The 144,179-nt window shown below is 33.2% G+C and overlaps 4 protein-coding genes across 8 annotated transcripts; all 4 read right to left on the bottom strand.

The window, feature by feature from the left end:
- Positions 1-12,856: 12,856 nt before the first annotated feature.
- On the bottom strand, positions 12,857-14,925 carry LOC105323395 (clumping factor A). The gene is made up of 3 exons (XM_034454278.2): positions 14,764-14,925; positions 13,424-14,385; positions 12,857-13,327 (listed from the first exon to the last, which is right to left on the bottom strand). Exons 1-2 carry the CDS (start codon positions 14,816-14,818, stop codon positions 13,439-13,441), a joined length of 1,002 nt encoding a protein of 333 aa, XP_034310169.2. The 5' UTR covers positions 14,819-14,925; the 3' UTR covers positions 12,857-13,327; positions 13,424-13,438.
- Positions 14,926-45,657: 30,732 nt separating this feature from the next.
- Positions 45,658-81,419, bottom strand: LOC105333217 (uncharacterized). 4 transcript variants are annotated; one of them, XM_034454254.2, is made up of 10 exons: positions 81,283-81,419; positions 72,467-72,691; positions 61,281-61,405; positions 60,347-60,471; positions 52,737-53,104; positions 49,233-49,286; positions 48,213-48,351; positions 46,743-46,858; positions 46,189-46,270; positions 45,658-45,997 (listed from the first exon to the last, which is right to left on the bottom strand). In XM_034454254.2, exons 1-10 carry the CDS (start codon positions 81,319-81,321, stop codon positions 45,738-45,740), a joined length of 1,533 nt encoding a protein of 510 aa, XP_034310145.2. In that variant the 5' UTR covers positions 81,322-81,419; the 3' UTR covers positions 45,658-45,737. The 4 variants fall into 4 exon arrangements, with proteins under 4 accessions (XP_034310145.2, XP_034310161.2, XP_034310152.2 ...); XM_034454270.2 differs by lacking the exon at positions 81,283-81,419 and adding an exon at positions 73,892-74,530; XM_034454261.2 differs by lacking the exon at positions 81,283-81,419 and adding an exon at positions 73,888-74,528.
- Positions 81,420-101,373: 19,954 nt separating this feature from the next.
- LOC136275449 (uncharacterized) lies at positions 101,374-104,445 on the bottom strand. Its single transcript, XM_066084720.1, has 4 exons — positions 104,077-104,445; positions 103,594-103,733; positions 103,310-103,419; positions 101,374-102,096 (listed from the first exon to the last, which is right to left on the bottom strand). The coding sequence occupies exons 1-4, from the start codon at positions 104,272-104,274 to the stop codon at positions 101,606-101,608; spliced, it is 939 nt and encodes a 312-aa protein (XP_065940792.1). The 5' UTR covers positions 104,275-104,445; the 3' UTR covers positions 101,374-101,605.
- Positions 104,446-118,812: 14,367 nt separating this feature from the next.
- Positions 118,813-123,551, bottom strand: LOC105333215 (ETS homologous factor). Of its 2 annotated transcripts, XM_034454237.2 has the most exons (9): positions 123,371-123,551; positions 122,373-122,451; positions 122,075-122,240; positions 121,552-121,962; positions 121,261-121,419; positions 120,891-121,094; positions 120,573-120,768; positions 120,143-120,262; positions 119,150-119,682 (listed from the first exon to the last, which is right to left on the bottom strand). In XM_034454237.2, exons 2-8 carry the CDS (start codon positions 122,391-122,393, stop codon positions 120,154-120,156), a joined length of 1,266 nt encoding a protein of 421 aa, XP_034310128.1. In that variant the 5' UTR covers positions 122,394-122,451; positions 123,371-123,551; the 3' UTR covers positions 119,150-119,682; positions 120,143-120,153. The 2 variants fall into 2 exon arrangements, with proteins under 2 accessions (XP_034310136.1, XP_034310128.1); XM_034454245.2 differs by lacking the exon at positions 120,143-120,262 and having other exon boundaries at positions 118,813-119,682.
- Positions 123,552-144,179: the final 20,628 nt, after the last annotated feature.

Below are 144,179 nucleotides of genomic sequence, written 5' to 3'. Positions count from 1 at the left end.
GTAGTGATAAAAGACCTTGATATTTTGTATTATTCATGAAAATTTCATAAAATCCGTTGTAGCACATTTGAGATATTTGAGTTTTAAGAAAAATGTTAAGAAAAAAAAATGATATTAATAAAAGTGAAAAATAGAAAAAAAGAAACCTAACAAAAAAGATTGGAGGAATCAATTTAGCACCTGGGGAGGGATCTCTGGTGTCAACAACCAAACTGGATTAGAGTTTAATCAATGAGCAATGTAATGAAGTCGGCTGAAGCCGTTGGAAACGGAAGACCTTAAATATTATTTATGGATATGTTATTGGGCTTTTATATCAAACACAAATCACGAGAAATTTCTCCAAGGTCTAAAATCAGCATGTGATATTCATTGCTTGAATCTATGATTTAACGAGACTCTGTTATATGGAAAGAAACTAATTTGGATTAATAAGTTTTAGTGAAAAACGCCACGACCCTGTTTCAGAGAAAATATTGAACAATATTCCGGAAAGAGGTATCTTGCAAAGCAGGAGGGTGGACGAACAGTGAATTCTATTTAGTATCAGAATAGTTCATGTAAGTTTTTGAATTATTTCAATTGTTCAAATTTGGTGTGTTTTTACGAACTGAAAGGAAAGGTATCAAAAGTATAGCTAGAGATACAATGTAGGTACATGTACTATGTGATGAAAGTATATCTATCTATCTATCTATCTATCTATCTATCTATCTATCTATCTATCTATCTATCTATCTATCTATCTATCTATCTATCTTAGAAGAAGCAAGTGACGTACGATGTAATGAAAGAATAGATACCAGGAGTAGCTAGAGCAACCTACTACATGTTTGTAATAAAGGAATAGATACCAGGAGTAGCTAGAGTAATCTACTTTGTAATGAAAGGATATATATCAGGAGTAGCTAGAGGAACCTACTACATATATATGTATGTAATGAAGAAATAGATATCAGGAGTAGCTAGAGTTACCTACTACTAGTATGTAATCAGAGATTAGATATCAGGAGTAGCTAGAGTAATCTACTATGTAATGAAGGATAGATATCAAAGATATCAAATATCCTCAAAGTTGACCTGGCCCCGCCGCCACCAAAAATCTACCGTACTCAGCCTCAATTCTCAACTCAAGTGTTGAGGACGTCCTCAACTGAGAAAATTCTCAAATCACCGCCACCAACGTCGTTGAGTATGTACTCAGTTGAGTACGTACTTTACGTTCTCAACTCTACTGAGTACGTACTCAGCTGATTTGTTTTCATTGATTTAAGCGGTTTTGTGAAATGCAAATGTAAACAAAATATACAGCTTATTGTGATTGTACGTATTAAATGAATATTATCGTCTGCCTTGATTATTACTAAAATAATGGAGCTTGTGGAAATTCAAACGTCAAAAGAAACGAGTTTTAATAAGAAAAGGGGCACCAATTGGACCCCAGAGGAGGAGATACTTCTAATTGAAGAAGTTTTAAAGTGCGAAGAAACACTTTTCCGCAAAATGAAGGGTTCGGGGAGTAAAGGGAAGCATGGCCAGGTGAAAGAGTCGACCTGGAGATCCATCGCCGAAACTCTGAATTTGTAAGAGCTTCTACTGTATGATATACCAGTAACAGTATTTAGTTTTCTCAATTATAAAGGAAAACAATATCTAACGTCAACCTTACCCTTCCGTGTACTTGTTGTTTCGGTTTCTAAGTAATCTCCCCTGATTTAAGCAAAGGTGACGTGCCATTTCGACTCATGACCTTCTGAAATCGGACTTTAAGTCTTTTCGAAACTATATAATTACTTAGTCTATTTTGTTTACATTTAATTAGTAAGGAAAATATGCATGCTTTGGAAAACGTTTTAATGATATACTGCCTTGTCAATCTGTGCCCGTAACTCGGGCACTGGAAGTTAATGTAAATATATTGTATGTGCATGTATATAAAAAAATATGTACATGCACATACAATATATTTACAACAACGTCCAGTGCCCGTGGCCCATATACGGAACTCAGTGAATGGTATAACTAATCTCGGCGTTAAAAATGTTTAAGCAAAATTGGCTTTTTAAATTAGAAAGACAAGAACGACATGGACAATGAAACTGTTAAAAAAAAGAAGTTCAACAACATCAAACAGCGAGGTATATAATTTATTGATTAAAAGTTGTTCTTGTGTTGTTTTTGCATGTTTCAGTTTATTCTGCTTCTTGTAATTTTGTCGCCGTTGACACGAATTCTATTTTACTATATTTGAATTTTATTTTTTATTTGTAATAAAACAAACCCACAACCGATTAAAAAATTCACCGTTTGCTGTTTCTATTATTATTAAAATTATCTTCGGTAAGAACTATTTAATTCTTTTTTATTATGCATTCATAAAAATATATTTAGAGTGAAAAATTGAGAGCTTTGGGATAATAAAAAATGTGAAATAAAATATAAGCGGTAAAGTGATCTTGTATAAGTAAAACTGACGGAATTACAACACTAAAAAACAAAACAAAAAAAAACAACAAACAAACAAAACAAACAAAACAACAATGTTTAATTTCTTCATACAATCAAATAAAAAGTTAAATGCTAAAGTTTATTTAAAGAAGAAGTAATTGTGTAGAGTTCAAAACAAAAATAAATAACGAAATAAATATTATTTAATATTAATATTGTTAAAAATGCATTGATACAGGCAAAGAGAAAATTGACATGATACGAATTTAAGGCCTAAGACAGGTGGATGTCCTGCTCCCCCTTCATTAACAGCGTCGGAAGATGCTTTGATGCAGGCACTAGACGGGCGGCCACAAGTTTGCGGCTTGTCGGAAGGCATCGACACGGACGCAGTCGACGGTAGTTAATTCTTAAACAAAAAATACACTCAGAAATTGTCTCATCAGTTGATGTTTACTTGCATTGTAAAATTTTCCAAATCCAATTAAAATCATTCAAAATTTATAATTTACACAAATAATAATACTTTTACAAGAATCGTACGAGTACAGGAAAACTAATAAAAATAAATTTATCAATAATAGAAACTGAAAATGAGCCAAGCGCATCAGAAATGTCTTTGCCGGTATCCACGTCATTGGATCTCCCCTCTGGATCCACGAATGATCGCCATTCGAGAAGGAAGCCATTTTTATTGCTTGAGTATTTACTTGAGATAGGTATCTAGCTATCTCAAATATTTTGAGTACGTACTCAAAATTTTTATTTGAGTACGTACTCAAAATTTTTATTTGAGTACGTACTCAAAATTTTTATTTGAGTACGTACTCAAATATTTGGTGGCGGTGATTTGAGGCTGAGAATAGGGAGTTTTGTACTCAACAATGTTTGGTGGCGGCGGGGCCTGGCCTCACTTTTGGCCTCATAACTGGCTTGGCCCCAAATTTTGGCCTGGCCTCAAAAATTGGCCTTGCCTCAAATTTGCTCTTTGCAAAAAAATTTTGCCTCAAATTAATTTTTATATTTGATTTGATGATTTTATTGATTTTTTATTAATTTATTTACATTGCACATTTAACATCCCACTTGTAAGCTTTAGTGTCTTATAGTGATAGTTTATTGAAAATAATAGTTACAATTGAAAATATAGTACTAACAATATAATTTATGACTACAGGTATGTCAAGTAACCCATCTTAATAAATTTTTTTATTCAGTTTGTTTTAAATTCTTAAGAACTTAAGAATGTGATTTTGCCCTGTCATTGTATAACCATGGTGTGTTTTTTCAATGTACTTAGATCAAACTGCATGTTCTCAGGATGGACAATATCAATGTAACTCTTCTTTTATCAATGAATTGTTTGAGAGAAAATAAGCGTAGAAGCCAATATTAGTTTATTCTAACCAACATCCAAAGTCACAAAATGTTTTGCTTTGTTCAAATTCTGGTAATGACAATTCCCCATAGGAGAATCCCCCCCCTAAATATACAATCAACACATATATGAAACTCTACTCTAATCAGGAGGTGATGATTAATGACCATCACTGAGTCAAGTTATCGGAGGATGCAATGTTGCAGTCATTCACAAATGACATTAATTAAATTAGACAGTGTGAAATATTAAATGACAGAGTAGGCAACGATTCTGACCCCAATGTAGCAACGGCATACTCTAAAACCTGGCCTGGCCTGGCCTCAAAGTTGGCCTGGCCTCACTTTTGGCCTCAAAATTGGCCTGGCCTCAAATTTGGCCTCTACCAAAATTTTTGGCCTCAAATTTATTTTTATATTTTCTTTATATATTTGATGATTTTATTGATTTTTTATTGATTTATTTTCAATGCACATTAAACATCCCACTTAGTGACTTAAGTGTCTTATAGTGATAGTTTATTAAAAATAATAGTTACAATTGAAAATATAGTACTAACAATGCATATTTATGACTACATGTATGTCGAGTAATCCACTCTAATAGATTCTTATTCAGTCTTTTTTAAATTCTTAATTAAGAACTAAAGAATGTGATTTTGCCCTGTCATAGTATAACCTTGGCATTATTATGCAATGTACTTAGATCAAACTGCTCTCAGGATCGGACAATATCTATATAACTCTTCTTTTACCAACGATTTGTTTGACAAAAAAATAATAATGGAAGAGGCCAATATTTGTTCTAACTAACATCAAAGGTCACAAATGTTTTGCTTTGTTCAGATTCTGATAATGACAATTCCCCATAGGATAATTTTTTTTCCCCCTAAATATATAAGCAACACATGCATTAAACTCTACTCTAATCAGGAGGTGATGATAAATGACCATCACTGAGTCAAGCTATCGGAGGATGCAATGTTGCACGTTGGTAACGGGTATAGACTGGCCAGAAACGATTTACTTTGTATCTTTTATTTATATCTAATGAATGATTATCAACGTGTTGCTATCTTATTAATATTCATATGAATGTCTATCAATTATAGCATTGTATTCATTCGGCTTTAGTTGAGTACGAAACGGAAAAATCAAATGTATACGAATTGTGAAACATTAACATGATTAAACGAGCAAATTAGCTATAACTTTTTACTTATTTTTTCCTATATGGTATTGCTGGCATATCAGCGTAACGCACGCAGTTAGTGAAAGCGTTTTATGCGTGTTTTGAGTATTTTAATATTTCAAATATGATGTACATGTATAATTATACTTACATCAAAATTGAATTTTCGGTGTTCTAGACGATCTTTTAGTATCATTGAGATGGAAGAAAAAACCCCCGTAGGACTGACGACATTAAAAATTAAAATACAGTAAACATTAAAATACCCGGTAATTTGTGGAACTAGTAATTTGTGAAACTAGTATTTTTAGCAATGCAATTTTGTTTACGTTTGCATTACTAAGCAGTTGTTTATTCCAGCAGCTATATACATATGATCCGAATAAAGAGCTCTAGACGTTGCCTGGTTTGATTTTCCGATTATATATTGGGACTATAGTCTGTCGATCCCAAAATATTCATGCAGCACATTTGGACGATTTATAATGGAAAATGTTGACATCTTTTCTCCATTTGGAAGTCACTCAGAAGACCTTGCACAATTTTTCAACACTATCATCCGGGTCTGTTGAAATGCAAAACCCCGTAGACTTCTTTATTTTTAGCCGTGTATTTATACCAGCTGATAAGCTAGAGAGGACGTTTTAAAGAAAGAATAATGAGAATGTTTAATGCTTCTAAAAGAGAATCGCTTGAACCCTGAGGTATATATAAATATACAGCAAAAAGTGAATCGAGGATATTTTCGGACAGAATATAGTGTACTGTTAATTTTAAGGAAATAAACATTCTTAAATAAATAATCAAATATTGCTAATCTTTCAAAAAAAATTAAAAAGGTACATAAAGTATATCGTTTTAGCATGATTAACAAATCTATGAGGTAAATAACATTAGATAAGATTTTCCGTTTTCCCTTCCGTTCCGCTTTCCGTTCCGTTTTCCGTTCCGCGTTTTAGCAAAACCCTATTTTTCTTAATTAACTTGGTGTTCTCTTTATGGTTCAGAAATTAAGTATTCTCCTCTTCCTAACACTGCCAGCCTGGCCTCATCATACTGGCGTTGTACAATATTTTGGAGGTGTGTTACACAATCTTGTACACTAAATTTTTCTATTTTGATGTCCCGCTTAATAACGCTATTTGCACATTCGTTTGCATTTTGGTTGTACATCGAAGGAGGGTACCCAAAGCCACACATTGTCCTCAAATCCGCCGTCATGTAGTTTTTTTTCCAGATCCGCTTTGTACATGACAAAATAGTCAGTATAGAAATTATTCACCATGGATATGTCGTTCAACCCTTAAAACCTTTTTAAATTCAATTTTTTGTCGAATTACTCTGCATTGGGACAGTCCACAAGAACCGGTACCTTTTCAGAACGAATCTGTTATGTATTCTTTACCTATGTGTCCTTTTATGTTCAGGTCACTGAGTTTCCTTTTTATGTTGCCCTTCATATGTATATTGCAAAGAAGGCGTTTTGAAGTTGTAAAACAAGAGTCAATTGAATCTGAAATTTTTTTTCTCTCCATCACTGCCATAAACTAGCACTCCCTGAATTTTCGGATTATATTTAACAATATTTGACAGCAATGTGAAGTATGAATCGAAGAGTCTCCTTTGGTGAATCAAAGCTGGTCCAATGAAAACAGGATTGGTCTTCTTACTTGTTTCAAGCATCAAATGTCTGTATGTTGTTAACGTGGAAAAGTATTTTCCAACATTAAATGTTGCATCGACTCCAAGGACTGACAAATGTTCAGCATTTGTGCAGAAATATTCTATATCAATTAATTGTTGTTTAGCGGCCATGAATACAGAAAATTCAAGTGACGCAGACACGTCTCTCACAAACGCCGAGTCTTTGTCCAGCGACTGTTCCTTAGTGGCTTCCATATTTAAGAGTGGATCATTATTTTTTCTTCCTTCATTGCATACTTGAAATTACTTACTTGTTGTCTATTTTCACGTGTTGTCCCGGAGCAGTTAATTCACGAATCCCCCCCCCCCCTGTTGTGATAACATAGCGTGCACTATTTCCTTTGGTTTTGGTTGATGGGGTACCTTCGTCTGAACTTGAAATTACAATTATTACTGACGCAGGGAATTTCGTAAGGTCTACATGTTCAGGTTTTTTCATCTCATTTTTCCCTGCATATAAATCATGAACAATACTTATTTCCCTCAATGATAAGCTTTCCTTTTAAAAACAATGTAATGTTGTTAGTATTTTTATTTAGCTTACTTACAAACCTGGTTTCTTTACAGGAGAATCATTCCAAACATTAGACAGAATCCTGAAAATCATTAAATTAAAATTCATTTAAATCAATCGTAAATTAAAATGCAAATACAAGTATATTCATTGCATAATTCTAATAATTTTAAATATTTACTAATTTTACTGAAACAGCACAGATAGAAATTAACATACCTCCCAACGTATAAGATTTGAAGTTAGATGCTTTTGTAACATAAAGGGTAAATGAAAATGGATGGTGAGTACCGAAAGACATTCTGCAGTCGCAAACGCCCGAATCTCTGATTGTTGAACTCTTTCCGAAAGCAAGGTAACAGTCGCTCCTGTATCTTACAGCATTTTTATCTCAGTCCCGCCTATGTAGACAACGGCATACACTCCGGCTTCACTTGGTCTATTAAACGCCACTGAGGTTGCTTAGCCTCTTCCTCAGGTCTAGTTTTTGCTTTCTGTCTACGCTCTCTAAATTGAACGCTATATTGCTAGGTGCAAAGTGGTCTTCTAAAGCCCTTACGAGTTAATTGTAGTTTCTGCCTAATTCGCCCTGGGCGTTTCCTCTTAAGGACACTGCTATGTAGATACTTTTTTCCCTGCCTGTACACCCATTCAAGGATGCCATGCTTCAAAATGCGATTCGTAATCTAGCCACGAAGCGCTACCATCAAATGTCGATGGCTATATAAAGTTGGTGGCTTATTAAAAGAAGTATCGGGATTTTTATATCCTCCCTCATCTTTTTCTGTAGGCGCTTCAAGCGGTCGTTGTCGCCTGACTGTAATTCGCGGTTCATTTTCTCTCACATCTATTCGATTCTTATCACGAAACCTTGGCGATGCCGTTTAACCGAGATCCTCTGGATATTCAGGGTCATACGTTTTCTTATATTCTCTTCTTTTGAATCTGATTTCCGTTGGACCTTCAGACATTATTCCAGAGTCGCTTTTCCGAACAGTTTGATAAGCTGGAGTCGAGGTCTGCTGTTTTATATCCTCTCTAAGTTTCATCGAGTGTTCAAACGTCGTCCTGTTAAGCTCTGCTTCAATACTCTCTATTTCCTTGGTAATGTTTTCCAATGCCATTTTATACATAAAAACAAAAGATTATTATTTAATGAAAAAAAAATTTAATAGACAAAAATCATACAATCAAACGTAGTCCCAACGAGGGCGCCAAATTTTGTAACGTGTCTGCCTGAACACGGTATTATATAATAACGGATCCCCTTTGATACCTTGCTGAGGTGTTTGATTATTATGATAATTGTTTAAGACATATATTAATTTTCCTTGTCGCTTTCCTATCGTTTATTGATTAAAAACTCAATTAAATATTAATATATTAAATGTATGGGCCCTAGCCGAACTCTATGCGTCGCTCCGAAGCACTCCATCGCTTCAAGCGACCCTTAGCTTCTATCGGTCGCTTTTAACAACCCGTAGCTTCTATCGGTCACATCAAAGTGACTCCATGAAGCACCCTTATAACTGAAAACAAATGTCTTGCCGCTAAATTTAACAAGCAACGCTCACTAAGACAAGTTGCTTCTATTTAGCAGTATTATTGTTTTGCAAATCGCTGAGCAATATTGACTTACGAACCTTTCCTAGAAATATTCTCTTCAGCGTCAACAGAGCAACTGACTGCAGACTCCGGATATCTCCGTATGTATACCCTTTGATCACGTGATATGAGATACTCGGAACAATCAGAGATTCGGGCGTTTGCGACTTCAGAATGTCTCTCGGTACTCACCACCCATTTTCATTTACCATTTATGTTACACTTTTCTATGCGAACAGCTGCACGTCTGAAAAATTCAAAATTAATATAAATTGTGAATCTGTTACTCTCCCTTTTTAGTGCAATTACAGTTTAGTTTGAATAGAAAAAAATGGCGATTTCACTCATGATTCTCTTATTATGAAATTAATTATTTCATTTTATTGAAAGTGTATCATACACAATTCCTAATATTTTTTTTTCAGAACACAAGATACTTCATCTATGTTACCTTTTTCCATACTTCGCAGGACTTCAATCTATTTTTTTCTTCTTCTTTAATATTTTGGCAGGGTATAATTTGTATGATAATTAAAACCATATTTGTTATTTATTATTGGTTTGCCTGGATACCGTCCCCCAGTCGCAAACATCCTCATCCTTCAAGTTGTAATTTTTTTTCCCATTTTCCCAGTTGCAACCTTTTACAACTTTGGCGTAACTTCTTATTTTCCATTTTACAGGTTATGTTTGAGTGGAAAAGTTTGTGAAGTGTTTTAGAATGGCAGTGTTTTAATGAATGGTTATTTGTAAACTTTTACAGACATTTACCATTATCATAGAATTGGGGTAGACAAAAGAACAGATATGATATATGTTGGTCCCCCTTGATTATTAAAAAACAACGTAAAAAGTATTTTATGAATTCAAAATTCAAAGTTTAGCATGCAAATAAAGCATTAAATTTTAATTATTATCTGGTTTTTAACGAATATTTATTTCTTAAATGCACTTTTTGAAAAAAGAAAGAAAAAAAAGGACCATTCCATTGTCTCTGCAACATTGAATGCTAGATCACGGAAGATGTTTTCATCACTCTGACAACAATAATAGAATGTTTGTGTAAGGCTGAAGAAATTTATGGGAAACTCATTAATAACAGGAGTTGTAGTCTGTATTAAACTGAATCACAGCTGAGGTCAGACTTAACAGCTCATTAAAATACGGGCATTTGTAAACATCCATACCTACATATAAACAACTTCATATTTTAAAATCTCTGAATCGTCAAAATATCATTTAACAAAACCAGTTTTCTTTTATATTAGTCACCAGCTTCAGCCCAAAAGTGAGATTTATTGCCTGCATCCTTTTGCATGCCAAGCTTCAATACATTTGTGAATGACGTTGCATATCCACTGAATTAGTATTTGATGACTTCTTATTTAGAATAGGATTGATGCAAATTATACATGTACATGTACACTCACTATTAAGTAATTAAGATTGTTGAAAGTTTATGAAAGCTCTAACTAAAGAGGTATACTGAAACCAATTCAAAATCAATGCGATAACCAGGTGTTTTATAATTGAAACAAAATAATTTCAAGTTAGATTTTAAAAATCTGAGAATATTGTAAAGAAAAAAAGGGAGCCAAACATTTTTGTACAAGCCAAAAGTGAGGCCAGACCAACTTTGAGGTTAGGCCAGGACAATGGGGAACTCTCTTGGTAAGTACATGCATAAACTTTCTCTTTATTAAGATATGAAATAAAATGAATCATTTACCGCAGATATTTTGACGAAATTAAAATCTTTTTTTTTCAACAAGGGAGATAACTCTAAAAAAAATTAGGGTGCAAAATGACCGGCTTCTTATATATGTTGTCAGTCATGTGAATTTGTTTCATTTCACTTTCATTGTTATCTAGCAATACGTATTTGATTCAAAATTGTTCAATATCCCTTCATTACACATTGGATACCTTAAAATATATCTCAGGATTCAAACGATGTTTACTCAATAGTTTGAAAAAAAATTACCAATTTCTCTGTTTTGAAAGTCAAAGGGGGCCTCTAGGTTCTCAGGTTTAAATAAAAGATAAAAAGCAAAGAAGAATTTGCATTGCAAGATAAAAGTAACCGGATGATAACGTTGAAAAATTGTACGAGGTATTCCGAGTGACTTCCCATTTTACTATTAAAGAAATCTAAGAAATCTCAGAAATCTGTTTTTGTTCATGTGGATTTTTCCGAATGAAAAAGATAATGTGTCAATGAAGTGTCATGGGTGTTCTCTTTTATCGATTTCAATTGTACTTCTTTCACATGTATATATATACTAGTATGTATTTTCACTGAAAGTCGTTTAAATTTACTGCAAAATAATCATTGGACAGGCTATTAAGTATAGTATTACAAATGATATTTACAAATGTGCAACACAAGTACAGTGATCTACCTGAACTGAGTTGGTCCTACAGACAGCTGAGGAAGGAGCAAACCGTACGTTCCTATAAATATCTGTTCACGAGTTGAAAATTGTTCTGTTTTATGAAATCACTTTAGTTAGTTATTCAGCCAAAAGCTGTCTTCAGGAAAGTTTCCCAGATGCTTGTTTTAGAGAAGAACCACTTTTAAAAAAAATCAATTAACATTATTGTTTGTAGAGGGTTTACATAGACAGAGCCTGTTGCCCAATCCTTTTGAGCTATCAATAAAATGTTTAAATTAAATTAAATTTACATAATGATAATTGTTCCATATAAATTACAATTTGATTATCATCAAGACAGTAAAGGTCATTCTTAGTTTCCATTCCAGATCATTTTATTTAGCAATTAAACAAAAAAAAAAATCCGAATAATTCTTATGCATATGGACTTTAAAATCCTCTTGTTTCAAAATAATACTATACTATGTCTTTTTAACTTAATAGCTTGTTTTGTAGCTAAAACTGTTTTTAAAATTTCTGTTTTTAGATTCATTTGACTTATTCTGATAAACAAAAGATTTAAGACGCCTTTGTGTCAAGAGCATCGCTTCTTGTTACGCAAATAGCCAAAGTTAAATTATGATGGCTGTTTGTCATCTTAATTAAACAGGGTCAAATCTTGTGTTAATGTCATTTTAAATTCACGACACTGCAATCATTAAATGTCGTTTTAATTGGATGCTTGTCGTCGTATCGTTTCTTTCAAGTATATACGGATTCGAGGAAACCACAAACCTATTAATAATTATGACTTGATTATGATGATTTTCATTTAAATTAGTGAATGTGTCAAAATGTAATGGCGGATCGTGATCAAGTGTCAGCGTAAGTAAGTGCTTTTTGAAAGCTTTTATGAAGATCACTAAGGGCTTTATATCTTTATCGACGATGTATTGCCAGAAGATTTAATGAATTTAAATGTTTACTTACTTTAAAGATAAATTTTATTGGGTTTTGTTGAATCTGAAATTATTTTCAAACCATTCTTATCTAGCTCGAATATAATCTGTTTTTATCTACATGATAGCAACGTAAACTCTTCGGTTTTCTTTTAATCTAATTAAATATATAAAAGTGAAAGAAAAACTCCGATTGATTTATATCATGTATACTGGTAGATGAAGAATCTCACTTTTGTCACGATTTTATTTTGGTCTTTCCCATGAAGTATCAATAATGTTAGATTCTATGCAAGCATGATAATGTGCCTAAAACTGTTTTGGCTTCGTCAGAGGTATCGGAACTTGTAAGCTCTTTTACAGAATCACTGCTCTATGAAGAACAACTACGTATGCATTTGGATAACACAACGTTATTATCAACGACCAAATCTTCCATTGTATCTTGTATAGATGGTGCGCTGTTTATTTACGTCTTTTAATATTCCAACCTAATTTGTTTCGTATTTATGTTCAGTGGACTGATATTAATGATCAAATAGGCAGCTTTCAATCCTTACTGATGGACCAAAGCAGCAAATAGAATACCCCAAAGGAGCCAATAAATGATTGTCAGATTGTCAATTTTTGTTTATTTTTCTGATCAAAGCATCATTGAAATGATAACAGGAAGAAGATGATAATAATTGTAACAACTGAGCATTTTATTTACAATCTAAGTAATAAGAAATAAATAATTATCTCGTACATTGTATCTTTAGACACACTCCTCTTACGCAAACAAAACCCTTTCCTAGAAGCTTCCTCCTCGTGTAACTCACCAAAAAGTACAGAATGGATCAAGATGTGATTGACATCGCCTAATACTGGTCAGAATGCTTGGACACAAAACGCGAACGAAAGAATTTTTCCAAATGATTTATCTTGGTTGTTTTTGTTTTCCTAGTATACATTTTCACCTCTGAAATAACGGAAGCATTCCGCTATTTATTTTTTATATATATATGTATAATGAATAGCAGCGTCAAAAGAAATATTTGAACATCAGGAATAAAGTCCGAAGTTGATTTTAGCGCATTTGTAAACTGAGATTAAATTGTCTTTTTCTTGGTTTCCCTTTCCTAATTAAGTTGGAATTCAAGGCGAGATGGATCTGTAAAAAAAAAAGTTGTAAATTATGAAACAAATTTTTTAAGAACAAAATAGTATTTTTATTGAAAAGAGAAAAAAAATCGTTTGGCATACTTACAACTTATAAAATGATTTAGTTTTCATCGCTGCTATCGCTGCTGTCATCATCATCGCTGTCGTCATTATCGCTGCTGTCGCTGCTGTCACTGCTATCGCTGTCACTGCTGTCGCTGTACTCATCACTGTAGCTGTCATCAGAGCTATCATCATCATCAGAGCTGTCATCATCTTCCTCACTGTAGCTGTCGCTGTCACTGTCGCTATCGCTGTCACTGTCGCTATCGCTGTCACTGCTGTCGTCATCATCGCTGTCATCATCGCTGTCGCTTCCACTGCTGCTGTCGCTGTCGCTGTCGCTGTCACTGCTGCTGCTGCTACTGCTGCTGCTGCTGCTGCTGGAACTATCGCTGTCACTGCTATCGCTATCATCATCATCTCCACTTTCACTGCTGCTAGATTCGCTTTCAGACTCGCTCTCGCTTTCGGACTCGCTATCAGAGCTGCTATCGCTGTCGGAGTAACTGTCGCTGTCTGAGGATGATTCACTGTCGTCATCGTCAGAGCTATCGCTGTAGCTATCGCTGTAGCTTTCGGAATCGGAATCGCTGTCAGATTCACTGTCATCATCTCCGCTATCAGACTCGCTGCTATCGCTTTCAGAGTCATCTTCGTAGGAGTCAGAATCGCTGGAATCGCTGGAATCGCTGGAGTCGCTAGAATCGCTAGAGTCGCTAGAGTCGCTGGAGTCGCTGCTATCGCTACTATCGCTTCCATCACTGCCATCGCTGTCATCAGAATCACCGCTTTCATCATCTCCACTTTCACCATCTGATCTGTCATCGCTGTCGTCATCAGCGCTTGAGTCGCTACTGTCACTGCTATCTGACGATTCGGAGCCATCACTACCGTCATCATCTCCCTCCTCGTCATATGCATCTGGTCCATCAGTTACATCGTAGTCACCTGCATCCGGAGCGTCAGTTACATCAGGCTCGTCAGTAGTTTCATCCGGCACCGGGTCTAAACAAACATTAAATAATGAAACGTTAAGATCTACCAATTCCGGGGGAAGAGAATGACAGGGACATGTAGATTAAATTTTTGGCGACCAAGTATAACTATCGAATTGATAAATATCAAACATAGAATGCAAAAAAGTAATTTTACAAGACAGGAACATATATTTTGGTGTCACATTAGCTACTTTAATATTTTTAATGTCTATTTTCAAATATAAAAGAAATAATGAAAACACAATTTTCATAGAAAAGATAAGGAAAGCGCAACAATAATTATCAGTCTGCCAAAACATAAGCCATGTTGATAAGTTTTAAAGTTTCTTATATTTTCAGTTAAATTCTTCCTGCTCAAAATCTCTTATTTTCTTTACAAACTTACATGAAATGCCAACTGCGATGAGGGCACAGAAAACGAGAATGGCTAATCCCTTCATGATAGGAGAATTCCAATTCTGTCAATTTTACAGATCCGAAAACGAAAATGTTGGATGACTGAAAATGCGAATGTAGATCCCTTTATATAACGGGAGAAATTAATTTTATGCTAATGAACCGTCTTCTATTCATGCCGCACAAAGCTATCTACGTATGGTAAATTTATGGATCTTATGATAATTTGAAACAATCACGCATCGTGTCTTGATTAATATATGGTTTAAGGGAAATATAAATTGTGACATAGTTCACCATTGGAATTCTGATTATTTTTAACCACATGCATTTTTTTAGCTGTTCAAGGAAGCAGCCAAAACACGATTTGTATGATAATAGCTTTTAATTAAATGCCGATATTATCAGGAGATTGAATAAGTTAATGATGTTAAAAAGAACTCATTTTACTGAAAGTTTTTTGTATGTGGTTGGAGTTATTTTGATCATCTGAATTTGGACGGATAAGAACATGACAAAAGTAGAATGGGACCTAACGTTTATTGTAAAATAAGACTGTAAAATACGAAGTGCTTGCATTTTGGAAAAAATGCATTGTGGTAGTAGAAAAAAACCCACGATTAATTGTAAGTAAAAAAATACAATGAAAGCAAGAAGCTTCTTTTCACCGATCTCGAGATAGAATAGTTATTATATCATGCATAAAAATTGATTTATACAACTCATAAAACGTTTATGGCAATTTATATGTAGTATAATGGCAATTTATATGTAGTATAAATTAATGTATTAAAATTCAAATATGAAGAAATCTCTGTATTCCCATGTAATTAAAGTAGCTTATTAAACAGGAATATAATCTCGTGGAGCCTGTGGTCAATTTGCCAACCAACAAATTATATGATGCGCTCAGCCACACACAAATGAAAAATACATGTAGGTATGATGAGAAAAACTGTGCGGACTACGTATTTTCTCTGTTTTGATGGATACTGTACCTTGGAGGTGTTATGTTACATGGTGGAAATGGGGATTGAGGTGATTTGGGATTGAAAAATCGAGAATAACGTTGCATGTGTATAAAGTTACTGAGGGAAATATTCTTTGAATTTATTTTAATGTGATAAAAACTAATCCAGCATGTTGATTGTTTAAGAATTTTTTTTTTCGATAAATCTGAAAAAATGAAATGGAAATTAAAACAGCTCCTCAAAAACATAATTATTAAACCCTTGTGTTCATAGAAAATGTTGATTTATTTTAAAAACATATTTGCAAGCTAAACGTACGCGGGCATCCATTTGTACATGTAAGATGAAAATGAAAATAACTCAGCCCAATTAAAACTAAGATTAAACAAAGAAGAAAAGCTTTTGTTATATGTTAATCCATAAGATCCAACTTGTCATGAATCAACATAAGTTTGTGATTTATCAGTTTCCGCTATATTGTCTCAAGTCTTGTCTTTAAGAAGCAAGGAGGATATTTGTTTTAACTGGTTGGAATAAATCATCTCCTATCATTCTGACAACAAAAGAAAACTAATGGAAACATTTACGTACATACATGTACGTTGCATGTGTCGGAAATAATATGAAATAATCCATTCATATAACGAAGTCGGGATGGTCTATATAATATGCAATATTGAAACAATAGGGGTACAGGATTGTTCTTCGCACGCGACAGGGTTTTTTACCCGAAAAGTCCAAGACAAATACATGTATCAATTTATTCCCATTTGCAAATATTTCTAAGTCTTCTGCGAACAAAATTCCAGATACTGGTTTATATCTGGTCATCCTCTTAGCTTAGGCCTTGCTCCCAAAGTAGCTTGGGGAAACTTTAAGATACCTGGATAAAATTGACAACAAAAAACCCAAACTTTTACTAGTACTGGCTGCTTGGGATTTTTCTCAAAGTAATAAGACAAGTGACTATTGTTTTTATCTGTAATTAATTGGTATGTCTACATTTCTTCTATGCACAGTGGACTTTATTTCCGATCTACATATACAATAGCTTCGAAGAGAGAGAGAGAGAGAGAGAGAGAGAGAGAGAGAGAGAGAGAGAGAGAGAGAGAAAGAGAGAGAGAGAGAGAAATTAATTCATTCTTCTTAATTTCATGAGCGTGTATTTTTAGCATCGACAGCCAAACGAAAGGCATCATAAAGTGCTTTCCTATTTCAGGAAGAATGTCCATCTATATATATATTCATAAGTAAAAGTTACCCTTTATCATCTGTAATCAACCTTAACATGCTGATTACAATTTTAAAGTTAATAAGAAAAGTTGAATTAAAAGATGGATTTTTTTTATCTCCTTCAAAGAACAAAACCAATTGAAAATGAAGATCTTTTTATGACAATGTCGTGAGTGTAAATTCAGATGAAATAAAAAGACCATTATTTGAAGAAATTAATCTAAATTATAATTCCTATCTATTGTTACTCTGAACACGCGTGTGAATTTGATTTATGATACCTAAGTGCCACAAAAAGGAAGCTACAGGTTGTTTCAAGAATAACAAGATATATGTGCATTTGACTTCATCAGAGCTTGTCAATTAGTATCGTTAATGAATCTCATTTACTCAGAAGGGAGATTTGAACTGGTCTCGAAAGAGTGCAACCCTAAATGTATAGTGACATAAATTTCTCATTGCAAGTTGGAATTTATTTCTCTGCGTTGATACACGTACTAACGAAACCGTTAGAAAGGAGACGATCATTCTTTTGTATTAATGTAACTCATTGTAACTCTTACATTTTCTAACTGATCTTATATCCTAATTATCATTATTATGAGATGTTGTTATGATCTTTATTGTTGATTTTTTTCTACAATATGCATTCATTGTTAACGATGTGTTGTTTAACCTTTGCCTACTTCTTGCTTCTGTTGCAGACATGTTGTGCAGAGTTATGACGACGAGACACCATTTTGGTTTATAAAACGCATAGGTATGCTTTTGAAATCTTGATACTGAAAAGCACGATTAAGGGCTCTTTAACCAATTTTTTAAATTTAAAAAGAGCTTTAATTCTCAATATGAGTTAATGTGACGAGGAAAGACATCTGAATACATCATACTGACATAAGTTTTATCACGAACGTTGATCGTGGCAGGTCTACTTAAACATGAATGTATGTATGAATTTAGATTTTTATTTCATTTTTGTTTTTTTCAACTATGAATATTTTTTTCATGTATATGGTGGCCAGTCTGATAAAAATACGAAATTAAATTAATGAATTTTCCAAGCTAAAGAAATTCATGTACTTTAATTACTACGAAGGCAATTAAACATCTTCTTTGAAAGGATGGCACAGATGAATTTGTTATAATTAAAGTTCTGTGGGCATGTTGAATATTATGTAATACCACAATAAAAATAGATCTCGATCCTACTTTAACAGAAAGTCTTTCACGTAAATAACAATGGACAACATCCAGCAAAGCATTGGCTGGAACAACAGTTTTCTTCTATTTTACACAAATGTCTTTACTTGAACTTGAAGTCCAGAATAAATCAAACCAGTATTCTGTAGCTATTGTCCCGTCTTGATATAACTAATCAAAATTGTTTGTGTGTGATAACTTCAATAATCAAAATCACGTTTTATTTACTTGAACTATTAAACCTAATTAAATAAAATCAATGTTTTGTTTTATTGTTCTTTTTTTAATGTTACCATTTAAAATTGTATGTATGTGATACTAGTACCTATAGTGAAAATCATGTTCTATTTTCAACTTCATAAAGAAAATATGTTATAATGGTTTTAAATGTGTTGTTAGCACCACTGTTTAGCAATGTTTAAATAAACATAAATATTTTTGTCCCAATTCATATTTTTGTAAGGAACATATCACATATATTACCCAATTATTTTTATCAAGGAATTCTTCATTTTTTTTTTCTTGATCGTTACACTTACATAGTTATGCTTGCTTGTGCATAAAAATGTCTACATAAACCAAAATAGAATAAAAGAAGCAATGTATAAAAGGTCAGATTTCATCCGACATATATACAATTAAATTACCAATAATATATTGTGTTCGTATCATGAAAAGCCATTCCAGAAAATGTAATTTAGTTAGGATGTTATTTGACAAGTTTGCATATTTTTCTTCTTCAATTTTTGCTCACCATAGCGCTTATATTGATTGATCAATAAAATAATATGATGCAGCATACTGAGGACGAAACATTGCTATGGTATAAATAAACAGCTTCTTTGAAAGGATGGCACAGATGAATTTGTTATAATTAAAGTTCTGTTGGCATGTTGAATATTATGTAATACCACAATAAAAATAGATCTCGGATCCTACTTTAACAGAAAGTCTTTCACGTAAATAACAATGGACAACATCCAGCAAAGCATTGGCAGGAACAACAGTTTTCTTCTATTTTACACAAATGTCTTTACTTGAACTTAAAGTCCAGAATAAAATCAAACCAGTATTCTGTAACTATTGTCCCGTCTTGATATAACTAATCAAAATTGTTTGTGTGTGATAACTTCAATAATCAAAATCACGTTTTATTTTCAAGTATATAAAGAAAACGTCTTTACTTGAACTATTAAACCTAATTAAATAAAATCAATGTTTTGTTTTATTGTTCTTTTTTTAATGTTACCATTTAAAATTGTATGTATGTGATACTAGTACCTATAGTGAAAATCATGTTCTATTTTCAACTTCATAAAGAAAATATGTTATAATGGTTTTAAATGTGTTGTTAGCACCACTGTTTAGCAATGTTTAAATAAACATAAATATTTTTGTCCCAATTCATATTTTTTTAAGGAACATATCACATATATTACCCAATTATTTTTATCAAGGAATTCTTCATTTTTTTTTCTTGATCGTTACACTTACATAGTTATGCTTGCTTGTGCCATCAAAATGTCTACATAAACCAAAATAGAATAAAAGAAGCAATGTATAAAAGGTCAGATTTCATCCGACATATATACAATTAAATTACCAATAATATATTGTGTTCGTATCATGAAAAGCCATTCCAGAAAATGTAATTTAGTTAGGATGTTATTTGACAAGTTTGCATATTTTTCTTCTTCAATTTTTGCTCACCATAGCGCTTATATTGATTGATCAATAAAATAAAATGATGCAGCATACTGAGGACGAAACATTGCTATAGTATAAATAACATTTAAAGGGGCATGGTCACGATTTTGGACAAAAATCATTTTCCAATATTAATATTTACAATGCTTCAGAAAGGCATTTTTAATAGGGAACCAAAATTTGAGTGTCATTTGTTGAGTTATAAGCGAGTTACAGAGCTTGAAATTCTTCGCTATGTAAACAAAGTTTTGTTAACATTTTGAACGTTGAAGTAAAAATTTCAGTTTTAAACCTAAAACGAATGTGTTAAACGTTAGAAACTGTTTATATATGCTTAAAATAAATGAAGAGTTGGACAAAAATATTTTTTATAGGTATATTGAACCTATGTAAACAAAAACAGGGCACGAGCCTTGTTTACATGACAAAGAATTGTGAGTATCTTGCTTATGACTCTACGAATGAATCTCAAATTTTATTTGATCATTAGAAATGCTTTCATAAAGCATTGTAAATAATAAAAACATAAAAATAGAAATTGACCCAAATCGTGACCATGCCCCTTTAAGTGACAAAAAGAGATCCATGCTCATAGGAGATTTAATGAGTAATCCCGGCGACTCGACTATAATTATGGATCTTAAAATAACTCTGATAATCCTAGTGGTTACGGTTACCGGCCATCCTTTACAATTAGACCCTTGCATACACATTCCAATCAGGTGAAAATTGTGTATAGGGCCACATATGTTCTATATAAATTAAATATACAAGTTTACATTTATTCATTTTTTTCTACGCTTTTTCTTTTTACGTACAAGGTACGCATAATATGCCAAATAAAATAATGAATTTCTTTTGTATATTAAATTTTTATTTTTTCTGAAACCACACGTTTGTCACAATCGCATACCTGTGAAAATATAGAAGTTATCATCCCGGACGCAACATACACGACTGTTGACTTTTTCAGTGAATGAGAATAATTGTTATCGCAAGGTTACTAGACTAAGTATCGTTTTGTTTTGTTTTCTTTTTGTTTTTTGTTTTACATATCTTGGGCTACTATAATGCTACAGAAGTGGAAAACAGCGTCTTTATTTAAAGCAACATCTAAAAAAATTAACTAAAACAGAGCGATGTCAATTGGTATTAAAACTTGTGAAAACAATTTCATTTTGAATTTTTGTCATTGTGCTTTGGTCTTTGAAATATGATCGTGATATAAAATCAAACAATCAAATATGCTTTCAATAATGACTTTTTCATCATTCGTTTCCGTTATCAAAGTCATTATTATTTCATTATTGCTAAATATAAATGGTTGGTTTCTTTCAATTAATATTTGACATTGCCGTTGAAACTACAAAAAAAGTATTAAAGCTTGTTCAAATCCGTCGCCTTCATAATTAATTTTTAATACGTATGCAATTTAATTGAATATATGACGGAAATTGATCACGATCAAACTTTCAGAACAGATGTCGTCTCATTTTTACCAGTCTGTTCTTTTTTAATAATCGTCTTTAAACCAAGCGTGGGTAAGGTGTCAGACACCTTTTCATTTCCAGTTAATAAAGATAATTAAAACGAATGGTGATAAATACATAAGAGGATGTTTCGTGACTATTATAAGTGTTTCGTTTTATGAATATCACTTACAGCATGTGTAAACTATTCGCTTTTTAAAATGTGTCATAACACTTTAAATTCATCAAGATTTGCGAGTTTTACCTTTACAAAACAATGCTTTCTAAAAGTAGATAAATATGTAGTGGTCTGACTAAAACAATAAACAAAAAGGAGGTTTGAATTAACAGAAGTAATGAACAGTGTATTCAATTTATATTCAACCTCCGTCCAAGAAAGTAAAATGATATAACATAAGATGAGCAATCAAAACGGCATTTTTTCTTAATTAATACCTTATAAAATGAAAGTCATTGTTAATGAATGGAACAAAGGGCAACTAATTTTCTTTCGATGTATTCCTATCATCTGCCAAATTTTGAACATTTAAAAAATATGATGTACTTAGTCTGCATCTAGCCAGCTCAGGTATGATATTAGTATTCCGAATAGGTTTCTAACAGCTGAGATGGTGTAACATTAATATTATTGGTTCAAAAAGTGTATCTATATATGTAAACAAAATTCTTCGAGATCATCAAGGGTTTCTTTTTGTTCTGGTCATTATGAATTATAAGATTTTTCTTGGGACAGAATTTTAAAATCTTTCAACGAACTTGTCACTAAATTTATACATGTAAGTAGAAAAAGCGCATAAACTTTAGAGTGTTGTTTATCATTTACATAATAATAATGTACATGTACTTTCAGAAAGGACAGTAAGCTTTAAGCAAAATAAAAATGTTTTGCTTAGTTAATCTGGAAGATTAAATAATTGATATTTCTTATTTTTATTGCCTTTTTATACTGTATATTAACACTATTTACAATACAATCACAATTATTTTGCAAATGTATATTTTAGATTTTTTATTATAAAGTCTTTAACTATAGGTATCATGGATTATCCCTATGACAATTTGTATTGTAAATTTTATCATCAGGAGAGGAACTTGTCAGTTGAAAGAAACTGTTTCCAATCCTCTTGTGTAATCTACACAATGTTCAGATCAAATCAAATCAACTGTTACATGCCTACCGCTATAGCATTGTGGCAACGCACTTTGAAATTTTTTTTTCAAAGTGCGTTAAATTTTGGACCAAGTTAACCCACTTTAAAAAAAATTTTCAAAGTGCGTTATGAAGGTACATCAACATTTCTTAGTATCGACGCTCTTGACGCACTTTAAAAAATATTTTTATATCACAAATTCTGGAACTGAATTTATAATTTGTTGATAGTATGATGATTTGCTAACACTCGTGAATTTAATTTGACGTATTTAGAACGGGAATGGGGTTGGGGGTGGGGGTTAACCAAAAATACAGGTCAAATACCAGTGCAACATTTAATTGATTACACGAAGAAGGTCCCCTACCCCTCATTTATCCTTCCAAAACATATGATATTCAGCAACTTTGGGTAAACATTTAAGATCGGAAAAAGAAATATGCTCTGTATAAGTACATGCAGTGTTATTGAAAAAACGAGCTGACAGAACAATAATTTCTCCATTGGTATGTTAAAGAATCTCAGTAACCCTCTTTTTGTATTCTAATCAAGTAAATCACTCAATAAAAGAATATTTTGTTTTCAACTATGTATAAAATATAGCTATCGTTTCCAGATTGTTGAACCCAGATAACCTCTACAATGGACAGGGTTGGGCATATCGTAAATCATTTCATAAATTGAATTCAGGTACAGTCCACACGATTCCAGAAAATTGTATATACGCAATTTTGTGTATTTTTTTTTGTATTTTGTATTCCAGTATATTAGAACGAAATGTTTTCTGCGATGGACTCAGGTACGACTGCCGTAGTATACATTTACATGTATATCCATCAGGACACGTCTGTCCTGCATGTGGGTGTAGGTCAGACATTATTTACGGCTGTCTGTTACAGAAACATTAGGCTAGAGATCTTCTTACGTTAAAACTTTTGAAGAGAGACTCACGAGGAAACTATACGTAGCTTTGGAAAACTTGAATTTCCTATAGATTTAGACTTAGATTTAGACAAGATATTATATTTGATGGATTTACATTCTGTCTCCCTTTCAACAAGGAAGGGCAATTTTATCCCCTCATGTCTGCGCTGTACTTTTTCTCTCTCCATATTTGACATAACCGTTAGACCAGTATATTATAATACCAGTTATTCCAGTAAAACAATATTTGTGGATACTTCAGTGTTTGACGTTGGAAAAGATGCCATTTCTCCTGATCTCGACAGTTATTAAGCGTCAAAAAGTGACCAGCAGACCTCAGTTGAGGCTTTTTTGGGGGCGACTGTTTAATTTGTCGATTTCGAGTGGAGCCAGGACCATGAAACGTAGATAAACCCACTTTTATATATCAATTTCATATTTATATAAGAGAAAACTTTAAAAAAAATAAGCTGAAATTAAAAGTAAGCTCGTCCTGAGTATATTGTCCCAACTGATAGCTTGATTTTGGCGGCCCATGTTTGAGTAAAAACCATAAGGGATTAAGTGTCCGTTGGACCAAGGTATCACTAGTATTTAAATCCTGTTAGGTTGTCTAACTAATTCAGTTCTAATGACGGAATGTTCCCAGAAAATTTAAACAATAAAATAAAACAATATACGTTTACATTTATAGTAGAGATTGAGTATATTAGCATAGAAAACAAGCATTAAAGCTTGTATATATTGCAAAAACCCTAACTATGAGAGATTAAAAATCTACAAAATCAATAAAAGTATGTTAATATACAGTAGAATTATTAAACAATTTAAAGATGTTAAATAGAAAATAATATTAAACTGTCATGCAGGTCGGAAGAGAGAGAGTTGAAAGTCATTTCTAGTTTAACGACAGTAATGTTTGTAAGACTAAATGAAAACGATTCAATATGATCTTTATTCTAAACGTTAATTCTTGTCAACGTAAAATAAAAAAACCCAATCAACATTAATATAATTTCGTTGGCGCTTATATTTTTTTTCTTTTTTTTTCTTTTATAATGTGTAATTGATTTCCAACCTATTTCCATATCAAAAAGATTTTATGAGGCGCCAATCTTAAACCTCCTGTCAGACTTCGTGCCGATTCTAACTGAATGTCTCCTATTTTTATCCAATTACATCAACATATTCTTGAACAGATCCGACCAAAGAGATAAGCAAGGGATGAAAAGGCTTCTTATTTTTATAACAAATAGCCATACATTTTGTTAAGATGGATTAAAAAAAACAACCCAATTTTTACCACTCGTTTTTGTTCTTTTATAAGACTGAAAAGACCAACCCTTTCTCATTGGTTAGATTTATTATTATCATTATTATTTTTATCATTTTTATCATTTATTACCATTGATAATTGATAATCAATCAATCAATCAATCAATCAATGATAATTGATGATTATTACCATTAATAAGAAAATGATATCAAGACAAACCTTTATATTTCGTCGTATATATGTATATTTTACACATAGAGACTATTTACATATTTCTACTGACACGTTTAGGTAAACGTGGAAATAACAGTCTTAAAGCTGATCAGGACGTTAAGGCGGTTCATTGGCCTCAGTGGTCAGGTTCATGATGGCACCTTGGTGGTTTTAACCTTACATTTCATCGGTGTTTATGAGAGTCATTAAATGAGTTTTTCAAACAATGTTATTATCAAAGGAACTTATATAAATATATATGAACGGCAATCAACATTATGACGTTTATGTTCTAAATTGCATTGATATTTGAGGGTGGGAATGGGGATTTGGTAAATGACTATATCCAAATTTTACAAATTTTTTACAAATGCCCAGTATTTGATCGGGAATTACAATTTGAGTAGCTTAGAATTGTTTGGGTTTTTTATGTTGATTGTTTTTTTTATGCGTGTGTGTGTTTTTGTTTTTGCTTGTTTAAAAGAACTTTCGTAATTGGTGTTCATTTACTTCTCTGAAAAACCCAGAAAGAATGCATGCACAATGAAAGCAAGGTTTCTCTATATTGTTATTGAATTCTCTTCGACTACCTTGCCAAAAATATTTGAAAGGTTAAGGTTGTTTTTAGTTAGATTGAATCCTGACTTTCTACGAACCACTAATTGAATCGTTATATTGATTTGATTTGAACATATTTTATTATGCAAAATAATATTTACATAATAGGATTGGGCAGCAGGCAAAGCCTATTTAAGCCTTCTCCACTAGGTACAAGGTAGTCATATGTATAAAATACAAGAATTGTGGAGTTAAATGATACAATTAAGAATACATGATTTTTTTGTGTAGCAAAGTGAACAAAAGAAAAAAAAAGAGGGGAAAAAAAGATAAAATTGACAAAACCGGTTATAACAAAAGTAGAACAGAATTATCAAGTTTTGTCAATAAGGTTACAGCATATATATATAAATATAGGTATATGCATAGAGTAAGAATGAAAATGAACCCCTGTCATCTCAATATAGGTTGAGTTTACCTTAATCATGTGTATCAAAAATATAGCTTAGGTATGAGAAGTTTGGTGACAGGAGCTCTCTATACATCGGATATGCTGTGGAAGTACATAAAAAGAAAACCGGTTTGAATTGATCGTAAGAATACGGAAAGAAATTGAAAATACAGTCAAAACAGAACATATATACAAAATAATATGTAAACTTTGAAATACATGCAAGAATAGGGTTTTCTTGCGAAAAGCATTTCACAAAAATAACATTCCAAAAAAGAATCGTCACATGAAGAAAAAAAGACGACCTTTGAGTGTTTGAAGTATACAATACAGCAAACAGTACAAATAAAGATATGTAGATATAGATTACTTGTATATACAGACTCATATTTAGATACGAGTAACCAGCAGAAAAAATAAAAAATAAATAAAGAGTTATTTAATAACGTATAACAGTGAAAGTCATTTAGAACGCATCTCTGGAATAGCGCATGAACACGTCAAAATGTATGGGGGAATCCCATTCTAAAAATAGCACAACGGTATGTAGGATCAGTCACACACATGATGAAAGCGGGGCGCAAGTAAAACAGTTTACCTGCCTGCCGGGGTGGACGTAACCGGTTGTGGTCGCTCACTACGAATAAACTCCTTGAGTTTGTCGATATCTGTGGACCGTGTGATAGTCCACTTCTTCCTGGTGTGGGTTTTCGCCATAATCCGCCCATCATAGGTCCATACCGAGTTGATGCGTTTTTCTTTGAATATCTTCTTTGTAGCAACACGCAGGTCCATGCGTTTTCTCGTTAGGGACTCATTGATGAAGATCTTGTGTGCATTCAGTTCATTTTGATTGTACGTTTTGAGGTTGCTTTTCTTTGCGTATACAAGAGCTCTGTCACGGTAGGAAGTAAGTTTCACTATGATATCCCTCGGACGATCATCCCGGGGTTTCCCAACACGATGCGAGCGCTCAACTTTATCTAATGAGATAGAGGTCTTGTCGGGTCCTAGTATAAGCTTGTTGATGACGTTCAAAGCAACTTCGTCAGTATTCTCTTCCTTACCCTCAGCAACACCCGTAATTTTGATACAGTTCCGTCGCGAGTATTGTTCCAAGTCATCTAGTTGATATTCAAGTGAATCAATGCGACTTTCGAGGGTTGAAACTTTCTCTAATAATATGTCAGAGATGTGGGATCTGAAAGACTCATGATTCAGGATAATGGTCACAGCTTTTTTAGTGGTATTTTCATCTTTCGAGAATGTCTCAAGTAGAGTGTTCAATGTATGAAAGTCCTGGTCAAAGCCAGTGTCTTCTATGTAACTAACGTTAGATTTTGCCATTGTATTACTAATGTCACTTTCGCTAGTGCTGATTTCTGATCTGGGGCGTTTCGCTTGGTGTTGTCTAGGTTTATGTTTGTTTTTCTTGTTTGGCATGATGATTTACCACAAATAACACACACGCATGGTGAGCTTTACTCAATGGCATGTACAGTGCAAGTTCAAAAAGCTTATAAAATTCGTTTCTCAAAGTTTAGTGTAGATTTACTCACATGAAACAGAATTAGAATCCAAACCAAATCCAAAAGTCACATAATAATAAAATTTACTAATGCAGATTTTTCACTTAAATTTGTTTTTCGCTGGTCAGGATTTTTCAACACCCTACATGGCGGACGACCTTGACCGACGCAATCGTTATATTCAATTACAATGTAATTTATTTATTTTGTGAGTTAGAAAGAAATACTCAGCATCATAAAATATTATTTTATTGCGTAACTTGTGTCATGATCAGGATTTCGACCTAAAATCCTGTTGGTCTATGGTAATCTAACATGTGGACAAAACCCACAAACATCAATTATTTATAAATATGAGTAACAGCACTACCGTTTCCTTTAACATTTTTAGCATATGTTCACCATTTTTAACATATGTCCACCGTTGATACACGTTTACTGTTAATTCATCACATTCATCAAAAGATTGCCTTTTTGTTGCATGGACAAGCTCAAAAGTCCTGTTTTCGTCAATCACAAAAATGCTGCTTTTAAAGCGATTTTGGACCTATATACTTTAGCTACTAGATTCCAGATTACGGCTTATATAAATACAAACGGACAACACGGACATTCAATTGTCTTAAATTGAGAAAACTTTTCATTCAGTTGCTTAAAACAAAACCTAAGAAGCTGTCCCAACTTTGATTATTTTACTAATTTTAAAACTAAATATAACTAATAAACAAATAAAACTCATAGAGATGTATTTACGTTTACAATATAAGTGTTAAAGTCTTTAAACAATTTCAAGAAATATTTGCTTCTGATTAAATCTGATTGTTCAAAAGGTACAGTTTATTAGTCTGTTACTTGCAAGAGAGCTGATGCTAGAAAAGGAAACATTATTTCAAAGTGATTCTTAACACCATCAGGTTAAGTTACCTGTTTTAATGTGGTATAAAATTTGACATCTCCATATTGTGACGTACTTCCGATCGAAATAAACAATAAAATCAAATAAAATCAAACATAAGCGAAAAGGGTTACAGCGTTAACTACTAATCCTTAAGTCATGAGTTCAAACGCTGTTTGGGCTTTTTAAAAATTTTACCTTTCCATAAAATTTCAAAAACACATTTTTGGAATTTTAAGAAGGTGAAGGGAGTTTAATATCAGTGTACTGTTATCAACATTAATATCGACAGCTTCATAACGAGTAATTAAGATCTTCCGTTTCCAACGGAAGATCTTATTGTTTTCTTACTGTTTCCTATTAAGGTCTTCCGTTGGAAACGGAAGACCTTATTGTTTTCGTCCTGTTTCATATCATTTTCCCCCCAAATTTTGTGCACGCGATTTCTCGAAAACTGTTCAACCGATTTCGACTATTTTTTTCAAATTTGATGAGACTTAATATAAACTTCATACATTTTTTATATTTTTTCTGTCGTCACTTCTGATACCGACATATGGGCCGTTTTGTACATTTTTGCGACTTATATGCGCAGAGGTGATGTCAGAAACCATTAAAGATATGACTATGAATTTTTCAGGATATGTAGACTATAGGTTAAAGTTGGCCACTATCAAGTTTAATGCCAGTGGCGCCGTTATTTGTAGCTCACCGAGGCACGAAATTTGGGTACGAATTTTGTTATTCTTTTTCCCGCTTTTATGTCGGCAGAATATCTCAGAGATGACTGAACAGAATTACCTAAAATGTTCATGAATAATAGACTGCAAAGATATTTCTAAGCTTTTTTTCATTTCCGGTTGTCCGTTCAAGAAAACCACAAAATGTAACATTTTAACATTTGCCAATTAAGAATATTTAGTATTATTAATACGGCAAACCCAGACTTCTACACTAGTATATAAAATTTAGATTTTACAATAATGTATGCAAAAGGGGTTTAATTTTGAATCAGTAATTGTTTAAAGCAAAGTCTACTTTTAAAGTCATATTTGTAGGCAAGGAAAAATTGTTTCCACCAAACAGATTAGTCACAGAGATGGAAATGATTTATCAAATCTGTTGAGAATTTTGCTCGAGCATAGAATTGTAAAGTATAGATATTTTAATTTCTTGATCATGTTGTATAATAAATAAACAAGAAAAAAATTGACGCAAGCAAACGTCAAAACATTTACGTTTCTACAGCGACAAGGTTAAAGCTACATGTACGATGCACGGCATATTACATGCTGACTGAACAGACGTTGAAAAATTGCAACCAAAATGAAGAGAAAAATGCATTTATTTTTTCTTTGCAAGTTTGGGATTATTCTAAGAATTTGATTTAGTTTTATTTGCATGTAGGCTAAGTTGCTATTTTTGAGAACCGTTTTTAATGTTCACAATGTCGCAGCAAAGTTTGGCAATACTTTCATTTATGACTAATGTGTTCAGCTGTCGAGGCACAGAAATCAATATTCAGTAATCTGTAAAGAGGAACCTCTTCTTACCTCAAAAAACAGTTATATAGGAAAGAACCTTCTTTACCCTTTTTATGGACCATATAACAACGAGATTTTACACCGTCTTTGCCACACAATTTATTCTCCTAGCGTTTTTGTTATTCATATATCATTAATGTTTTACAGTTAAACGTCAAAGGAGCCGGTTTTTCAATATTCTTAGTATTTTGATTAACAATTGGAAAGATTGTACAGCCTTAAAATTTGTTTCAAAAATCCAAATCGATTTTTTGATGTGTATTGATATATTCTTTTGAACATTTACCGATTTCATAAATATAGTTTTAAAGTATCTTCCTTTATAAAATCAAGGTAAAAGAAAACCTCACTGAAACAAAAACGTGAATTTTTGATTGTTTTTAATTCATAAACAATGTCTCTCAGAATATGTTGTAACAGCAATTCATATGCATTTTGAAAGAAACTTTTATTTCAGGCCATCTTATGCTTATTGAAAACCCGAATTCCAAGTCTCTAGAAGCTTTTTAACACCTTTAACTTCAGACACTTTAATGATAAATTAAATTGTACATCACGTACATGTACATGCATAGCACAGGACCATCAACATGTACAACTTAGTGTAAGTATTATGCTTTATTTGTATACAGTACGTGTACTTATTTATATAACAAGATAACATTTTATTTAAGATATCTCAATCCAATCAAAGAACAACCTTAATTCAGCAACTATTTTCCTGACATTTGATCAACATATCCATGACTTATTTCCTGGAAGCAAAGGCCATACAACAACATTTAAAGAATTTTCATATACATATTTTTATCAAATTATTAAGTCACTCTTTAAGGAAAAAAAACAATTCATTCTAAGCATGTAACGAATCTGCATTTGTTGAAATATGATGGAATTTTAAATTGATTCTCGAGACTTGCACCATTACAATATTTATTTTGTTGACATGACCTAAGCAATAATTTTGATGTAATGCTTGAGGAAATACAACTGTACTATAATTTGATTCAAATCGCAACGCTTTCTACGCAAGTTTATTCACCATAGAGTGTGGAATTTACACATTATTAATAATGATAAGCACCAGTGGTACACATATAAAATATTTGGACAATGTTGCATTAAAACCCTTTATCAGGTCAAATACCTTAATGTCAATATTTGTAATGGGGTCAGGGTTTTCATTAAACACTCATGATCGAAAATTTGTTACTAAAAAATCATATATCAAATTCAATTTATTTACTTATTATATATGTACATTACTTAAACTATTTGTGAATAAAAAATTAAACCTTAATAAACAATTCAATTTTCTGATATCAAAGCACACTTGTTTTGAATTTATGTCTTGTTTTGAATATATGAATATCATAAAGAAACAAACAAAATATTGTCACCAAATCAAACTAAAAATTGCAATTAAAAATGATATTCTTGTTAACTTTATATTATTGTTCATCGGATCCATTTGCAATAGTTTCATGTTCAATGCAGAACAATCATACGTCTTCAAATCTTTATCTGTATAACGATGGCAACATATTGTATTGATTGTTTTTCCACACTAGGTGAAAATTGGAATTTTGAACTACATACTTGCAGTCAAATTTATGGAAAAAATTCCAAATAAGCTAAATAGTTATACTTTAAATAATATTTAATATAGTGTTATTTATGATTCGTTATAATCACCACTCTTTTTAAACTGGAACGAATTAAAGGAAACCGTTAGATAAAGAACACTGTTTTCTAAAGACACTTTCATTTCATACAGTTTATATCATTTTTTTTTAGCATTTTACTATTTGATGATTGATAAGAAATACTATTATTTCACAATCGATATATCAAATCTATATGTCATGAAGTGTCTGCAATACTAATTATGTGATAAATGATGTGATAATTGACACCAATTTTTGGAGGGTATTTTTTTCACTTTTTAAACATTGCATTTTGTGCAGCTCGAATAATTTGCATAATTTGCATGGATATTCGATAAATGTAATAAATAATTTTTTATTGAAAATAAAATCAAAGGACAAGGTGCATTGACGCCTGCTTTTTGAGCAATTACATATTTAGAAAAAACTTGATTCATTGGAGGAAAACGACTCGAATTTACTCTCTGTTCTTTGTACTTTTCGTATTTTTTTTTCATTTTTTATTGGCCTTTGATATGGTTTGAGAGAAATTAAAAAAAACAGTATTCGTAAGTTTGGCAGTTTTTTCTGAATCGCACATTGATCAAATGGCAAATGCATGCTATTTAAATAAACCAGTATAGTGACACCCGCAATGGCTATGCGGGCATCGGTCTTTGTAAAGTTTGTTGTTCGCTCGGTCAACAAGAGCCAAGTCTGAATCTCCATCCAACTAATTATTTGTCACCTTGTATCTTAACAGATAGGTATTCTCATAAGAAAGGTCATGTTCATTTGTTTTCTGTATAATGACCCGTTAGAATAGCTGCATTGTTGACATTGTGGCTATCTATACTACTAAAACGTTTGTCAAACGTTAAATTAATGTCTCATTTTTATGCGAATGATATGAAATTAATTTTTTTTTATTGTAAAGAAAAACAAACACAGATGTCGGTAACTGTTATTTTGTAAAATGTTAGGGGAAAATTCTCTTTAAAGAAAATTCATATATTCTGAACTCCAAAAGGTTTCATTGATAAGTTTGTCTTTGCTATGACGTACATGTATCCGTCCAAAGTTCAATTTTTTTAAAATCCAAATAGAACATGTATAGGTCGTTGAAATCTTTGCCCTCGAGAGTTTTGGTTGATCGTATACCTTTTATGAACAAAAGCTCGGTTGAAGAAAATTATTCTTTAGGGAGTAAAAACTATCCTTTCTCAAAAATAATGGAATCAAAAAGCAAAAGATTATAAGCTTTCTTTAAAAATAAACTGTATCAAAACTGTTGTGTGTGCGTGTTGATTTAAGTATTAGATAATTCCGTTTTATCAAAACATTGTAGTTTGCGAAGTGTATTTTTCAACCGTTTTTGAAATTTTATTAACACGAATTCAATAAAAGGAGAAGATTTAAAATTTTTGCTTCAGATCTCTAAACAATTAAGAGTTAGGGCTTTCCGCCCACTTTTCACGTTTCACGATCGTGCTTATTAATAAACCAAGAACCATGGAAATCTTTTGATCATGATATATTCTCTTGTCAACCCTGGTTTTTTTCTTTTCAAAACCACATTTTATTGATCACCAGAATCCAAGTCAAACCGCTATTTACTATTGTTCTATTTTTATCATTAGACATGAATGAACTGTTGTTTGACATTTTGATTGATATTTTCGAGTTATTAAAATAGTTAATGAAACAGCTCTGTTTAATTAAAAGAAAGTCTTTATAATAGGCCCATGGGATACATCGCTCATAACATCAATGTTTTGACCTACATATACCTCAAAAGCGTACAAATAATTTTAAATTATTTTTCATATTAGGTTGTTTCCCGTTCAGGTTTGCAAAAATGATTATATTTAAATCGGAGAATTTTTGTGTGTGCGTTTATTTAGATTTGACTATATTGTGACCTACACTTTACCAAAATACAGAAATTTCATATTAAATGTACAAACGTTTTTACTATTATCTGTAGAATTCATTTCTGTACCTGCAGGCACAAATGTGCATGTCAATGAACCTGCTTCCATATCAAATCAACAAATCAAAGCTTTATACAAATGTATGTTTCAGGTTTTTTAATCGTGCAATTCTAGAAAAAACACATATTTGTGGCTCTCTCCGATCTTCAGAAACTAGGGCGTGAATAAATATGAAAACTTTCTAAATATCGCTTAATATCTGGTTTCATTTTACCCTCAATTTTTTTTACTCTCTTTTTTTTTAATTAGACCCTATCAACCAGTTCAGATCAAGCCCCTTTGTGGGATCTTGTTTCAAATATTAATAAAGTGTTAATATTACAGAGTAAATTGATCCCGGGAAGAAGAATTTAAAATTCAGAACTTCAATTTTTTTTAGATAATTATACTTCCTTTTAAGGGGATCTTGTCCAAATACACAATGTTTCACATCATTTGATTATGAACAAATAACTTCATATTCCAGTCGGATTTTTGTATTTATTACTTTAAAAAGGTTTTCTTTCCAAAAAATACCATCACAAAATCTTCTTAACCAATTGAATAGGTTTTAATTTTGTAAAAACAATTTTGTTTTTAAAGTTTTATACCCTTAATTTTAGAAAATGCAACTTAAATACATTTAATAAACCATCAAAAAAGAGGCATTGTAATGATCATCTCAATAAACAGTCATATTTTACATATAAATCAAATCATTCGTACATATCTCTTTTTTCATTGATAAAAAAACATATTAGATGTAACACATATCAATTTTTCCTTTTCCGATGTTTTTATACCATTGTGTGCTATTGAAAAGCACTCAAAAACCGAATACGCATTAATTATAAGTTCTTTTTCTTCTGTTTTGCAATTGACAGGTACATTAAAATGTTAATGACACCACAGAAATAATGATACGCGTCATGATTTCTCTCTGAATACGATTAATTTATCCCCACGTGGTTCAAGGGAATCTGCATATACTTGGCAATTTTGTACCTTCGATACCATAGATAAATATAAAAAATATAAAAAAAAAAAGAAACGTTTGCAAAGCACTTTTGAGAGAAGAAATCTTCTTTCGAGACATTTGATATATTTGTCACGTGTTTTTTTTTGGCCCTTGATCTAACATATTTCGGAATGTTTATCTTGTAATTTCTAAACGTCATCAAGTATAGAAAAAAAGAAGGAAAAACACTTTAACTATATTTACACCCATCGCGCTTTTGGGGGCCTACGAGAACTTTTGATTTGGAATGTTAAGTGATACAAACGGTATGATTAGTGAAAAATGCATTTATTTTTTTTCTTTTAAATATTTTTAAATCCTTTTAGCATGTCCTTTGTTATACTAATTTATAACAGACTTGATATCTTGTAAAGGTAATATATTTTTATCTTCTTTTATAAGCACCCATAAATGGTGTGATTTTTTAAAATTGGTTTGAAATAAATATGATTACTTGTAAAAATTCGTTTAGTCTCAAAATCCGAACTTCTCATTTCAATTTTTGTAAATGTACAAAGCATTGCAACAGAAATCTTATAGAAAATATTTATCAACTGCTTTACAAAATATGTCAAGTCTTCTAAAGTAGTAATGTATAATTTATGCTGGTGTTACTTCATGTCTCATAACTTCAATGGTTGGTGTTTTGCATTGCAAACTGGTTAAAAATTAGTTTTTAATCTGCCAAATAATGATCATTGTCTTCATTATCTTCATTATCATCATCATCAACATCATGACTATCATCACCCTAATTTAATTTTTTCAGTTAATTAAGCTTTTCATTTTTAGTTAGAAGGTGCTATATATATGCGGTTTGGCAAGATTTGACAGAGCAAATTATATGTTAATTTCACATTCCATTTATGTAAAGACGAGATATCGACTGCCCAACTCTGTTGGAAGCAAATATAAAGTTCAACGGAAATGTCTATCTTTTATATTTTTTATTCCTTACAATGAGTAAACCATTGATACAAAACGCAATTAAACATGTCAAGACCTTGGGTAATTATAATGTATCGATATCACTACACCAGTTACATCAACACATGTAAACTCCTAACCAACCCCTTCCATATAGTAGCGAACGTGTTGTTGTACGGCCCTTCTTGTGTAAAGTTTATGATTTTTTCTTAAAGTGCAGCACACACAATTTTAAATAAATGAATTTATGTTGGCTATGCCATTTAAAAACTTATTTTAAGCTATCATGATATTTGCACTATTTTTCTACAATCATAATTAGCATTTAATGTTAACGTGCCCTAATGTAGAATCCATTCATTCACGAGTAGTATTCTACTGAATAAAATATAAGTAGTAGAATTCTAAGATGTCTATTACTAATTTGCTCAACGTACCACATCGTACCACACGCTAGATGGAAACGTGTGCAATGTCCTGTTTCGTCCCTGTGATTTAATTGAACGAAAGGCAAATTCGAAATAATAATGAAACCTTCAAACTGGTAATATATTCTGGATTTACCTACGTCAAACATAGTTATTAATATTTCATTTTTCTCTTTATCGTGACTAAGGTGCCAAATCGAATGGCTTTGTTTACATGAAATTAACATACGGTATGAAATTTATTTTTGCAACTGACACATTGTGGAGAGACACTGACAGTGCGCCGGCATTTTAATTACAGATTTAATTGTCATCATCATCTATACATTTCTTTTATCGTTGATGTAAGTTTCTGAATTAACTTGAAGGAGTTCATTACTTGGATTCATTTTACTTAAAAAAAAGAGATTTAAAAAACGATTTTGATAAGTTTTAAGTTATTTTTAGCTATATGAGGGTGTAAGTTAGTTATTTCGTATTTGGTGATTTGGACGTAATGATCATGTGCAAATATTTCATGTATTAAATAAGTAAAAAATAAACTGTTCTATATGTACAAAAAGTTAATGCTAAATGATAAAAAGTTAATGCTAAATGATGAAACAAGGAGAAGTATGGAATATTTTTTTTATTTTGATAAGTTCTGTTTCAACTACACATGTAAAATATGCATACAAAAAAGTGACATATTGATATCTATATCAAGGAATAATAGGTTAATTAGTTTTATTGACAAAAGTTTTTTTATTTTTCAAAGCAGGTCTATTTCGGGCAAACTAACGACAATAAGTGTTCCAAAATAATTATAATCTTGTTCTTGTAATTACGAGAAAATCATCTAATTCATGGCACTTTTCGTTTTTCGTAGTTAAATCAATTACGTTTAAACACATTTAATTTGTTTATTTTATAAAACTACCGAAACACCATATTCTGAACCTTTTATAACTTTGTTGTAGAATTCATTCAGTTGATTATGATGTCATATTTGGATACATATGGTTTGAACATATTTTATTGCATAAACATATACAAATGGTTCGAACACAAGTTTTTACAACTTACAAGGTTCTTACTAAGTATAGCAATTGACAACTGTACTGAGTATAGTAGTTTAGAATGGAAAGTGCATAGAAACGGATATTACTAATATAGTTAGGTTATTGAACAAATATACATGTATAAACAGTTCTGTTGAATTTGGTCTAAGCAGTAAAATTGAAATTACAAGAATCTGCCACAATCTCTTATAAATCTTTGAACAGCTAAAAAAATATGTTGGTTTAAATTGACACTCAGAGATTCATCTCCCCACAAAAAACCCCGACATTTTTAGATCCTTCTTGGAGAGAGAGAATACCTAGAATTGAACGGATTTGTATGTTTGAGTTGGCTAATTAAACGGATGTTATTCTTTTGCATTTTAAAAGAGCAGGACAGAGGGAGAGTTGTTGGATAAAAGGAAAATAGAGTAATTATATTTTTTTAATATAAAAACTGGATGAATTTGGTTTATGATGGTCAATCAAACGTACTACTAATACTGTTTTTTACTACTAATTCTTTAGCGAAATGGCGAAAGAGTGGTAGTGATTTATTTTTCGACTGTGGAGATAATCCTACGATAAAGCATCTATTTAAAGTTTACCATTTAATGCAAAGAGGACTTGTACTTAATATTCACAATTATCACATATGGAATAGTCGGCTTTTCTACACTGCGAAATATCAGTCACATCAAATCTTTTACCAAATTTAATAGCAATTTTTTTTTTTTTACAGATAACCGGAAAATCAAAGGATCCACAAACAATGCAAAGGCTATTAATATTATCATTTTTTAAAATTAAGAATGAGATAGAAAGTTTGTTTTTGACACATGTAATCACTGAGTCACGTTTATGTATTAAAAAAAACCAACAAAATGAAAATTTGATATAAAGATTCAGATTTATTTAAATGATGATCCCTTTTGGCTCTCATCAACATTAATTTTTCAAAAGCTCTTTTAAATGTAAATAGACGAAAAAGTTCATATATCTATCGTCAAAAGAACTTTACGTCAAACTGAACCTCAATTGTTGTTAAAAATGTCACGTTATAAACATGTATGACCCGTTTAAAGAGATAGACCTCAATTCTCACATTTCATTATTCACAGAAACACATAGTTTGCTTTAATTAATCAGCATTGGAATATACTATGATGTTGTAAACTTAGCTGAAATCAAAGATATGAAACACGATACTCCTTTTACATAATAATCACAATATCATCCCAAGCTTTTTGAAATAAGCTGTAAACTTCTCAAATTATGATAGAATATTGTGATAAAAATGCAAAAGATTTTCATGTTTCCGCACCATTCAGTAATAAATATGTTCAAGTTTTTCTAAATTTATAAACATTTCTGCATGCCATATAAAAAAAACCCCTTATGATGGATATAATCCTAATGCAAAACCGACGCGTGTTTCCAAAATTATTTTTAGATTAAAAATAAATAAATAAATGAATAATTTGGATCAGTTGTCACGTTTCAACAGGTAGATATATATTGCTGTTGACATGTGCTATTTCTTAATCTAAAAACAGTACACATTCTTTATAAAAACAATGTTTTATTGTTGATTAATCTAAATTTAAATGAAACGTATATAATGAAACATGGCTTAAAATTACGTGGCATTTAAAATAGGACTTGCCATATTAATAGGTAGGTATCATGTGGTAATGTTGCATTTGCCAAAAATAATGAAAAGATGTGTAACGTTTTTTCAGTAATGTGTACTATTGCACTTTCAGATATTAAAAGAGTATATATAGAAATTTAGTATATATCTTTACTACTATATTAAAATAATAGACTCAAATTTTTGAGCTTTAATACCGATAAATCGGAAGAGTACTGTCTTTTGTTTTAAATATTTTAAATATAATTGGTACTTGAAGATTACCAATTTGTTTTTATATGTTGAATTCTGCAATTATAGAATTAAACTTTTCGAAGAAAGGTATTTACAGCTTTAAAATGGTTTGTTGTGAACAATTTGACTGTTATTTTCAATGCAACCTTATTAATTTTCTCCAAAATCGTTTTGGAGCGATTCTGCAATTTTCTGCTACATATCGGGTATATGGGAGGCATTTTAAAAATATATATATATAACTGTGGTGAAGGCCTTTCCCGAGACACAGTTAGATTATTCCAACTCAGCAGAGTGCAGTGAAATTAAAAGCATTATTGTAGGCTTGAAGTGTCAACAATATACGGTGTTTCGGTGTATCTATTTTGTAAATGCCTGATATCATATGCAATGTCAACCCGTGCACGCACGGGTCAAAGTCTAGTATTGTTTAAGATAAAGTTATTAAAAAGAATTACTAGTACAACATATGTTAGACTGTCATTCACACATCATGCTTAGAAATGATTACATCAAGATGTGTCATATCACTTATAACAAAGGTTACAACGTGATAAATATAGATATAAAATAGAATTACATCTATGGTATATCTATTGGTGTACTTTTCTTATAAACACGAGCTTTTTAAAGAAATAAAAAAAATTGAACTATTACATGCAAATTGTTTATTCTTTTTACTGATTTGATTTTTTTTTTTAAATTATAAGAAGGAAATTAATAGACATGCTCACAGTAATATGTACTTAAAACTTTTCAATCTTTAATCTTTATAGAAAATCTCAATTTGATGAAAATTGAATGCAAAAATAAAGATAACTTTTCTGTCTACAGATCACAACGTACAAATGTCAGGATAGAAAAATCAAATGCATGAATCATTAATTGTGAACTCTGTACAATTGACCTAACAGTGTGAGGATTAGCACTCATATTTGATTTCTTGATTATTTCATTTTGTTCAGTTTCCACTGGAAGAATACAAATCTTTACTCAAGTACGATGATCTCTTCAACTGAATGTGAATACTACAACTTTAATAGACTGTTTATTTTTTAACTGTAAACCAACTCATTGAAGATTCAGTGACATTAGGATGCATTCTCATTATTTAACAAAATATTGATTGTTCGTGTACAATTAATTATAATATGAATATAAATTGAACTTTTTTATTTTTCTTAATGGTATATTTTATAGTGAATGATATTGTCAAAATGAATTGCATTTGTGTGATGTTATTTGAATGAGTAAAACGTGAAACAAACAGTTTTGACCAAAACAATCAATATATTTTAATAGGGCCTGTTCTCATAGGACTAACCTCAAAATAAACCTAATCCTTCCGAGTTATTCTTATACTGTGGTCATTATACCTGATTGAAATCCAGGTTTGTTCAAATGATGTAGATGTGCTCTAGAGTATATTGCAAATATAACTAGCTAAAATAAATTGCAATAAAGTTTGTGATCGTATCATAAAATTCCTTTGATGGTACAAAGCATTCGTGTTTTGTCGTAAAGGGTTTAATTTTGTCAATTTCTGCCGCAAAAATAAGTACTTTTTCAGGAGTAATAGAATACACAGCTATTGAGATGAGTCTAATTAAAATTTCAGCTTTTAATAATTGTTGTTTCGATGGCATTAGGTTTGCAAATTCTTTTTATAAGCATTTTCTGTATCTTAGTTTGTGCTCATTGCCGTAACACTGGCCGAATGTACAGGCTGGGTGATACTTTATCTTGTTTAGGACCTGGTCAATAAGATGTTTCTTCGTTGTAATATGTTAGTAACTGATAGAATTGAAATGGTCTCTCTAAAACAATCATTAAAAGTTTAAGTCCTTTCAAAATAAAACAAAAAGTAATAATAATCTCTCTCTCTCTCTCTCTCTCTCTCTCTCTCTCTCTCTCTCTCTCTCTCTCTCTCATGCTTTCAATGTCGACAAAGCGTCAGAGAGCGACCAAATTTTGTAAGCGGCTATAAACAAAAATATGTCTGTCTAGTAGAGAAGAGTTCAACAGTTGCTGCCTTGAATTTTGCAACAAGCGTTATATATTCAATTCCCATTTCTTCAACGCGCAGCAAAGTAGTTCATGGAAATCCATGCGCATTGTGTCCAAAATGCATAGTCTTGTTTATAAAACACGTTAATAACAAAACTGAAAAAGATGGACAATTCTTTCGAAATTAAAAAAGAAGAAACAAAATGCCAACACTTTTGACAAAACGTGGCTCTTTGTGTAACTATTTGGTATAGCGGAAGCTTTTACTTTGACGCTGTTTTTTTTCACTCTTGAAGTTGTGCTATTTGTAGTAACATTGGCGATTTGCCTGCCTACAGTCAAGACTCTGCTTTCAACAGAGCCCGGCTAAAAATGATTTTTACTACTTACTATTGAATGTCTCGGTTAAAAAACACAACACATTTCTTTGCGAGAACAGTATTTTAACCAATGAAAAAATTGTAAATTTTTCACATCATTTATTTTCTAGCAAACACAAAGGAGGGAAAATGCACAACCCGAAAACTTTAAATTACGAATTTCAACGTTTATACCTTCTTCCAAGGAAGGCGGTAATAAATAAAAGTTTTAAAAGTACTTTTGTTTCTGTTTTTTTTAATATTGAGAATTCTTGCAAACCAGCAATGTCAAAGGTCTTTTCCAAGACTTGTTCTTGCATTTTTATCATGAATTCAAGAAGTTAAAATGAGTGATTGGATGATGAATTGATCAGATAGAGGGTTAAGACACAACGTCATAGGCACATTTTACATACATTTACCAATATCATATCAACTAATCTAATAACTAAGATAAGATTTTATGATTAAACATATAAGCTCTGTGTTTATCCCACTTATTGTTATATGCTTTTGTCACGTTTATATGCAAACTGCGTATATGCACTCTTATTAAGCAATGCCTGCAATTTATAAAATTCTTAACACCCTTTTTCGACGTAAAGTATTGAAATTGGAATAACAAAAAAAAAATTACTATCGCCAACTTACACATACAGTTGGCGCCATTGTAAAGTGTTAGGCTTTTTCTGCATTTGTACCCTTTATGACTTTGATTCTATATGCGATTTTTAAACTAATTGCCCAAACAATCCGATTCAACTTGATATGAATAAGGCCAAATCCTCGTTATTGAGATAGTTCGATTGCTGCTTAAGATAGATAACTCATATCCTGGATATCGGTATTATGTCCTAGTTTTCGGTCATAATTATTGGTACCTACGAACATTGTTATTTATGTAACGAAAATTTTTGTGTTTGCCATTGTTTTCTTTTCGGAATTCAGGTATTAGCGTTACTGTGACTCTCCATTTTCTATCATAATGCGTCATGGCTTTACTCCACCACCATGAACCCCTTTCTATACTATGAATTGGATTTAAATTCACAATATGTTTCTGGATGTAATGTTTTTGATTTGGTTGAATTTTGCACAAAGCCCCGCCGCAGTTTTTTTGTTTTTTGTTTTTGCATTTAGAATTAAAGCACGGAATAGCACCCTAAAAATCGGTTACTAGTCGGACAAGTCTGATGTTCATCCAAAACTAAAACACGAGATCAAATAAGATAAATCGCAGGCACTCATAAGTCCTTCAGTTTCTTAAAGAACATTGTCACGACAGAGACATATATCTCTGGTCACGATTTGAAATACATTTTATTTTTCCTTTTTAAGGTTAACATTCTTTACAAAGTTAATTTAAATGGTCTTTTTAAGCGATGCAATTATAAAGAGTTTTTAAATACTAGTATTTGTTATGTAAGCAAAGTGTTAACATTGAAGTTGTTGGGTAGAATATATTATATTAATAACAAAGAGATGTTTCAAACAATGTTTTTGATAAATTGAAAATTCTATATCCATTTTTTTTAGAACAGAGAATGTGTTGTGCTTTCATAAGTGACAAACATTATCAGATCGGTGTAACACTTACATAAAGCATTTCCATGCATTAGGTAAACGTTAGTGACTGTATTTTTATCGTACATAATAAAATCATAATAATGGATATGTTAATTTGTTTTCCCTTGGACTGAAATGTCACATTTTCATTGGTTTAACCATAGCACGTGATTGCCTCATATATCTCTATATTTGTTCTGTGAGAAATAATATTAGGCAATATGGCCGTCATTGGTCGACGCTTCGCTTACTCATTTTTACTCATTATACATTTCATAGTATTTTATACATAAACTGCATGCCGTAAGTTCTTAAAGTATTTGGAGTAGTTGCCCTTTGTAATTCTTTGAAATTAGAGTAGTTGCCCGTAGAAGATTGACGTCACATTGTTTTGTCTGGAGCAGAACAAAATGACAGCGTCGAAATTTGCTCAAATCTCTGCAGAGGAAAGGGAGAAAACATTTAAAATTGAAACAAAACATTGTAAGTAAACACGGGTGAAGCAAAGATTTTGAAAGAGTATTTGAAAGGTGAGAATGAAAATTTTGAAGAGTTTACATTAGTTAAATTGGACGAGATGTTAGGCATCTTGTACATGGCTTTGCGTAGATCATCGCTATTTGTGAATAAATACGTCGCTTGATAGTCCTCGAGAAAACAAAACACTTATTAGGTTAGTTACTGACTCACTACGGAAATATATTGGATTGATCAATCTCATAGACGGCTCGGCTTCGCCTCGCCATCTATGAGATTGATCAACCCAATATATTTCCGTAGTGAGTCAGTAACTAACCTAATAATATTACTTATTAGGTTAGTTACTGACTCACTACGGAAATATATTGGGTTGATCAATATCATAGATGGCGAGGCGAAGCCGAGCCGTCTATGAGATTGATCAATCCAATATATTTCCGTAGTGAGTCAGTAACTAACCTAATAAGTGTTTTGTTTTACCGAGGACTATCAAGCGACATATTCATTCACAAATAGCGGTGATCTACGCAAAGCCATGTACAAGATGCCTTACATCTCGTCCAATTAAACTCATTTAAACTCTTCAAAATTATCAATACCACCTTTCAAATACGCTTAAAAAATCTTTGCTTCAGCCATATTACTTACAATGTTTTGTTGCTATTCAATTTTAAACTTCTGCAGAGATTTGAGCAAATTTAGACGCTGCCATTTTGTTCTGCTCCAGACACAACAATGTGACGTCAATATTCAAAGGGCAACTACTCTAATTTAAAAAATAATTCAAAAGGGCCACTACTCTAAATATTTTAATGACTTACTAAACACGATTTCTGTGTTAAATAATATGAAATATCGAGATGAATAGGCGAGGCGGCGGCCAATGACGGCCATATTGCCTAATATTAATCCTCACAAAACCTACATAGAGATATATGAGGCAATCACGTGCCATGTTTAATCCAATGAAAATGTGACATTTCAGTCCGAGGGAAAACAAGTAATAATGTAAATCAAGCAAAAATAGACATGGTTTGAACAACTTAAAATTCAATTAATTGAAATTAAAAAAAATGATTGAAGAAAATTTAATTCTACAACCTTTCATGTCCAAGTTAGAGCTGTTGTGCTGCAGTGTATAAAGTAATTCACACGTGAAAAATGAGCTAATAATAAGAAATAATATGTCCAAAAAAATCTTGCAAATATGCCTGCTGGTTTTGAAACCATTAACGGTATTAATTGCCTTATAGAAATGTTACAGCAAAACAGTACTTTCTTACCCGTGTGTGTCAACAAAACGGTAAAAATATATTTGAAACTCGAAATGATATATAATATTTATATGCATTTTGCGTACATGTAATTAAATATATTAACTATAAATTCATTTTATGGCATATTTTATTTATACATGTTAGCGAATAGGATGTTTTCCCGGATTCTAAAGACATGCTTACGAAATAATTAGCAAGAGTACATAACAAAATCAAATAATTACGTATCAATTTTTTCCTTACTTCTTGGAAAAAGTGAATACCCAGTAGGGTGTCTCAGGAGAAACATCTTACTTTTGTAGAAAGTGGGAAAAACATTTTTAAAGAAGTTGGGGAATCTAACAAATTTATCTTAATTTTCAAAGCTAACCAACGTATTTTGATAATTTAAATAAGTAGAGTAACAAAGAAGTTGGAGGAAACGATAGATTTTGATTTGAAAAATCTATATGCATGATGTATACTTTCTTTCTTTTTTTTAATAGGAAAGCATGAAAACGTTGACCATTATAGCCATTTATACATACGTTCTCAGTATGGGGCATCGCATGATCAAAGGAGAGCAGGGGCTTATGTAGGAGGTCATCTATGGGACTGTATAAATATTATAATAATAAATATCGTCATGACTCGCATTGCAGGCATCTTTGGTGGTATCAAAATCTGTAAGGTCAATACAGTATCCGCTGTCTTAAAAGTTTAACGGTAGCACATGAAAACAAAAGCCCCCCCCCCCCTCTCTCTCACATTCGCTGCCTTATTCACCTGCATTTTTCTTGTAAAACATACTGTATCTGTTTTCTTTTTTAGTTCAAGTTTAATCTAAAGGATATGGCCTAACAGATTAATGTGGAATATCTGATTAATTAAATCCACATAAATATACAATTTTGTCTTTTTGTGTGTTTGAAAGGAATATATATGTATAAATTTCATCAGTTATAATTCGAAAAGATTTAATGTTTACAAATGAATTCGCAGATCTTCTGTTCAACCTATGCGCAGTGTTATTCGCCAGAAACGTGTTGCACTTGATAAATGTAATACACGTGCACCGTTACAAAAGAGCTGAAGTGAAAACAAATCTTTTTAAAACTGACAAATGTTACAGTCATTTGCGATGCAAAACAAACCCGATAATTTTCAACAACAAGGCGAATGACTTTATTTCATAGTATAAAAAAAATATCAATGCATAATATAGATATGTGTTCATGGTTCGTTGTAATTTTTATCCAGTAAGGATCCACTCTCAGCCTCCGAATCAGAAGCTTCGTTTACATCTTCAAATGTCGACTTAAAGTTTGCCTTGTTTGCGATGCGATTCAAATGTTCTAACGTAACTTCGTTCATATCCGGAATGTTGCCGTAGGGACAGGAACCTCGGTCAACTCCGGAGCCTAAACAATTGACCTTTTTCGTAATCTTCTTTTTAAAGCTGCCGTCTTTTTTCTTCTTTTTGCTCGGTGATTCTAAAATAAGAATTCGTAATTCTTATTAAAATTACATATGTAGGTATGTTAAAGTATATCTTGGCTATAAATAACCATTTTGTCAATGTCAATTTCTTAACCTTAACGAAAAAAACATTTTAAATATATCAAATAAAAATAAATGAAATATATTAGCTTTCCATATCTAAGAGGAAAATATGTTGGCTTACCACATGAGCATATCGTTTTTAGAACTTTATAACTTGGAATTCCCTCCATCTCACATAGTCCTCGTAAGGCGTTCACCACGTCCTGTAATCGGACGTTTCATAATGTAATCAAATATTACTGCATGGTAATGTACATGTACTTTTATATAATTTTCTAATGTCAACTAATGATTCAAATACTTTTTATTAATCCATTATAAAAAGATCGGTCGTCAAAACATGATAATCTGTAAATAAAGTTTTATGTCTGAAGCGTACCTAATATGATTATATTCATCTGTACCCTAAATACAACACTAAACTTAAATGTCAAAGCTAAGATTTTATGTCTTCATGCGAATACACGGTTCGGCATCAGTAAAAATATCGATTGGCAAAGCCCATGAGACATAAGATCTGTCATGTTCTGTTTCAGGACTTGCATCCTAATTGTAACAATATATTAATTGTCCCATAAGCCTAAATATTATCTCGAAACTCTAAACTCCTTAACATACCTTTGGGATGGTTCGACTCATATAATCAAATCAGACAACGCCATGTTTTATACGTACTTTGTTGTATCTATTATTGTCATCTGATATTTCTAGCTTTTCTTCTATGGCTTTTTTCTCTTTATACACCATTTTTAGTTGAAGGTGTGCTTGGTCTAAAACTGCCATTACCAAACCTAAAGGAACAAAGAAAGATAACTAATTCTGCTTTTATTCTCTTGGTACCACTTGAGACTACTAAATCTCGCCAAACGTAATGCGAAGCCACAAAATACCAATCAGACAAATATGCGTCTGCAAGTGGCGACCTTACTTTAAATGTATATAATTTCTCAATTGCATCATTAAAAGTGAACTTGTGTTTGATATTTAAAGGGACTTGGACACGATTTGACTTAAAATTTTCAAATTTTATTTTTCCATTTCAATGTTTATACTGATAAATATAGAAGTTTATAATGCTATGACAAAATTTGAAACTCAAATATCAAGTTGTAAGCAAGATATAGAGTTTATAATTCTTTGTTTGTAAACAAAGTTTGAATATTGTCATTTTTACATAATCGTTGTATTGGTGTAAATTTCAATACAATGTCACTTTCTTTTGTTGATAATAATATTTAAGAAGATATTGAATTAGCTTAAATTGTTTTTACATGTCATTTTGTCTAAGAAATGGTAATTCTCTACATTACATTTTTGTAAACAACTATAAGACTCGAGCTTTGTTTACATAACTATCAATTCTTACCTCTGTATCTCGCTTGTAACTTGAATATAACATTTAATATTTTGGCCAATCTTTTAAAATGCACCAATATACCATTTTATACATAAAAAATAAAAATAAAATTTTTGATCTAAAATCGTGTCCAAGTCCTTTTAAGCCTGGTTAACTTTTTTATCGGTCAAAGTGCAATTTCTCAGAAATCCGTATGTCAAAATATAGACCATTACTTTTAGAGTATATCCACTAACAAATACATGTATTCCTATTGAAAATAATTATAATTTCTATAGAATATAGAGAAATATTGTTTCTAGGCGACAACGTATTTAAATAATCCTATAAATTGTGTTATCTCTTTTGTTGTATAGTAACAATGTACCTAGAAAATGCAATTTCGACCGGTAGCTTTCAAAAGAAATTCAAATTTTCATACGGGTTTCAACTTTAAACTTTTAATATAATCTTACTGGGATTTAAATTCCTATAGATCATCATTTAATTCCAGTACAAATTATGGATTACTAGACATGAATACATGTACTTACATAAAAACGTCAAAATAAGGTTCAATATCTAATAAGTATTATTCTATGATCATAATACACATCATTTCTTTAAATTGTGTATTGTGCTTGAAAAATAAATGTGCATTCAGGCTGAAGTTTGTTATCACTTTTACAAATAATATCACTTTCTTTTTTAAATTTTCATCATTATCATCTTCTTCTTCTTCATCATTATCATCTTCTTCATCTTCTCATTATTATGAATATTTTTAACGATGATTGTAATAAACTCACTATTGGCAACACGAATGACCCGCCACGGCATTAGAAACGCCAGTATTTGAACAGTCTCCTCTAGGGGATAGACCGTTAGGCCTTTAATGAAGACGATATCGAGGATGAACGAGGCTATCACGACCACGCCATCAAACATCTACAGTAAAAGAGAACACGTGGTTAGTCACAAGACCTCGCACTGTCATCTAAGCATATTTTGAAATACACAATTGTTAAGTTTAATGACATATGCAAACAATACAATGAAAGAAAAATATTAATAATTATAACATTTTTTTTTACAAAAAGACAAAGTCAAATAAATACACGTACAAAGACATTGGCTTCTTAACATCTTTTGAAAAAGCAAACAATATAATGAACGAAGTATTTACAATTTTATCATTTTTTCCCAAAAAGTCGAACTTCAATAAATACAATGACATCGTTCTTCTTTATCAAATGTTTCCCCCATGTTTTGAAGTAAGATTTTGTATTAAGAATAGCAATAGATAACTACAGCAGCCACCATCAAATAGTTTCAATCTCCTTATACATTTATGCACTTTGTCTTCAGACACAACACCAATCTCTTTAATTCATAGAGTACATTGCGATACTGTATAATATTGTTACGCCTCTGCTTTACTGTTACAAGACAACAAACATATCAATTCACGATCTGACCAGCGGGAAAGCCTTTGGGAAATCAAGAATTTTAGACACTGTTTAAAGATATTGCTCCCATTTGTAAAAAAAACGTTGCTTATAGTCGTAATAGCGAGTCAACCAAATTCAAAAGTGGGTTTATTCAATGTCATCAGACTACGATTGACTCCCTTGACGGTTTTATCCGATAAGCTTTTTTTTTTTGACTAGATTAAAACGTGCACTATTTTGTCAGACATCAAGAAGCGTCTTCAATAACATTGCATTTCAGTGTTGCGTGTGATGCAGATTTGAATGTAGTCAGATCTACAACAGACGAATCTTAACGGAACATCCGCTGATATTTACGATTCCAGAATTGTCACCTACCTCCATTTTTCTCTTCATCAATTGTTTTCCGTAACAAAATACTTTGAGAAGAACCTGAAACATAAACAATGGTGTCGTTAAAAAGAACAGATTACATAATATTGAATGCAGAAGCTGTATTCAACGTTTCATAACTAATTGTTGGAAATTAAAAAACTTCTATGACGTCGCCCATTGTATTTAGTCAACGTTTATTTTCACTATTCAACCAGCAGGTGTTGGATATATAAATATCCAACTGATAGGAGTTGGATATTTTTAATATCCAACCGTCAATCAGTTGGATATTCAAATATCCAACTGGGCATTTAACAAAGAAAACTGAAAAAATGTTGAAACGTGTATTTCCAACATAAATCCAAATTTATAAAACAGAATTTTGTCATCCATAAATGTATATCCGATAAGCCACGAATAAATTTTTTGCAGAAATATCTCCTTTTCTTAATTTTGATAGATTCGGGATCACATATAAATCACTTTCATAAACTTTTAGACTTCCTCTTTGAACCTTGAACCATATCACTCCTTCTAATTAGTTTAACAATATAGGAAATATTGTCGCACTATGACTTCATAAGACTCCTATCAATTTTTTTTAGATAAATCATCGTCTGTTAATTGACGTCAAAATTCAGATTTTTCCTTTCTCCTTGCAAGTTTAAAATATCATTCATTCAAACGGTATCCATGTCTTTCCAGGAACTGTGGATCTCTTTATACATTGTACAAGTGTGTACTTTGCGTTAAAAAATTCATCTTCTGAATCTATGTCTGCTCAGTACAGCGGTATGGTTTTCTATAACATGCGCACCTGTTCACTCGTCCATGATTAAAAAGGTGTGTTTGGTTAGGCTATTGTGTATGGTATTGCTGGAATTATACTTTTGTATGACATTACAGTTGGATATATGAATGGGTCAATGCTTCTTAGAGGCTCAAATGGGGGAATTTTTTTAAGTAAGATAAATAACTCGATAGTGTTGAATAGTTTAGAGAAAACATCCCCTCCTCGGGCCTTCGGCCCTCGGAGGGAATGTTTTCTCTAAACTATTCAACACCATCTCGTTATTTATCCATTACATACTATTTTCATCACATTTCATCACCACAGAAAAAAATACAGTAATTTTAAGTTAATGATTTTGCCAGTTTAAGAAGAAAACGCCTCAAAATTTGAGGATGAAGCTGGCTGAAGTCGACATAAATTTGCAAAACAGGATCGAAAAATTGGCACACTCATGCAACTGAACCATAAACTGTCATTGTGTAATGTTCATTCAATGGTATCAATGAACACAATCAATAATTCTTATTATGTAGGACAAATATCAATTCCTTGAAAGCTTTAACAGAATTTTTTCTGATTACAGGGGCATGGTCACGATTTTGGTCAAATCTTTTTTTTTTTACTGTTTTTATTATTTACAATGCTTTAGAAATGTATTTCTAATGATCAAAGTTATTCGTAGAGTTATAAGCAAAATACAGGGCTCACAATTCTTTGCCATGTAAACAAGCCTTGTGCCCTGTTTTTGTTTACATAGGTTCTACATACCAGTAAAAAAAACTTTTTTCAGGGTGATTTGCCAAGCTTTCTATTCATTTAAAGCATAAATAAAGCGTTCCTAACGTTTAACACTTTCATTTTAGGCCTAAAACTGGAATTTTCACTTTAACATTCAAAAAGTAAACAAATGGTTTGTTTACGAAGCAAAAAATTTCAAGCTCTGTAACTCGCTTATAACTCAACGAAGGACACTCAAATTTCGGTTGCCTATTAAAAATGCCCACCTGAAGCATTGTAAATATCAAAATTAGAAAAATAATATTTGATCAAAATCGTGACCATACCCCTTTCAGGTGATTTTATAATACTGTATGCATTCTGTTTGAGGACTTTTCTAGATATCGTCAATTTTCTAACCACTATTGCATATATGTAGGTTCAGATTTTCTTCACTACATTTATGCTATGATTAACAATTGTATATGGCCATTATAGATAGGATGACGTGTGATCTAGTTCTGTACGTAATGTATACGTAATGGCGGCAATGTCATTCTTTGAGTATTATGAGGTGATAATTTTGGTCGGGGCGTAGTCAAATCCAATAAAGCCCGAAGGGCTTTATGATAGATTTGACCACGCTCCGAACAAAATGATTGATTATATTTATATTATATCCAATTTCTACACTCTAAAACAACATAAATTAAAGCCTTTTTTAATGTAGTACATGCTATGTATTACTACGCGGCGCAGCCAATACCGTTTTTCGGTTATGCTATAAGACAAGCCCATTTTATGTCGCTCATCTTTAATGAAATCATTGGGTTTTAGGCTTCAAAATTGATTCATGATATCACAGACAAAGGCAGTAGAAAATGTAAATATAATATTATCTACTACATATTCACAGCAGTGCAAATGTACCAATTTGTTGCAAATTAAGATCTAGAATTAAGGTTAAAAAACAAAAACAAAAGTAGTTGTTATACAGTCGTTTTACCGGTAACGAACCAGTATGCGGTTTCGTCGTGCATGCGACTATTACTTTCGGAATTCCAAATGTTTTTATTTTTTGTTTAAATCACGTTTCTTTGTCCTTCTAAATTGTAGTATCAAACTTCCGAAAAGATAAAGGATGAATTACGGAGATAGTAATTTCAACACCCCCTCCATTTTCCTAGTTTCGAATACGTTTTCCAGTAACGAATCAAGCGCCCTCTATCACTTCTGACCGAATATTTTGGGGCAGATTAATTTCAAAAATGCACTAGAGGTACATGTCAATAGACTTATTGATGAAGAAGGAAAAATAATTGTGGAAATATGTAATTTAAACAAATAATATGATCGTTATTTTTATCGTACCGTTTTCCCGTCAAATTGAAACTGGACTTGAACAGTTTTCATTTTGCGTTACTTTATGAAATTGAATTTTCATGAAAACACTTTATAATAATAATTAATGATAAGTAGTTGCCATTTGCCTTTGTTTTGCCTGTATATCTATCAATATATCCAGCCAAATAATACTTCTGGTGCAATGAACCGATACTAGGAAAACTACACGTGGTTCTATCTGAAGTCGTAATTTCATTCAAAGCTCAATTATTATTTGATATGATGCATAATCTCATTAAATGGATTACAATTACTAATTATCCACTTAAAAGGGTTCAGTAACAAACTTATTTTCAAAGTTAGGTTTAATTGTTTTCACACTTTCGTTTTTTCTGGCTTGCACTTCCGGCAGTTCATATCTGGGTCACCTTTTTAATTTGTAAATAATACGGTAAATAAATCGTGCAAATGTCAAACAACTCCACACACCGATAGAATATTTATTTCTGTATTATAATTACCTAGCTTGGATTTTTTAAAACCTTAACTTCGTTTTTCACCAATAATTTTTTCTAAAAATTATTCGATACTGGCAAATATTCGTTACCGGTAAAACGACTGTATAGAACCTAATTTGTATAACACGCACTTACCAAGGCTGATAGAATGGCTAAAATGGCAATGCTAGCTTTATGGAAACCATGGGCGATGTCGGTTTCAATTTGATGTTTTTGGTGATGACGAGTCAGAAATGACGGTAAATCCTCCACAGTGAATAGATTGTCTTTCGTTTCGTTATTGTACACGACTCTGGTTATGTTTGATGAAATTCCGGAATGTGTGAAGTTCGTCACTGGCAATGAATATGTTAGAGACCTGTTGCAATTGAAGGGCTGGGTAAGAAGTGCGTTGTAAAACTCGTGTATGTCATAGAGACTCAGATCTATGAACTTCCGCGGATATTTGTCCCTGAGAGCAGAAGTAAACTTCTTTGTCAGTTTCTTCGTGGCATTCAACATTTCTGTAAAATCAGAACAAAATAACTAGTTTATTGTTCAGAATACATTTCGCCTGTAATTCGTGTTAGAAGTACATGTATGATGCATTTGTCGGTTTACAGAGTCTCTAAAAGTCAATTTCTCATGGCATTTAGAATTGTAAAATTACAAAGATGTTCGTTGTGGATTTTTTTTATTTTTTTTTTATTTAACAGATAACTGCATATAGAATATCCCATTATTGTTATGATCTTGGCCCTGGTATCAGCCCGAGCGGTGGCTATCGGCCGATACCATCCGAGTGCCGATACCAGGTCCGAGATCGAAACAACTGTGTGATATTGTTTATATCATATATATAAAATCAAAGATTTTTATTCAAATTCAATTTCCGAATAAGGTATAGATTTTTCCGGATATACAAAACTCATTCGTTTCTATTCCTATAATGTGTGCTTAGAACTTAAGACAAACCGTCGTTGTTTAATATTCAGTAGAAGGGGGTCTGTCGTCTGAGACGAATCACTTTTGGCATCTTTTAGAATTCAAAATTATCGAGAGAGAAACTTCTATTTTATTCAACTTCGTAATGAGTAAAATTCTTTCACTGGGATTTCGTAAGTTTCCAGTTAGATTTCATTCTGTTAGTGAGTTGTTTGAGAACATTCATAAGCGCGTCCATTTTTTTAGCCATTCAATTTTTATCATTTTAACTCTAGTTTTCTAAGAATTAGTCTCGTGTTTCATTCTTCTCTTTATCCTTCATAATTTGACAATGTTGATTGATATTAAATGAAGTGTGCTATTTTTCTAAATACACAACCATTGTGTGAGTTACCTCCCCTAACTTAGATACGGGCTAAGACAGAGAAATATCGCCCTGAGGGTGATACAACCTTCGGTTCCGGTTGCTATGGTGTTCCGATGGAGCCACTTTAACCTTCACACTTTCGCCTATAGGGCAAAGATGCGAGAGTGCGAAGGCGAAAGTGCGAATGTGCGGTTGCGAAGGGGCGAAGATGCGACGGCGAAGCACGAAGATGCGATGGCGAAAGTGCGAAGGCGAAGGAGCGATAGAAGTATCGCTCCTTCGCTTTCGCAACTTCGCACTCTCGCCTTCGCGCTTTCGCTTTTTTATAATTGGAGCTCTCTATTGTTTAAAGACATTTTTAGCTGTATAAAATGACATCTGATGCAGACGACGAACTTTTGAGAATTTATTTTCAACAGCCAGTGCAGATCCATAACTTTTCGGGGGGGGGGGGGGGGGGGTTAGAAGGATAATTGTATTTGTGGGGGGGGGGGGGGGGGTCCAAGACATATTTTTGGAAATTTTATAATATAAAATTAATAATATTAAATTTTCCAGGGGTATGGGGTCCGGACCCTCTCTTCCCCTCTAGAACCATGCATGAGCAAGGAATGTCGCATAATGAAATCAGAATGTTACTGTGTTTGATCCACGGTAAACAGACAGCTGGTAAGTGACAGGAGTCTGGAAGTGCATGTGTACACATTATGGCGGACATTACATTTTATGTGGAGTATTTAAGATCAATTCTACGTAAGAATCAAATATTTATAAAAGGGTCTGGCCACGCATAGTCACCAATTTTCCTTATATTTCATACATGGACACACCTAGGTGTAAAACGCAAAAAACCACTAAAAGTTGGTTGCTATGGGTAACCGTTGCCATGGTTATCGAGGCTAAAGATGGGAAAATAGCAAAACTTACCTACTTTGAAGCCATATTAGAAGGTTTTGCTCACTAATGCAAACTATCAAAGACATAAAACAGCCTTTTTCCTATTTTAAATTATTTAATTATATAAGAAAATTGATGGAGAAACCAATACTTTTAAAATGTTACCATGGAAACCGATACGAATTTTTGAAATCAGTTTTCTGCGGTTTTTTAATAAGCCCAAATGGGAAACTGTTAAATTTTTACATCCATTTAAATGTTTATGCAATATACATTTTATCATGAAAATTGACATCCGTTGCTATGGCAACAAGGCCAAATATTAAGAAAAACTGAGAAATTTAAGATTATTTTGATATGCTTTCATTCCTGATTTTAGATTTTTTTTGCAATTGTTTTAGTTGGAACAAGTAAAATTATATCTATATTTTTCATTATACTCCACAAAAACCTTTGTTATGCAACAGAGAAGTGTTGTTGCTATAGAAAAATTAAGTTGCGTAAAAACTCACACAGAAATTCTTACTTTTTGAAAAGTCCATAGCAACGGCAGTTATTTTTAGAAAATTTCAGAATTTTTTAAAGTGTCATTAAAGTAAAGGACATACTTTATTTTTTCTCACCATTTGATTTTATATATTTATTCATTATATCTGAATAATATCCATTTAAAAATGCCTAAAAATATTATAATTTTCCTTATTCTTAAGCTTGTTACCATAGCAACGGTTCTCAATTTTCATATTTAAATTTTTAATTGCACAATCATAATAGTGTTTACCAAAAAATCCAAGATTTGCACTTTTTATTCAAACTAGATGAAGAAAACTATTTCAAAATTTCTGTTTAGTAACCATGGAAACGCTCTAAAAATATGCGTTTCTCCATGATTTTTTTTGTTTCATTTGAAAAATGACAACTATTTTCAATAATACATTCTACCCTGGAAACCCCAAGTTCTGCACATTACTCACAATATGTTGTCAAATAAGCATTAAAATGCCATTTTTACATCTTTACCCTCGGTTACCATGGCAACGGGACCACATAGCAACAAACAAATGGTGTTAGGCTTTTTTACTCACCAAAGTCTATCAAATTGTCAAGTATGAAGAAAATCCGTGACTATGCGTGACCACCGAATTTTGATTCTTACATAGAATTGATCTTAATAATTAGGCATAGCCAGCATTGGTAAACATAAATGTCACATGTACACATTAAAATATTTATAAACATTCACAGTAAGCACGATGGCCTAATGCATGCGCACCAATAACATCATGCCTGATGGATTAATCGGAGAAACTTAACGAGTACGATGCCTGCATTAAATCCTATGTAATCGACCGAGACTTGCTGAATGCAATCAAAAAGACGAAGGCGAAAGTGCGAAGTTGCGAAGGCGAGACTGCAAAGTTGCAAAGGCGAAGGAGCGATAGTAGTATCGCTCCTTCGCCTTCGCAACTTCGCACTTTCGCCATCGCGTCTTCGCGCTTTGCCGTCGCATCTTTGCACTTTCGCTCCTTCGCCGTCGCACCTTCGCACTTTCAACTTCGCACTCTCGCATCTTCGCCCTAAAGGCAAAAGAGCGAAGGTCGAAGTGGCCCCATCGGAACACCATAGGTTGCTGTCTCTAGTCCAAAAAACTCGTATCAGGGATGATACAATAAGTACTAGGTATATGATATACACCAGTATCTCACAGGCACCTGAAATCTTGCTTTGGGATTCTAACTGTTAAATATTGGCGTTCGTTCTTTATAGCACATACTTTGGAAATGAAGATTTGAGCGAATTGCTACACTTTTAAATGCTCACGTTTTGTCCACTTTCTGCAACTTTGTCATTTCATTTCACATTTTATTATCCTTCTTAAATTAGAGTAGTGATATAATTTTATATGTGAGATGAATTTCTTGTAAGATCATTTATTTGATCACCATCTGATCATGTCAGTGTCAGTGGTTACAGCATATCAGACGAGAAATCTCTGGGATTTTCCCATTATTTTTACTCGGTTTTTTCAGTCATTAAAACTTATCCCTATACAGTAAATAGCATTATTCACGTAAAAAGACCCAAGTAATAGCCGTCTGATTCAATTATTGGATATTTTGTCTGTCGGAACGAATTGTTGTCATTCTACACAGAAAAATTGGGCTTATTTTCATGTAGGTGAACTCCACTCTGTGGCAACGGGCTTTGGATATAAAATAAATACGCGCTGTGAATTTTTTTTCAAAGTGCGTTTAAGTTTTTACTAAATAAACGCACAATGAAATATTTTTGCCAAATTAACACACTTTTAATTTTTTAATGCGTTATGAAGGTGCGTCAATTTTTTATTATCATTGAAACACTTACCGCACTTTAAAAAAATATGTATTAATCACAAATTATTGAATTCGACTTTTTACTTAGTTGATAAATCTTTAGCTATTATTTGTTAGCATTAATAAATATTATTAGTCTTAAAAGAATATAAAAGGAAATATTTACGCTTTGTTGTAAAAAACGTACATTGATTTTGTAAAAACAAGCTCGCAAAAAAGTTTTCTCCCATTTTATGTTATAGAATATGTTGATGTTTAAACATACACCCTTAAATTCAAACAAAATAAATCACTTCATTATTAAAATAATATGCATTGTACGAATATTAAAATATTATCAACTAAAACACAAGCACTACGGTATGCATTTTTGGTACTGACATTTTAAAAGATCATCTTGTGTTTATATACATAACTTACGTTGTACGTATATATTCATCTCATCATGTCTGTTCATAACCGCGTAATATCCATTCATTTTTATCCACTTTTATATTTTACAGCCCATCAGTATAATATAAATAATTTTTGATTTTGACATATTGCAGTTGAGATAAACAAGGTTAAATAATCATCTATTAAAGTATCAAGTGTTTCGACCAAACATCGATAAAGTTTTGTTCTCAGTGCGTAAATATCGACGATATTGACTCACTTTAAAATACATTTTTTTTTTCAAATGGCGTTGACTTGATTTCAGAAATTAAATTTTTCAAAGGACTTTGTAACACTCCCCCCCCCCCCATTCGGAAATACAATTACATTCACTTGTCATATTTTAGCAATGGCAAAGTGAGCCTCAATTTTAAATATGAACTTCATTGTATCGTAACTTTTGTTATGTCAATAATTTTAAGTGCTTATGGGCCTTGTTGCTAGCATCTTTTGTTTTAAATTTAAATACCAAAAATTTTATTTTTAAGAAAGAATTGGTGAGCATCTTCTCATTTATTTAAAGAGCTATAATTTTATGCTGAGGTCCATCTTACTTCCACAGCGATCGATTACATTTGATATAAAAACCCCTGTGAACAGTGGAAAAAAATACATGGCTTGTGTTTTTTACTCTGTATATTTAAACAATTTGTTCGCTTTCATTAGTATAGTCGAGAGCATTATTGACACATTGACAAGGCGTTCATATTTTACATGCTAGGAAGATAAAAATGATCATCATTTTATTCACACAGAAACAATGACCTATGTTACTTATATGTGACACCTTAATATAAATCAAAACTCATGATGGATAGTGTGTAGCTAGGAAACTGTAGCTGTGTGAACGTATGCTGGGTTTTGATTTACATGTTATTATAGTGACGTCATCATAAAAAATGTTTAATTATATTGCCACTTGACTAATTAATTGTAGATGCTCGTTAATCAGACATACCAACGTGTTACTGAAAACACATTAATGTTATTTAGAAATTATCACTCTTTATAAGACCAATTGTTTTTTAAGCTAGATATTGTTTATTGCATTGTAAGTACATCCTGGGATTATTTTTCACAGGCATGAATCACAAAAAGATACTTTTACCAAATACTTTAACGAGTTCGCTGCCTTGGTTTTATTGACATTGTATGAACTGTGTCTATCATCATATTTTATCAGAACTCGGTGATGCAATAGCCATAAACTAATAGCGATTCTGTTCTTAAAATTCAATAATTCACTACAAATAGAAAAACTCCTAAATGTGGAGAGGTTTTCTTCCTATGCAATTATCACTAATTAGTTGAACGTAAAGTATAATAAAATAGCAGCTAAATGGGGTTTTATAGCGGACAATAAAAGGAAACGTTAACTACAATTTGCAATCACTTATAGAATTTCTTTCTTTGACTCATCTCTCACTGTTCCAGGCCAGATAAATGTGTGTTTGCCCCGAGATACCAATGAATAAAAGTCAGATGAACTGTGATATCTCGCTCTCTGACTCAGTAGCGTCCCCTTACCGATCTAAGCAAAACAAAATTGCAACAAGATCTGTAAAATTCATTGCAAAATTGCAACAAGATCAGTAAAATTCATTGCAAAATTGTAACAAGAACTGCAAAAATTAATTGCAAAATTGCAACAAGATCTGAAAAAATTAATTTCAAAATTGTAACAAGAACTGCAAAAATTAATTGCAAAATTGCAACAAGATCTGAAAAAATTAATTTCAAAATTGTAACAAGAACTGCAAAAATGTGTTGCAAAATTGCAACAAGATCAGTAGAATTCATTGTAAGCTGAATGACTAGACTAGACTAGACCAGACAAGACTATAATAAACAAGAACACAACAGACGAATCTTAACCATAGTTATTTGAACTTAGATTTCTTTAAAACTGTTTTTAAAACTATTTTGTCCCATTCATTTCAAAATATGATGTCTTTGATTCGTTTACCTTTATGTGTCATGTGGATATGCCACAACGTATATCGCATCTATATTTGGGGAATGACGTCATTTGTTTTACTGACGACACCACTCGACGTCTTCTTTTATTTGTTCATGATAGAAGGAACGGGGAAATGGATTGATTTTCTAAGGCAGAGATTTATAGCCCATTACCAATATATTTTTTATGTTATCTTATATGTCGAATCAAATTACAGATGCCGAGGGATAACGCAATATTGCCTTTTTTTTCTAAAGATATCTTGATAACAAGATGCATTTGATTTACTTTCTGTGCCCATTACTTGATCTATACTTGGCAATCATTTATTGTTTTTCTATCTCTAGCATCTTTACAATGGCATCAGTTTCTGTATAACAGACGAGGGAGTAATGAACACGATGGCATTTTTTCCGCTATCAAAACACTCCCCCATATCACAATTAAAAGGAACAATACAAACGTGAAAAATGTTATTTTGATTGGGATTCCTTTTAAGCTAAAATTCTTATTATTTTTAATGATGTCAATCTTTCGCTTTTCATTGCACGGGATAATTTAATGTTTCATTGAAACCAAAACTAGTAGCACTAAATTACAAACAAGTATCTGTGTTAAACCAAATCTATGCAAAAGAATAAGGGGAACCCGTCTGTGTTCGAATGGTCGGTATGATGTTCCTTTGTTGCTCGTAAAGTATTGTCAGTTTAGGTACATGTTTATTTGTCAAATAAATGCCTATAATTATATTCTTTTATTTTTTTTTGCAGTTTTATAGTTGATATTGTATGTGCTAAAACTCTACAGTCTGATTGGTTGTTCGTACCTTTGATGTAGTTAATGTCCAGAATAAGCCCGGCCAGAACCAGCAGGCAGTCGAGAATATTCAGCAGGACGATCAACAGCAACACCTTCTTACTGTGTAGAATGTCCTGACACGAACTCTGAAGTCTGTAATCAAATAAGACAGGTTTATCAGAAAACAACAAATATTTAAATTATTATTGTTTCAGAGATTTTCCCACCACTCTTTGTTTTTCTGTCATGGTTTAATTAGTAACAGATGCAGATTTTAGCTGTTGTTTTCTGTAACAAAATCTACTTCATGAACGGATTCTTACTTGACATTCGATTATTCTACAGTCTATATTTATCCAAAATGAAAATAGACAAGTATTTCTGCCCGTATCTTTGTCAGCTTAACAGCATAAATTGCATATCAATAGGTTTCTACTGTTATGGCTTTTCTAAAAGAATTTCTGAATTGCAAAGAGCTTTATTTTACTTTTAGAACCTCCTGAAATAAAACACTTGAACCCAAAATATTTTAAGAATCAAATATCAATTGTTTGTAGTGTGTTTTAATCGAAACGATCTCCAAGAAAATTTTTGGCATTTTCACTTTATCCCATCTATGCACTGCGCATGCTTCATATTTATGATTCTAATATTGCACGATGCTTCTCTCGCGAAGTGATCTAGGAGATACCTGTGCGTTTCTTTTTCAATTACTTTTTCAAATTACATATCAAAATAAGTCTAAACTATCATCATAGAATTTTACTATGATTTTTAATTTGAAAAAAAAACCGCTGACAAGATTAATTTTTTTTCGGCACTTAACGATTTTCAGAATGGTCTCTATTTATTTGTTTATCGAATCAATTATTGTAGATTTCAGAGCAATCTAAAGACATAATGTTGAAAAAGGATGCTTGATATTCAGTAGAGTTATTTGTCACGCCCATCCATTGACTCACATTTTCCTCAGTCCTTGTTCGTCTTCTTTCTCTAGCTCCTCTTTTATTTCTTTGTCCAAATTCTCTTCGATTTTATCGATGGTAAAGCTAGGAGTTGACATCCGCCGAGCGACATGTTCCACAGCCTAAAATGTTAAGATAAAGGAAACAATTTAATTCCAGTTACAAATATCTCAAGTAACCATTCTCAATAAAACCTTGTGTGTTCACATACAAGCATTTTTACCAGAAGGATTTTCATTTTCTTTACAATTCCTTTTCACATAGATCTGCAAGGTTTAAAGAAACGTGTCATTCTAACTAGTGATGTTTTGAAACATGATATATATATACTCTAAAAGTTGTGCCTCATTGTAAAATATGTCGATTTCAAAGAACCTTACAGATATGTAATTACCCCAAAAACAAATACAAGTACAAGTGAAACTACAGAAATTAGGTGAATAGAAGTCACTCTTTAATGTCAAGGCCATTCAACAAATGTTTCAACTCAAAATTTGCAATTTTCTTTAAGTACCTACAAGCCTTCTTCAGAAGTTAAAGACTGGGACAAAGAAATGGAGAAAAATAAAAGCTGTGGTTGATGTTTGCATCATCAATTTTGTCGTCAATCACACAGAAATAGGGTTCAGGGGTCGGCGTCGTCATAAAGAACCGTTAAAAGGTTTGCTTTTATTAATTACTCCCGTGTTGAATACAAGTTAGAAGGGCTTGGTAAACATTGAAGGCGATGTCTGCACTCAGAAAAAAACAAAGAGGAGTCGTGGATGTAACATACTAGTGGTCTCGATTCAAAGAGCAACTTCAGTGCCGTCATTTCTGATGACGTAATTGAGTCAAAAGCTTTAGCAATTTGTAAACAAGAACTGTCTCAGTCTGAGAGAAAAGTCATGATTTAATAATGGAAAAAAGTAAGGATGATGCACCTGCAACTCTGCTCGTGTACTCATCAATAATTTATTGTCCCGCACGAGTTAGGCTTGTGTTTGCTCGAGAGGTAGATTTATAGCAGGTGCTTTAATATTCCCTCATTAAAGTTCAACTAAAAGAAAGCTTAATTATCTTGATAATACGCATGTCAGACTAGAACTCAACTGTGCACTGTAACGGATGTCAAGGTTGTTTAGTTTCTTTTTTTTTTCTTAAGCATTGAGTCTGAGTCAGGTTTGAGAAATATAATTTAGAGAGAAGCGTATCGTTAAGTTGAAGACACAAAATTAAGCTGCTAATATACATCAATAGAATAGCACTCAGAAAAGCTACTCAACTTTCAAATCATGATAACAAATGAAAACTGGCAATCGGTTTTTAGAACGCAGTTCGCAGTTCGCAGTTCGCAATTGAATAGTGAACTGCGTTCTATAGAACGCAGTTCGCAATTCAAAATTTAGTGCGATTGAATAGTGAACTGCGTTCTATAGAACGCAGTTCGCAATTCAAAATTTAGAATTCATATTTGGGACCCGCTTGCCTTATATGCAATTGAATAGTGAACTGCGTTCTATAGAACGCAGTTCGCAATTCAAAATTTAGAATTCATATTTGGGACCCGCTTGCCTTATATGCAATTGAATAGTGAACTGCGTTCTATAGAACGCAGTTCGCAATTCAAAATTTAGAATTCATATTTGGGGCCCGCTTGCCTTCTATGCAATTGAATAGTGAACTGCGTTCTATAGAACGCAGTTCGCAATTCAAAATTTAGAATTCATACTTGGGGCCCGCTTGCCTTCTATGCAATTGAATAGTGAACTGCGTTCTATAGAACGCAGTTCGCAATTCAAAATTTAGAATTCATACTTGGGGCCCGCTTGCCTTCTATGCAATTGAATAGTGAACTGCGTTCTATAGAACGCAGTTCGCAATTCAAAATTTAGAATTCATACTTGGGGCCCGCTTGCCTTATATGCAATTGAATAGTGAACTGCGTTCTATAGAACGCAGTTCGCAATTCAAAATTTAGAATTCATATTTGGGGCCCGCTTGCCTTATATGCAATTGAATAGTGAACTGCGTTCTATAGAACGCAGTTCGCAATTCAAAATTTAGAATTCATACTTGGGGCCCGCTTGCCTTCTATGCAATTGAATAGTGAACTGCGTTCTATAGAACGCAGTTCGCAATTCAAAATTTAGAATTCATACTTGGGGCCCGCTTGCCTTCTATGCAATTGAATAGTGAACTGCGTTCTATAGAACGCAGTTCGCAATTCAAAATTTAGAATTCATACTTGGGGCCCGCTTGCCTTCTATGCAATTGAATAGTGAACTGCGTTCTATAGAACGCAGTTCGCAATTCAAAATTTAGAATTCATACTTGGGGCCCGCTTGCCTTATATGCAATTGAATTGCGAACTGCGTTCTATAGAACGCAGTTCGCAATTCAAAATTTTGAATTCATACTTGGGACCCGCTTGCCTTATATGCAATTGAATAGTGAACTGCGTTCTATAGAACGCAGTTCGCAATTCAAAATTTAGAATTCATATTTGGGGCCCGCTTGCCTTATATGCAATTGAATAGTGAACTGCGTTCTATAGAACGCAGTTCGCAATTCAAAATTTAGAATTCATACTTGGGGCCCGCTTGCCTTATATGCAATTGAATAGTGAACTGCGTTCTATCTAGAACAATTCAAAATTTAGAATTCATACTTGGGGCCCGCTTGCCTTATATGCAATTGAATAGTGAACTGCATTCTATAGAACGCAGTTCGCAATTCAAAATTTAGAATTCATATTTGGGACCCGCTTGCCTTATATGCAATTGAATAGTGAACTGCGTTCTATCCAACGCAGTTCGCAATTCAAAATTTAGTGCGATTGAATAGTTAACTGCGTTCTATCTAGAACGCAGTTCGCAATTCAAAATTTAGAATTCATATTTGAGGCCCGCTTGCCTTATATGCAATTGAATAGTGAACTGCGTTCTTTCTAGAACGCAGTTCGCAATTCAAAATTTAGAATTCATATTTGAGGCCCGCTTGCCTTATATGCAATTGAATAGTGAACTGCGTTCTATCTAGAACGCAGTTTGCAATTCAAATTTAGAATTCATATTTGGGTAGTTTTTAGCTCACCGAAACGAAGTCGGGGGGGAGCTTATGCTATACCCTCGGCGTCGGCGTCCGAACCTGGTTAAAGTTTTTGTTGCAGGTCCTGTATCTAAGTTATTACTTGTCCTATCTTCACCAAACTTGCATGGATGATGCATCTTGACCTACTCATGGACTTGAAAGACCTGAATGCTGAATCAGGGCCATGAGTTTCAGATGCTGGAGGAGGTTAAGGTTTTTGGAGCAAGTTAGAGTTTTTGGTGCAGGTGCCCTTTGATAGCAATTTATAGGTTACTACTGGTCCTAACTTTACCAAACTTGCATGGATGGTGCATCTTATGATACTGATGCATCAGACATGCTTTAATGCTGAATCTGAGCCTTAGGTTTCAGATGCTGGATGAGGTTAAGGTTTTGTAGAGCTGGTTAACGTTTTTGGAGCAGGTGCCCTTTGATGATTATATCTTAGTTATTACTGGTCCTAACTTCACTTAATTTGCATAGATGGTGCGTCTTATGATACTGATATACCTGGCAGGCTTGAATGCTGAATCTGAGCCATAGGTTTCAGATGCTGGATGAGGTTAAGGTTTTAAGAGCTGGTTAAAGTATTTGGAGCAGGTGCCCTTTGATGATTATATCTTAGTTATTACTGGTCCTAACTTCACCAAACTTGCATAGATGGTGTGTCGTATGATACTGATGCCTCTGACAGGAAGGAATGCCGAATTTGAGCCATAGGTTTCGGATGCTGGATGAGGTTAAGGTTTTTAGAGCTGGTTAAAGTTTTGGAGCAGGTGCCCTTTGATGATTATAACTTAGTTATCACTGGTCTAAAATTCACCAAACTTATATGGATGGTGCGTCTTATAATACTGATGCACCTGACAGGCATGAATGCTGAATCTGAGCCATAGGTTTCGGATGCTGAAGGAGGTTAAGGTTTTAAGAGTTTGTTAAAGTTTTTGGAGCAGGTGCCCTCTGATGATTATATCTTAGTTATTACTGGTCCTAACTTAATAAAACTTGCATGGATGATACGTCTTATGATACTGATGCACCTGGCAGGCTTGAATGCTGAATCTGAGGCGTATGTTTCGGATGCTGGATGAGATTTGTTTTTTGGGAACAGGTCACAAATTTTATAGATAATAGCTTGCATAGTTGATTTAACTATAATATTAATGAACTGCAGAGGTAGCTTCAGATGCAGATCTCCATTATCAAAGTTGCTAAAAAAAATTATCCTATCTAAAACCTGCTTGATAGATGTGTTCGTTGTTAAATGATATAATATGATTCCTTTGATATAATATTGTATGATATGATACACTATTGTTTTATGTGATACAATATTATATCATATATTATATTGAAAAAAAATATATGATACGATATGATATTGTATCAATTTTTTTTGTACATTATGATATGATATTGTATTGTGATATTGTTATGTATAGTATTGTTTATTATGATACAATATTGTATAATATGATATTGTATAATATCACATATATTATATTTTATCACATGCTATTTCATATGATATTGCAACATAATATAGTATCATATGATATGATATTGTATAATATATATCATATCATATGATACGATATTGTATAAAATGAGATTGGTTTATATAATATATTATTATATCAAGATATGAAAATGTATTATATGATATTGTATAATGTGATATTGTATCATATAATACAATAAAGTATACTATGATATTGTATGATATAATATAGTACTATATCACATGATATTGTATCAATTGATATGATACAATGTTGTAGCTAATTTTATTGTATCATATGATACAATATCCTACATTGTATTAAATATGATACAATATCATACAATGCAATATCATGCTATAATATTATACAGTATAATATTGTGATGCATTATGTGATATGATATTGTATCATATATTATTATAATGTATCATATCATATCAATATCATAATATATTATGATATTGTATTATGTGATCAAATACAATAATGTATAACAAGATACAATGTCATATCATATGTTACAATATCATATTTCATCATTATTTATTACAGTATTTTATTGTAATATATGATATATATTGTACTGGTATCATAGGATGCAATATAGTATTTTATATTATCGTATTGATAAACATTGTATCATATAATATCCTATGAAATGAACATATGATTATTATACAATTTTTATTATATGATATTGTTATACGATATTTTGTCAAAACAGTATCCATGTATATCCAAGATCATTAATTATGATTTTCATATAATATGATAAAGGTGGTCTCATAAAGGTGATTCTTCAAAAAGGTGATCCCTCGTCTCGGTGAGCTTTGTAATCTGTTATTACCTATGTTTAAGAATCGGGCTTATATGCAATTGAATAGTGAACTGCGTTCTATCTAGAAAGTAAATCGCAAATCAAAATTTAGAATTCATATTCGGGACCTGAATTTTTCAGGGGCATCTACTAGTGGTATTTCACTACCACTGTGAAAATATGGTGATGCAGTTATCTATAGTTTCTGAGAATCGGGCTTATATGCAATTGAATACTGTAGTTTCATTGATATTCAAGGGCATCAATTTTCGTGGATAAAGTGAAAATCACAATATCAAGTATACGTAAATTAGTGGCCAATGAACCTATCATAACAAAATGTTAATTAAAATTGCACTTCAATGAATATTTAATTTCGTGGATCAACTAAACAATGATCCACGAAATTCATATCCTTATCTAGTGACACACTAGTAACTATATTTTTATTCATATGCACTGATAATAAATGAAAATAATATATATATTTCAAAGTACATTTTATTTATTTTTTATCCATGCTTGCGTGCATGCATATTTCAGCATGCGCAGTCTAATATTTCCGGACACGACTTCCTACTAGACTGTGAAACTTGCAAAGTTGCGTTAGCGCGACGGCGTGTTAAGCAAAGTTGTGTTAGCGCTACGGCGTGTTGTGCAAAGTTGTGTTAGCGCGACGGCGTGTTGTGCACAGTTGCGTTAGCGCGACGGTGAGTTGTGTACATGTGTTAGCGCAATGTCTCGTTTATCTGAACGCGATGTCGCGCTAATACAAATGGCCCTATCCGGACACCATACAGATCTCAAAAACTATAGATTACTGCATCACCAAATTTCACAGTGGTAGTGAAATACCACTAGTAGATGCCCCTGAAAATTTCGGGCCCCAAAAATGAATTGCGAACTGCGTTCTATAGAACGCAGTTCACTATTCAATTGCATAGAAGGCAAGCGGGCCCCAAGTATGAATTCTAAATTTTGAATTGCGAACTGCGTTCTATAGAACGCAGTTCACTATTCAATTGCATATAAGGCAAGCGGGCCCCAAATATGAATTCTAAATTTTGAATTGCGAACTGCGTTCTATAGAACGCAGTTCACTATTCAATTGCATATAAGGCAAGCGGGTCCCAAATATGAATTCTAAATTTTGAATTGCGAACTGCGTTCTATAGAACGCAGTTCACTATTCAATTGCATATAAGGCAAGCGGGTCCCAAATATGAATTCTAAATTTTGAATTGCGAACTGCGTTCTATAGAACGCAGTTCACTATTCAATTGCATATAAGGCAAGCGGGTCCCAAATATGAATTCTAATTTTAAATTGCGAACTGCGTTCTATAGAACGCAGTTCACTATTCAATTGCATAGAAGGCAAGCGGGCCCCAAGTATGAATTCTAAATTTTGAATTGCGAACTGCGTTCTATAGAACGCAGTTCACTATTCAATTGCATATAAGGCAAGCGAGCCCCAATATGAATTCTAAATTTTGAATTGCGAACTGCGTTCTATAGAACGCAGTTCACTATTCAATTGCATATAAGGCAAGCGGGCCCCAAGTATGAATTCTAAATTTTGAATTGCGAACTGCGTTCTATAGAACGCAGTTCACTATTCAATTGCATATAAGGCAAGCGGGCCCAAGTATGAATTCTAAATTTTGAATTGCGAACTGCGTTCTATAGAACGCAGTTTCACTATTCAATTGCATATAAGGCAAGCGGGCCCCAAATATGAATTCTAAATTTTGAATTGCGAACTGCGTTCTATAGAACGCAGTTCACTATTCAATTGCATATAAGGCAAGCGGGCCCCAAGTATGAATTCTAAATTTTGAATTGCGAACTGCGTTCTATAGAACGCAGTTCACTATTCAATTGCATATAAGGCAAGCGGGCCCCAAATATGAATTCTAAATCTTGAATTGCGAACTGCGTTCTATAGAACGCAGTTCACTATTCAATTGCATATTAGGCAAGCAGGCCCCAAATATGAATTCTAAATTTTGAATTGCGAACTGCGTTCTATAGAACGCAGTTCACTATTCAATCGCACTAAATTTGAATTGCGAACTGCGTTCTATAGAACGCAGTTCACTATTCAATTGCGAACTGCGAACTGCGAACTGCGTTCTAAAAACCGATTGCCATGAAAACTTTAGTAATTTCAGCTCATCTACTGGGTTTTCGGGATATTTCATTAGACTGATAACGTTTCGTGTTTTCCGACGCTGTACGTAAGAGTTGAGTAGGATAAAGCATTGACATAGAGTTTTGCATTTGACGTCCTGCCACTGCAATGTACATAAGACGCACCGATCGTTTATAACAAGTCACATAAAGACCCACCAACCTTGATTTAATGCTGAAGGTCATCTTAAGTCGGTTGGGGGCCTAATTGCTCAAACTTTTGGTATACGATAAGGAAGTATCTTTCTATATAATTGATTACCTGTGTATGTGTGTTTATACACTGTATGCTGTTTTTTCGAGTTCAACCATTGTGTGGATACTTTGAAAAAAAGAAATCATGAACAATTTATGTCATTGAAATTTGGGTAAAGATTGCAAGTTAATTTAACGGTCACGATTCACCAGCAGGTATTTACTCAAAAACGTTAATGAAAAATATATTCAAATTTTAAAAGCAATGGGTTTCATACGGAAATGCTAATCTTAAATACCTGCCTACACTCAAACATAGATGCTACTATTGATAAACCCAATCAAATTTTGTTTTCATTATTTCTGGTGGTTTTTACTTTTGTAATATAAAGGGTTTTTAAATTAACCCCCCCCCCCCCCCCCAAGAATTAGAACTGACAAAAGTAGAATAACGAAAACAGTTATGATATGTTTACACGTATTACTGGAGAAAACAGACGCGTGACTCCATCACGTGCAAAAAGGCGCGGAATGAGATGTAATAACATAAATTTGAAAAAGATCGATTGTTTAAAATTTGGCATTGAAAAGCACATTTCTTTGATAAGTAATTTTTTATTTATTGTAATAAGATAAATTTGTTTTTTTCTGTCTTCTATCAGAATTGCTTGACATATGCATAAACTCTTCATAATTAATCAAACTTTATGAATATATTTTACCTTTTTGTGATGATAAATGAAGAACATTTACCTTTTTATTTTTTTAAAACAATCGTCAACTATTTTATAATTTATGAAGTATTACAAAACTTCTCAAACACAACTAACTATATTTTGCATATCTAAACATTATAATGAAGAGAGAGAGAGAGAGAGAGAGAGAGAGAGAGAGAGAGAGAGAGAGAGAGAGAGAGAGAGAGAGAGAGAGAGAGAGAGAGAGAGAAAGAGAGAGAGAGAGAGAGAGAGAGAGAGAGAGAATGTGAGTGAGTGAATTACTTAGTTTTCCCACAATTTAACAAGCAGAATTTTTACACGCATCATTACGGGAATTAAAGTTTGGGGATATAATACTCAGTCTGTATTTTTGCATTTTTACGTTTTGTATGGGCAGCTCTTGTTTCACATTTTATCATTTAAAGCTAATGCATGCTATTTTGGACACTGCAACCACTTTCAAGTAAAAGCAAATATCAAATTCCATATTATTCAAACACGGTAGCATCGATTTGGACCTGCTTTTAAAACTTTTACATTTTCGTAGTCTGTTTACACAACCTTTTTAGTATGTACGACGGGGCAATTTGATGGAACGATGATACTCGGACTAAGAACATAGTGCCATGGTGTTTTCTAAAAAAACATCCACCAAAATATCCTATCCAATACTTGAAACGTAAATCGTAAACCGGGAATGAGGCGATGTGTGGGGTTTATATCTAATTATAATGTAAACTTTTTTGTCTGAGTATTTTTTTTGTATTGTTAATTCTAATATTATTTGTAATGTAATTTGTAATGTTATCATTTCCTCAATATAATCTTATCTAATACAACCGCACACAAAAATCAACAATGCACTTCGTAAGGTACAATCTAAGGTACAATTTCTCTTGTTGCATCTCCATTACCTATAAACCAGATAACTTAAAGCGGCGCCTATCAAGTTGACTTAAATCATTTTATTATTACATAATATTTCAAATGTTTCAATTTTCTCTACAATTCTCACACTTTCACATATAATAATATGAACTTGATTGAAACGATAAATGACGTAATCAGGTGGTTGATTAATCCATTCTAAAGCCTCGTTATCTCAGAAGGTCGTCGCCCTTGATTTCTTGATACCACCCAGATCGATAGACCTGCTGGGGTGGGGGCTGTGGATTAAAGCTGGTGTACACGATTTTATTTTATTTTTTTTAACTTACAAGTTGCCATTTATTTTCAGATTGAATCTCCCGTAGAAAGCGACCTGTAACCCCATTACGACGTGAGTTATTAGAACCATTATAACAAGACCTTGGACTTTCGGTTGGACGTAGCTGTCTATTTCTTGCGTCAAAACAAGTTAAAAATGACGCGGTTACAAGCGAAATATGCACCGTATGCGTAGTCTTGCCTCAAAACCCAGAAAAATCTTGTTGATTTCAAAGAGCAGTGGCGGAGTGGCCAGCAAGACAGACAGGCCTACGTCACATTGCTGTTTGACACAACTACCCAAAGTCCAAGCTCTTGTTAAAATTGTTCTATAGACCAAAGGTACATGCATTCGTGACGTTACAGTGTTTTATGAAATCATGTCTTCAAATAACTATGACATTAAGAAAATTGTGTTCGTTTATATTACAAAAATTTATCAAACTGTTTGTTCACCCCATTTACTTTTTTTTTTTAATTTACAGCTATATTGTATAATTATATGTTTTAAATATATTAATTTTTGTTCATGTACCACATGTACCATTATACGATTTTTTTAATGAAAATAAACAGAACTGAACTAAACTGATATTAAAGCAAGCGCTTATAAAAATAGCAATTTCACCTTCTGAACTTTATATAGGAAGCGTTTTTGCAGAGGTGAAGTAATCAATAATTTGACATTGATTTCGATTATCAATTTTATCATTTTAAAAAAAATCATCGATTATGTATTCTCATAACTTGTTATCGCTATGTTTCGTCTGAATGCAAATATAGCTGAACTTACATAGAAACTGTCTGTGAGTCACCGACGTTTCGCTTGGAAGAATAACTTTTTTGATGTATGTTTTATCATGAAATCATCCATACTCTCTCTCTCTCTCTCTCTCTCTCTCTCTCTCTCTCTCTCTCTCTCTCTCTCTCTCTCTCCGAGAATGGTACTTGTCCTAAGCCAATCTTATAATCTTAAGCAGTATTTCATGGAGGAAATCTTTTGTTTTGGGAGGTAAAATCTGTACAATTGATTATAAAAAAAAAACCCATGTCAAGCTTCATTGTTATCATAATCAATCTATAAACTAGTGTTAAAACGGTTGTCAAAATACGTTTGAATATTTATCATCGATCCAAACCTTTGAGTCTGTTAAAATTTCAGATTTATATGTACACGTAAATACATATATAAATATGAGAGTTTTAATTCTTAAGGTAATTTACAGTAAAAAAAAACTGATTATGATTCTTAATTCATTATAAGGCTACTTCAAGATAGCTTATAATAACACCATGGGGATCAGTTCCGAGTTAAATATACAAGTATTCATTTGATGTGTATATTCTCCCGGCCTACACCCACTTAACTTGTTCTGGAATTGGCCTTGCGCATTTCTACAGCTTTAATAGCCCTTTGGTTTGATATATTTCGCGATAAACTATCGCTAAAACAATGATAAACGAATAAAACCCCTCTGACCTTCACCGCTCGGATTGCAATCGATGACCGGCGTCTGTAGATTCCCTCCCCGGACACCTGGCCGTTGAGTTGGTCGGGGGTCATCAAGAACTGCTGGGGTCTGGAGAGGGACCCATTCCGGCTGGTCTCCGGGGTTCCACGCCGGGGGCTGGAGCGCGCGCTCCTTGGAACTGTTCGGTAGACCCGGCTCTCCTGAAATTTATCCATAGGAGGAACTTGGGGATCCTGAAATACAGAATAAAGGTTTCCAGGACCTGTGGTACTTCTTAGACCGCACTGGTAATTTGTTACCGTTTAAAGAAAGTATTCTTGTTCAATAAATTTGTGCGTTTAATATTAACAATTAGTGACAATTGGTTCCATTTAACAATGAAAAATGTGCTTGCAACAGAAAAGAAAATCAAATTAGTAAAATCAAGCAAAGATGTGATATATCAATAGAACCATTAAATCTGCCCAATTTTCAAATGCTTGTAATGAATTGCGACAACAATAATTTCTATAGGACCATTTGTGCTGTCTTTGAACTGCTCAATCATCGCTTTTCATGTCAGCGAAAACGTGTAAAGTTTTTGAAATTTGTTTTTATAGTGTCAACAAGAATGTATACTGGTAACACTGTATCAATGTTGGATTAAATTTCTTCAATAAATATGCCAATGGAATCAATTTTTAAAAAAAAATCAAATAATATACATGTAGTTACGACGAAAAAAGTGTCCCTCATCTCTGTTTCTTCTTTCTTTATCATTTATTTTTCATTTTTAAAAAATTAATAATAAGGTTTGAAATAAACACCTGTATCGAACGTTTGACTTATATTTAATACATAAACAAAAATCATACCAGGCCAGTCTTGCTTTGTCTTTAAAGATCACGGTAAGAAATATATGCATGTAAATTGCAAATCCTTTCGATTATGAAATAAAAATCCCTTTCCGCAAAATAAATATTAATGTCGTGTATAGGTAAGGGGTCAAAAGGTTAAGATTGGAGATACATATCTTGTAAATATTGCATAAAGCATTCATATATCTTAATCAGACGAACTCCGATAAGGGACAGGAGGCCTGTTATAACGATTGGGTCTATATGCCGTTGTTATTGATGAAAGAATTGCTATAGTCGGTAATTGAGTAAAACATTTATATTCATCTTGCATTAGCATTTCAAGAAATAATGACAAAAGTTCATCGAATGTGTAACTCGGATAATGATATTGTGGAAGGAATTTGCCAGATATATATAGAGAAAGGCTTATTTATAATGAATTAATTATAATGTTGAAAGGGGATGCAACACATGCAAAAGAAATTAAGGTAAGGCGATGAATAGACAAAGAAGATGGGGGATGAATACATCATAAAACAATTCAGTATAGAGAGAGAGAAAAAAAATGATAGAAAGAAGAGAAGTCTTACCCACTTCTGTCCTCTTAGAAGTTGAATTATCACATAATGGATGTTCAAACTAACACACTTTTTTAACACAAATCTCGCACAAATGATTTTTAAGAACAACACTTTTAAAAGATCTCAAGGTTAAAAATCAGCTGTTCGTGTCAATTTCCTCCCCGATCTCTTACGACACACAATACTGTAAGCGGTCATCGATCACTCATTTCTAATCCATTTCACAATATTAACTTAGATCATATAAAACCATACACTTTACAACTTTGCCGTATCAAAACCACCAATAAGCTTAGTTTATCACCGGTGTAATTTATTTCGAATCATTTTTGTTCGCAAAATCCATCAGGCTATTTTCGATCGCTTTCCTTCTCCAGCGCTCTGTTCAAAAGTAAATACCTTGTGATAACAAACGCACAATGGACTCTTAGTTGGGTTTAACTTATAGCTGTCCGTTTTTACTTGCTGAGTCGACCAAGAAAATAAGAAAAAATAACAACATAAAATAAACAACGGCAAATGAAGGGCATCTGAAATTTCACTCTGATAATGGACCATGAAAATTACATCTGGAGAGAAACCCCACTGGAAGCTTTTTTTTGTAATTCCCGAAATATGACCGCTCCAACAGCAGGCGTATTCAAACAACTATTAAAAATCAGCAGAGCGCGGACAATCAATGACGATTTGAAGTTCAATTAATTGTCTTATTTTTTCTCAAGAGTTAGACGCAATAACAACGTTGCTTTGGTTGGTGTCTGATTGCATTTCCTTTGTGTTCCTTCTCATGATGCTAAAGCCATTATAAAACTCGGTAGGTTTGTTGAGCTAATTCGGGGCTTAATATTTTAACTTGAATCAGTACATTGAAATCATTTTTATGTCATTGCCAGGAAAGAGGGGCTTCTCTTAATTATTCGTTGTGTAATATCAAGTGCAGATAGACGCATATATATCTTGGAGTTTTCTCATGTTTCAGCGTTGCACTGAACATTCGCTATCCCCACACAGTTGTCGCACTTACACTTATACTTTTTACAAGGATTACTAAAAAGCCGCACCAGCTTCAGGATTCATTAATGTACATGTAGTTTATGAATTGCTGGGCTTTCTTCCCACAGATATAAACCATTTTCGAATGGATTTTGATCTTCATAAACCATAAACCATTCGAAACTGCATGAAAATTCATAGACACTTCTTTGCCCCATAATACATACTACCCATAATCCTCTGCGGAAGCTTGCCCCATAAGCAACGTTATAATAGTAAAATAGAACCATTTTAACAAGGCCTTGGACTTTCGGTAGGATGTAAATATCTATTTCTTGCGTCAAAACAAGTTAAAATGATGCTGATTTCAAGCAAAATATACATCGATTGCGTAGCCTTTTCTCAAAAGCCACACAAATCCTTGTTGATTTCAAAGAGCCATTACTGAGTGGCCAGCAATGAAATAGGCAGACCTACGTCACATTGCTGATTGACAAAACTACCCAAAGTCCAAGCTCTTGTTAAAATGGTTGTATATAGGGAGAGGGCGATCTAAGTTACAGAGCTTTTGTCTAATCCCAATTGTAAATTTGTACTATGAAACTATGTTTAAATCAAATCATAGAATTGTGATTTTAATGGGGGGGGGTCTTTGATTACAGAAACAAGCGTCTATGTGAAAATTTAACAAAAAAGTATAATGTATCCATGTGCTCACAGTCATGTGTATTGAAATAGTTTTCTTGAGGAGTGTCGCTAAACCTGTAGTATGGGGCTATATTGATGGCCGAAAAGATATTTTCTATCAAACTTTTTTGACATAAATATCAATTTAGGAGCTTCTAATTCAATCACATTTCCTTCAATTATTTGTCACAGATACGATATTTGTTTGTTTCGTTTTGTTGGTTTCTTTTTTCTGGTAATGAAGTAACAAGTTGGACAACTCCAAGTTTTATTTGTAACTGCACGTGCCTAAATTATATTTGAAATTAAATTTCGAGGCAAACGAGAATATGTGAATAACTAAATAAATCAACAAATAATTTAACAGACAAATAACAGGGAAACAACGATAAGAAAAATAGGAAGAATAAAACAAAAACAAGTCGACAAAAGCCGCAACAACGACTGATTGGAAATTCTAGTACGTGTACACCGAGATTCGATCCAAATATCCCATTATTTTCAGAGTAGCAAAGGATTTCAAAAGATTGAGACCAAGGCATCGGGTTCCTGCCCTAGGAATATGTGTGAAGATTTTATCTGCCGATACCAACTGCGAATAAGGATTTAGGACCAAACGAGAATTGATTCCATGATATAAGAATAATCTTACTAAAATAACAAAAAAAAATATTTCCTCGCAGACGACGGTAAAATTTGGGTTTCATTGTAATCACGTGTACATATAAAAAAAAAAGAAGAAAGTTGATAGCCTTCAAAAACACTATAGATAAAGAAAAACCCATGTACTCATTTGAGAAAATAATTGAGAAATAATACTTGATATACATTTCATTCAAAATCGTTCTTTTTAAATAATTTTCTCATGCATGCATCTATAGTTAACCTTAAAAATAAAAGAATGGAAACATATATATCATTTTTCATGATCATGTGGAAATTCTTGCATATCTATCATTTTTCATGATCATGTGGAAATTCTTGCCCATTAATAAATGCCCTATATTACTGAAACATGAAATTTTTCTCCTTATACATTTTGTATTACTGAAACATGAAATTTTTCTCTTTTTCGTACGCAATGAATAGGTTAATAAAAAAAAAGATTGATAAATCGTTTTGAATAAATAGAAAATAAAATCAGTTTTCGTTCTATGATGAGAAATAGAGACAGCAGTGCTATTACTCATTTTATTTTATAATATACAAAGGATTGATCTACGGTAAATATCTGGTAGTGGAAAGGAATGCAAATATATCTTTATATATTGTAAATTAATTGTGATCAACTGAAAGTCGACATTTCAAAAAGTTTTTATTCAAATTGCCAAATTTTTCTTGTTCAAAGAAATATACTGCTTATCTTAGGTTCTTTAAATCTTTTATAAAATGCTTTGATGGGCTAAAATTTCAATTTAATAAATATATGTTTATATCATTTGCTCTGAATTTTGCGGTTTTTAAATGTTGGGTGGGGGGGGGGGGGGGGCAGGGGGCTTTTTTGCGCACTAAAGATTTTTCTTAAATTTATAAACAAACAATTGAATTAACATGGAGTTGCCCCCCCCCCCCCCCCCACTTTTATGAGACCATGTAAAAATTTTGAATTGAAAATAATGAAATGAACAGTTTTATGAAAACCGTAACGGTAGGATATGACAGCTTTGAGAAATAACTCTGCTGAGGTCGTGAGGTCGTATGACAAATTTTGGTCTTACATGTAGATAGATTTTAGGCATGAAGAAGCTTTATGAAACTGACCCAAGGACCAGTTTAGCGAAATTTTCATAAGATAATTTCAAATATATGTCTTAATGTTGTCTTTTACGAAAATGTATGCTTATATCACAGTGGCGTGTGTTATTTGTGTAAATTATTAGATAATTCCGTTGTTTAGGAATATAAAACTAGTAACATATGTATAATAGGACTGTTCATCATTTATGCTATATAAATTGGCTAAAAAAAAGTAATGTTTTAGCCTTGTTAAAAATAGTTGGTGGGAAGTATACTTTGATAAATAGCAGATTTTCTCTCATATAAAGTAATCAAATCTTTTGTGTCTTGTAATATCAAATATTCCAACGTCTTTATTCGTCCAAAATTTGCAATGAAAATTACACCAAAACAGACAGTTTCATTATTCTTAATTCCCAAAAAATTAAATTTGGCTGTTATGTAATGAAAACTAAAACTTGATGTCCATATATATATTTCCATAAAGTTTACTTAAAAAAGACCCATTTTGACAGCTATGTGAAACAGCTTTATATATAAAACATTGCGAAGACGAATGACCTTCATTTGATTTTTGCAATTTTTTGTATAACTTATATTGTTGTCATCATTAAGAATTTATTATAAATTTACACATATCTTTGAGTAGTATTTCCCATTATCTTTAGCCTCCGTTACAATGACAATAGAAGACTACATGACAACAAGTTAATGATTCATTTGATTGTGCACTGTATAGAGAGTTTCCTTTTTTGATTCATGCAGTAGGACTAATGAAACTTGAAAGAAATCTTGTGGTTTTTTATTCAAATACCATTTAGGTTAGTTAAACCCTCTTATTTCTGACGGTGTCTTTTTCAAAAAGAAAACGTCAGCTGTTTTAGTACTCCTTATTTGTAGAGATTGCAATTAATTAATTCGCCTACATAAGGTCCCATCTGCTATTCATGGATTTATTGGCAATAACTCTTTATCCACTCAGAGGATCCTCGAGGAAAATCAAGTTGGATTGACTTAAGCGGTTTGTTGCGTGTCACCCCCCCGCCCCCCCACCCCCAAACAAAAATAAAAAACACAAATATAAAACCTATACCAAAAAAAAACCCTAAACAAAAACCAATGTACCAGACCAAGAGTTATTCTAATGAATTTTAGTATGCAGAGAACAGTTTGATTTGTGAACTCATTTTTTTTATTTCAGTTTTATTCGAAGTGTGTGGATGATGGAAGATCATGTTTAATATCACTATACAATGTAAATTATTGTTCGAAATTCTTGTCCAATTTGCTAGCTATCACTTTTTTCTCTATCTGACAGTGTTTTCTTTTCCTCTTTCTCCCTCGTTGTTCTTAATACACAAATTATCATGTTCTGTAATTATATTCTTTATAAAAGTTACATAACAGGGTTGTGAAATGTCGATTTACATAGGATGCTACTTGAATTCATTTGGAAAGAGAAATATTTACCCTACTTTCTGTGCTATGTGCCGTGTCTTACCACATACATCCTGAACAGAGCCCGGCCAGATGTTAGAACCATTATTACAAGGCCTTGGACTTTCCGTAGGACGTAGCTATCACTTCTTGCGTCAAAACATGTTAAAAATGATGCTGGATTCAAGTGAAATATGCACCGATTGTGTAAGTCTTAGCTCAGAAGCCAGACAAATCGTGTTGATTTCAATGAGCTTTCACTGAGTGGACAGCAATGAAATAGACAGGCATACGTCACATTGCTGTTTGACACAACTACCCAAAGTCCAAGCTCCTGTTATAATGGTTCTAAGTTCTTATAATTAAAATACATTGATTCCTATCTATAGCCACAAACATACTGTATGTATAATGGTTTGAATATTTGAATATTATTACTAAAACCGATTTGGTTGGACTTTTCCGATCGCGTCGCGTTCAATTCTATCAACTACGTCATACATAAACAATACCCGCACCTTAACCACAATTTTTTTATTGGTGGATTCAGATTACCGCTGATTGGTTGCTGGTCAACTTAGACTAAATTATGCACGGACAGAACAACAACAATTCAGAGAATGAAAAATTCGACGGTTATGGAACGCCTCAACTACCTTATGTAGATAATCTTCATAATATGATGATACTTCAACATTACATGCTGATACTTTAACATTACATGGTGGTACTTTAACATTACATGCTGATACTTCAACATTACATACTGATACTTTAACATTACATGCTGATACTTCATTATATGATGGTACTTCACTATGCGGTAGTTCTAAAAATAGGGTTAGGAAAGCGTCGCCTAGGGAACGAAATACGCTAAAACTCAGAACACGTGGATGCCTGTAAAATTTTTAACACTGGGCTGTTTCTCTGTTTCAGAGATTGATCAGATTGGACTAAGGTCCACTAAAACTTGTTTAGATCGAGATACTCAACAAATGCTACTATTTGATTAAGTGTTGTCTTTTAAATGGGTCATTTTAAATTTTAAAGAATGGCTGCATTGTGAGTTCACTGGGGCTTAGCGCATAAAAATCAGGGGGTACCAAAAGTCCTTCAGGGAATTTTGGTCTAAAAATGTGCATTCAGAACTCAATCTTTTGGCGCTTAGTCAGAGCGAACAGCAAATTTTTTTTTAAAAAAGCACCTATACAAATACTTCTGTCATTCATGTTACATGTAGATTGGACTTATGGGGATTAATGGGTTCTTCCTGGAGATCCACGTGAAAGAGTGGGCAATGAAAGCACTGATTTGTTCAACAGTACAGTTACTGCTAAAATCAGATTCAACAGCAATGTAATGCTTTATCCTTTGCATGATCTTATAAGTTGCATGTGTGGTTGTCGTTTGCCTAAATATATTGCACCAAAACAAATCGTATGTTTCGACAATATTTTTATTCAGTAGCGATCCTCTCTCATGAGCTGTAGTGTATTGTGTACTTCTTCAGTTCCAGTTTTTTTTTGTTTTTTTTTTTGTTTACACATTAATCCACATACACACATATTTCATACATTTCAAGATTCTACATATTGTAATATCTTATTAATCTAAAGAAAATAGATTATCCGTGTAGTGTGAAAACGTGTTTTCTTGCAAAAAAAAATATATAGATAAAAAAAAAAGCAGTAAATGAAAAGAGGAAAAGGGAGATATAGAAAATAAAAAAAATACAATAGAAAATATGTATCAAAATATTTGTTCACAAGTCAATATGATTAAAAAAAGAGAATAGTTTAAGCAATCACATATGTCATAAAACTTGTTATAATTTCTCACAAATTGTTTGCCAGTGGTTTTCATAATTTGAGTATCTACAGTTTTTCAATAACATATATTTTTCAAGCAGAATCCTGTTTTTTATTAATTGTAGTTCCAGCTTTTTGACATGATCCAAACTAGTCTCAGTGGACCTTAGTCCTATATGATCAATCTCTGAAACAGAGAAACGGCCCAATGTTAAAACTTCCCTATTTTTAGAACCACCGCATAGTGAAGTACCATCACATAATGAAGTATCAGCATGTAATGTTGAACTATCAGCACGTAATGTTAAAGTACCATCACGTAATGTTGAAGTATCAGCATGTAATGTTAAAGTACCATCATGTAATGTTGAAGTATCAGCACGTAATGTTAAAGTACCATCATGTAATGTTGAAATATCAGTATGTAATGTTGAAGTACCATCATGTAATGTTAAAGTATCATCATATTATGAAGATTACCTACATGAGGCAGTTAAGGCGTTCCATAGACGGTACTTGTGACTGTCGAAATTGGGCTATTTCTAGAAAGTGTACACTTGTGATGAAACATACACTGTACATACAGTACATACATATATAGCTGTAGCTCTATGTAGACATTTTGGGTTAGTAAATATAAAGCTACAGTGCATACAACACTTAAATGTACAAAAAAACTTTACGGCAATTTACAGAGCATAAAAATAACGCTATTTTTAAAAAGATTTACATCATACCATACCTCATTTTGTGCAAATAATCCATTTAAATAATTCTTCATTTAGTTTACTACTGTTAATCTTTCTCCTATTAAACAACCTTTTATCGTACTCAGAAAGCGGATCAAGAGCTCAGGGGCCCGTTTCACTAAAAGGCGTACGCCCGGCGTAACCTTACGTAACCTCACTAAAAGGCGTAAAAATCTACGCCTAGCCAAGGGTAGTCGTAACTTATGGCGTAAACATAAAATGATTGCTCATTGTATAGCTGGGAATATCGTTGCTGACCATATATAATGTTTAATTGTACTATTTGTGATGTAAATTCGATTAAATTCATATGAAATTAAGAAAATAGAGAGTTTTGATAGATGGTATCAATTCCCGCATAGAAGCTTTCTTACAATGATTTATATACATTATTTATATTTGCACTTGCCTTGTACACGTTAAAACAGTATATTTAGACAAACAGTCTATAGTTTTCATTCGATTCTAATTCGTCTTCAGTAATTTGATAAACGTTTCAGTTTTTAAGCACATTGAGAAATGAATAATGCAGAAAATATACATGTATACACGATGTACATAAAGTGGAATGGTGTAGTTGTATGAGAAATGTGTAACATTATACAAGCATTTCATCCCACCCCCAACTTCTAGATATAATATACCGTATGTAAATGGGATATTTTTAAATTTAAAACTCACAAAATAAGCTTTTTAGCTTTTCATTTTTATTTCATATTAAATGAGTGAAATGTATCTGACATGCTCAGGAAGTTAAAGCTATAGGTAAATCACAAATGTATCTTTCGATATTGTTAAAATTAAAATAAAATATGATGAAAGCTCCAACTGTGTTTCAGATTTGTCAAAAGTCCTTGATTTAAAAAAAAAATAGATGAAGTATTTATCATACACAAGTTGTTGCGCATGCGTGAAAGTATCGACATGGCGTAAAATTCAGCTGCGAGAATTTTCTGTTTATTCCAAAATTTAGACAAATTTGGTAGTTGTTATGTAAAGAAAACGGACAACGAACCAAACACAAGAGATGAAAGTTCGCGTTAGGAATTACCCCGACCCATTGAAACTATAAGGATAGGATACTCCCAATTAGAATTGAAACGGGGCGATATAAGGGGGAACCTCTCGATGAAAGAATATGTAATTTTTGTGTATTAAATGAAATAGAAGACGAGAGTCATCTTCTGCTGAATTGTACAATCTATTCTGATTTTAGAGGGGAATTGTTTAATAATATAGGATATAATCCAACACTGGTAATGTCAAATTTAGACTGTATTATTTTTCTACTGTCAAATTTTCCTAGACAAACCTCTAAATATTTAACTGAAGCTTACCTTTACAGACAATCATTATGGTATAAAAAACGCATTTGCGTAATATGTGTACTGATGTTATAATTGTATTTGCAGTGACATATAGGCCCAATGGGCCGGGTGTTTCATTATCTATTTTGTATAACATTTTGTAATTGTTATAACACATGTCACTATAATAAATTATTTACTTACTTACTTACTTACTTACAACACATGCAAAACTCTGACTCCAGTTTCATTAGAATTTTTTTTCGAGAGTTACATAAACCTACGCTATATTAACTTAAAATCTATATGAAGCCTTATTCAATGTTTAAATATACATAAAAGTGTACTTGGGCAGTTTGTTAACTTCACCATACGTCGGACACATACATCTATGCCTTGGTCCGGACAACTTTAGTTAAACATTTACAAATAAACGTGCACGTACTTTTGTTTTGTTTCTTTTATTTCTGAATTAAAACTAATGAACCTTATTATTATCAAGAATTTGACTATCAGATTGTCAAAGAAATGGCAATATAGGCATCGTGAAAAACGCCATCATTGGAAACCTAGTTACACAAATTTTACACAATAACCTTGGAATTTCATCAGTTATTTTTTAAGTTGTTTTTGCTCCACATAATACATTGGCACAAGTCTAAATATCTTCAGCTCTGGCATTGCATAAGCGTGTACTGATAACTCCGCCTAAGAAATGGAGTTGACCAATCATAAAGTTTTTACAACGGCGGCGTGTATATGCGTGACGTAGCTGACAGAAATGATCGTGACGTTATAGGAATAAATCCAACCAAAGCGGTTTTGATAATATCAAACAATATGAAACGTTTGTGAAACGTTGAGGCGAGACTAAAATTCGAAAACAGTTGCATTTCTGGGTCAAGAATTCTTTTTTTACTAAAGTGAAACAAAGAGAAAGAAAGAAAAAGAGAGAGAGAGAAAAAGTAAACCAAATCAGGTAAGATATCACTTGACAGAATCAAAATGTCAAATAGATGCGTTTTTTAATCGAAACTAGCAATGTTTGGAGACATCAAATCATAAAATGAATAATTAAATCATATTGCAATTGAGATTTATAAGCCATGTTAGAAATAATTTTTGACTATTGTACAAAGATTGTAGAATTCAATAAGCTAGAGAGAGAGAGAGAGAGAGTAAGAAAGAGAGAGAGATTTAGTACAGATATAGAGGATATATACTATATGCATGTCGGAGACATAGCTTTGTTTGTACTTTTTCCAAATGTCTGTGAGTGGATTTTCTATTATATTCGATGACTCTCTTTTGTTAATATTAAATCCGTGTATTTTGATTCCCATATGTTTGTTTAGATAAAACCCCGGCCATTTCCAAAAACGACCAACGGCCGACGGTTTCGAGGCAAAAATGGGATCATTCTGGCAAAAGTCGACAGTTCATCAGGCGTTCCTTTGGCTCATACCGACTTCTTTTTTTGGTTGTCCGACCAATTCTGTGTCCGTCGAGCCAAGTTATAATTTTTCCTGCATCGGTGGCCGATTTCTTCAATTAAAGCAGTCGTTGAATAGTCCGTCGAATAATCCTCGTCGACAGGAGACATCGATGGACGTAACGGTATATTGCGTTGCCACAATCGCTCGCCGGCGACGCGCGTTCCAGCAATCGGCGACAAAGGCAACAACGGCAAATCCGGCGATGCCAGTTAAATGGTAAGCACCCATGGTTAAACATCTACCGTCTACCGGTCGATAAGCGGCGGCCAGGTGGACGACGCCAGGCTTCGGACTTTTTCGTTGTTTAAATTGAAAGAATACCCGCGAATACAGATGAATATTCAGCAATTCATGACGACATAGTTAATAGAAAAATAACTTGCACTCAAGGGGCAGAGATATGCCACCATAGTTTTTATCTATTGTGTTCAATGTAATATATATTACACTGTATTTTACTAGAATGCGCAGAAACATGCGCAAAAAAAACTAAAGTCGGCATCCTTAAATGTGTCCTAGGCATAAACAGACGGTAAAAGCTCGTTTTTGTACGCTTGCGTCTATTTGTTTCTTGCATAACATGTGTGTATAAATGAACCCTTCTTCAATATTACTTAATGAACAATTTATTACAATTGATATAATCGGAAGTGTCCTGTTTTATCGACATACATTTGTTATTAAAAATTTTGGGCAAGGAGTAAATTGTCTGAACTGCACACTCGTAACCTTATCCGATCCGATCTTTGTTAAGGTAATTAAGGCTTTTATGTCACAAAAAAACCAATCATACTTCTTGAATTAATCTTTATTCAAAACAGAATTAAAAATCATTATTTTTTTCAGATATGCATGCATGAATTTCAAGTATGTTGGAAATTATTAGGCGGGACATTTGCGTTGTGTGCGTTTTTTTCATGATGAATTCCTTTACATTATATTAATGAAACGTGCAATTTTAGGTCATTTATACGAGAAAACAAAACAAAGAACTGAACCTTGAAAGATTTTCATGTTGTTTAAATAAGAAACAACATATGCATGTTATTCTAAACAATATGTTCTTTCCAAAGAATCATGAAAATTATCTAACATGGTCAGTTATTTTTCTATTTTCAGTAAACATTCATGTCTCTTTAAAAAATATTTCAAAAAAGTATTACATGTAACAGAAACGTAGCTGCAGTCTGTAAAAATTGGGACAAGGTCAAAATATCACGTTTAACAGACAATTTATCGTTTTGTAGTCGTCTTTGAAAGGTCTTACAACTGTTTCTTTACTCTTTTCTATGGGCCTATGGTGTGATAATCTTTTAGGGGTCAATTTGCACGATTGTTCCATTAACCCAAGGTTATGGGTTCGATCTCTGACAGAAAAAACAACCAAATACCCATATGATATTTTTATCACAACTACTTGATTTGTACTATTCTAGAATGCCTAATAGTAAAAAAAAAGTTAGCTTCAGGCAAGACAGTGGGTCTAAATGAATCTCTTTGCAAACACGGGATGACACATTCACGAGGATGCACTGTACTTCTTAGTATCATGTAAGTGATAATTAGTTACTGGAGAGGAATACAAGTTTAAAATTGGTTTATCAGAGAGAGAGAGAGAGAGAGAGAGAGAGAGAGAGAGAGAGAGAGAGAGAGAGAGAGCCTTACCCAAATGTTAATCTAAATGTAGCATCATCCTCTTTATGTTGTAATCATTCCGAGCCATTTTTGGCGTCTTTTGCTTTTAAGGAGGCTTTGACAGAGGCAATGTCTTTCATTTCTTTGGCAGTGCTCGAAGAGTAAAATCGCCATCAAACTATTAAGGCTAACGATGAAATATGGGCTAACTGTCTATAAACAATTAACTAATTGGTTCACTCTGACGTATAATCAATTTTAATTTTCACGTGTACATGTAGATCATCATCACTTTATATTGAATGGATTATAAGTTGACGAGACCAGTGTGGATTCTGATCCAAAAAAAAAAACAGGTGTATGAAAATAAATTCTATCAAACTTTCTATACTTATACCACATTAATACTTGATTACCATATTGACAAAGCGACTTTTTCAAGTCATGTCTGCTTTTATATCACGTCCTTTACTCCATGATTGTATTATTCGTATAATATGCACACTTTAATGATTTATACGTTGTCTACGGTTTTACACGTTATAACTTCGACCGATGAGTTATAATTACTAGTAGATATCATAAATGAAATATTAAATTAAGACTGTACGCACGCAGTATCCACCTAGTTTTCAGTCAGTCGATTTGCGAGTTGTCTATATAATTGTATGGATCATTTTGATCTGGATAATGGCTGACAATTTCCGGCATCTCCGGGCAATTTCTATATATCATCTTCTCTTCGCTGTTTGGACCGGTCTCGGGTTTACTCAGCTTGCAATCAGTAAGTGGCACACCCTACAAGAGTTTCCTGCTATTTTGTAATAAGCGTTACAAAGACTTTTATTTGCCCGTCCTTTACACCTTTTTACTTACACAAATTTCAAACAAGAAAATCTCCGCATTTAAGAAAAAGAATATTGAAACTGACATAAATTCAAGTCCAACTTCTTTGTTCTGACGTACAAACCATTCCAAAGAGTGTCCAACATTCAATGTGCGTTTTGGTAGGATTTTAATCACGGGCACACAGCCAGGCTCAGATTCTACAGCATGAGGTACATGTAGCTGACTCAGTAGCAGGCCTCCATAGCCCGTGATGCAGGTAGACTGTCAGGTTGCAGAGAGCGATACCTCTGAAATTTGCATGTCCAGCAACCACAAACACTCGCTTCCATAACTTTTAAAGCAGCAATAAATGATATTACAAACCTTGTCGTGTTGGAGAAGCGTCAAGTGAAGAATGTTGCATCAGCTTTCAAATCGGCACCCCTTGAAAAAATCCATTGGAGACAGATGGATGCACTTTACGTTGTGCCAGCATAACCTGACGTTTGGGGTGAAGATGTGAATCCTGTGCTAAAATTTGTTATAATCCTTAACATACTTAATATTGATAAGAGGATGACCACTTTATACCCAAATTAGGGATATTTTGATAATAAAATTTCATAAGTAGGTGATAATAATTTTTTTTTCAAATATACAAAAAAACACCAAAAAAAAAACAACAATAAATCACCAGAAATGAATAACAAAGAGAATGTATGCAACATGTGCAATTACATGCCCAGTACAAATGCTGAAATTGCTAATTGAGAAATCAAATGAATCGGCCTTTTCCCTCTTCGATAGATACATGTACAAATATGAATCCGTTTGTCTTCCAATAAGTACATAAGCGTGTTTAATAAATTCCAAAACAGAACCATTTTAAACTTTATGAAATATATTTGCAAGGGAGACAAGTTCACATAGTTCATTGTCTGAGGGTGACTGCCGTACATGACATCACAAAAAACCAACGAATTATAAACTCCTTGTCCAAAAATTGCCCGTTATAAAGCTTTCTTTTATTTATTTTGTTGACAGTGTGTCTTTTAGTTGACAGTAAGGATAACCCTGAACATTCAGATATGACGTTACTTATTCTTTTGACCAACTATTTACAGATATTCTTTTCTCTTTTGGACTATTTGATGTCCAAAATACAATTACCATCACCCTACAAAATGTGACAAAATGTATTACAGTTACACACAAATGTGCAGATAGTTTTTGACTTATTTGCACCATTGAGCATTTTCACAGTGTGTATCGATTTTTTTCTCCGATTTGAATCCATACAGTTTGTACCTCTGTATGTGTACACAAATGTGCAGATAGTTTTTGACTTATTTGCACCATTGAGCATTTTCACAGTGTGTATCGATTTTTTTCTCCGATTTGAATCCATACAGTTTGTACCTCTCGTTGCACCGTGACGTCCGGCTAAGTCAACGTCTTTAGCCAATTTTAAAGGGGACTATTTGTTTTTACATGTAGTTACTGATTTCTGTTCAACAAAACAATATATCCCGTCATTTTTTGCATCTAGAATATCACAACAATACTTAATTCAAAGGTTTCAATATTATTCGTTTCTAATTTATAGAGATATTGTTTTCGACATATGGTTTATTGTTGGCAACACAAATTTTCGCCTATTATACTTTTTGTTTTCAATTTGTTTAAAACTATTGCTAAATTATGTCTACCAAATTAAGTATTAATGTGGCGTTAAGTAAAATAACCTTGGCAAAAGTCTTCGTATTTTTTAGTTTGCATTTCTACAGTCGTTCATTCAACAGCCTTGTAATGACCGGTAACTCTAACCAATGGTAAGCTATTGTATATGCGGTTTATCTCTCTTTATATTACATTCCCATGCCTCCAGTGGGCAACACTCATACGAATGTAAATGTAAATATTTTACTACGTTCCTTACAAGCCGATAAACTAATTTGAAAGGAATCTTAAGGACAAAAAGGATGTTATATTTCTAAAAGTTAATCTTCAATGACATCACCGAACTCAGTATAAGAATTTGATTTTTAATCAATTTATAAGCCTTAAGATTCTTAATCACTCAAACGATTTAAGTCAATAATAATTCTACATGTAATAAAGAGAATGCCAAAAACCCCTTTTAGATGCAAGAATATGTTAAAGAAATTTGAGATAACTGCAGATCTGTAGCTGTACGCAATGGCTGGGGTACGGTCTGTCAATCTTTGATCACCTCAACGTTTATAAAATTTAAAACAATTTATTACTTATCAATCGTTCCAACACGGATTTAACAATGTAGCGACGTCCGTGAAATATTTTGAGAAGAACTATTTACATAATATATATTATACAATGTCAGACTCTGGAAAAGCAAAGAACAAAACAAAAACAATACACCCCCACCCCCCTCAAAAGAGGAAAGGAATTGAATTTCGTCAAAAAAAATCCAAATAAATAAAAATGATTTTTAAAAATCTATTGTTACGAAACCAAATGATAAAAAACTTATTCTGAAAAATCTGAATATTACAAAGATAACGTATAATGAAATTATCTTTTTATTGGCTATTTCTTCACTTTATTTGTTTGTTTTTTTTTCAATAAAAGAAAATCACCATATATGATTGCCAATAACATTAGTACATGGAAAAGAAAAACCGTCAACCTTACGATGAAACGATAAACAACAGAGACGTACGTCATACTTGAATGAATGATCTAATCTGTCTATTTTTTTTTTTTTTTTTTTTGGTATCACGACAAAAATCTGGAATTTCGGAGACGTCGCTAGATTCGGAGTTTGAAACTTGCTATATAAAGATGACAGCCTGTGCTTGTGTGATAACATACGACTGGTGACGTCACAACTATTCCCGAATCGATATCACCCGGAGCGGAAGTCGCCTTATATCAAGGTTCCGTCCCCATACGACTGACCAATATCACTGCTGAGCCCGACCTGATAAATCAGACTTATCTCTTCCGGATATCGATATATTATTTAAAAATAAAGTCGTGTTGTTTTTGGAATTGATAAATATAAAGGACCGCAATACGTGCTTGTCACTGCTGAATTGGACAATAATGCAATACAAATAAAAATCAAACAATATATAAACACAGCTTAAAATTAAACAAATATATATGTTTTCGAAACAAGCAAAAATTATTTTTTTTAAAAATGAAAGTTTATACAAACCGAAAATCATAAAATTCCAATAAAAATCATGAAGTACAAGTTTTAAAGAAGCTGAATCATTAAAACTTTATTCACCTGTCTGTGAATTTATAAAAATGTATTAAAAACACGTGTAGGAGTTATTGCTCTTGCACCATGAGTTGATGTCAAAATCGGCAATACAAACAAATAAAAGAACATCCCCTATGCTTTCATTTTTTGAAACACTGATATTTTGATCTAACCTTAAAGCGAATTCAGCCGTTCGAAAATAGACCAAGATGAGCATTGCTATCTAATCTATTTGTGTTTGTGACGCTATTTGTTAACGTAAACTTTAAATGAAACTTTGGGAAAAATACCGTAACCAAAATATAACTGACCCTCTTTCCCTCCAAAACACTATATCAAAAATATCCACTGATAACGAAAAATCAATTATTGTGTGTTATACACCTTTGATTATAGTCTAATTTTTCACTTTCAAAAGAGAAGGTCAATGGTATTCTGGCATTGGTCTTCTTTTTTCTCACACAAATACCAAACTAAAAACAAGTTAAAAATACTCATAGTTTTATCACAACACTTATACGGAGCTACACATTCGCCTCACATTAAATCTAGACTAACGGAAGTACGAACTGAACTCCATCATCTATCAGTGCTCAACAAATGCTTAGAATTTCCCTCTTAATAAAAATGTTCTTTATGATATTAAACAAAATTTTTTTGATATATATTGATAGCTAGAAAATTATTGCAGTTTTACAAATGAACAAGTGAATTTTATAATAACCAAATATTATACTATTAATACACTTGAAAGGTTTTTAAGACTAAGCTAAAGGTTTTTAGTTAATAATACTTTATGATACATGTATACTAGTATACTGAATTTTTTCTGTTTTAACTTACACTGATTTGTATGCAATAAATTGTCATCCAAAGCATTTTTTGTATAAATTAAATCTATAAAAAGATTAAAAGAAATTGACTTAGATATATGCATATTTTTAATATTGCCTTTGACAATAATGAGAAGAACATAAATATCAGAAAATGAACACTTTTTAAAACATAGGTAATCACAGATTAAAAAGCTCACCGAGACGAGGGATATGAGGCATCACCTTTATGAGACCACCTTTATCATATTATATGAAAATGAAAGTTAATGATTTTGGATATTATTTGGATATATATGTATACAGTTTTGACACAATATCGTGTATCATATGTTAAAAAAATTGTATGATAATCACAGTTTCATTTCATACGAAAATATAAGATACGATGTTTATCAATACAATAATATAAAATACGATATTACATCCTATGATATTTACAATATATATCATATAATACAATATAATACTGTAATAAATAATGATGCAATATAATATTGTAACATATGATATGACATTGTATCCTGTTATACAGTATTGTATTTGATAACATAATACAATATCATAATAAATGATACAAAATAGTGTTATCAGATACAATAGCATATATATATATTTGTTTTCCCTTGGACTGAAATGTCACATTTTCATTGGTTTAAACATAGCACGTGATTGCCTCATATATCTCTATATTCGTTCTGTGAGAAATAATATTAGGCAATATGGCCGTCATTGGTCGACGCTTCGCTTACTCATTTCGACATTTCATAGTATTTAATACATAAACCGCATGCCGTAAGTTCTTAAAGTATTTGGAGTAGTTGCCCTTTGAAATTCTTTAAAATTAGAGTAGTTGCCCTTAGAATATTGACGTCACATTGTTTTGTCTGGAGCAGAACAAAATAGCAGCGTCGAAATGTGCTCAAATCTCTGCAGAGGAAAGGGAGAAAACATTTTAAATTGAATAGCAACAAAACATTGTAAGTAAACATGGGTGAAGCAAGGATTTTTAAAGAGTATTTGAAAGGTGAGATTGAAAATTTTGAAGAGTTTAAATGAGTTAAATTGGACGAGATGTTAGGCATCTTGTACATGGCTTTATCGCTATTTGTGAATATATATGTCGCTTGACAGTCCTCGGGAAAACAAAACACTTATTAGGTTAGTTACTGACTCACTACGGAAATATATTGGGTTGATCAATCTCATAGACGGCTCGGCTTCGCCTCGCCATCTATGAGATTGATCAACCCAATATATTTCCGTAGTGAGTCAGTAACTAACCTAATATATATATATATAGAGAGAGAGAGAGAGAGAGAGAGAGAGAGAGAGAGAGAGAGAGAGAGAGAGAGGATATCTATATTGTGTGATTTTATATTTGCTTTATCCAACGAGTTGAAATGGTGTATATATTCGCGAGGCTTGCCGAGCGAATATAACCATTTCAACGAGTTGGATAAAGCAAATATAAAATCACACAATTATAGATGTTCTATTTATCTCATACAATTTGATTTATATTTTGAAGCTTTTGAGACAGTCCCTTGTGTGACCCAAATTGTTTTTTTTTTCAAAGATTAATATCGATGATGCAACGTTGTGTTATGCGGCTATTGTGACCTTGCGCAATACAATGTAGTACGTCATTCCTGAGATAAATCTAACTGTTTTAATGTAAAGTTTCACTGAAATAAACCTTAAAATAATTCTTTAGCTCTAAATAATTTTTCTTAGAGCTTATTCACTTAATGAAATGGAAATTCCGACTAGAAGACTTGAATAATCAAGTTTGTTGACATACACAAAGTTGCGAATGCTCGTTAGTTTGAATTGACTCGAACGAGGAACAGTTGTTGATGCATGATGTTTAATAAAACAAACACTAGGCTAGCCTTATGAACCAAAATGGAGAATAGTGAATAAGGATGCTTACTGGTGGTGGAATAAAAGTATCATGAAACATTATTTCGGTAAGTTCTTGTATATAAACACAACCAGAGCGCTCTGTTTTCATCGTGTCGTCAGGATGAACTCCTCGATAGTTAACGTAATTTGTAGTTTTATAAACTTCACAAAGCAAATTGAATGTTGGAAGTGGGCTAAATTTATCAAAAATCTTGACAAACAAGAAAAAAGGGTCTTGTGGTTACGGTTATGAATAACTTTGCAAAAAAAGTGGGGGGGCCTACCCCCCCCCCCCTAGCCCACTAACAATAGCCACCCAGTTCCGACGCCTGTGCTACGCAGTTACATGTACGTGTTTTCCTTCATATTTGTAATTTAAATCTTTGACAAAATCAATTTTATATAAATTTTTGTAGTAGATATAGTTATGTTGAAAGTACTAGCAAATCTTCGAAAATAGGTCACTGAAGCGTTGAAGCGAGGGACTGTGTCAAAAGTAGTTCCGACCGGAAGTATTTGATATAGCATCACCCGTGTGATATAGCAAAGGTTTATCACACGGGTAATATACACCACAAGTATGAGATAAATATATATATATATATATATATATATATATATATATATATATATATATATATATATATATATATATATATATATATAAAGCACAGGGAAATTCCCTTTTATTGGAGCTCCATCTCAATTCTCCTAGCAGTGAGCGGCCACCGCGCTAACCACTCGGCCATCTACATGTATGCAAGACAAATATCTTGCTTTCGATGACGAACGGAACCTAGCGCGCTGGCCGCGCACTAAACAGTCGTTTGAGATACAGCTGAAATACAGTTAAACGATAATTTGAGAGGATCGGAACGATACACATTGCAAAGATATATACATACATAATAAGCACAAACATTGCAATAAATCTCAAATTGACATATACCTGCCCATAGTGAATGATGTAGATATATTATAATATATAAAGCACAGGGAAATTCACTTTTATTGGAGTTCCGCCCCGACCGAGGCTTGAACTCACGACCTCTGGAATATATATATATATATATATATATATATATATATATATATATATATATATATATATATATATATATAATACTTTTCAATATTGTAACATATAATACTATATTATATAATATCATATAATACAATTTCATGAGATAAGATAAATGTATTACATAAACCAATATTAAATTATACAATATCGCATCATATGATACGATATCATATTTTATACAATATCGTATCATATGATACAATAGTATATATGCAATATCAGATGAAACAATACCATTTGATAAAATAATGTATAATAGAATATTATATTATAAAATATTGTATCATAATATACAAGACTATACATAACAATATCATGATATTATTACTTATTAGGTTAGTTACTGACTCACTACGGAAATATATTGGGTTGATCAATCTCATATATAGATGGCGAGGCGAAGCCGAGCCTTCTATGAGATTGATCAACCCAATATATTTCCGTAGTGAGTCAGTAACTAACCTAATAAGTGTTTTGTTTTCTCGAGGACTATCAAGCGACATATTTATTCACAAATAGCGATGATCTACGCAAAGCCATGTACAAGATGCCTTACATCTCGTCCAATTTAACTCATTTAAACTCTTCAAAATTTTCATCTCACCTTTCAAATACTCTTTCAAAATCTTTGCTTTACCCATGTTTACTTACAATGTTTTGTTGCTATTTAATTTCAAATGTTTTCTCCCTTTCCTCTGCAGAGATTTGAGCAAATTTCGTCGCTGCCATTTTGTTCTGCTCCAGACAAAACAATGTGACGTCAATATTCTAAGGGCAACTACTCTAATTTTAAAGAATTTCAAAGGGCAACTACTCCAAATACTTTAAGAACTTACAGCATGCAGTTTATGTATAAAATACTATGAAATGTCGAAATGAGTAAGCGAAGCGTCGACCAATGACGGCCATATTGCCTAATATTATTTCTCTCAGAACAAATATAGAGATATATGAGGCAATCACGTGCTATGTTTAAACCAATGAAAATGTGACATTTCAGTCCAAGGGAAAACAAAATATCATATCATAATTTACAAAAAAATTGATACAATATCATATCGTATCATATTACTTTTTACAATAATATATGATATAATATGTATCGTATAAAACAAAATGTATATATCGTACAATACTAGATCATAGGAATCATGTTATATCATTTAACAACAAACACATCTATCAAGCAGATAGGAGATTTATTTAGCATCCTTGATAATGGAGATCAGGCTCTGCATTTGAAGCTACCTCTGTGTTTCATTTATATTATAATTAAATCAACTATGCAAGTTTGAAATAGTACTATTATCTATAAAAACATGTGACCTGTTTCAAAATAACTAAACCTCATTCAGCATTCAGCATCCGAAACCTATGGGTCAGATTCAGCATTCAAGCCTGTCAGGTGCATCAGTATCATAAGACGCACCATCCATGAAGTTTGGTGAAGATAGGCCCAGTAGTAACTAAGATATAATCATCAGAGGGCACCTGCTCTAAAAACTTTAACCAGCTCAAAAACCTTAACCTCATTCAGCATCCGAAACCTATGGCTCAGATTCAGCATTTAAGCCTGTCAGGTGCATCAGTTTAATAAGACGCACCATCCAAGAAAGTTTGGTAAAGTTCGGACTAGTAGTAACTTAGAAATTGCTATCAAAGGACACCTGCACCCAAAACTTTAACCAGCTCCAAAAACCTTAACCTTCTCCAGCATCTGAAATTCATGGCCAGATTCAGGATCCAAGTCTTTCAAGTCCATAAGTAGGTCCAGATGCATCATCCATGCAAGTTTGGTGAAGGAAGGACAAGTAATAACTTAGATACAGGACCTGCAACAAAAACTTTAACCAGGTCTGGACGCCGACGCCGACACCGACGCCGAGGGTATAGCATAAGCTCCCCCTGACTTTGTCTCAGTGAGCTAAAAATGATTTGCCATTTAATGATAGATATTAAAACTGTTTTTAAATGGTTGTTTTTTTTTCGTACACTCAAAGGCAAATGATTAATGAATCCTGAAACCTCGCAAAAAACCCTGATGTGAACGCTTAAAATGTAGTGTTAATCATTATCAGACAATCAGTGATATGTATATACCTTGGGATTTTTAAAAATATCATAAATGAAGTATATTTATTTTTAATGATTTCAAAATATGTTAAAAAGTTATTTCTACGCTTTTAGTGTGAAAAAGTGATACATTATTTGAAATTTTTGATTAGTGTAATTATTTTGTGGAAACCGCAAAAGGAAGTGTCATGCGAGTAAGTGTTTTTTTCATACACACCTATTCCTGATTAGTTGAGTGAAGGTAAGTAGTATTATGGGTTATACGTGTGTGTATTATATTTCTACACACACACACTCACACACACGTACAGACAAGCACACACTAGGATTGCATGTACGTTTATAAAACACACACGAGGAAATGGCAATCAAAGATATATTATAATAGCACCGAACCATTGCATAACAATAAAAATTAATATATGATAAATGATAATATTTTCCTAAAACTATGTGAACCTTGAACGTGTAGAAAAATAACGAAGAAAAGGATGATTATTATAGACAATGAAGGCAAATGTAAAATGTTAATCTATATGTTTTATTTTGTTGGCGAACGTGGCCACGGCCTTAGGACTGCCGTATGTAAAATGGCTAGCCCTATCATTAAAACATTACATTATGCATTACATTATAGATTACAGTATGCATTACATTATACATTACATTATGTGTTACATTATACATTACATTATGAATGTCAACCATTGATGACCATTATATCATCCATCACTCATTATGCAACATTAAGACAATTAGTCAACATTATACATTAAAGCATCATGCTCATTATACATTATGACATTATACATTACATTATTGGCTAAATGATTTTGAAAGATAGACAAAACAATACTGGTACTGGGAACAGATACTCAGTATCATTTTGCTATCAAATCTATAAAACCAAAAGCGTCGCGAAAAATCGCCGATAGACAAAACAATACTGGTACTGGGAACAGATACTCAGTATTATTTGCTATCAAATCTATAAAACCAAAAGAGTCGCGAAAATTCGCAAAGAATTGAAATTACAATGTCCAAGTAACACCAGTATTTCTTCCAAGGCCGTGACGATGACAGGATCTCAGGACTGAGGTGTCCTCCCGTCTTTGCAAAGTTCAACACACAGTGTCTAATATAATAACAGACAATCATCTATTGGAGTATTCTGGTAGGAATCTGAAAATATAAATAAAACTACGGCAGAAAGCGTTATTAAAAATGTACAAACGTAGTAGTTTTAATATTGACTATAATTAGAACGTGGCGTGGGTGGGTGGGATTTTTCTTCACTCAGTCTACCCAGCTGATCTGTTTACAACCGTTGTAGAATGTGACGCAATGAGAAAGAAGTATGACGTCACAATGTATACGGGGAATGAAATTTCCCAGATTTATTTATAGTACAGTTAGGTTTGTTCATTGCTATAATAATCCGATTTATTTTTCAAAAGAAAATAAATTTTATTATTATAGACAATGAAGGCAAATGTAAAATGTTAATCTATATGTTTTATTTTGTTGGCGAACGTGGCCACGGCCTTAGGACTGCCGTATGTAAAATGGCTAGCCCTATCATTAAAACATTACATTATGCATTACATTATAGATTACAGTATGCATTACATTATACATTACATTATGTGTTACATTATACATTACATTATGAATGTCAACCATTGATGACCATTATATCATCCATCACTCATTATGCAACATTAAGACAATTAGTCAACATTATACATTAAAGCATCATGCTCATTATACATTATGACATTATACATTACATTATTGGCTAAATGATTTTGAAAGATAGACAAAACAATACTGGTACTGGGAACAGATACTCAGTATCATTTTGCTATCAAATCTATAAAACCAAAAGCGTCGCGAAAAATCGCCACATGGTTGTTCGAGTTATGAGAGAACAACCACCGCCAATAACATTGGAGGATTAGCGACGCTTAGTACACTGGCTGTGTTCCACGTTCGCCATTAAAAGAGCAGATTTGTTGCAATGTACTTTGTAAATTGTAGAGTAGTATGTCATTTCCAAGTTCAGTTAAATGAACTCCGTCTTTTCTGAATAAGCCATAAGAATCCCATGCGATTTCTGGATAGCTGATGTAAAAACCATCATTTTGTACAAACAATTTGCTCATAAAGCTGTTAATTCTTTTGGCAGCAAAATTTTGAGATTTTACATTATTGCTATAACGCCACGAAGATCTAGGAAGAATATGAGACCAACCAAGAATGGTGTTTGGAAGCCTGGTCTGAATTCTTTGAAATATTTCTTTCATTTTTGTACGCAAGTCAAGAAGAGGAACCTTACCAATATCATTTCCCCCACAGTGAATAATTAAAATATCAGGAGAAGGTTCGTACCTCAACAGCAACTGAATTCGAGGGAACAACTTATTCAACGTTAAACCGCCCTTGCCCTGCCAAAGGATGCGATAATTTTGTCGTTGAAGTCCTAGATGAGCTTTCTCTTCAGAAAGGCAAGCGCGTTGGAAAGCCCACTTGATAATAGATGAACCTATTATCCAAATGTTCCTTTCTTGACCTATATATGATAACAAATGTGTATATAAGGAAAAAACAAAAATTCTTACTGATTCGAATTTTTTAAATTCTAATGTAGCTTTTGTACGCATTTGATGACCATCTACCTTTTTTCATAATTTCTGATTCAGAATGACCTTTTAAAAAACTATCAGAAGCAGCCCCTATTCGAAAAGAGTGGGAAGTGTAGAGTGAGCTTGAAAGACCTATGATATCTATTGATTTATTCAGTACTGACGTAAACTGATAGCGCGTAAGTGGACTGCCATCCATATGAATAAAGAGTTGCCCACCAATATTTGGCCTGACTGACAGATATCTTAGTAAAAGCAAAATAGGGCAAATAGCTTGAGTATCGGATTCAACCAACTGAATTGATGAACCTTTTCCTGATTGGTCGGTTTTCGAAAACGGAACAGTAAGCTTTAATAGTTTCCTATTAATTGATTGGTCGTTGATTATCTGTATGTCCTTAATACCAATAATATGGTGAATGTTATTGGCATTGTTCCTTGTAAATTCACCTACTCTCAAAAAGGCATGATATGCCAAAGAAAATGCAGCACAAAATAGGAAGGTTTCAAAATTAGATGAGCAAACATAGCTTGAACTTGATATGAGCTTTTTTAAAATATCTTGAGTTATAGGCAAACGTTGGTCAATACACCGATCCATTTTGCATCGATAAGCTCCGCCCCCCTTAGTTACGTCATAGCGACGCTTCCGGGTCGGACATTCTAAAGTAAACATGGCGGGCGAAATAAACTTAACATCAATCCCTTCGGACATTTCTCTCGATTATTTCAAGAATACATCAATTTCCAAGAGAGCGAAAGAAAGAGGTTATAATTATTTCATGAATAGTTATGTACATGCGTTAAAATTGTACAAGTCCAGTGATGAATCAATAGATATCGCCGCCAAATGTTTTCGATCTATGCGTAAAAGTGAAGCTCCCCACAAAATAAACATGACAATTACGATCACAACTTCAAGTATCACAGAGAGTCATTGCTCATGCAAAGCTGGGTATGTACTTATATCGAAAGATTATGATGTTTATTTTAAAAAAAACCCATCGTAACATATTCCACATACGTGTTTAAAAATATTCTTTTCAGAGTAAGCGGTACTTGTTCCCATTCAATTGGTATGCTATACACTTTAATTCACTACAAAAATCTTGGCATGACTGAAGTTCCTTCAGCACTTGCCTGCACTAGTATGCCACAGCAGTGGCATAAACCACGGGGGTCCAAAATCAGCCCAGAACCACTTTCTGCAATGGTGTTTTCTAAACCTAAACAGACCCCAAGAAAAAAGAGGCCTATCCATAGCATTATGCCAAAGATGAGGTACTGACAAATTATTGTAAGGTTTTTATAATAAAGTCTTCATGAGACATGTTACGTTTGAATAATATAAATCTAAACTAGAATATATGAACTCACCGCATATAAATTAATTAAGAATACCAGATATTGGTGCTATGGAGGTGAAAAAGCTAAAGACAGATTCCGCAGCTGTGGGAACACCACTATCCTACCTCCTTCAGGAGGAGGTTCAGCTGATTGATACAACACTAGGTGGTGTACAGATGGGGTCAATGCTTCCATATCAGGTATAAGACACAGAAATGTTTGCATGCATGTACTATATTAAATAAAAACAAGAACATTCATTTTCAAAACTTTACTAAAGTATCTTGGAAATTTGTCAACATCGCAGCTACAAACCAATGTGCATTAATACAATTAAACATGCTCACAGGAATTTTTCTTTTCAATAATTTAAAACACTTTATTTGATTGATGGCACGTTCAATGTGTATTCTATGAGTAGCTATTTTTCTGGTGAGGTTTACATCGCTTTCACTAAATGGCCTAGCACTAGATGCAAGGGGTGGAATATTCAACTGCAAATCTAAAAGTGCCAACTCTTTTTCAATTAGAAACCCTTTGTCAGCCATTAAGGCATCATTATTAGCAATAAACTCCATTTCTTTCAAATGTTTTAAATAATCATAAAAACCACATTGTTCAATGATATCATTGTCAGAAATACTTCCAGAAAATAAATCCGAAACAAATAAAATTGACCCTCTTGGGTCACAAACAACAAGAGCTTTTAATGTATTGGATGATTTGTAGTCTGAATAGCACTGACTTTGTTGTTTCAATGATGAAGGTTTTTCAGTTTTTAGCTCGGTACAGTCAAGAATAGCTAAACAGTTTGGAAAATCATGTTTGTAAGATTCTGGCATGATTCCTATGATTGTATTTCGATGGGGCCAATAACTTAACTCTTTTCCCCTTAGAGGTTTCTATCCTTTAACCCTTAATGACGCGTTTTGACGACCCTGGCCATATCCTTAATGACGACTTTTGACGCACCCTATATACAGCTTTTAATTAGACCCCTCAACACCTGTTGTTTATTATAAACATTGACCGGTATACACCTGGCCATGTATACGGATGGTTGTTCACTCATTCTAAATAAAGATATCACGTGATTTACCTGTGTATGGTGGCGTGATGCATTACTACAATAAACAAAGATGGCGGACTACGATGCGGACATCGCACATGTTTTCACTTTTTGTTTAAAATCAAGTTTAGAGGCAGAATTTTCTAGATTTATTGGTAGTGAGATTAAAAGATGAAAGCCAGATGTCAAATTCATGCAAAATTTTGTGGGAAAATCTGCATGTGTTGCTACAGAAAACGGAACACAAGGTGTGCATTACCTGCAACCCCTAAATACATGAATATACCGGTAAATTTGTATTTTTTCAAAAAGTCAACACACTTATTTAGTTAACATGCTAGATTTATCAAATCCTCTTACACCATTTATCATGATTATTGGAAAAAAAAACCGTAAATATAAGTCTGAAAACGATAGACATGAATTGAAAAGTCAGCCACAGGTACATTTAATTATTTACAATCAAAAAACGAATTCCATGATGATAATGGAATCTTTCTATAAATATTATCAAATAATTATTTGTCATACATACATTTTTAAATATGTTTATCAAGTATCTTTTGTGAAATTATTCTTAATAAAACTTTAATGTGGAACACTCAGTTTTATTTTCATATACCTGTTAGCACCTGTATTGCTTTATTAGTGACTTAAAATTTTTTTTTTCAATGAATATTAAAATTTTAATTTATTACAAATCCATTGATATATAATTTTCTATGTGTTTGATTTGCTAAGACCTGTAATAAGTCTATTCAAAAACACACACCAGCTGTTTTCAGTTCATCTGAAAACAGTCTAAGGGTAGCCCAGGGTAGAGTGTTAAGGATATGGCCTATGCGTCAAAAGGTGGCATTAAGGGGTAAAGAGTTAAGGAACCTAATCTCAAATACATGTACTTCGCTACCCCATTAATTACTGTTGACACAGTTTGAACCTTAATATTGAATCTGAATGCTAAATCTTTCACATTTAAAGCATTTCTTAGTCTGCACAGGTACATAAACAACTGCTGTGACAAAGGAAACTTGTCAATATGTGTTTCTTTTCTTTTGTCTTCATAAATGATTGGATTTTCACAACTTGGAAAGAGAAACACAAGAAGCATGAGAAATCTACTATAACTTAATCCAGTGTAAAATTCAAACAAGTTTTTGATCTTTGACTTTGAAACTTCTTCAGCAGTGAAATTTGTATCTCTCTCTGTTTGGCAAGCAGCATCAGAAACTTTCCCTCTCTGTCTGATTTCCTGTCGCAACCTGTCATTTTCTTCCTCCAGTTTTCTAACTTGTGCAACCCATGAAAGCACATCCATAGATGAAAATACTGAAATAGTAAATAAAATAGTTCATTAATAAGTGTACTGTAATTAACATCAAAATAAATAAAATTATATGATCAGAAACAATACCGATAAAATTACATGCATACATAATTACATTACTTACTTACAAGAGTTTGCATACCGTTAAGTATATATGGTATATATAAATATGTAGTTAACTTTATTCTCACAGTTTTCTGTTATCAATAATTTTTGTAGTTACATGTACCATGTATTAGCCTATGTACATATTAAAGATGTTAATTATACTTATATTATCTGTAAATTTTCAGTTGAAAAACTACAAATCTTTTCCGACCATTGTACATGGGGCTTGTGGAAATACTACATTTCCTCTAGACACTGATGTGCCATTAATCAATTCTAAATTTCAACAACTCAATGAAGCTTTTAACATGACACAAGATGACGCCGAGAAGTTAGAAAGATTAACCGTGGATCAATCTGGAAATGCTTTGTGGTATGAGGAGAGGAAGAAACGTGTGACTGCTTCCCAGTTTGCAAGAATATGTAAAAGGAAAAAAGATATCACCGACACTTTTGTTTCTAGCATATTTGAAAGTAAAAATTTTACTACTGAAGCAACTTCCTACGGCAAATGTAATGAAAACATAGCTAAACAGAAATATATGGAAAAATTCCACAATGTACATATTCATGACTGTGGATTAGTAGTAAATCCAAGATTTTCATTTCTTGCTGCCTCGCCTGATGGTAAAGTTTGTATAGAAGGACAGACTGGGGTATTGGAAATAAAATGTCCCTTTTCAGCTAGAGATTTACTCATCGCAGAGGCAGTGAACTTACCAAAGTTTTGTCTTGAGATATTAGGAGACTCATATACATTGAAAAAGAATCATGATTATTATTTCCAAATTCAGGGACAATTAATGGTGACAGGTGTTTCTTTCTGCATATTTGTTGTGTACACAAGAAAAGATTTATTTGTGGAAAAAATAACCAAAAATGTTGACTTCATTACAGAAATGTTTGATAAGCTTGCTAATTTTTATCTTCAATACAGACCAAGAATATTGAACAATATTCCTGCTGCATAGTTTTAAGGCATCAAATGTTACTTTACAGCTATGAAATGAATTATTTCACAAATGAAAGTGTGTTACTGTGTTCAATTAATAAAAAGGAACCAGCTAAATCACAGAAGCAGAATCTGATATTGAAAAATATACATACATTCTTCTTCTGTTTGGCATGAGGAATCTATGACAGGATTTGAAGTTGTCTGTGTTGTTAAACAGCATTCCATTGCATGAGAGTCTGGTGAATCATCAGTACTGGTACTACTGAAAAAAAAAATTGATAAAAAACTTCATTATAAGACCGGTATAGAACATGTAGAATACAGAATACAGATGTAGAGAAAGTTATGCAATATATTATCTGACCAGAGACAAATATGTTCATCTTTAACCCAACACTTATCAGCTGATTATTGAAATGTTTCATTTGATGCAAACCTGGTCTTGCTGTTTAAATCATCCGATTCTGACTGTTGAGACAAGTATATGATCTTTCGCCTTGCTCTGTGCAGTTCACCAGTCTGGGCATCACAAGGATCTGGGTATTCATCTGAAGGGCCATCCAATGAAATGAAATGCTGAAACAGTGTAAAATAAAATAGTAATACAATCAGTATATTCTATGATATGTAATGCGCTCTGTCTGACTCTGTCACAGCACAAAGCTACAGGTTTAAAATTTTACTGCATTTGTTTTACAAGCATTCCGACATATAAACAAGTGTTAAAATCTAATTTGTTTATGCCAGTAGGGGCATTTTGGTATTTTAGAAGTCGGAACAAAAACGACGCCATTTTCAAGTTGTACATACGTGATGTAACGTTACTGGGTATAGTCAGTGTTCAACATGTTCAAAGGATATCGAATTACTGGATGAGAGGTTATTCTATAATTTGAAAATATAATGAACGTGTACTTACCTTAGAACACACATATGTATGCTTCGTAATTTTGTCAACGTTAAGCTGGGCATGTGGTCTTCGACAGCATGATATCCATCGTAAACATTTCTCCAAATCAGACTTTGGCTTCGGAAATGGGATGAATTTTGCCCCCATAAGTTTCTCTGGATACCTGCTATCCGATTTACATGTCCCATACGAACAGTGCTTCACCATTATATTTAACTCAATCGAAAAATAACACCCAGATTTACAGTTTCAATGCGTAAACAATCGCCATTTTCATGTAGCGATGTCCGACCAATGTCCGACCTTATACGCCGCATCAGATGACGTGATCTGATTGGTCAAACCCGACACACCCACAAATAAAATGGATCGGTGTATTGATTTGCGTGAACGTTTAACACCTTCTAAAAGTTTTCTAACTAGGAAGTATTTTGTACACTCGTTGGTGCATAAAAGTTTGCATTTGAAACTTATTCCAGCAAGATATGATGATATTGTACTATATGCTAAGCCTTTCAGGGACATATGAGCAATGAAAACACATAAGTGGGAAACTGGCGGACCCCAAATGTCGGAAAAACCATAGTCTTTTCGAAAACTTGAAAAAATTCTTAAACTATTATTGTATGAAATTTTTGTGTTTGTGGCTACAGAGTTTAGTGTTAGCAGTTCTATTTCAGCTCTGATATCATCCTCGTGAAATCTTCTGGAATGGGCAAAGGATGAACGTCCGCTTCCGGTGCGAGCGATCTGAACCTTGTCCACTGTTTACGAGAAATAGAATCGGCGATTGAGTTATTACAGCCACTTATATGCCTTGATTTGAAATAAGTATTATTAATCATAGCATAAAGAACTAAAGGGCGAACCAATTGCATTACTCTTTTCGATTTTGATGTCTTCTTGTTGAGAATTGCCACTAAAGCAATATTGTCTGTATGAAACATAATTTTCTTATTGTGGAAATGGCTTTTGAATAGCATAACTGCCAAAACTATTGGAATAAGTTCTAAAAAAGTAATATCAGATATAATATCTGTGTTCTGCCATTCATGAGGCCATTGGAAATAAGCCCACTGACCCTGTAAATAAACGCCGCAGCCAAGTTGTGGATTACCTGCACTATCCGTGTATAGGTGAAGGTCAAAATCGGAAAGCCAATTTATTTCTAAAAAGTTTAAGCTTCCGTTAAATTGTTCAAGAAAGCTAAGCCAAACACGAAGGTCACTCTTCATACCTTCATTGACCCTTATAAAATGAGATGGGTGCTTAATACCACACATAGCGTCACAGAAACGACAGTTAAAAGCACGAGCTGCAGGAATTGCCTTGGCGCAAAAATTCAAAGTACCTACCAGGGACTGTAAAATTTTTAGTGTTATTTTGGATTTGCCCAAAATCTGTAATATACTGTGCTTCAAAGCAATTGTTTTATCCTCCGGTATACTTATAACCATCTTTTCTGTGTCGATTTCTATGCCTAGAAAAACCAATGACTTTTTAGGACCAACTGTTTTTTCCTCTGCTAGCGGAATTCCAAAATCTCTACAAGTATTCTGAAAACTTGACATTAATAATTTGCACCCTTCAATATCTTTGGCTGCAAAAATGAAATCATCAAGGTAATGCCTTAATGTATCTTTACCTGTTTTTGTTATTGTCAAAAAGTATGCATTTTTCTTCACTCAGTCTACCCAGCTGATCTGTTTACAACCGTTGTAGAATGTGACGCAATGAGAAAGAAGTATGACGTCACAATGTATACGGGGAATGAAATTTCCCAGATTTATTTATAGTACAGTTAGGTTTGTTCATTGCTATAATAATCCGATTTATTTTTCAAAAGAAAATAAATTTTATTATATTTATGAATCACATTATTCATAAACGCTTTATACATGGTGCAAAAAGGGTAGTAAGCACATTTAAGCAATTATCTTTTATTAGCAGATTGCAGGATATTTTCTTTGCTTTTAGGTTTTATTTCGATGTGATAAATAGAGGGAAAACACGACTAGATACAAATAGCTTTGAATTGTTTTTTCATTATACATGTAACATGATCACCAATTTATCTTAAGTTTGTTCATAACCGCCAAATCTGGAAATGTTAAGGAAAAACCATTTCAAAAAAAGAACAAGAACAAAAAACAAGAATTATTAAACTGGTTACATAATAACATTGGATTTGATCACACCCCGACCAAAATTATCACCTCATACATGTACATGTAATACTCAAAGAATGATTCCTTATCCCTTAAATCAGGTGAGCATGGAAAATGCACCAAGTGAACTGAGGTTCAATGACACCTCATAAAGTGTTCCATTTGTCAGCATAATATTCAAAGTTGCGAGATTAATCGCGTATTAATCCATATCTAATTTGGTATAAAGAATAACACATTACAAATATCTAACAACTAAAATCTTATTACATTACACATTCACGATTGCTTGCCATTGTAAGCCTCCACATAGTATTTTTCAAAATTGCATATTATTCAGAATGGACATTCAGCCATGTGTGAAAGGAGAAATGTCTCTTTAATATATTATTGGTTTTATTGTTTTAATTCGAAAGAAAATATGTCACAATATGTAGGTGGCCCTACCTCTTTTAAAGAGGTTTAAAATGTTTCAAAATGGGAGTTATCGCGTTTGCGCCATTTAACAAAGCTGAACCCAAAGCGTTTTTGTTGAAATTTATTCTCATGTTAGTAAAGAGTGCTGAAAGGTCCAAACTTCACGTTCAAATATCTACTCAAAATTCATAAGTGGATACAGTTTACAATGTATGCACTAGTATTACAAATTTTACAAAGAGGGTTAACAAATGTTAAATGCAATAATGTCATTGAAATCTGAAAAGGTATGTAAAATTCATGAAAATCTACTCAACGATTCCAGAGTGTTCTGCAATCACTAATTACAGAAACAAGAACAACTTAGATTTTAAACCATTTACCAGTATGTGGAAATAATTCAACGTAAGAGAACTAAAAATACGAGGCAGAGAGTCACAGCCTGCTTCAGTAAATATTTAGTTGTTACATTAAATTTACGGTTTAAAATTTATCAGTTTAACTATAAATAGCTATAGTAAAGTTTAAATTGATAAATACCAAGTCGAAATCAGAATGATTGTTAATATCTTTACTGTCTTCTCTTGATTTCAGTGGTTTAATTTTACATCTGCAATTGAATGCTATCTTACGTTGTTCTTGTTTCTGCATTATAGTGATTGCCGAACATTCTGTGCTCATGTTTTGTTTGCGTGATAAGTTTAGTAAGCCTCTTATCCATGGCCAAACACAGAACAATGTTCTCAAATCGTCCTGGCCAGTACAAACTTACAGAAAAAACTGGGTATGTTCATGTACATCTATGTAACTTTGGTCCGGATACTTCACCTGATCCTTGTAAAAGTTTCTTTTTATTCTTATAACAACAGGAATATGGGCACATATGACAAAGCGCACAAGGTGGATGTGACCGGTCAGCAGAGGATGCTCACTCTTTCGTGGAACCTGATCCTACATGTACCTCTAATTTTTGTAGCGGTCCGTGTTTGCTCTGCTTCTATTTTGTATTTTTTTTTCTTTGGACTTGTCATGTTTATAAATATGATCAAGCTTTCTCCAAAGCTTCAAAGGTCGTAACTGTATACACATGTACGTGTATACAAGCGAGTTATTTAGAGATCAGAGAAAACCGCCATTGTATAAATAAATAGATAAATTTAAAAAAAAATTGATCCACGAAGAAACATCCATACCTTTATGATTCATCAATGCCCCCATTGTTAAAATTTAACAACGGACCGTCAAAAATAAACAAGTCAGGCGATGAAAAATATGAATAAATGTCAATAGTTCTAAGACCACACTGGGGTTAGTACCTGTTTATCGACAATTTCTGTCGCTTTTAATCATACTTGGAAATGAAAGTTCAATTAGTTCTCATATATTTTTCTGTACCAAACCACTATTGTTATTTGTGGACTGTCATCATACATTGTTGTAAGGAAATTGATAAACTTCGAGGTGATTAAATAATGTTGCCATATTCTGATGTTTGTTCTATATATTTTAAGTTGATAAGTACGTTTTAGACACAGGTAATGATTTAAGATAAGTGTGGGTGTATATTTTGACTCTCACTCTTTCTCTCTCTCTCTCTCTCTCGTGATTGATTGATTGAATGAAAAATAGCATTTATTCTTTTTTTATTCATTTTATTTTCTTTACTAATACATGTAAGCTCTTTATGTATTTTTTAAAACTAATTAATAAATAAAGTCATTATGTAAAATCCTCTCTATATCAACACAAATTCTTGTTTTCTCTACTCAAAACGCATGAATATTAATATAATTATATCCTATATATTGAATGTCTGGGTCTGTGTCCATATTTAAAAAAAAAATACTGTGCAACTTAGGTGGTTTTCATTCTCTTTTCTAAAAAAAAGGGGGGGGGGGCTCTTTCCACACTAATTTAATGTTTTCGCCATACTTAAGTTGATATGTGATGTGACAACATACATTATACTTGTAAACATTTAGCTTGAGAGAGTATACGCTCTTGATGTATAAGATTTGACCTCCAAATTAAAATCTCGGTTGTAATGATGACAGACTATTTTTTTTAGTTATGCATGACGATTTTTTCTCTCACTAAAATGTGCGCAAATGAGAATGCTCCAAAACTATGACCACTCGATAGACAAGGAGAAGAAGCCACTTATATTAAAAGCCGGTTAGTATGCACTTGTATACGGCTTTGTAATATTTTTAGATTTGCATGGGTGGAATTTTCACCTTCCGGGTAATAGGCTTAGGTGAAAACCCTAAACGCAACTATCCAATGATATTCACCTTATCGCAAACGCACTGCACTTACAAAAATGTAATTAGAACTGGTTTTAAAGACTTCACGTGCGGGTTAAGAATTAGAGTTATATTTATATTTCATTTTGACGCTTTTGTAGGTTATTTTAAAAACATCAGAAGAGCTGGACATATTTCAATAAAACTGGAATGCTGTAGAAATTTTGTTGTTCCTATTTCAGCTCAAAACAAAAACGAATCAAAATTGTCAATATTGTTTTATTTTTCACACTACCCTAATACGTTTATTAAATTTACGATATTTTTCCTTATTTAAATTGACGGAATATGTTTCATTAGCTGTTAACGCGATCCGCATCATCGTTTCCTTCACAAACTCGATTTCTGAAAACGACTCGAAGTATAAGCATGCAGACATACTAATTGTTATTTGAGATATATGTGCATAAATGAACTTGAAGGCGCTTGAAACTTTCATACTACACAATAAGCTTGAAAATTTTAATTTTCGAAATTCATTTCATTTTGATTATACTTACTTTTGTTAATTCTGTACAATACATACTCTAATGTATGGGTTTGTGGTGTATTTTATTATGAATATTTTGTTGATTTTGAATTAAAAAATAAATTCTTTAAACAGTGTAAAAGTGACGCGATGTTGCAATCATGATGTGGTGAATTTGTGAAGCTATGCTCACCCAAGAGATGTCTGAACTGGCACCAAAACATGTCAGCTTGAAATATAGCGCTGTCCAGAAGCTTGTCCCCTATTGGACAAACGTCGACTAGCTGTGATGGTAGGATAATTGTCAGACCCTCCTGAAATAATCCAGTCATTCCTGGTACCAGATACTGCAGGCTCGCTTTTTTTGGTAGACGTTAAATTGTCAGACAAGTGTCGAAAGAGAAAGAGAAGAAAATACAGACAAATGTGTTAATGGCTCTTAAAGTGCGTTGCCATGGAAAAGTGTTGGCTCTTAAAGCACTTTTGAGTGACTCGCTCATCTATCATATATATAATGAGAATGCTTATTTTCAAAAAATCTGAATAGCTTAAAGTATGATACATGTACTTGTGTACATGTATAAATGACACCCATTTTCTCACAAAGAAAACATTTAGATGAAACTTTTTAAAAGACGAACAGAATAGGGTGCGTTTAATGATTAAAAAATCGGGATATTGGTAATAATAACTAATAAAAGAAATTGTTTTATATGAAATGGTTAATTTCAATTGCATCAATATTTGAACATGATAAAGACTTTTCATGTACATGCTTAATTTTGATTGTGCATGTCTTCGCTTTTGGTTAAAAAAAAAACTACACTTGTCTCCGATGAGGTACTATACATACATATAATGTGATGCATGTTACATAATCATCAAGTTTGCTCTTCATCGAGGCGATGCGCTGTTTTCCATCCTCTTCAGAGTAGAGCCTGGTTATTTCCGCTACTCTCAAGATTTGAGAGTGAGACGTGGAGGGAGGAGGTGGGGGGGGGGGGGGGGGTATGTGAAATTCTGGGACAGTCAATGGGGCCTATTATATGTGTCAGCCGGTGAACACCGTAGCCTATGACAACATCAGTGGAGTCCTGAGGACAGTATCAAGAACCACACGGGATCTCTCACGGTTTAGGATGGGAACTTGCTTCAATCATCTAACGCGACACGTGTAATAGGAAACACGTGAGTTGGATAAAAATTATCCCATCAATCACCACTGAAGATATTCATAAAATCATACATTTAAACTACGATATTCTATCAAGTCTGAAATAAAATAAAGAAATATAAACTGTTTACAAGCAAATTGAGTGCATGACTTTTCATAAATCTAAATTATTTTAAATCTTGATGAGGGAATAAAGAAATATTCTGGGGTTTTTTTTTTAAATGAACTCATGCATGGGACTGATAAAGGGCTGACAGTCACCACATATCTTAGCATTCTAAAATGTGCGGGCGGGGCCAATCGTATAGATATTCTTTAAAGCAGATCTATAGTGTACACAGTGAAAATGAATAATTCCTATTCCTAGCTCTTTCAATCATCCAGCTCTTTCCCTCTTGTATATGTTTATTGAATGTTTTATGTACATTGGATGTTGTATGTACAGTCTTCATGTTGCCCCTTGAGGGCCCTTAATTGGTTAATTGGTTAATAAAGAAATTGAAATTGAAATTATACAGTCACATAAAGTGTATGTAATTACATAACTCTCTGATTTCAATGTCAATGTACGTGGAGTATTCAGACAAAACACACTTAAGGACAGAAAATGCAGTTACATAAGATGATGAGTATGGTTATAATAATAATAATTATTATAATATGGTATATAGCTGTCCTTGATTTACTTTTAATTCAAAGAAGGGCACAACTTAAATAAATACATTTTAAATAAATACAATACAACCGTCTCTAAGATTCATGTACTATATAAGTGAAGGCAAGTTTTCTGGGTGAAAAAAATACTCAAATATTAGTGTATGTTAATATATAATTGTTTAATTTTTCAGTTGCCCGTACAAAATAAATGCATGTTAATTTTGTGCTAATGAGGTTGTTAATACACTTTAGATACACACTTAATATGAAACAAATTTTCATATGATTAGCTTCATAGACACTTTGCAAAATTATATTTTTTGAAACTGTTCAAATTGCATTTCCGCATTTTTTTGTAAAGTTTTCACTGTTGTTCTGGAAAACTAGAATGCTGCAAGGAACAGATTTTTTTATGAAGGATGTGTCAAAAGATTAAAGCAGAATTTTGTTTGTTCAGTAAGAGACTGACGCTGTCAACTTTACATAGAAATAATTTAGAATTCAATAAAGTTATCTATTGAATTAAATTCATTCCGATGACCAAAAGTAAAACAAAGATTTTATCTCTATATTGAAAATTAGTACAGGTCTACAGGACAATGGGTACAACCCTTTCCTACGCGGACATTTAGTTGAAGAGCTCTCGACAAATACCGAAGATAAATAAAAAACACTCAGCTTTGTACAGTTTAAGACATGATTCATCTTAACTCTCTGTCTCTCTCTCTCTCTCTCTCTCTCTCTCTCTCTCTCTCTAAATATAAATATACCTAAATATTCGTCCTGTTGTGTATTTAAAAGTCAAACATTCAAACACAGGAAACCCTGTCTTCCGTCTCCTCCACATGTTATTTTTGGCAAGTGAAGTGCGTAAAATCGAAATTTTAGAATTATTTTTAATGTATAACGATGTTAGTTTATGAAATTTGTTACATGTACCTATAAAATATACACAAAACGATGATAATGAATTAAAAGTAATAAAAGGAAAAAAAGAAAAGTACTTGTACATGGTTATTTAGGGATTGTTAACAGCGATGCCTGAATTTTGCATTTAATGAAATGTTCAAATGAATATACATGTAGATGTAGGTTGACAATTCTGAACCGATCGTTACACATACATTTTTTAAACAACTTAAACATGTCTTCGAACGCATTATCATTATTTAACAATGTTCAGTTAATAAACTACTGAGAGAGAGAGAGAGAGAGAGAGAGAGAGAGAGAGAGAGAGAGAGAGAGAGAGAGAGAGAGAGAGAGAGAGAGAGAGAGAGAGAGCTATTACGGTTGCGAACATAGCATGTTACATCACATGGTCTAAGAAGTTCATAATGAGGGTCGGGACGTCTGCATGTATACAGCGTCAAGGTCGGTGATGTCTGGGAGTGGGGGTGGGGGGGGGGGGTGTGGCACCAGCTACCTTCATGATATACAGTTTGTTTTATTTACCAAAAAAGGATAAATGAATAACTGTCCAAATTTGTATGAAAAATCGCCAACCCACCACAAATCTGTCATTCACGACTGTTTCTTGCATGGTAGTTACATCACTTTTAAACCACATGAACTACAAAAAAGTCTACGATAAATCGTTTACTCGTTTACTGGACTTGCCTTTAATCTTTTTGGACGAGAAATGTATCCTTAAATTAACAGTCTTATATTATAACTTTAATGAACAATGCCGGATTTTTGTAAGTGGGTGGGATTAGGGGGGGGGGGGGGGGGGGTAACATTCTGGCGGTAAATTAACAGTCTAATATAACCCCTAAAATGACCAATGCCGGTTTAATATTCTATCAGTCTTTTTTTATGAAGCACTTACTTAAAATACCTAAAATAAATAATGTTTTAATTCTTAACGCCATCTTTATCGGTATACAATTTTTTTTTTGGTTTTATGGATACATGTAAGTCAGGATTTATTTACACAGGGGCGACGCAAGATGTGTATACTTCTGCTTTGTTTGCGAACGTTATAACCGCATAAACCATGCACCAAAAAAAAAACAATTCGTTGGATTAATAAACATATCATAAAACGCTAATTAAATTATTTTGATATCAGAATCAAACAAGAATTCTATGGGTTACAACATGAATATGAGTAACAGAACTTGTCTTCCATGTATTACTATTTTAATTTTTCAAATAAAACTTCAGCCTCTGGGATGTGGAAATAGGAATTAGTACAAAATCAAGAAAAAAGTGATAAAGATATTTCAGGGTGCTTGCATAGTAATATCATGAATTATATAGTTATTTATCTTTAGGTAAGATGTATATTTATATTAAAAAAAAAATTGATAATGATAAAGCAAACTCAAATGACATTTTTTTTTCATCTGCGTTACTTCAAAATCCGACATTAAGTCCCATTTACCATATTCACCAAGTTTAGTATCGGTGATCTTCGGACAATAAAATTTGCATAATTATGTATAAATGCGCACGCATCTTTAATTTGCATAGGGCAACTTTTGATATTTCTGGTGAAGTATTTCTGAGGAAATAACTTTTAAAGCTATACACGCTAGTATTTGCGTCAATTTTGAACGACAGTGAAAACGCATGTGTTTGTCTACTTATAAAAGTTACCTTTATCCTGTAAATTACAATGGTGAAATACATCTCGTTTATAATTTTTAATTGTCTATTTTCCTACCAGGAAGGTATTACTTTTTCATGAAGGATGAGCGAAACCGACCTCATTGTGCATGTCCGCGGGAAATCAGGTGGCCGTTATTGTTTTCTTAATTAAATATCCGACGTGATTTTTAATATGCTTAACAGTTGTTCATTTGTAAAATACGTTTGTCATTCACGATATCCTTACTTTTGCATTAACACAGGATCTAAAAATAGCCAAATTAATAATTTTAGAAATTAAGCACAAAAACTAAATGTGCCTATTAATTTTAATGCTATATAAAAAAATATAGGTTTTGTAACAGACATATATCTAATTTGAAAAAAAACAACAACAATAACTCATTTTCAAACTACGCGTATAACTTTGGTCACATTTACTGGAAAAGAAAATTCTTTCACAATGTAAATGTACGTGTCACAAAACCGTTTTGACAACTATCTAAGTTTGTTCAGTCTAGCAACTCTAGCATTTTACAATGTCTTGTTGTACAACTCATGCATCGTTCAGGGGAATTCCTTTTTGCTATTCAAATGATGATCCACCAATCGCTAGCCCGAATATACAGGTAAATATTTAATTGTGTAATGACCAAAGTGGATTCATTAAAGAGACTGCCAGAATGTTAACCCCCCGTACACAAACTGGCATTGTTCATTGATGGGATGATATAAGACTCTTCGTTTACAGATAAATTCTCGTAAAAAGATGGGCAAGTCCAATGAATAATTCTCCGTTGTTTTAATTGCGGGCTTATTTTTCTGGTGATGTAGTTTCAAAATAATCTAAAACCAAAGAAACAATTATGTATGACAAAACAGAACATAAATAGCAGTATTCAGGCCTTAAACAGATTTGTGGTGGTTTGTCGACTATTTTATTCAAATTTGAACTGTTATTTATTTATCATTTTTGGTTGAATAAAGAAAGACTACGACATCAAGGTAGCTGGGTTTGTGCCCCACCCCAGACATCATCGACCTTGATGTTGTCAACACACAGACGTTCCGACCCTCATTATGAACTACTTTGACCACGTGATGCAACATGTCATGTTCCCGACCGTAATCGTCGACTGCAATGTCACGTGTCACTTCTCTCTCTCTCTCTCTCTCTCTCTCTCTCTCTCTCTCTCTCTCTCTCTCTCCTTTTTGTATTATCCACACTAAGTATATACCTTATTAGTAAGTAAACTCTAGGTTTCACATAACGAAAACGCTTTTTAAATGCATCTCTTTCTTAACACCTCATATGTTGGACCTTTCAAAATAAAATGTCACTTTGTTCGCACATATTACGAAAGCTCTGACAATTCACAGTTGTGCCTGTCTTTTAAATGCATAAAGAGTGTTAAGAAGTGTTGATTTTTTAAAAAACATTTCTCCCATAATAACCAGTCGGTTATTATTAGTAAATTATTTGTTGCGCACTGTAGTAAACCAATCGCCAGACTTAGATATGATATATGAAGTTGCATACAAACAATTGATTTTAATTCGTCTTATGCTTTTTTACCACTGAAGGGCCCTCAATGGGCAACAAAGATGATATATGTACAATTCAAACAGGAACATTATATAGTTTATTAAAACAAAACGACAGATTTTGTAGCCATAGTATGAATAAGGACTAAAGCAGTGAATTCATATATAAAGTACACAGACATATATGGCATTAAAAGGCAATACATGTACATTTCGAAACACATACATTTGGTAATATAAAATATAGCTGCATTAAACAACCAACAAACGTTATTTCTATAGACTGGCATTTTAAAGAAAAAGCTTATTTTGTGCAGTTGCTTCCTATTTATATACAATGTCACAGACATGTGCATGTAAAACATCACAAGAGAGAAAGATTTGCAGGATGGAAATGAAAACAGACATTATAACAAGTACACACATACTTATCTACATACAGTATTCTACATACTCATATATACATTATATGTCTTTATAGAAATAAACTTAGTAGTTAGTACATATCCTATATGAGAATATACCGGAGTTCGACTGTATATACTTTATGAACCGCAAATCGGTTTATAAAAAAGCGGTAATAACCAGTTTTTAGGAATACGAGTTCTATACATGTAACCCTAGAGTTTTTTTCTTATTATCCAATTCTCTATCATTAAATTGATAAATTATGACAAATTGATTTCATAAATAACAATAAACTGTGTAAAACTTGTGTAATGTGGATTGATGCAGGTTGGTTTTGGTTTTTTTTTTTTGGGGGGGGGGGGGGCGGGTTACAAGGCACTATATATAACGTCAGCAAAACATAGATTCTTATGTCTCCAATCTAATATGTATTGAGCAAAACTTTACATGATCAATAATTACAAAGGAGAGGGCGTTCTAAGTCGTTTTAGAGCTTGTGTCTAATCTTTTTGTTATCACAGTCTAAAGAAAATTATCTTCAAACTAAAATTTCTTTTGCTTTACAATATAAAATATTTACAATATTTATTTACTATATTTAGGGGTTTTTTTTATTAGTGATAGTTATTTGTTAACTTAATTCCCCATGATTTCGTGTTTATATACTGCAGCAGTTTCTATCTTCAAGTTATGTGAGGCTTACATTTTCTAATAAAAGATTTCTTGTAATCCACATTTAATTTATTTACTTGCTCTGCAGGGGCTCAAGTCAGCTGATGCTCGGTGTTCGTCAGTTTAACAGTTCACAATTTCTGAGTTTTAATATCATAAAGGATTTTGAAGTCGCCATATATGACATTTTTTGTGTGTCTTAACAAACATGTATTTCTTCCTTTTATACCTACATGTATATTTGTTTAAATGTGGAAGTAAGTTTTATTCGTGAATTTTTATTTTATTACGTCTGTGTCTAAATGAATTGGAATTTGTATGTATTTATATCTGCCTCTGAAAACTATTGATAAACGTGACTTGGTTCAAAAGATGTAGTTTTTTTTCTTTTCAACACAAGATTGTATTTCTTTCTGTATAAAGTTAACTCACTTGAAAGATCAATAAAAAGATAAATCCATGTAAATAAATCAATATGGTATGTATATGTAATAAATATAATTTGCAAACATTAAAAATAAAAATGAGGCGCTTTTTAAAGGATAAAAATCTTAAAAGAGAGCCCGCCTCCTTCAAGATATTTATGAAGGTAAATATTGAAATAGATGGGTTATGATTAACACCCAATCTGCTGGGTATTTACTTATGATTTATGTCTGCTCCCCGATAACATCTGTTAATGATTATCGGGATTTGTTCCTCATGATGTTTGCGTTTGATTTGATATTAACACGGATTAAGTACGATTAAGAAAGATTTAATGATTTTTCCGATACCTCTGGTCCTCGCACTATCACCCTCCGCGCGAAAACATGACTGACTTGTTTATTTCACTCGCCTTAGGTTATTGTTTAGATTGTGATTTTAATATTTGATTTTGATTTTGTCAAGATCAAATGCAACTTCGGGTTTGTTTCTTTTTAACTTTTCAGTATATAGTGTTTTGTCGCATAATATCTTATTACTTTAGATGCATTGTGTACACGTGTATGAGTGGGAAAGTGGGGTTTGCTCATTAAGTTTAGATTTTTAATAACTTAAAATTATTGCAATTTGGCATCTTTGAAATATTTCATAATATATGAGCAGTTTTATCGTCTGGTATCATATCGTCCGGATTTGATAAGGGTTTCTTCAACACAAAACTTTATGCCTTCAACTGCAGACTTTGTCCAACTATCGAAACATTCATAATTGCATAACACTTTTCATATATCTATATATAGCCTGAGTTTAGGTGGACTTATTCATAATATTTATGTTCTGCAGCTGTTGTGCTTGGGTTCTATTCAATGAAATATACATGTTTATACTTGAATTACAGAATGGAAAATTTGTTACAACATGCACTGCATTAGACACAATCTCTTACTGATAAAAATTGATTGAAAAATAGTATAAAAACATGTCGAACTGAATTATGATCATTATGATACTCTTCTTATTTCTTTAATCTTCAATTTCCCCGAATACATGTAGCGTGTTATTGTGTCTGCACGGCCGCGAATCTATTACACGTGCTCAATTCCCAATCTTTTTTGTATTAAGCATACACATGATTTGAATTTTACATTTCTGTAATGACTTCGTTGCACCAATATGCATTTGTTTGGTGTTACTGCTTTTTAATACTTAAAGGCAATTCAATCCCTTTGATGAAATACGTGCAAATACAATTAAAAGAGCTTGCAAACAAAATGGCATACTCAGAGTCTGATGGATAACCAATTCAAGACCAAAGTCTAAAAATCCGGGGTCGATGCATTTTTGAAAATATTTCAATGAAAATATTAAAATTGAACACATTGATATTGTGCTTAAAATCAAATTATGTATAATTGTTTATGTATCAAATCAAATTTCATATATCTCTCTCTGTCTGTCTATAAATATTAAAATTGAACACATTGATATTGTGCTTAAAATCAAATTATGTATAATTGTTTATGTATCAAATCAAATTTCATATATCTCTCTCTGTCTGTCTCTGTTTAACGATTTTACACAGGGATGTGCCCTATTTTTCTTCCATATTCTTCATAATATTAAAAATAAAAACCAACTGTTGACAAACAGATGTTGATGGCGACGATACCCCCCCCCCCCCCCCCCCCCACAGTGATTATACCATGGAAGATTACAAAGCTATCTTTTTGGGGGTACGAGAGTAAAAACGACCTTAATTAAATATTTAGTATATCTAATTAAAACTCCTCAGAGTGGAACCTTAGTGTCATGGGGTTTTTTTCTTTAAAAAAAACGCATCATTCAAGAATGGTGACGTAATAAAATGAAAATGAGTTACTTTTCTTGCTACACAACACAAACCAACTGATGTCATATTTTTATGATTGTTTTATTTTTCTTACAAATGTACAAAAATAGATTTCAACAATTAATATAATACATAATTTGTCATATGAAATAAATAAATTACACAATAAATTAATTAACTAATTATAGCACAGTGTGGGACTTATAGTTTTTGGATGTTGGGAGAGCTCGCACCTGTCAGTCACCAAGCTCTTCTTTCTTCAGGTCCATTACAAACAATGTTCCTGGAGACTATTTTTGGATTTTGTTTTTAAAGTCACATCAGTTAAGAGATCATTAAAAGACACTGTTATTAAAGACATTGTTATTAAAGACATTGTTCTTAAAGACACAGTTCTTAAAAAAAAAAACAAGTAGTTGTAACTCAGATAAGAGAATGGATTGTCATTTTTCCCCATTAGGAATTAAGTACGCATTCTTAAAGAAGTTTTTTTTAATGTAGCTGCCTTTCTGTAACGACTTTGTGTTGATTTTTTTGGCGAATGTGTAAATATGTGTCTGTACACACAAACATTCATACGTATTTTCATCTAGAACTATAATGTCAATGAGTTTGATGACTTAATGCACAGTTTTTGATGAACACTTTTACAACAACTTTGGTATCCTCTTGGCACAGGATGTTGTGCCATGTCTGGACGTCTGATATTCTTTTGCGCATGCGCCATGACGGAATCGTCATTGAACTGGTAACTGCGCATGTCTCCGCGACTCGCTTCCACCGACACATTGATGCAGTCGACGTCATGAAGTAATTTTGATTTTGCACCAATGAGACTTGTTCAGTCTTTCCATCCGTGGGAATTGGGTCCAAACTTGTAGACCAGACGCCTCCCGTCCACTCGATCGAGGATTCCTCGCTTATAGTAATATCTGTAAAAACCAAAATCATACATTAAATCAAATTTACCTATTTCAGGTTATTCAAAGGTTTTAAATTTTATTTTTAAATTTCAAATTCACATTTTAGAATTCATTGATCATTTTACCAACAATGTTATTCAAAGTTAACAGAAAATGATTAGAGAATAGGAGAAAGACTGAAGTCAAATATAGTTATATATGTTATAGAAGTTAAAGGAGAAATATTAAAATGGCTAATTTACTAGAAAATGAAAAAAAGAGAAAAACAACAGATTGCTAGACAAGTGATTATAGGACTCTATAAAAAGGAAAAAGAACATAAGAGATGCACAAGCCAAGAAAATCAGAGGTCAGCGGTGAACAGTTTAAATGCTGGAAAAAGAAAATAAAAAACTAGAGAGAGAGACAAAAGCAATCCAAGCATAAAGAAGCGGTTAGTGCGCAAACAACAAACGTAAAAATTATTAACCTAAAGCGAGTTTAGAGGTCTTTCCAGCCGTGCGCCTTTTGCCCGAAACGGAAGCATAATTTCTTTGGAAATTTTCCGTTTTTGGGTACGTCTGCAAAATAGCCTGCTGATCTGCAAAACCTGTCGATCAAAAGTGAGGATTAAGTTTCTGGTGTGTTTGCACATATCAATGATGGAGTCCTTGCGCGCAATGTTATGTTGTTTCCCTTTGATTTTATTTAAATATCATGCATCAACGATAGACAAGGACAAGAATTTACACAACATTTTACATTTACCAAAACCCATGCATCCATGTAAAGATAAATATTTAAATCCCATTTATTTTAACCATGCCTGCGTTTTCATGTAATATATATATATATGTATACCACTGGACAATGTAAAAGACGAGGACAAATTACGCAGAACACAAAGGATGTGTATTTACCTCATAGCACGGCTCAGCTTCTCATATGTCATGCTCGTGTTGTTCTTTTTGCGGCCCCACATTTGCGCAACTGCCTCGGACTGCACAAACCGGAACACCCCGGTCTCTTTATCCTCCCAGCGCAGAAGAGTCGGGTTAAAGGCGGAATCTTTCAGCAAATCGCGGATGAATTCCCATAAATGATTTCCTTTTGAAGCTATAATAGAGAGGGAAATACAATAATCAATGTGGGAATACTTTTGTTCACTTAGATGTTGTATTGCATTTCTAGTTTTTGAAAAATATTATAACGTGAGGATTTTGAAATCACATGCTTACATTGGCCCACTTTTCTGCCTCTGTTGCACTTCTTTGGCACCCTTTCTGCCTCTTGTTCTGGCTCCACGATGCCGCTGTCGTTTGAAACGCTGGAGGAGTTTCTGGTCCTGTTTTTGGCTTTCTTTGGTTCTGGCATCTCCTCGTCAGAGAACACGGCGCTCACCGATAACTCGTTCTTGTCGTGTTCACTTCCAATTTCTGAATCTAATCAAACAAGAAAAAAAAAATGTTTACATTTCAGAAAATGACATCTAAGGAGAGGCACTTTAAACATTTCCTGATCATTTCACTTTGGATCATAAAACAAGTGCATCATCTTCATGCATCGACATTGAATGATTGTTGTAAATTTCCGGGGACTAGTACTCACCTCCGCTAATGTATCCAGGATCGACCCAAGTAGGACAACTATTATCGGTCGGGAACAGGGCCGGGTCACTGTCGATATCGTACCACTCCCCGCAGATGTTGACTTTAGGGGCGCCTAGCGTGGGGTCGTATACCGTCTCTATGTTGTTATCTAACATTTCTAAAATTAAGAATAACAACACAATACATACAATGATGAATCAACCGTTATGTAACTGTCATGTCTTGTTGTTGTTGTTGTTGTTGATATTTGTTTTTAATTGATTGCAATACTCTGAATCATAACACTTACTGCTCGTAGATTCATCTATTTCCATGATGTCTTCAGATGAAGAGGAAGATGATGAGGAGGAGGACGGGAAGAGGAGGGCGTTGACGAGGTCTGTCAGCTGACTGGACGTGTCCGTGCCGACCTCGCTCTGTTGGGGGGTGATGAACTGGGCCTCGTTAACATGCCTTCGGAACATTTCATAAAACTGCTGTCCGTATTCTGGGTCTCGCTCAATAAATTGACCGAGAGTCATTTCACAAAGTTCTTTTCCAGTCACAGAGTTGAATTGTTCTCCTCGTAGTTTTGCAATATCAAGGTGTTTGGCATCAGCAACATAGTATAACCAATCGAGGACCTCTAACGTACTCCAATTCTGAGGATGCTTCTGAGTCCAGCTTAGCATGTCCATACTGTCTGAACAGCAGGATGTGTCTGAAATAAAGAGGAACTTGTGAACAATCGGCACGGTGGTTAATGGTTTGGTCAATGGTTGAGGTAATTTCAAACTCTTGATTACAATGTGTTGAAAAAGCTTTGCTGTTACCTTGTTTGTGAAAGATGTCGGAGAATGTCATGCGGCTGACGGTGGTAGGGATGGATTCCTGGGGAGTCTGGGGCTCGCTGACTAATTCAGTTTTCATATCCATGTTTTCGTTTGCGTAAAATGAGATTTCAGATTCCGACAAATCGTGAGGAAATGTGTCGGGCAACTGTCAAATATCAGAAAATCAACCTTACAATCATATGTATCATAACAATAATGAAATAATCTCAAAATGAAAATTTTAAAAGCTCTTCCTTTTCCTAAAAGTAAGATACTTCATAATGAAGAGGATACTTACAGCTTGGGTTGGACACGACATCTCAATGATATCGTCTGCCGATAAAACAGATATGTATTCAATGTCGTCAAAAGTGGACCTGAAATGAAAATATTCCAAATTTTCCATGAGGCATTCCATGACTACCCTCAAATACTAAAACTAAACGTAATTCCACTGGTCAACTTCTTGGACAAATATAAGATTATGATTTGCAAGGTCTGGTCAAGGTGCCAGATATTTTGTAATTAGCCCCTTGTGTTAGATCACCCCTTATATTGGTACCCGTCCCCCTTGATGCACCGGTCATCATTAATATCCAATAAGGATCAAGCACACCGAGCCTCGGTGGGCCGGGCCTCACCCGTCAACAAATTTCGTCACCGTGTCTTTTTACGCCAAAGTGCAGATTTACATGTGTTTTACCACCCCGGGGAATTTATGAATCTAAAAATAATAATGCTCGCTGGAGTCGATGCTATGTGACTCCTGGTTATAACAGTTGCAGTGCAGTACCGTTGCGGCCATGTTTGGTCTATCACTCCAGGGTTGATTGATATACTGACAACCATATTCTACCCGTAAATCCGAAGACGAAATCTGAAAATCTACAAATCCTATATGCCCTTACATCATTTAAGTAAATAGCCCAAGGACTTAATGTGCAGTTTATGTATTTTTAAGTCCATAATAGCGTAATACTACAAGAAGAAGACAATTTTATAGGTAATATTCGCATAAGTCGTTGTGATACGGGTGGCAAAAATAAAAATGTCATGTGTATCTGGGTAATTTATCTCCTAAATCCAGCCATGACACCAAGGATGTAGAGTAACTAGTCCTGCAACGTTACATGTACGACTGCAACATCTTGCTTACAAACTAATGTAACAATTGACAGCTGCCCGTGAACACTTGCTCTTATTCCATATTCCGCAAAGAAGACGGTGAAAATAAAGCAAACATATTCTCCTTTTCAACAAAACAAAATCCAGTTATTGAATAAAGATTATTCTCACCTTAATCAATCAAGAAAGATTAAATTAAAATCCTCGTTATGCGAATAATTGATGCAAATGTTCAGATAACACCTTGCACAGAATATTATTCAAAATGTTTGGTTTCTTTCACACATTTGTTGCTAATAAATTAAATAGTTTTTTTAAAAGATGTGTTTCACTCCACATCTTATTTCAGTATGATGTGTATTCGCGTTTTGTGTAGATAAATAATACTGAGGTCACGTGGTCTGTAGCATTGATCGTTCTCTTGCCGTATGTTTAGGGAAATTCCCTAAGAGGGATAGAGAAAGCTGATTGGCTAGCGGCGATGTGACGCTTCAATGCGACTGGAGTAACAAATTCAGGTCATTTGTAAAGCGCTTACAGTGAGTGTGTATATTTGTGTGACTGCTGTATTGTCTACCTTCATTTCTTGACCTGTCATCTAATACAATGATCCATGATCATAAATCTCGCGACAGCCCGCAAGAAGATCGAGATTAAAAGCCAACACAGCGTGCGTGATTTAATTTATTGCAGAATGGATGGAGAGAAACGAACCAAGACTACTCAGAATATTCACTTTTTTTCTTGAATTTTTACACAATCGATATTTGAACACTTTCCCCCGAAAGAATAGCAGACTGCTTAGCATTAGAGGGGAAAATCAATTACGGCATGCATTTTTCTCGTTATCTATGACAAAATCGTTTCCAAGGAGATCGCGATCTAAGAACGTCATTAAATATTTTGTCTTAAAAGGGTTGTTTTAATTATGAAAATTTATACTGATAGAAATTGGGTAATTGTGAAAGATAAAAAAAAACCACCAAATGTTCGTGCGAATAACGTGTATTATATGTTTATGTGTATTCACCGTTGCAATGCAAGTACTATTTTTTGGCTCAATGAACAGTCCATAGTGTAACTCCACGACCCACCCTCACTCTTAATTAGTTCAAGTGTCCAAAGGTCGTGGTGGCTTTACCTGGAAAAGCCGTACCTTGGAATACCCGTAAATGACCAGTTTTATCGTTCACGCCCGATGGGCGAGGTTTATTGTTCTCTATCAACTGATACGTAGCGATTTTGTTTACTGGTTATATTTACTGCCTTGATATGGAGAAATACCGCATGCGGTCTAATCTATCTACAGCTTACAATCACAGCTAAAGATGTAGGGTTAATGTTATTAATATTATGGATATGATATGGTCAAAGTTCAGCTCGCCAGTAACTTTACTGCAATGTATTAAGTTCTGAGTTATATGGTTCATGTATCTATTTAATTAGATGCAACACGTATTTAACTTGATTATAATTCGTTTACAAACGGTCTATCAAAATATGTACAACTTCGTAACTTCGTGTACGTTAAAGAAAGAACAACAATTATGCAATATTGATGATGTTGGAAAGTCTGTCTTCTATTTTTAACTAACTTCTGATGGCGTGCATGGTTTTTTGGCGGGTATATTCTCGGGGAATTCCCTATCCGATTTAAAACGTACACAAGGTCAGTGTATGAAAGGGGGATTTAATCAGGGGTTTCTGTTAATGTCAAGACTACCAAATTTCTATTATCATTTGTTGGGGGGCTTGGCGTGTGTTCAACTTGTGGACATTTTAAAAAGTTGAAAAAAATCAATGTCTTCATGGTGAAAACAAAAATATTAAATTATTTTTTTATTATTTCTTTAAAGCCTCGATCAGCACAAAAAGTTGATGAGGAAATCGTTATTTGAGTTTATAAATACGATGTTTATAGAAAAATCATCTAAAGGAAACATAATTTGTTTTTATTTGCGGAATTTTATGAAAATTTTGCTCAGGGCCTTTCTGCGTACATTTCGTATCATAACAAAGACCTGTTAATCCGACGGTCGGAGACATACTCCTTATACCAATATTGAGTTTCGCCATTACCCGCAGTTATGTCCTTGTATGCGTGTGGTAGACGGTGCATTAGAAGATATCTACTTTGTATTTTATTTGATGGCGAAGATTTCATTTACATGTGGATTAATGCCCCGGTACTTTCTTACATATAAGTGCATACGGTTTTCGTGCATTGCGTTTGTTGTTTTGTTCTCTTCCCCTAATTACAAATGTACTAACAAGTCAGTCACGTACACTTATAAATGAAATATATGTTAATATCGACTGTGATGTGCATATGCATTTGTTGCATAAAGATTAGTTGAAAATTTAATTTAAAAAAAAAAAAAATAATATATATATATATATATATATATATATATATATATATATATATATATATATATATATATATATATATATATATATATATATATATATATATATATCGATTAAACTTTTAAAGTTTCTTTGAGTAAATTAACGCTGTTTGTAACAGTGTTGCATTGTAATACAACACGCTAATTCAATGTAGATAATAAGTCTCTTCAAGGTTGTCTGCAACTGGGTCCAATGTGGGGGACCATTCTGAATTTGTTTGCTTTTACTCAATGGTTTAAAAAAACTTGCCAATTGCCGATTTCAGTGTTGAGTAAGCATTCATTTATTCATATTGACAGATGATTATGCTTTCATTTTTCTTAAAAATATAAATCCTGCAATACTTATAAGTGAAAGAGTTATGGAATTTATTGACAAGTTTATAAGAATGAAGATGACCAAGTAATCGAACTATTGCATCATGTGCATGTACTCATTCATTGAATTACATTGTAAGTCGTGAGGTAGATTTTCATTCTCTGCGTCGTTACAGTATATTTGTTATTAATTCATGTTTTTCCTCTAAGCCATTTTAATAAAAAAAAATTGCGATTCGGTATATAAAACAAAAAACTAAAAAAAAAAAAAAATCGCGTGAGTGTATATATCATGTATACATGTATGTATTCTGCAATAAAGTTAACGTTGCATAGCATGCGATACGCGTTATTTGAAGCATATTAGCTTCAAGAAGTCGTGTTGAAACTTGAGCTCAAACAGCAAGGCTGTTTGTTGTTTAAAGGTCATACCTAAAAAAAAATTCCATCTTGAGTATGGACACTTGAGTTTTGCACCTCTTGATTGGTTTCGGCACCCTGTTTTTGTAGTTCACACTTAGGTCAGTGTTTAACAGGGCCGACTGTGCTAAAGGCGCCTACAACGTACACGGATATGGCGGTAGTCCACCCCCTAATAAAGGCAAACATACCGACAATTAATGAGAGCAACCATTGCACCATGCTAATGCCGACTTGTAATTAGGTGTGGTGATTAATTGCTTCATCTGTAGCGGCACTTTTGTACCTGCGCATTACCTTATTGGTCATCATTACATGTGGGGCCGTAAATGATGTCAACAAGGGCTTTAACTATAGTGACGTATGGCTACGTGACGCAAGTAATAAATTCATATTTGTTGAGTTTAAATTATTTCTAGTAAATAAAGTAGGTTTTGATTTTTTGATTTTTTGATTTTTTGATTTTTCTACACTCAAGTTTGTTTTATGCATTTCATTCTCTCTTATTTTTTTTTTTTTGGGGGGGGGGGGGGGGGGGTAGGGGTAATACAAAAACCTGAATTTCCTTACAATGTACCTGTAAGGAAATATCTGCATACTATTGCATACTACTTTATGCAATGAAATATATTTCAATTTATGGTGGATCGGGCAGCGGACATAGCCCATGCTAGCCTTCTTTCGAGGTAACATTGAACATACGATTATAGAGTTGTAAAATCATCGCATCTTGGGTGAAACAAAACTCTTTGTTGTTGATGACTTTCTGAAGCATTAAACTTCACTTGATTAAAAGTTTTCGATACTTCAAAAATAACAAAACACTACAAAAATTATAGAGCCCGTTATTTTGTAATCATTAAATATGTTTTATTACATTAAACGATCGAATTTTATCGCGCCGATTTTAGAACTGAAAAACGTCAATAAAACGACTTTTTACACAACAAACACGTTTTTCTTGCAGATGTCAAAAAAGTATCAATTTACTATTTATTTATGCTTAGAGAAGAAATCTCTCTTTTTCCATCTCTTTCTCTCCTGACAAATGACGCATATACATACTTCTGGGTATAGACAAATTACATTAACAGCTTGTATCGAGGGCTCAGGTGTGTATCTTTGATCTTCTTCGGGAAATTAACGAGTCAATCATGTTACATAGGTGTAGACTTGTACACCTTTGGTACTACAGGTACACAGTGCACCCGACCCACCCAGCCCAATTTGCTGACACGATTCTTGCATAACACGTACCAAGCATTATCCGCGATTTATCAGAACCTTTCATTTCATGAAACTCTATGACAGCATTACCTTGAACCGTTGTTGATAAAATTCCACCCCCCCCCCCCCCCCCCCCGTTTCCAAACGAAGTTGGCCCGGTATTGATAAAATGCTGGAAACAACTGATTTTTGAAATATCTTAATACAAAAGTTTATCAAGGCTTAAACACTTAAAAAGGGCGGATTCAATTTTATCTGACCGAATTTCAAACATATTTCTATTTATCATGATGTGAATGTCTTTAAAGGGGTTTGTGTTTTCCAAAAGAGATAATGGCCACGATGTTCTACACTAGTAAGCAATTACTGTAACATCCATTCAAGTGCACCTATTCAAGTATGCATGAAAAAAATATTCTAATTATAAGAAAAGGTAATCATTTCTGAATTAACCAAACGATTGAACCATCAACCATAAATTGACAGCCCTGATTTTCTTGATAATTATTATTTTTTATTTATCTATTTTTATAACCTGCATATTGGGTTCTGCATCCAAATAAGTATATCAGCTAATTATAACACTGACCGTTCCAAAGTCTGTCATATTTTAAGACGGCTTGATACTGAAGGAATCTCTCGTCAGATTTTAAATAAAGTTACATTGTAAGAAAAAACATTGAACTATTTTAGGTTATATATACTTTGAATACTTTCCTCCATCTTATACAGAGCTCTTCTTTTAAAGAAGAATGATAAAGTCTATAAATGCCGCGACCACCCAGCCCTCCCAAAGATTTGATCTTTAAAATCTATACTGAAAGAACTTAGACATGAAAGGAAGGATGACAAATTAATTCTTCGTGTATTTTCATGAAATAAAATATCATTTTATAATCGGATTCTGCATTCAGATAAAACATAATTATTACACCCTCCCTCCTCTTCCCTGCCCCCTGCCCCTGCCCCTCCCCCCCCCCCCCCCCCCCACACACACACTTCTTTTTTAAAATCAAAGAAAAGAAGGACTGACAGGGCTCACAGTTTTACAGACGCGTTCAGACGCGTTTGCACTGATTACCCCATGTCCAGACCTTTCAATGGTATTAGTCAGCTTGAAAATTAACATTTACAAATCTACAGTATTTCACTGCTAGTGATTTCCATACTAATTCTACCAGACACAAAGAGTAGAGTGTTGATAAGTGACGTTAAATGAATCAATAACATTAAAGAGGGTCAACTAAACAATTAAAGGCTGTTTTTGTTTAATAAAACTATATTCTTTCGGGGCATAATGTATGTACAACCTATTTGTGTACACAAGAGGTTAAAATAATTTGTCGCATCTGGTGAACGAATTCAAGTAAATTAGTATCAGATTAGTATTTCTTAAGAAAACAAAAACTAGAAATAAAAAAAAACCCCAAATACTTCATCCACATTTGTAAGAATTACTCTTCAGACATAAGATACATGTTGTATGACTAAAAATTGTCAAAAGACAATATGACTACTAGTATTTTACTCATTACTGTTACTACAATCCCTACCCAACAGGCAAGTTGAGGTCACTACTCAATAGTCACTTCTCAATTGACAGGTCGAAGTCACTATTTAATAGACAGGTCGAAGTCACTAAGATACTCAATAGTCACTGCTCAATAGACAGTTCGAAGTTAATAGTCACTACCCAATAGACAGGTCGAAGTCACTACTCAATCGACAGGTCAAGATCACTATTCAATAGTCACTATTCAATCGACAGATCAAAGTCACTTCTCAATAGTCGCTACTCAGTCGACAGGTCAAAATCAGTACTCAATAGTCACTACTCAATCGACAGATCGAAGTCACTACTCAATAGTCATTAATTGAACTGAATTGAATTGAACTACTTATTAAACCGGTCAATATTCATTTGACATCGCTACCCTGCATGACTTTCACTTTTTATAAGACAGTATGGCTATCACTTCTTTTCAGACATTTAAAATTAAACATTTTGAATGTCAATAACAAATGAGAGATAAGACGTTAAAGTCTATCAAAAAGTTAAATTCTTAATTACTTGTATGTGTATTTTTTTTTTAGCTGTTTATCACCTGCTATATGAACTATGAGCCTTTTTTCGAGCCAAATTCTTAAATAATCGCACATGCAGTATCGCACTATTCCATGTTAATCTTTAAAGATTGAAAAGTTTTAAAATATTAAATGCATCTGCGTGAGAATATTTCTGATATCGAAACAAATAACATTAGGATAAACAATAAGGCTTTTTGTTCACATGAATGATAAAAAAAAAATAATGTTTCGCCGATCTTCTCGCCAGATAGGTGAATTAAGAACCATTCAACCACCCACTCCAAGCCCCCACCAGACGTGTCGCTGGCGGGGCTTCACGCTTGGACTGAATCGATCGACGCCAAGCAGGGTCACCCTCTCTCCTGAACGTGCACATGTAGAACCTGTCATGGACACGATCGTTCCAACAGTTGCTGTACTCACTCAGGGCCAAGCTTTGACTGGCACAAGAAATTATTTCACAATTCGTACGTCTAGATACTACCAAACACAGAGAGACCAAGAACGCAGCACATCGAAAATTGTATTCATTGGGAAAAGGTTAATGCTGATGCCTAATATTTTCACTACGCTTTTGATCTCAGAATAACATGAAGAGTGACAGGTGAACTCTATAACTAATATGTTAATATATAACGAACAGACCGCAAAACTCTGATGTGTACACATGAACTACAAGTACGTTCATCTGTTGTTAAATAATCTACAGCCCCGAAACCTGAGAATGGTATTATACATTTCTCTTAATTAACCATTATAGAACTTCTTCTATGTATCTTTTTATAAACTACTCATACATAAAAAAGAAATCAATACTTTTTTAAAAAAATGAAACGAAATAAAATCTACATGACTAGAACTATAAAATGTAGGAATGTGATTGCTATTCGAGTCGTGTGGGTTTCATGTCTCCTATTCTGATTTCATTTTCTAATTCGGGACAGCCATCTTGGGAGACAGAGAGACGGTTGACTTGCTGTATGTTGATTTTTTTTTCTTTTTTGGTTCGCTACAAGTAAAAAAGAAACCAAAAGACGTAGTACATTTTTTTTTACTTTTCTGTCTGTGAAACTTTTTTTTTTATTTTATTACATTCCTTTGAGTGATTTTTTTCCCCGAGACAATTATTCTGTCATCGGCTAAAGTCAACGTGCTCTGTGACATAGGACCGGAAACGAGTCCAATAGCAAGTACGCCCCTCTACTATAAGTCACACGATGCGATGGTATTTAAACGATTTGGTGATGGATGCTTGCATGTTACACATATCATGTCACTAAACATGCATATTAGAATAAATAAAAAATTACCTAAATTTATATTCTTTTGCTCTATAATGATGTAGTTACGTTTTCACTCAGTGTTCAGATTGCATGCCTAGTTCTGTACAATGTAAAATGATAAGATCTTGGTATCAACTGGCAAAACCAACTGGCAAACCCCCAAAACACACAAATATGAATAATTCAAAACAGTGGCGTCGGAAGCAAATTGAAAGGGGGGGGGAGGGGGGTAGACTAATTCTCAGAAAAATCTTGACAAGCAAAAAAAAAACATTCCCCAAATCATGAAAATCCTAATCCGTTGGGGGGGGGGGGGGGTATTATGGTTCCAAAAAAAATGATTTCTTAACTAACAAAAAAGGAACTATTACATCTTTGCTGCGAGAAAAAGTGGGGGGGGGGGGGGGGCGGGGGGGGGGGGGCTGAATGAACCCTCCATGCTGCTATGTGCCTAATGGTTAGGTCTAATTTGCAAATAAGCCCCCCAGCCCCCCGGTTCCGACGCCTATGCAAAAGATATATGTTTAGTTGCATTATTAAACTTGAATGCAAACTCTTTCGTGACGTTTATACCTCGATCACAGGCACGTGACATCGTAACTTAAAATCTAGTTAAAATAAGGCCCCTTATTTGAAAGGGGGGGGAGGCTCGCCCATATTCTCTAGATCTTATTTCCATTGCCTACTGAAAGTTGATCGGTCAATTTTTCTAAAATTTCCCCCATATGTATCTATATTATATACGTCCACTTAGTACTTTCTGCATTGTTTCTTTAAAAATCCAAAATGTTTTTCATGTAGCCATGACGATTTGACCAATATGTCTGCGTATTGATATACACATTCCTTTTACCATGTTTACTATACACTTAAAAACTGCTATTAAATGCATTGATAGGCACAATTAATTTTTAATAATCAAGTACCTATACAAAAAATGTTTACGCCGTTTATTGGTGTCTGCTTTTATACTTTTGAATTTACATAAGTTGACCCCATGATTTCAAAGTATTTGAAGTAACCATTGTAACCTTTACATATATGGATCACTAGTAACTTTCGTATAATGTATGGGAAGCAGCAGAAGATTATGTGAGTGTGTGTGTTGGGGTGGGGGGGGGGGGGGGTGGGGGTGGGGGATGTGTTTGCCGCAAGAATATATTTATTGCTATTCATTTTGTACAATGTATGTTCGTCGCATATTGAACTCGCTGCTAAGTACTTGTATTTCTTCTTTTTTAACCAAAACGTGCACGATATAAAAATTGCTCAAGATTAAACAGTGTTTAATTCAGTGATGGTAATAGTATGATTTTCACCAAAAAAACCTGATTTATACTCTCAGAAAATGCTTATTTTACAATTTTTTAGTTGTTTAGATAAGTGCATTATAATTACACATTATGTAAATGCATCTTTACACTAATAGAGATTTTTCTTATTCTAAAATTCAGTTTCCTATACATGTACTAACTTATTGTTCCTATTGCCCAATATCATTCCTTTGCAACTGTTAAGAAATTTTAATTAGGAAATTTGGGATAGAAAAAAATATCAATATTGTTCGATACTTTAGTATAAAACAAGTTTTGTGCGGAGTATTAACACACTCATTTTATTTGTCAACAAAAATGTTAAAAAATGGGGGTATGCGATGACAAAAAGGAAATACTCCAGTCATTATATGTAAGTATGTGTATACCGTTATATGTTATGATATCGTAAATTACTTGATAGAAAACCACAGCTGATCCGGACGATGAGCAGTCAGTTGGAGGGTTTCCCACCCTATTGTCATCATGACACCGGCTGGTTACTACCACGCGTGCTGTCTTTCCGGAAGTCTGAAATGTCGTTCATTGATACAGCTTATACATGTACTACTAACTATGGAACGCATAACTAACGCCATAAATACATTTGTCATACAAAATTTCTTCTTTTTTAATGCATTTATATCTTTTTTATACAATTATATTTTTAAAAGCACTTTTTATGCAACTTTATGCATCTATGGGGAGCAGAATGGGCCGAAAACCCTTGGCTAGCGAAGATGCAACTTTATATGAATTTTATTGGGTTTTTTTTCAAAAGTCATTTAATGATTTATGATCTAAATCTATCTCATAGGCTTAGTCAAATAACCACATCCACATGAAATCTTTAATAAATACAGTGTATATACATTGTATAAAAAAACCCAGTTTAAACAATCTGAACCTAAAAAAAATATGAATTTCACAAAAATTGATGACATGCGCACACGACGAGAGTGTTATGCAAGGGGAATATAGTTTGACATTTACAAAATACATATCTTTGTTCATTTATAGATATCTCTGTTTAGATGTAGTGGATACCTTCTTTGCATAAAAACTGGCTTGAATTCAAAATTTAATGAATCTATCTGAAGACGCTCTGTTCTTTTTGGGTCACTATTGTATAGCTTTTAGGACAACAACCTCATTTATGTTCTATTTTAAATCGTTTTAACCGTGTCAAAAAATCGTAATTTATTCGAAAAATTCATCTAGGCGTAAGCGCATTTTTAATATTCATTTGTTTAATGGCCTTCACAAATGAAGAAAAAATGGACAGCCAGAAACATCGAGAATTTTGTTTTACTTTGGCTCATTTATTTTTGTGTGTGTGTGTGTTTTTTTATGAGTTTTTTAGAGGTGGGAGGGGGGGGGGGGTGCTTTGAATACACGTAACATATTTGCAAACGCACCAACAGTGTGCCCTACAACGCATTTACGCAACATTGGTCATGATTACCCAGGTGGAAAAACTCGTTACAAGAGAGATAGTAAAAAAAAATAGATATTATATACGTGTAAAGTTTTTCATGTTGAACTAATGAAATATGAGATTTATGCATTAACTTCATTACATTGAGCTGACATGGCGGCTATTAACACGATTAAATGATTTTAATCTTTCAATGACGTGATCATCCTTTTCTCCACAAGGTTTTGAAATGTTAATAATTGTTTCACTTTCGGCATTGTGATTTTTAAACAATAAAATGCTTTCTTTGGTGATTCATTCGGGATATGAAGGTAGCGACATTGCAGAAAAAATACAACCTAAACATATACAAATATTTAATTTTTTCTGCAATGATCGTTACCTTCATAACCCTCATGAATCATCAAAGAAAACATTTTATTGTTTATATTAACATCTTTCTTTTAACTAATCAATGAATTGATTATGAAAAGTTAGTAAAATTCACTAAATTACTGTTAGTGTACATTAGTACGTTAGCTAAAAAAACCCCAGCCAAATCGTCTCTTGCGAGACTTTGAGTCTGACATCATCATGGTTATTTCGTGCAGTCCGTGATTTTTCTTAGGTTGCTGTAGTCTTCGACCAATCGATGAACATGGCGTGTAGATTTCAGTTTGGCTGTTTCTATAGAGCTATGAATTAACTATAAGTTTCCGTAAGAGATATAGGAAATAATACTTGGTAGATGTAAATATAATTATATAGCTACATGTAGCTAGCTATAGCAGCACTGGGGGAGGGGGGGGGCTGTTTGGAAAATTCTCTCTTCAAAACATAGAAATAAAACGATAGGTTTAACTCATACAAGAAACTATTCTACACTTGTGTCATATCAGTGTTGGACTAAGCATCAAGTGTCCGATGGTTCAACAAATTTCGATCGATAATATTCAAATCAAAGCTGTTCGTTACTTTCTTGGGTTATACCGTTTTGCGCCAACTTTCTCAGTTTACAGTCACTGGATGGATAATTAGTCAATATAGACGTTGGATTAATTAATGTAAATCGATAATGGAATGGAGCTTTGTCCTGAAGTTTGAAAATGAACAGATCACAAGAAATGTATTTGAAATTGATTACAACATATGTAGAATTACATGTAAATTGTGCATTGTTATAAAAAAAATCATTATTAAGATTAAGATGATTATTTTGACTCTAGACTGATCGTGGTCATTGAGATAGTTTAATCAAAACAGTTTTCAGTTTTTGGTAGAGACAATAATATAGTTTTGGATATATGTTTTAATATTTTATCAATTTTGGCTCAGTTTAGATGTGGGATTTTACCATTAAGAATTGAGACGGGTATATAACATGGTCAACCTGTTGAGGAACGAATTTGCACATGTTGCTCTGAAATAGCGTAAAAAATGGGATTTTTTTAAAAATTACATTCGTTTGTCCTTTATATATGAAGAAGCCTACGCTGGATTTAACTAATTACTACAATGGGAGATGCGGACGCACTAAAAGTACTTATTTCACATTATCTTCGGCAGCTTGCAAAATACTTATGCTCATCTTTTATCATTTTTTTTTTTTTGCGCAGACAGTCTTTGTTGCTCATTAAGTAATTAAGATTAAATGTTATTATATTAACTGTTAAATCAGAATAAGGAATGTAAACTGACAGGTTACAATGGAGTCTTTATACTTATATAATTATCTTTATCCCTAAACGCTGTTCAACCCCTACCCACCATTTTACGTCAACCTCTAACGTCATTGATCTATTAACTTTTTAAAAATCTATTTCCGAACGTTTAAATGCTTGTTGGCTAATTTTATTAGCTCTTGACATATCAGATAAAATTGTTTACAAAAAACAAGGAGTCCTTCCGCAGCATTGTCTGGTGTCGTTACCTCTCAAGAGTTTCATAATAAAACAAGTAGGTACAAGTATGGTAAGGCCATTCCAAGTTTTTTCTCTGTTTAGAGTTCGAGAACGGATTGGTTTAGAAGCATGAAAAATTTTAAAAAAGATTTAAAAAAAACCTCTCATACATGTACCAAATAAAATGTAAGTGTAAAATTCATGCTTAAATATACATGTACTAGGATTTTTAAATTTGCTTTGTTTTACCATTATGCCATTTGTGCACAGTGCACGAGATTGAGATTTAGATGTGTGTGGGGGGAGGGGGGGGGTACCGTTTAAAGAAAAGACTCAAAAAAGGAAAATGTTCTTCTATTGATACATTAAATAATCATGTGTGTTTTTCTGATGTTTGTGGATGTTTTTCCCCTGATAGAAAGATAAGTATTTGATCTCACGGTGACCGCTAAACATAGAAGAAACTTTGAATCGCCTAAAGTAGCTGATTAATGGTGTAAATTTTAGTAATTTTCATAGAAAAAAAATCAAAATAAAACAACCAACAAGTGTTTGCACTAAATACACTTAAAAGTAGGCTATATACTAGTATCATATATATACAATATCATGTTCTGACTGTATGAAATTCAATACGATGGATAGGCGATCAGTCTTAGTTTCCTACCAATACTTACGATTGACTTGCCGAATATGCAACCATCGGCCTACTGTTTACCCTAGTATTAAAATACAGTTAATTTTTATTATCCTTGTACTGTATAGAATTAGAGCCCGTGGGTACAGTTTTAATGATATATTTCAGATCAAATTCGACCATGGTAGGTTTGTATAAACACTGCAGTGAGAAGGATACTGCGGCCTGAAGTACATGATGATGTAGTGTGTTGTACTGTTTGATTAGACATACTTCACTGTAGTGTCCTCAGCTTTTTATCAGGTATAAACGCACCTTATGGAACACAATTGTATGTAATGGATATTGCAGACATATAAATAACGGGGGGGGGGGGGGGGGGGGGTTGATAAGCGCAATTACCGCTGCATGAGCATAGAATTAGAAAGAACTAGATGATACCCCACGCAAGTGCGGGAATTTACACTTTACACATTATTATCATATAATACTTAAAATATGTTGAACCATATTGATATTTTTGTTCATTTTTGTAAATACTTTATCCGATTTTTTCCCTATCCTATTCTTTAAAATTGAAATAAAAAACAAACTGCATTCTTGGATATTTAGAGGAGCGGGCAGGGATGAAAAATCTAAACTGAAATGAATAATATATACATGTACGTGGCCTGTTTGTTACAGCTGACTGAAAAAATAAACTTTTTTATTGTATTTATTACAAATCAGTGAATGGATAGTGTACCTCTCTCTAAATTTGGTTCTTTTGGTCAATTTTCATTATAATTTGTACTACTCTCCCAAATAAGAATTTCAGATATAAGACTGTTTTGAAGAACAACCTGGAAGGGGGCATCCCCATTAAACTTATAGATGTAGAATACAATAATCTGTTCATTAATGTTTACAAATTGATGTCTAAGGTTTACAATCATTCTGTCGTGGTATAAAAAAATCATAAAATTAAAACATGCTTGTTTATGCATTATTATCCATTTGCATGCATATCTTAAACCAAAGTTGTCAGATTCAAAGTATTTGGGCGATAGTTAAATCGCCATACACTTTCCACCATGATGTCAATTAGTCAACCCGTTTCTGGACACTCCGTTCTGGAAAGTTCTTTCCATTATTACTAAAATCGCATTAATTGTTCTATTTTAATTTATTATTTTTTTGTTTTAATAGAAGCCCGATCAAAGGTATCTGCCCGCGATGCATGATGAACTCGTCCTACACTTTTCGTTAATTAGTCAATCCGCGTTCTTGGTAAAACCCCTGTCACACCGGAGCTGCGTCCTCACGGCGATCCCGCTGCGTCCTTAAATAATGTAAAACGCCACGGTTAACGCAGTAGAGTCTCCTACAGAGCCGTAACAACGCAACGGCATCTTCGTCCGTCGACGTGGGATCGCCTTGAACATTTAAAAACGCCATGCGACGGCGCGCACTTTGAACATGCAGAAAGTACGCGCCGTGGCTCTGCGTTCTGATAAACACGCTGTAGAAGCGTAGTGAGGTAGCCGTGACAGCGCCGTAAGGTCTTCAACAGCGCCACAAGAGCTCCGTTGGCGCGCTCAAGGACCGCAGCTAATCGCAGTGTAGACGCAGTGATAAGTCAATTGCGCTTGCACGGAGGCTTTGGGATCTCACTGCGTATCTATCGCGCTCTCACTGCGCATCCACAACGTTTGAACAAGTTGTTTTTCATTTGGCTGCGTTCACACAGCGACCCCAAAGAGCTGTTGCTGCGTTCTCTTGACGTTTCTTCTGCGTTTAAACCGCGCTCCCTCGGCGTTTCTAGTGCGTTGTCATCAAGACCAAGAAAACTCGAAAAATGGCTGTTGTACAATAGCAAGCGATGTAGTAATTATCAAACTGGATGTAGACGACTATGTAAAAAGTAGCATTTGCTAATATTCCAAGACCTATCAATGGACGTAGATGGAATTCATACCATTTGGTTCTGATGTTTTCACATCATTTCTATTTTTTCTAACAACCAATAACGGATCTTTTTGTAGACTTGACTACTAAGAATTTTGTTCTAGTCCTTCACAAATTGTTTAGAAGTGGTTATGTTTCAACTACAATGTACCTTTTCATGAAAACAAAACAATATTTTAATCATGTATTTACTAGTTGTAAATTCTTGTTTGTTTCCCATACAATTGTACAAATTAATATTAACCTACCAAGAAGTAAAAAACGTCTTGAGCACGCAGTCAGCGCGCAGAGCACGCCGTGGACGCACGGTAAAAACTCCTAGCACGTCATGAGCGCTCGGCGGAGACTCGGCGAGAGCGCAGTCAATCGCCGAGTAGAACTCTGTGGAAACGCAGTTACACGCCGTGGGAGCTCCGTAAGAACGCCTCGATCGCCGTCAGGACGCCGTGACATCTCCACTTGTACAATTTTCAAATAAAACGGTATATTTTTTCTTAATTTTCCTTGCGATCCTACTGCGATTCCATTAATTTTACAACGCCGTGGACACGCCATGGGGACGCAGCTTGGTGTGACAGGGCCTTTACCCCGTTATGGAAAGTTCTCAAGCTAATGTATCGCCCACTTAAGAAACAAATTGAATCATTTTCGATGTATTCACTCTTTACGTAATCATTCAATATTATTTCACTGCATGTTTATATTTTGATGCAAACTATCCCTGACTTGGATCCACCAAAGCGTGTCCACCACTTACACTGTCATATTTGCTATTTCGGGCTTGAAAATGAAAGTAGGATTTTGATTGATTTCACAATAACAACTTATCAGTTAAAATTCAATTATACCTTCCGGACGTCACCACGCAAGTGTTGAAATATAAAAGGTGTAATCAAGTACTCTGGTGCAGGCATTTTGTAGTTTATTCACAAAATGCCTTAATTTATAAGTTTAGATGAATGGTAGTTTTACAATGCAAAGGGTACCGAGAAATCCAGAAACGAAAAGATCCTTTTTATCTCAATGAGTACGTTTGATTTGAAATATATAATATCATTTACCTTATAGTTTTTGTGAATTGAGAATTGATTTTTGATTATATTAAAAAACAAAGGACGATAACTCTTCAAGGACGGGCCTAGGTTTAAAAAAAACTGGAAATATTTACATTTGCTTAAGCCCCTTTCACAATTGGCGCACGAGCAGAAGCGACCAAATATTCGTGCGACTGAAAAAATTAGATATGAATCGTTAATTGTTGCCGAAATAACCGCATATGAAAAAAGTATTCGCACGATCTGAGCGAGCATTGTACGATGTAAACGCCTTGAATCTTGCGATATATCTTGCGTCTGTATGCGACTGTTGTACAATGAAAGCAACTTTTGAAAGATAATACGATATGAACGCGCGAGAGACTATGTGATCGGACGATTGAACGTGCACCAATGTGATTGGACGTGCGATTATGCGTTCCATGGTACGAATGATCGTGCGTGTCAGAGGGGGTATATACACCGCCCATGCTCAGTAGACATAGTTGAAAGCGAGAAAAGATACCGCCCAAGAAGATACAGATATGCAGCGGCATTTATTATTATACCTCAGTATGATTATTCTATTATATCTTATTGGTCTAGAAAGTCACGTGACAGGGCGATGTCATAGGAATGAAAAAGCCGATATGAACATACGATGAAGACAAATATGACTAAATCAAAAATATTTAATCATTATAATTCTCTTTATATCTCAGAACCAACTTAACTATCTATGATTTATGAAAGAAAAGTGAGACAGTTTTATGGTAAATTAAACAATCACGACGTTAATGTTGCGACTGTTGAAAAGTCAAACATTATTAGAAATCAACGTATTTTGTGTAATCATATGTTGCTTGGTATAATAAAACGTTTATTGCATTAATGTTCAGGGAATATGAAGATTTATTCCCAAGAAAAAACAAATTTCTCTCGGGCGAAGCCCTCGGGAAATGATTTTTCTTCAGGGAATAAATCTTCATACATGTATTTCCCTCACCATCATGCAATAAATGTATATTGTAAATTTTGTTCTGAAACAGAGATATTTATACAGGGTATACATACTAGTAGCAAAGCATGGCATACATGTATTGAGGCTGATAAGTCGTGCAATGATAGTAAAACGTTGCAAGATTACATGAGACACGTTGAGCAACAGTCTCACGGTCGCAAAACAGACGCATGAACACCAGCGATTTATCTTACGATCTTTATAAATCGTGTATCACTCTTGCGAGTACACACTACGTTGTAAAACTTTCGTACAAATGTTCGTGCGTTGCACTGCGATAATTTGGATAATTTAGTTCGGTCGCGTCTGAATAGTGTGAATAGTGTGCTTGTCTCAAAAATTTCGATCGCAAAGTGGTGTAAAGTGGTCGTGCGCCAATTGTGAAAAGGGCTTAAGTTCTTATGTGCGGCTTTCAAAATATATGAATCTGCTGTGTTTCTTTTTTAGTATAACACATATTCATAAATGGTCTTCATCTTTAAAGTAAACTAACTAAAGTAAACTAAGCTAACTAAAGTTAACTTAAAATAAGATTAAAGCAGCATTTGCGGAGAATAAACACCCTGAAATTGCGGTTCTCTGTAAATCATTGTACCGCTTTTCAAAAATACTCAATGTTACCCAAACCAATCACATCTGAGTAATGTTGTTGACATCAGCCTAGCACCATCGAGAAATGACGAGGTGTTTCCCCATTAAATCAAATCAAGTGTGTCATATCATGATTTCCGGTTTATGGAATCCACTTCCTGTAAGTTCTTGCTCAAGAGCTCGCTTTAAGTATTAATGTTGATGATGCATGAACTGACTTCGCTAAATGTTTTTAACATCTTACGCTAATCCCAGCATATTGATGAAACAGATAAATGTATGAAAAAAGATTCAACTCTGGTCTGTACATTTTTGAAGAATACGTACAATTTAAACTTTTAATAATTACTTTTTTAGTTATAATTAACATTTTAAATTTTACGTTTTTCATAACCATCACCAAAGCCTGATTAAGAGGGCTGGATTGTTGTGGCCATTTCTTGGCCATATTGTTCTCCTAAAAAGAAGAGCTCTGTAAAGGGATTAGCAAAATGTTCAATTTTAACGCTAAATGTAAGGAATTTTTCTGACTAAATAAAAATCTTATTTTGGCAACTTCGTTAACCGACCAGCTTCCTTTTTTGTGAACCATTCTGTATGTTCTGTTTGTAACACGTCCGCCGTGTCAAAGTGTGTTATGAGTGTGTTTGGAACCCGTATTATTATTTTTTTTAGCGTGTATATTTACACTGTTTATAGGGGGGGGGGTGTGAATAGAAGTTGATAAAGGCTATATCTGTCCACTTCTTTATGAAGAAAATAAACGGTGTGGTGATGTAACCGTATACTTATAATAATATATTTTAACAATATAAGATTTCAATCAAGAAAACCGGTGAATCTGGTCCTTTCAATGTTTGACCAATAGATCACAAATATAAAGAAAAGGCTTTGATTATATTTTCCGGCTTTAGCGACATCCTCCCACACGCATATTAATTTTCAAGAAAACCGGTGAATCTGGTCCTTTCAAAGTCTGACCAAGTCAAGAGATCACAAATATAAAGAAAAGGCTTTGATTATATTTTCCGGCTTTAGCGACATCCTCTCACACGCTTATTAATTTTCACACATACACACGCACACTTTTTTTTTTCAAGATAGTGAATCCGATAATTTAAAATGAAAGACCATAACTAAGTTGGTTTTATTGTTTGAATCTGTTCACACGTACATTTAAGGTACATACATGTATCTGATATCAGTATATATTATTGCAATTTTATAGAAGTCACATTTTATCGACTTAATATCGTATATAACTACATGTATATGCTGTACTATGACATAACTATATTCTGTACTATGTATATAATGACATGTTAGCATGTAACAGGAACAATTATTTGAAACAGCTCAAAAGAACTTATTTTAAAAAGTTAGCAAATGAATTTTCCGCAGTTGTTAAAATACTCAGCAGTTGATCGTAAGAGAAAATTTGAAGACTGAAAATATAAAAAGAATACAAGCATAAAAATACTTAAACAAAATATAAGATATTACAGTTACGATCAAAGTTCCATATCAGATAATCAACATACTTTTTCAGAGAAAAAATATCGTGTGTATTTACATATAGTGTATATTTGTATAATGCGGTGTTCATTTTTTTCTCTTATGTTCATTAATTTAACAATTCATGAAGTAACAGCCTAATTCTGGTCAACATTTTCTGAAAACCACGAATAAACTGCGGATTATAAATGAATAAGCAGACGGGATGTGCGCAGTGTGAACTGTCTGATGACCGAAGAGGGGCCCGGCTATAAGTAGGAGATGACGTCACGTGTGACCAACTGCAGCATCTATTGATACATTCTAGTATTGGTTAGTCTGGGCGCGCCCGATCAAGAGGGACTTCACCGTCTATTTGTTGAAGAGAAGCTAAGTGTTGACAATGTTAATCAAAGATTTTCCCCACACGTCACAATGCTCGCCTTTATCATACAGGGGCACGACAATCAGACACTGTATATACACATGTATGTAGTATATTTAATTAAATGTCAAGATTTTTAAAATTTGTAATTTGACGGATAAATAGAATGCTTTAGCGTTGAGAGTGGCCTGGATAAAGCCCAGGAAATAATAAGTCTGTTTATTGCAATGCAGAAGTAAATGATTTTACGTTGCCCAATTTATCTGTTTATGTGCGTTCGATGGTCGTGGTCATTTTAGACTGTATCAATCTACTTATGAAAATTTGATTTTTATGTATTCATTCAAAATACACAAGTAAGCCATTTTACTTGTGTATTTTGAATGATTCAAAATTTCAATGTTAAAATGTCAAGTTACAAGAGAGATACAGAGGAAAGAAGTTGTTATGTAAACAAAGCTTGAGTCTTATATTTGTTTACAAATAATGTAAAGTAAAGATATTAACAATTTCTTTGACAAAATTTTTTGTGACGAACAAGATAAACTGATTCTATGTGCTTATCAATAATTTTAAGAAAGAAACACTCCATAAGTATACTGCATAACGATTTAATTCTCTCTCTCTCTCTCTCTCTCTCTCTCTCTCTCTCTCTCTCTCTCTGTCTCTCTCTCTCTCTCTCTCTCTCTCTCTGTCTCTCTCTCTCTGTCTGTCTCTCTCTCTCTCTCTCTATCTATCTATCTATCTATCTATCTATCTATCTATCTATCTATCTATCTATCTATCTATCTATCTATCTATCTATCTATCGTTGGCCCTTTTTGGTGATTTACGGTGACGTATTGGTCTATACACATGTAATTATAGTCCCTTACAACGCACAGCCCATCTAAACGAATTACAAATGAGATCTAAAGTAGAGGCTTAAATCAACCGATTGATAGAGAAAACTGTAACTCCCTGTCTTAATGGCTGATTTTATCGCGCCTTAGATGAGAGTTGTACCAATAGGTAAATCTTCCTTTTTCGTGTTGCTGTGTATACTATTCAGGAAGCATTGTGCTTTTTGTTGAATGAGCTGCCAAATTATTAGTTCCGGACCATTTGGGGTGGCAATGTTTCTCGCAAATGGGTAGGGTAAGGTATTATTGACGGCCCGTGACCCACTGTTTTGCATTCTTATGTATTCACGTGTTTCTAGTTTTAAAAAAGACCAAGGTTTTGAAAGATAACTAGGAATGAACTAGGTATAAAGTGTCGTGTACATTTGAAGGAAACTCCAAATCTTAAAATACTGACTTCAAAAATAAAAAATAACTGCATAATAAAGCCATTTGTTGAAGAAAAAAAAGAAACAATGGTGATAAGTTTACTAAAACTGAGAATGAATTTGATAAGGTTGTTTTGTACAGGCGAGATATTTTATCGATATATATCGTACAACATTTTTGTGTACAGTATCATCTACTGAGACCTTTACTGAGTATTCATAC

The sequence above is a fragment of the Magallana gigas genome, chromosome 5 (genome assembly GCF_963853765.1).
Source record: "Magallana gigas chromosome 5, xbMagGiga1.1, whole genome shotgun sequence".
Taxonomy (NCBI): Eukaryota; Metazoa; Mollusca; class Bivalvia; order Ostreida; family Ostreidae; genus Magallana; species Magallana gigas.
The sequence above is the reverse complement of the archived record's forward strand: the minus strand, read 5'-3'. Positions and strand labels throughout refer to the sequence as shown.

Bases quoted from the DNA above. Each gene is read 5' to 3' on its own strand.
- LOC105323395 (XM_034454278.2), bottom strand. From the start codon at position 14,818: ATGAAGGGATTAGCCATTCTCGTTTTCTGTGCCCTCATCGCAGTTGGC. The intron at 14,386-14,763 runs GTAAGTTTGTAA...ATGTTTGTTTAG, and splicing joins CATCGCAGTTGGCATTTCAT to ACCCGGTGCCGGATGAAACT.
- LOC105333215 (XM_034454237.2), bottom strand. From the start codon at position 122,393: ATGTCGTGTCCAACCCAAGCT. The intron at 121,420-121,551 runs GTAAGTGTTATG...TCTTAATTTTAG, and splicing joins AATAGATGAATCTACGAGCA to AAATGTTAGATAACAACATA. The intron at 120,263-120,572 runs GTAAATACACAT...TTTGATCGACAG, and splicing joins AAGCTGAGCCGTGCTATGAG to GTTTTGCAGATCAGCAGGCT.
- LOC105333217 (XM_034454254.2), bottom strand. From the start codon at position 81,321: ATGAAGAATTATTTAAATGGATTATTTGCACAAAATGAG. The intron at 72,692-81,282 runs GTATGGTATGAT...TCTGTATTTCAG, and splicing joins GATTATTTGCACAAAATGAG to GATCCCCAAGTTCCTCCTAT. The intron at 60,472-61,280 runs GTGAGTCAATGG...ATTTGATTACAG, and splicing joins GAACAAGGACTGAGGAAAAT to ACTTCAGAGTTCGTGTCAGG.
- LOC136275449 (XM_066084720.1), bottom strand. From the start codon at position 104,274: ATGGTGAAGCACTGTTCGTATGGGACATGTAAATCGGATAGCAGGTAT. The intron at 103,734-104,076 runs GTAAGTACACGT...ACACTGTTTCAG, and splicing joins ATACATATGTGTGTTCTAAG to CATTTCATTTCATTGGATGG. The intron at 102,097-103,309 runs GTATGTATATTT...TTACTATTTCAG, and splicing joins ATGCCAAACAGAAGAAGAAT to TATTTTCATCTATGGATGTG.